The following is a 136,901-nucleotide window of genomic DNA, read 5'->3' as shown; positions in this document are numbered from 1 at the left end:
AGGTGTTTAAGCTTTGCTGGTAACTTATGAGTTTATTCACTCATCAGGGGTATTTCTGAGCACTTTAACCTTGGCAAAGCTTGAGAGAGCATCGAGAGATCCTGCTGTGTGAGAGGTTTCCACTTTGTTCCCACAGCTTCAGGTGCTTCAGAGGAAAGTTGGGTGTGCCTTACAGAACAGCTGCACCACTTGAAGGGTTCTTCTGAACAGAAAAATAAATCACATTTCCTGATAATTAAGTGTTACCATCCCTTTCAAACTTACAAGTGGGCTGCAAAGAGACAATCCAGTTATTATGTTTTTAACCAGAAACACTTATCAGCTCTCACTCACCATGTACAGGGAGAGGAAGAAGTGCTGGTAAGAGCAGGTGTGTAAAGGCTTGTTGCTACTTGGGAGCAACTGAGGTCAAAGTGTTTTTTGCCTTTCCTCTTACATCATCCTGAGCTGAACCGGCAGGTGTTTTCTGTCACTGGTTGAGTGTGGAGCTTCACTCTGCAAAACAGAAACAGAAAGGAGAGCACCAGAAGAAAAGAGCAGTGCCAGAGGGCTCATGAGGAAAGAAGACATCTACAAGAAAAAGCTGAGAGGGTAAAAAGATTACTGGCAGAAAATCTCAGCTTCAGCTCTGTGCTGTCATTGCTCCACATGAAGGGGATCCCTTGCTTTGCTGCTCCACAGGTGTGCTTTATATCTGTGCAAAGTGTCTGGCTTGCTTCTGGAAGGGTGAGCACACTGCTTGTGCCAGCCCAACTGCAGAGGAGCCCTGCTTCCAAAAGTAACTGTGCTGGGCACTGCCCGTGCCCGCAAGGGGCTGCACTAAGGTCTGGATGTGCTGGGGAAACTGCTGCCCTGCCTCGTCACTGGGCAAGGCTTACAGCTGGCACGGGAGGCATCACAAGGGAAGGAGCAAATGACACCCGTGAAAAGGGGTAAAGGCAGTGCAGGGAAGGGATGTGAAAACGGGTAAAGGCAGTGCAGGCAGGAGATGGCTCACCCCAGTGCTGGGGAACAAGAGAACCTGAAAGTGCCCTTTCCCTGCTGAACTGGTTGTGGCTCTTGAAAAGGCTGCTGTGCCACAGAATTAACAGTAAATGTCAGATCAGATATTTTCTGTCCAATACAGAAAAAAAGTTCTAATACATCAGCTTTGCAAAGCATTAGTAGCGGAGGAAAAATATAGATTAAAGAAGTTTTGACACATTTGTAGCCATACATTTTAGATATTATCATAATTGCTACTATCATCTTACAAGGAGTAGAACTTTAAATGTTGTCTAGTAAAAAGTGCTAGGGAAAGGAAGGAAAATTATTAAATACCTGTAAAAGTGCAGTTTATTCTACTTAATTTAGAAGCTGTTTTCACAAAATCAGAACATTATAAAATAAATTCATTACATTCTTTTTCAAGTTATCAATGATGGGGCAATGGTAAAAATATAAAAAAGATATATATATATTTTTTGTTATTTTTTTAGTTAGGTTCTATGAGTTTATATGTGTTATATGTAACAATGCTGAACAGCTAGAACTGTTTGTAATAGCTATAAAAATAAAAAATGGAAGTGATTGCATGACTTTGGGCAAATTATCAATTTATCTGTAAACACACAATTCATTTTAAGCATTTTCTTACATGGTTTGAGGAGAAAAGTGGATGAATAGTTGCTGGGATTCTGTGTATTCCTATAGTGTCAAAATATTTTATGAAGTATTATAAATTTCTTGTCTGTCCTTCTGTTAGACCTGTTTAACTTTACTTTAATATACGTTTCAAAAAATAGTAAATTACATCTGTAGCAAACATTTATAACAATGCAGACCTTTGTTAATATTGTATTAAGTTAGTCACACAACAAATTTCATTTTTCTAGGCATATCTTTAAGGTGTTTATAGCTTGAAGATTACTGTAATGCAAGATTGTTCTAAAGAAATGTGTTTATGTCATTGCAAATACGCATGCGACACCCATTGCAATAGCTTAGCCAAAGTGCAATATTTTATAGTAAAGACACAGCCAAGAGTTTAAGTAAGACTTGAAAAATTTTCCTTGTCTATATGTTATAATCAGATGACAACGACTAGAAATACTTTTGAATCCATCAGATCTCTACAATATGTTGTAATGATGTTTTCCAAAATGATACATAGACTTTCTGCAAGAAATAGATGAAAGGATTTGGCTTGTATATTGAGTTTAATGTATTTTCTTCAGAACTTCAGACACTGTCACTATGTTCCCTGTATATATATATATACACATACATATATGTGTGTGTTATATTATGTTACATATAATATGTGTGCTTGTGTTTCTTAATGATCAACAAGCTTAAAATAAGCTAATAAGCACTAACTTCCAAATAACATAACAGAAACAGAAAAAATACATCTCTTGGAGCACCTCAAATGTGAAAAAGTAAAATTCAAGCCTGTGATTCCCTTTTATCTCTCTCCATTGTTTATTTAATAACATAACAAAGGAATTACATATAATAAAAATATTATTCCTTTACCATAATTAAACAAACAAAGCTAAATGCTACTTTTACATAAATTCAATAGAAAATCTCATAAAGCAACCAGCATACATAGTTTCTGTGGTTTTATATACACAGAGTTTACACTGAGAAAATAAACAGACATACTCTGCGGTTTAAAGACTGGTTTATGTACACAAACATGCTAATGTGTGGGAGGCTGGGATAAGGAGAGAGGGTAAGAATACAAAGCCTTCTGACTGACTTAGATAAATGAGATGCGTTTTTACTTAGTCAATGATTCCTGCGGTTAGAGAGTATGTGACAGTTGATCTGCAAGATTTCATTTGTCCTTGGTTCAGGTTTTTAGTTACTGGTGGGTGCTAATCTGTAAAACAATCTATGGGTTTCTTGCTTTTCTGTTAAGGGTCTGTCCAATTGTCTACTACACATATTCTGAATTACTCTAATGCGAAAAAATACATTTATGAAGTGCATTCTAATGCAGATCTCTATATAGCACAATTGTAAAAAGGCTACAAAGTGCTCATGGAAAATATATTTTGTTATTTATGTATCTATCATGGATAATTGCTAATATGAAGGATATATTTACTACTAACATTTCCAGTATTTGTACAGTTACTTAACTTATTACTTTTAGAGGTCTGTTCTGAACTGAATAGATCTCATTTTATCTATCAGAAAATGTCATTCTTGAGAGTCGCATCTTTTTCTTAGCACTTATTTTTCTCTCCCTCAAGTAGAATTGTACTGACCATGCTAATCTTTATGAAAATACAAGAAGTTCTCCTTCCCTTCCCTTCCCTTCCCTTCCCTTCCCTTCCCTTCCCTTCCCTTCCCTTCCCTTCCCTTCCCTTCCCTTCCCTTCCCTTCCCTTCCCTTCCCTTCCCTTCCCTTCCCTTCCCTTCCCTTCCCTTCCCTTCCCTTCCCTTCCCTTCCCTTCCCTTCCCTTCCCTTCCCTTCCCTTCCCTTCCCTTCCCTTCCCTTCCCTTCCCTTCCCTTCCCTTCCCTTCCCCCTATTGGTTCCTCTACCCTCTCCCTTTTTTTGCATACTGGAATACTACTGAAAACAAAATTGTAACCTCTGTTTCCTTGTAATTTCTCTTCTATTTCAGCATGTACATTTCTAAAAAGGCATGAAAGTGTCATTTTGCCTCCTGTGAGAATCCACAGGAGACATACCTACTCTGTGAACTGCAGTGGGGTGAGACTAGCAGGCCTTGGTGGGTCAAAAATGTTTTTCCCATGCTGAAAGCTACTTCCTGAACAACGTCTGTAAGAGTAAAAGACAGAGTAATTATATTGATTGTTCCATCACCTGCTACTTGTCCTGGAGCCCCTGTACATGCTGCTGTCATGAAATACAGAAATTAAAAACAAACAAACAAAACAAAACAACAACAACAAAACAAACAAAAAACAGTCCTATGTGAATATAAACACTCATGAAGCATGACTTTATTGCATAGAAAATGAAGAGATCTACAGAAGTCTGATGGACCTTAAGCTAATGTCACCACTGCTGTCATGAAGAACAAAGGCAGGGCTTTCCTGTGCTTTCTGGAGCTGGAAAAGGATAAACTGGTGAACTTAGGGCATGGGTAAATCTGGTATAGGCTTACTTCTTGTGCTCAGTGCCCTCCTGTCCAGCTCCTTTGGGGGCACATGTATCACTGCTCAGCAACAAATTACCACATACAAAAAATGATATTCAGATATTACAAGAGAAAGGGGACAGGAGTCTTAGAAACCCAATCTGTATGAAAACCCTTCTTGTTTACAGACACCATCTTCCTGTCAGTCCTCAGAGAATGGGAGATAAGGTGCTTCTCCCTCGTACTTTGGAATTAAAGGTAGCTGCTGGGAAAAGGCTGGCTGAAGGAGTCCTCTGCTGGAAGGAGAGGGGAAAAAATAATAAAGAGAATGGTATTTCCAAATGTAATGTGGAGAGCATCCATCATCTGGCCTGTCCATGGCCTAGCTGTCCCAGTAGCATGGGCACACATCAGGGGTTAAAAACTCTTGTTTCCTGAGCTTGTCAGTCAGCAGGTCAGTCAGCTTGCTTCCATTTCTCCAGGGTACACCTACTGTTGGAAAACATTTGTCAGAGGAAATGCTGCTGCTGATTCCTGGTCTGTGGGCTTTGAGTCACAGATAACTATGTATTGGATGAGGCTCAGGAATGTCTTTGAGGCTAGTAGACTCTGAGGGACAGGGGAAACCACACAAAGCAATTTGCAGTCTGGGGCCACTGAGCAGGAAAGAAGCTGTTCACATCTAGTAGGGGTTTAAAGAGTGCTGCAGCATGCTTTTGGAAAAGGAACTATCCTAATCACAGGAACTACCCCATGCCACTGAGAGAGAAGCACTGCAGATTTTTGTTCATCATAGTAGAGAGCAAAGGCTAAGAGTGTATCTTTTCTCCTTCAGGTTCCGGAGTGGGAAATCCCTTGATTTTCAGCTGAAACTGGTCTCATCATAGAAAGCCTCCCCCAGATTCCTTTCTAATCTGTCTCCAAGCATGTTTCTGTTCACCAAATAATTCTACTTACCACTGACACTGCTCACCACTGTCAATATCTGCTGTGTTCTGAGATCCCCTCCTAGTCACTGGGCCCCTACACACCTCTTTAAATTTCCTGCCAGATTCTACATGTCAAATTCCCTTACTGGTCAGAAGGGAGAAGCTTTTTTTGCAAAGATGAGCATAGCTGTTCAAAAGGGAATTTCAGTCCCCTGGGAAGTTCCAACCTTTGATTGTTGTCAGGTCTCCTAGAAGGCAAAAGAGAATGAGAGATTGTGTTCACTAATTATGTTGATACTGAAAGGTTGTACCCCTGGAGATCAGAGATTCTTTGTACAAATAAATAAACAAACAAATAATAAATATACCAAAGCTAATATAAGTTCTTCAACACAATGATTTCAATGTATTGGAGTTTTCTGATGTTACTTTTAGTGAAGTGGAATGAAAGAAATCTATAATTAAACATGTCATTGAACATCTGGGAAATCTGTAACACAAGAGCTTGTGTTATGTCCATTTAAAATTGCAGCAAGTACAAAGTGTAACTGTTAAAGGATCTAAATATTCTATTTTTATTTTCATTTCACGAATCTGTATTCCACTAAGGGATTACAATCACAGAAGATGACCTGATACTGCTTGTACGTAGAAAATTACTGTTTGTATGTGGAAGATAGCAATCATAAAATGTTGCTAACTTACCCCAGTTTCTAAAAGCCACCAATATCCTGCACAGACAGCTTGTCAATGGGACACTTGAATACACTGGACCATACTAAATATCCCTGATGAGAAGCCTCTGGATGTGGAAATGGAGGCAGGTACCAGGCAGAACAGGGAAGTGTTTCAGGCCCACTACTCCTAACATTGTTCCTCTGAGGTGGCCTCTGTACTGTGCAAAGGTACAGCTCTGCTATCAGTACTGTGTGCTTGGGAATAGAACCTTTCTCCACTCCCTGTTCCTGACACTAGGTTATTTTTGCAAGACTAGAATAAATACTCACTCATTTATACCCATTTCAGTCATTAAACACTGAAGTTATGATTGGCTCTCATTCACTTGATTAAATTTTTAACATAGTCAATAGAATTAGTCAAAGTTTTGGATAGGTCTAGCCTAAAGATGATCTGACTTACAGAAACTAAGAGATGGCTACCTGCAACTCACAGAATGGCAGCATTCCTCAGTTAAGTCTACTTTGGTAGATGCATCCCCCTGGTTAGATACAGATCTTTCTATCTTACAAGATCAGGAGCTGACGCTTTCAAGATGGTCTTAAAGAAGCAAAGAAAATTGATCACACAAGTTGTTCTGGAAGAGGAACAGCAGAAATGTGACTTCTCTAAGCACAATTTATGAAGCAGATCAAGTGAGGGATAGGCTATGTCAGGAAAAGCTTTGCACACACACATGCACACATACATGCAGACCACCTCAAAACACCACTCGAGTGAGTCAGCAAAGCTGAGGCTGGGAGCAGACACGGCACTCCTTCCCAACAGTCTCAGTGCCAGGCACTTAGGTGGCAATTTGGCTTCAACATGCAGCTGTTCTACTTTGGGCACTTTGCTTCCAAATGTTGGCAGCTGTACACACAACAATTCCCTCCCTCAGTTTCTGGTTGGAAGGTTGTTGGAAGATAGCTGTTGGCACTAGCTGCCAATCAAATGATATCACAGTACACTTATCCAGCAGTTTCAGAAATGGTTCTCCTGTTGCGGGTTGATTAATGGTCTGTGCAAGACTCATTGCATGCATTTCTTGTTTACATTGCCCTGTTGGCTGTGGCTTACCACACTCAGCCCTTGTTTGCATTGTAACCTTTGCTTTTAGCTGAAGCAAGACTGTCACAACCAAGAAAAAGCCCTAACTTACTTTTATAATAAAACTTGAAGGCAATTATATGATCTGTGAACTCAGGGACCTGAGGACATTAAAAAGCCTCAGCTGCCCTGACCTGCCTCACCTGGGGCTCCCACTGACACTCTGTCTGTGGATTATCCAGTATTTCCATTTGATCTCAGGTCTGGGTTATTAGACCTTGCCTGAGCTATGGTACAATTGTGCTTGTCTCCAGCTCTGTGACACTGATGTCCAGGCCCATGTCCATGCTCAGCCATGGACACCGTTGATCTGACTTTCTGGGTTGACATCAGACCTGTCTTATCACTATAGACCATCCTGGTAATTGCTGGTCTGTGTGTGACCTTGGTTATTATCACAGGGATCATCCTGACCTAAGAGTTAACTTCCCTACTTGACCTAGGACCTGACTGGCCAGCAGCAACTTGCATGAAAATCTGGACTGTTAGCTGATCCTGGCTGCTAGAGCTAGGCCTGCTCTGATCAATGTTTTTGGGGTACAGTGGGACAGGACCTTGCTAGTGAGGCTCCTGCTCTGCTGGTTGCTTTATCTCTCTTGACGTGGCTTTTCATTCTTTAGGGGTAGCTGACCCTTGCTGCGACCTGGTAGTGTCTGGCAAAACCTGCTGTGACCTGGTCAGGGAAAACAGCAGCTCTGGACTCCTGGTTAGTTGTTCAGGTTCTGATTACCTATAACACTGTGATGAAGTTTCTATTCCAGGCCATTCTTTCAAACCATATTTGCCTTGCAAAGCAATCTGAGGTCAAAAGGTAAGCCAGAAGTGACATCACGTTCAGGTCAGTTCTTAGCAGATTACTCTCTCTTTGGGGTGTGTGGGGAGAGAAAGGAAATGAAATACAGAATATTAGACTACATATAATGTAACAGCAAAAATAAACATAATAAATGGGACTTGACAGACCAAATATCAATGATGCAGCTGAGCAATATTTCTCAAGAGTAACTTAGAAATCAGAATTAGTCTCTCTTGAACTGGTAGAGGCAAAAGCCAAGCCATGAAACACACGAATATTCTTGTTGCTGCCATAGTTGACTGAAACATCAACATTTGACCGTGCAACACAGAGGTATGAGACTAGGGAAAAGATCTGGAAACTGCTGGGTGGTGTTCTGTACTGAGATGTCTTGTTCTTATGTGAAGAGAAACAGAAGGGCCTGAATCCTGTACGTATGACACATTTATTGTCACTGCTATTCCTTTATTCACTGTGGCCTTTCTGTTCCCGGCTTGGGGCATGGAACTTCCTAATCTCCTATGGATTGAAATTTGCACTCAAGCTCAGTCACTTACAGGCTGTGGATGATAAGTATAGGGTTATATGTGACTATATTTGAGATACACGTGTAGGCATATGCAAGCAGTAAGACTAGACAGCTTACTGGAACCAAAACAAAATCTAAATTTGGAATTTGTCTTTAAATAAACTTCTGTAGAGCAAAGCCTTTTTTTTGATGTTGTTTTTGCTGGATCCTCTGAGAGAAGAAAACATCCAGTCTTGCCAAGAAAGAGCCCCAGCCTTTGCTGTCTGTGCTTCTGTTTTTTTTTGGTTATTGTTTTTTTGTTTTTTTTTTTTTTTTAATTTTTAATTTTTATTTTTTCTTGAGAGAGAACTGTGGGTACAGCATTCTTGCAGTATTTGCAGATTTGGAGTCTGTAATACATGTATATATGCATGGACAGTGTGGTGATTACAGAAAGGAAAGCAAACTAAATATAACTTAAGCTGGCCTACTGTAGACAACACACCTCATCTTGACACCATCCAGCACCTCAGCAACTCTCCTTCACCTCATTCTGAATACCTGGCTACTATGGTCTGTTCAAATCTTCTCCACCTCCAGCCTAACCCTGGGTCCTGCCATACAACATGATTGCTGTTTTTGCCATGGTCTGCTTTCTAACTGGACAAAGGTGCCAATAGCAGTTGTCTTTCTTCTTACATCATTCCTGGGGAGACTCAAATCTACCAGTTGCTGAAGAGGTTGGAGACCTTGCTCTCTGCCATCATCATTAATGTTTCAGCATTAACTTCAGCAGAAATGCCAGCATGCTCTGCATGAGTCACCCCACCCATGCATCTGGGTGGTCGCTTGGTGGCATCCCAGAGCTCTGAACAGGGAGCAGCTGAAGGTTTGTCTCACAGATTGGCTTTGGGAGCCCATCTCACTTCTGTTTCCTCATCTGCAGCCCCAGAAATGTTATGCAGATCTACAGTGCTTTGCACTGGCATCACATTTTTTGCACTGCATACATTGCTACCGTGGGTCTGGTTAATCCAAGAAAAGTTTTCTTACCAGCTAATGACTATTTTCATGTATGAATCCTTGAACCTCAGCCATGGTGACTGGAGGTTGGGTGTCTCAGATTAAGCCTCTGCTGAAGGTGGATTGTGGAGTGGAGATTTGCTAAGGCAAAGGAGGTGCAGATGGATATGTTACCCATCCTGCAGCCCTGCCTGTCTGCAAGAAGAGCAGCAACTTTATTAACTTCAAAATCTACAATGTGTTAACTGTGGTAGTGAGATCTGGAGGGGCTTCCCTGCCAGCATCCTGCGTGACTTGACTAAGATGAGACCGTAAACTATGACAGGAAAAGAGCTGAACCATTGTACTATAATTCCCTTGGTTTTCTAGTGTTACCTGGATTATTTGTACTCCCAGTTGCGAGGTCTTTCCATAGCAGCATCCTGCCTGGGGAAGATCTAATCCATAGCCAAGGCCAAGACTATTTGCATAGTTGGGGATGATTTTCAGTTCACTTTCATACTTGGATGAGCATTTGCAGTTGACCCCACTGGGTATGCTCATATATATGTTTGAACTGTGACAATTCAGCTGGATTTTTGGATATAGGGTCTGCCTCTCCACCTTAATTTCCGCCTCATTTGTATTCCACTTCTGCCATCTACTGCTCACAAACACTACTTAGCCCCATATCCACTTTTTAATCCCTCACTTCCCTTAATATCTTCTCAGATGAGATGAATACAGTCCAAAACAAACACTGCACAGTTGGTGTTCCTCCTTGTTCCACTGACTGGCATGAGCAAAACAGTTTCAACCCGGGAAAAGGTTCCTGGGACCCATCACTTCAGGTACATTCCCTAAATCTCTTTCCTGGATGTGTTATCTCACAGCAGCACCAGGTGTCCCCTGCTCTTGCACCACACACCACAAATGTTCAAGTCCAAAGCTACCAAGACTATTGATAGATGGCCCCCTGAAGATTGTCTTGCCTCTTCTATGAGGAATATGACAAAGCACATACTGCTGCTTAAACAAACAGGTTGCTATCTCACAGTCACACTCCATGCCAGTGACAGGAAAAGAGACTGTTTACAGAGCAGCATAGGGCCTGAAACATGAAAATCCTGGCAGCGCAACCCCATATCTCCTGTACCTTCTGAAGATCTCTTTAATGGTTTATCTGTGGATACTCAGGTTGGGTGGATTTCTAGTTTAACTGTAAACAACAGATTTTGTGGTGGGTTAATTCCAGGAGGCAGCTAATCACTAAGCAGCTGCTTGCTTCCCTCTCCCTGCCCCAATGCACATTTTAGGGAGAGAATTAGAAGGGCAAAAGCAAGAGAACTCATGGGTTGATATGCAATTTAATAAGTGAAGGAAAGCAAAACAAGACAAAACAACAACAAAACCCCCAAAAGACACAAAGGCCATCACTCCCCACCAGTATACTGATGCCCAGCTAATCTCTGAGCAACAGCAACTTTGGAAAAATTCTTCCTGATTTTTTTGCTGAGTATACTGTTATATGACTCGGAAGATCCCTGTGGCCAGTTAAGGCCAACTGTCCTGGCTGTGTCCCCTCCAAGCCTTTTGCCCACCCCCACCCTACTTACTGGGGGGCAGAATGAGAAGGCTTTTATGTTGTGGAAGCAGAGTTTAAAAATAGCTAAAACAAAGATGTATTAACAATGCTGTTTTTATCACCTGTCTATACCTCAGTGCCATATGGGCTGCTTTGATGAATATCAGCTCCATCTCAGCCAAACCAATACTGACAGTGTCCTTCCAATGGTTCTGATGTCTGGTTCTGATGGAGGTTTTACCTCCCATGGGAGCTAGAACTTACAGGTGATTTTTGGTAAGAGCTTAACAATACCTATGCCATTGAGCAGTTCCCGAGCACTTGGAAAAGACATGATCCACACTGAAAGCTCACAGAGCTACTCTGAATGCTGTCTCTGATATGACAGATAGGAAAAGAACAGAAGAATCATTGCTTTCTCTCAAGTCCACCTGGTTTTGTCACCCTTCTGCTATTTAGAACCCTGCCAGTTTTGTGATGACTGTATGCCAGACTCAGCCTCTCAAAGGGAGGGTGGATACTCTGCTGTCCACCAGGTTTTCTACTGGTCTGTAGAGCTTATTGTTCTGCCAGTACTTTTACACAGCACATGCATTCAAATGAAGAGGCAGGCAGTAGGCAAAATCAGGAAGAAAAAAATATAGTCCTTCTGTGGTGCAACGTAGTGTACAATGATGGCAGGACTGCTCAGAGCAGAAAACCATAGTCCAAAGTACAGATACTTTCACTTATGGCTTCTTTTTTTTTTTTTTTTTTTTTTTTTTTTTTTTTTTATTAATTAATTTATTTATGTTTCATCAAGGTAACAAAAAGTATTACTGAAGTAAGCACACAGGTAAGTCCTTCCCACTAACCATCTGCCCTCAGCCTTGTCTTGGTCAAGGCTCTGCCCACACACCCTCATGGCTGGTTGTCATTTCACTTTGTTATTCAGAATTAGATTCATAAAGCTCACTGAGTAGTAACAGGGTGTTAACAGTTATCTTAATCTCGTATGTTTTGATTGCCACGTACAGAAACTGAACGGGAGTAACCTGCAGTTAGAGAAAATGAAAGCAAAGGTGCTGGAGAGGTAAAAAGACCTCCGGGTGGATGTCCTTATCCACCTCTGGGTGGATGTCCTTGAAGGTCTGACTGTTAAACTCAGATGCTTCTAAGATTGTTTTTATTTGCATTTTTTTCATTATTATGCTCATATGCTTCTAAGGATGTATATTTGTGAGTTTTTACTTGCATTATTGTGTTATTATTCATACATATGTATGTAAATAGCTGTGTGTACTCGTGCATATATATTCATACACAGAGTCATGTTTTAGCCCTTTTTAAATGTGAAGTTCACAGTATAAATCTAACAAACAAACAAAAGCAAAACCAACTGTTTTTTTCTTTCCATAGAAATGTAGATATCTTCTGAGAAAACTCCATTAAACCCAAACATATAGTGGATGTTCATTTTACGGTCAAATGCTCCAGCAACAGAATCTGCACTTAAATTAACACAAAATTTGCCATTGCAAATTGATTCCAGGAGGCAGCTTGTAAATGGGGATTGAGACCTAAGCCTCTGTGGCACAAGATCTGAACTTCCAGTCACATTTAAGTTTTGAATTCCTCCTTGCTTCCAGGCTTCCACCTGCTGATTCTCATCTCTTTCCAGTAAATCATTCATTCAAAAATGTCATGCAAAGGTAAGAATCAAAGCTCAGGACCTTGTAAAATCCCTAGAGATTTACAAAGTACGAACTTGGATGATTCAAACCCCATATCTTTTTGTTGTCTGTGGTATCTGATCTAATTTTCCTTCTTATGTGTTCTTATTTCTTCTCCCTAACCTGTCTTTCTTAATTTCTTCCATATCTTTCCCTTTCCCTTTTCTATGACTTCTATTTATGTCTTTTTTTTTTTTTTTTTTTTTTTTTTTTTTTTTTTTTCTGATTTAAATTGTTCAGTGTGATGCTGGAGTCAGTGTTATCAAATATACACCTTGGGTTTCAACTGTCAAATAAGCCAAGAGACTTCTGAGAAAAAATTCATGCCATGTGCCTGTACTCTCAAAACACACCTGCTTAGTAAAATAAATTAGGGGAATAGTACATCCAGTGGACACCATTTCTGCAATATGATCATGTTGTAGGATTGTCATGCTGATATCTGTTTCCTGGGAGACATCCTCAGGGAGTTAGTTCCCTGTCACTCTTATATTAATATTACTATGAAGATGTAAGGAACCTGGTGGGTAAAAAAGTCGTTAATGAATGTATGCCCACCACTGTGTGCCCTTCGCACTATCTTCCTCCAAAATGCATTTTTATGTTCAGGAGGTATGTGTAGGGGGTCAATGGTTATTTTTTCAAAACCCCATTTACTGGAGTGGGTGAGATATATTCAGATGCTTTCCATAGCTCAGCATTTTACAAATCATCTTCACATTTACCTCTAACATTATCTTAAGCAACTTCTATAAGGTGAAATAATTGAAAGTATGAGAAATTGGAAAAAATATTTTGGTTATATTTAAGTAAATATGAGGTTTAGTCAGCATGTACCACAAAAATGTTGAAGAGCAGTATTGATGGTAAAACATGGCATGACCATAGCTGGCACTTCCACTTGGGAGGCCTCAGATGACAGAACACTGTGGTCCCCCCTGCACTGTTCACTGTAACTGCAACCATCATTTTTCATTGCTGTTATATACCTGGTACCGTTTGTTCAGAAGATCTGATGGGCCATATATGTAAAAATAGCTACTGTTTGTGTTTTATCTCAGCAAATACAATAAAATAATTTCTTGACACAGCAAAAAGGACAAACAACTGCAATAGAGAGAAACACCTCAAACAATGTATTTGTTGTTCCAAAGTTATATATGCTAATAAACCCTCATGAAAAAGAGATGAGGTGACACAATATTCTTTTAATTTCCTTCTCTGTGGTAGATATTTACAAATATGCACTTGTAAATTGAGATGCCTTGTTTGACTTGCAAAAACGTGTCTTGATTAGTAGCAGCGCTTAGTAACAGTGCCACAGGAAACACAGAGAAAATGAACCCAGAAGAGCTGTTTTTCTTACCTGGGACTAGTGGTAATAAGGAGAGAAATTTCAGTCTTGCACAGTAAAAATAGCTCACCTGATGGTTTCAGCTTCTGGCAGGTGACCTTATCTACATACCCAAATTCACTTATGAATGGGGCGCACCCTCCTTTGCAGGGTGAAACTTCTTTCACCCAGTGAAGAAGTTTACTCACGTCAGAGCAAGTCACTATGAGGAAACATTCAGCTAAGTGACGTTGCAGACATCCAAAGTCCAATCTGCAAGAATAGAAACTGAAATAAACACGAGACTAATAAAAGGATATCCGTCGCCCAAGAGACTATAGACAGATACAGAAATATCAATGGCAGCTGTTAGCGATAGAGGTAAGTACACCTATGTGTAAAGTGGGCCTATTTCTACATATTCAGTGTAGATGCTTACTTTAGTTGTATCTAAGGTACTGGTGAGTACAGAAAACTGTGTGTATTGGCAAAGGAGACACTTGTGGATCTTCTTGTGCAACCTTTTTCAATGTGTTACTCTGTCTTGAGTCTTAGGTTGAGCTTCAAAATACCAACGTCTCATTGTGTTAACCCTGATCTGTGTTAGACAAGAAGAATTTGAATCCCCAAAGACCTCTCAGTGTGCAAAGACATCCCAAAGGCAATTATTAATGGAACAAATTATTTATTTTATTTTATTTTATTTTATTTTATTTTATTTTATTTTATTTTATTTTATTTTATTTTATTTTATTTTATTTTATTTTATTTTATTTTATTTTATTTTATTTTATTTTATTTTATTATTTTTTTCACCTGTCTTGTTTCCAACGCAAGAACCACCTAGAAAATGCCTTTTAAAGAATTGGTGCCACTAGGCTGTGTAAGGAGCTGACCAGGTCTCTGTTAATGAAGAACACTATCAGATTCATGCTGAAATGTAATTTGAATGCATGTGTTTCATAATTCCCCATCTCAAAGAGCTAAGGTATATGGAAAAGTGCCTTTCATATCTTATTTGAAAGTAAATGAACTCTCTTTCCTCCAGTAAAATGAAGGTTCTGAAATTCTTAAGTTTGGCATGGATGGGCTTTTGCAGAAGAAACCCTAATCTGGGAAGGGCTGAGTGATTCATGGGGTCAAACTTCTTTGCTGCCATGAAAGTCAAAATATATATATAAACAGATAGGTTGGTGGTACTACCCCATAGGTATTGGAAATCACCTGCCTTTCTGCAGTTTTTTTCTTGGCACTGGTATTTTCCAGCTTTTGAAAAAATCTCATACTAAGAAAAGAGATTGTCATGAGTACCAATGGGAAACTAGTTCATGTTTTACCTAGCAGAACTGATTTGGAAAATAGAAAGTGAGAAGAGATCTGATTCTACTCTTTGATTTGTCAGACAAAAGCATATGCAATACTGATGATATCACTGAAGTTAAAAATGGTTGATATCACAGTATACAATAATGTGTTAAAGCGTGCAAAGTTTCACATACAGAATAGTTTAAATGACCAAGGTTAGCTCCCAAGAAGAAATCCACCACTCCTGGATCCCAGAATGGGTGTACAGGTATTACTTATTAAGCCCTTTTATATAAAAGAGACAGGAGGTGTAGAGGAGATTTCATTTTCTGAACTGCTGTCCCGAGATGATTTACAAATCTTTTCTGCATAGGTCGTGCACCCAGACAGAACAACCAAAGGTAAGACATATTGTTCTATCTTATCAGGCTGCCTGGGCTCATGGAATTTTCCAGAGACAGACAAGACTAAGAAGCCTTGCAACTTGTTTTCTTCTCATTGTTCCTTTCCCTCATCTTCGTTTTCAGTTGTCTCACTGCTTTGAACAGTGTTGATCTCAGCATGATGTTGGCCAGTCATGGCTCACCCTGCCAACATCTCTAAAGGAGGTGTTTCACCTTTCTCAGTGCTGTGGGTTTTTCACCAGAATCACTCTAGGGGAATCATTCTGGGGTCTTCATCTCATTCCAGATTTAGATCACTAGATTGTAGCATTTTTCAAGCTACTCCTTTGTGATAGAAAAGGCTGAGAATGGGAATAAGCATTGGCTGATGCTACACAGAGTGGGCAGTGCACAGTGTGACCAAACATCACTGAAATATTGGGGTCATAGAGGCACTGCTGATACTTTTATTTCAGGTGGAAGATGCAGCCAGATGACTTCAAATCAAACTATTTGCCTTCCCAACACCCAAAGGTCGTGTACTTGATGTATGCGATCAAATGGCGCAAAGGTACCGTCTGGAGGGGTTGGTGCTCAAACAATCCTACCCAACACGCTGAAGTCAACTTCTTGGAAAATTGCTTCAAGCCCTTGTCATCAGCTTCCTGCTCTATCACCTGGGTCTTATCTACTACCCCCTGTGGGAAGTGCTCCAAAAGAATTCTGGAGTTCCTGAGGATACACCCCAATGTAACCCTGAAAATATTCGCAGCCAAGATTTTCAAACATCTGGATATTCGTAACCGGCAAGGTCTCAGGAACCTGACAGAGAAAGGAGTCATCATACGTATTATGAGTCCTGCAGGTAACCCAACTACTCTTCATCTTTGTCTGGGTGTAGACCAAAACCTATGGGATTATATCCACTACCAGCAGTTGTACTTTGTAGTAGTGTGGATGACTGGTATTGGGAACGACTGGTGAGTGCCCATATACTGCTTTCTTCTGCCTTATTTCTTTCCCAATCCCAAACAGCTGTAGGACCAGCATGGTCATTTCCTCTTGCCAAACATGAACTGGAAAGTTATGTCATTCTCTAGCCATCCATATCTTCATTATATACAGTGTGAAACCCTTGCAGGAATATCTTTCCTGTCTGTCTTAGCATATATATGCACACCAGTTTACTAACTGCACCTAGTAAAGAGATTCTCTTGATAGCTGGAGAAGAGAAGGAGACCCATCTAAAGGAGACTCAGATTATGCATCACATACTACAAATGTGTCTTTTGCACCTGTGTTTTTTGTATATCTTGCTTGACTCTTGATGTTTGATAAAAAAAAAAATGTCTAGACAAGTAGCTCACAGAAAGGAAAGTACATTTGAAAAGATGAATTCCACATACATGTCTGGATAGTTATTACTGTAGTGTGCAGCTACAAAACCTACCAAGTCAAACATAAACTTTAAGGACGTTGTTTATCTTTGGGAACCTGTCCCTGGGATTATGCCACCAGAGCACTGAAAGAAGCTCTGGCTATCCTGTCAACACTAAGATAAATAGGAAACCGTTAATCTTGATAAATGTTAGGGCGTTCACATCAGGTTTTCCCTGACCATAAAGATAAGTCAGACAGACTCATGAATGAAGCAATAAGTTTATTATCTGAATCTTCTGTGATCAAGATCCAGGTTGCCAAAAGGTGTGCCTGAAAAATCCAGATTGCACATGCCACTTTCCTTTGCAGTTGTTCCCTGCAGCCTGTCTTTCACAGATTCTTTCTCTCCTGGCCGAGGTTCTCTGGCCTTATGCCCTCATGTGGTATCTGTGGTATGGGTTGCCTAAGCCACTTTAGTGATTTCTGTCTGGTAATTCCCCTTTTTGGACATGTTGCTATTTGTATAGTTTTGGTTCCCCTTTCCACTAACTTATTTGTGTAGTTGCAGGTCATTGTTGGGCCCTTGCATGAATACCTTCAGATAAATATCTTTCCCTTGTCCTTTACCGTTGTCTTACTGAGAAAAGATTGACTCACTGATATTTCTGAAGAAAGAACTAGGCTGGAAAGACTGGCTGGCAGCTAAACACCACACAGCTGTTCGCTCACCCTTCCCCCCTCCCTCTCTGGGATGGGGGAGAGAGCCAGAAAGAAATGAAAGCCTGTGGGTTGATATAAAAACAGTTTATCAGGACGGAGAAGAAAGGAAAGGAAAATAATAATAATAATGATAATAATAATAGTACTACTATTAATAATGTGTATGAAACAAGTGATGCACGATGCAGTTGCTCACCACCCACTGACCGATGCCCAACCTAACCCCAAGCAGCCGGCCCCCCCACCCCGGCTAGCCACCCCTATATATTGTTTAGCATGACCCCATATGGTACGGAATACCCCTTTGGCCAGTTTGGGTCAGCGGTCCTGGGTCTGTCCCCTCCCAGCTCCTGCTGCACCCCCAGCCTGCCCACTGTCAGGACAGAGAGAGAAGCTGAAATGTCCTTGGCTTGGTGTAAGCACTGCTCTGCAACAATTAAAACATTAGTGTGTTATCTGCACTCTTCTCATCCTAATCCAAAACAGAGCACCCTACCAGCTACTAGGAGGAAAATTAACTCTATCCTAGCCAAAACCAGGACAGCATGTCTTTCAACAGGAGTGACTGTATATTTCTTTTCTCAGATTACAGTTCCAGCTGGAAAAGATTTGTTGCATACCAACATGGAGAAGAAGATTATTGGCCCTGGAATTTCATTCTGCACATCCTTCTGAACTGCATAGAGCTACACCGTATCATTTTGGTTAGTAGCCACTTTAAAGAAAAAGCTGAGAGCTAAAATAATGCAAAGTCCTAGACAAATGAACTTTGTAGAACCCTGGCAATGGTGTTAGCAGAAACTATAGTAGGAAAAATTGGCATGGATTTGCTGCTGCGTAAAAAAAGGCCAAGTGGCAAGAGATTGCCAAGGACTTTGCTGATACATTGTGCCTTTGTTTATGGCCAGGAATAGAGAAGGGAGTTAGAAACACTCACAGTTTGATACTAAGGAAAGGGTAAATTATTTCAACTTTTTACATGGATCAATTAGAATATGTTCTCTTGCAGCTTACTGGATCTACTTGATACTAAAAGCTCATTCATCTGTGTAAACATGATTCAAGTACACTCTTCTAGTCCCTCAGGATAAGTCTACTGATTTCAATGAAATTGTGAGTGTGTTCAAAAGCCCAGCTGTGTGGATTCACTTTCAGAGCTTACATATAAGATTATCATATGACTGCAATCTGCATTCCCTACTAGCTGTTTCATAACTACAGAAGTTGTTTGCACAGTCTGATATCCCACTGCACAAGAAAGAGTAACTGGTCAACTGAACAGGAGAGAAGAGCAGGACTGGAGATATCCAGTCATCCTTTATGGGACAAGCTAGTTCTTGTTTGAACTGTTCCCTGTAGGTAAAATGGGGGTAACTGAATGGACAGCAAAAGACAGAGGAAGAGATGCACAGAACTGCATAATACAGACAAGGACTTGAAGTGTAGGAGGAGGAAAATTAACCTGTTTATAAGTTGCTATAAATGTATTTTTTATTTCTGAACAAGAAAAAGTTAAACATTGGACTCCATTTCAGTTTCATCCACCCCAAAATTTACATGGGTCACTGAATATCTCAGGATCCATCCTTCTCAATTCTAACTGTATGACTAAGAAGTTCAGGTAACAGGGGATGCTGTCAATGGCATTGTCCAGTCAGTCAGCTAACCTAACAAAGTAGTTAATGCAATGTAACTGTTTAGGAGATACTTTCCTTTGGCTTTGAGCTTTCCTCAGTCTCCTAATGCCTGAGATTAAATAGTTTAGCAGATCATACACAGTTAAACGCATAGTATGTTGCTTACCAGAGATATGAACAGAGCTGTCTGCTACATCCCTGTGAGTAACTGGAAAAAACAGCAGATTCAGCAGTTCTCTAGGCAGCTGTACAAGCTGAATATGGCCTTCAGGTCTCAGGTCTTAGTTTCAAAGAACCAGCTAATGAATGACCTGGCTCTCCCTGCGCCCCTGGCTACCATGCTTGTTACTGAGGAGCCCTGCTGGCTGGGAAACTTGCACTAGGATACTTAAGCTAAAAGTAAAGCACTTGCTCAGCTGCTTTGCTCATTCAGACAAACTCAAGCTAGCCATGAAATCAAGGTGAATGGGATCCATTACCAGTAACTCTGACTAACCAGCAACTCCCTACAGAAAGAACAGGAAGTTGTATATGGTCAGTGCTTGTGAACGCCCAGCCACATTATACTAACTGTGCTGACAGTTCAGGTATGTCTCATTGACCATTGCCAGCTCACGCTATCCTTGGGGCAGAGAAAAACTACCTGAGCACAGAGGTGTAATGAGGAGAGTGAATTCCAGACATGCTCCTGACAAATACACTGACTCTTGTGTCAAGTTCTGGGCTTCCTAACAAGAGCACTTAGAAACCAGAGAGGGTTCAGAGGAGTATCATCACTGTAAAAGCCAGGGGACTGAAGCACTCGCCCTACAAGGAGAGTGCATTTATATATATGTATTTATAAATATACAATATTTTTATATATATGTATTTATAAATATACAATATTTATTTCCTAGAATATATCTACAAGGAAATGTTTTTGTTCCACCTCAAGAAGGTTAAATGGGATCTTATTGCAGTTTTCCACTATATAAAGGCAAAAACGACAGAGTCAGACTCTCCTTAAATCTTCACAGATGGAAAATGAGGCAACAGGTGTGAGCTTCAGCAAGGGAAATTCCAACCAGACAGAAGGAAAAAGCCTCCTGGTGACAGTGGTACTGTACTGGTAACAGGTGCCGAGAGAGGATGTCAGATATTCATCCACCGAGACACTGACAACTTTCCTGGGAAAGGTTCTCAGCTGCCTGACTTGGAGTTAGGGGACCTCTAGGGGACCTTTCTAAGTCAAATAATTCTGTTTTTCTACTGGATCTGCCCCCACTTCCCTTGGTTTCAGCTAAGCAATCTGTTACCTTCTAAATGCTTCTTTTTCTGAGTAGGAGGCCTTTTTAGGAGGGGTTTATACTGCACATAAATTCTGGGGTGTTATCCTGTTGTATGGAAAGCTGTGTCCCAAGGTAGATTCTCTGACATTGTGATGGTGGATCAGAGTGAACTCTTGGAACTGATGCTGTATTTTCAAACTCCATATCATGTTGAAGAGACTAAAGCTTTTGGCATCTAGCTGTTAATATTCGCATTTCTGTCCTCTTTTAGGGGCTTCCTCCAGTGTTAAACCTTGAATACTAACACCAGCAGCATGCTTACAAGTTCACTTTGTGCACCACAGCACTACCTACAACACTGGAAAAACCGATTCTTGGCAGTCTTACTACAGTTTTGAATGATGAAGTTTCATACTGTCACTATAAAAGGCCTTTACACCCAGAAGGCTGGGCATTGCTAAATATTGCTAAATATTGGACACAGCAGAAGGAGCGTTTCCTGTGGACGAGAAATTATTGGGAAGTTCAGATGATGCGGCCAGGCAACAAGGTTACAGTGCTCTGCGTCTTTAGAGTCCAGTGTGGATGGGAATCATACCCCAGGATGAAGTCTTTCAGGTCTGCTGATTCTGCAGTCAGATTCTATGAATACTATCTTGAGAGGCCAGCAAATAATGTTTTTTTCATGATCATTTGTTCTGTAGATTTAATCAGAGCAGAGCATTGTTTTTGAGAATTTCTTATGAAGGTCACTTCCATGACTGTGTGTGTAAATTTCAGAAAATACCTCATGATATAACATTACAATTTTTCTTATATTATGATTATATTACTGCTTTTATTACAATATAATACAATTATATTACAAAGGATTATATATATATATATATATATATATTTATTTATGTATTTATTCTCCCTATGTAGAAACAACAGAATAAATGGAAAATGTCAACTCAAGAAATTTTGTCTTTCTCATTCAGCTCCTGTTTACACATTCTTTCACATTCTGGAGTCCTAGGTGTTCATTGCAAACTGGGAGAACATGTAAAAAAAGTCTCTGACTTTCCAAAAGAAAGCACGGAGTGGAATGGTGAGGTAGGAGATATAGAAAGATCTAAGCTATCTCTAAGGACAGGAGACAAAAAGAAGATGCAGGCGTGTTAGGCATTTCTGTAGTTTGTAGTTTGCAGTTTGCACTGGAAATAATGAAAGACATCTGAGTCTTTCCAGTCTCCCAGTCCATGCTGGGAGACCCAGTTCCAGTGCCTTCAAGCAATTGATTCGTGTTGTCCCACTAGGCTACTAGGGAATGTGCTACCACTTGGGCCTGCAAGCTGACAGGCACAAATGATTATCTGAAGCATAAGGCAAGGGCTGTGGGGAGCCATGCCTCTTTCTTCTACTTGATTAATGATGTCTTTTATCCCTGCCAAGGTCTCTAGATATCTAGCAGACAGTTAAGAGAACCAGAAAAATTGCAGGCTGAAGGGGGATTTCCAGACTCTATTATCTGAGGGCAAATCTGAAATTGAGCACAGCTGGCTGATGAGTATCTCGTACACTAACAAAATAAAGTTACTCCAAGTGATGCACAGCGGAGCTGAAGTTTTCTTCCCCCCGTCCGGGTCCTCAGGGGGGATATCATACGCCTTCTGGCCATTCTGGTGTTAGCCATTTCCTTTGGGAGAAATCAGATCAGTTAATCATTATGTATTTGAGTATACTGAAGTCCATAACAACTCACCAACAAAACTTGTAATTTACTGAGCTGTTGCGGCATATGGCAACTAACTTTGAGACTCATCATCATATATACCTTCATTATGCTACAGATGTTAGCTGAGCCCCATCCAAGAATCTAGAAGGTTCGATGGCATAAAACTACACAACATATAGCATGCATGGCCAGCACAAAATGGAACCCCTTCATTAACAAGTTTTAAGAAAATCTGCAGCACCTAAATGAAGACTCATCCATATCTCTTGCCATAATTACCGAAACATCATGAAAGTCCTGCTCACAGCTTAGGGAGGGCTTTTGAACAGAGAGGGCTTTACCCACAGCAGTATAGAAATTCCATACACATTGCCTGTTCACGTGACAATCTAAAAATGCTGGCAGGTGTCATTATTTTTTGGTACCTCAGAATAAATATGCAGTCAGACTTTGACGTAGAAAAGGTTGGAGATCAGTGTACTTATAACCCCGGTTCTCTGGAGAAAGAAGGCAGACTGAATGCCCTAAATCCTTGGAGAAGGATGATGATGTTGCCTGGAGATTAAATGAGACCTGAATTTGAATTAAGATGAGAAGACAGGTTGATGGTAGAGAATTAGTTTGCAAAGACCCAAGAAAGAGACCAGGGGTCTTTTGTAAGCAGCTCTAAGTGAAGGGGATTAGATGGTCCAGAAGCAAGGGCTATGTCACTGAATCATGGTATCACAGGAAGGCTGAATTCAGATGGGATCTCTGGAGGTCATCTGGTCCAACCCTTTGTTCAAGCAGGTGCACCAACAGCCAGCCTCCCAGGGCCACGTCCAGGTGGCTTTTGAATGTCTCCAGGGATACTCCACAGCCTTTATGGGCAACCTGCATCTGTGCTCCGTCACACTCCTAGTAAAAAAAAAAAAAAAAAAAAGTTTTTCTTAATGTTCGGAGGGAACTTTCTTTGTATAAGTTTGTGCCTATTGCTTCTTGTCCTGTCGCTGACCAGCATTGAATAAAGCCAGGATCCATCTTCTTTGCACTTTCCCTTCAGGTATTTATATACATTAATAAGATCCATTTGGGCTCTAGTTTTCAAAATCCTTCCTTGGATGACTAGATAATGTTTCTCTATTCCTCCCGGGTTGCCTGTCCTTGCTTCCAACCTCTGCATGCTTCCTTTTTGTGTTTGAGTTTGGCCAGGAACAACTTGTTCATCCGTGCAGGCCTCCTGGCATTTTTGCCTGACTTCCCATTTGCTGTGATGCACTGTTCTTGATCTGGAAGGAGGTGATCCTTGAATAATTAACCAGCTTTCTTGGGCTCCTCTTCCTTCCAGAATCTTATCACATGGGACTTTTCCAAGCAGATATTTGAAGAGGCTGACATCTGCTCTCCTGAAGACCAGGGTTATGAGCTTGCTTTTTACCCTCTTCTCTGGCCTCAGGATCCTGAATTTCAGCATCTCATGGTTACTGCAGCCAAGGCTGCCTATATTACCAACAAGGTCTTAATTCCTGGTGAATATGAGGCCCAGCAGAACACCTCTCTTTGTTGGCTTCTCTATTACTTGGATGAGAAAGGTATCATCGATGCATTCTAGTAACCTCCTGGACTGCTTATGTTGCTGTGTTTTCCCTTCAATCACATCATTCTGCATACCCTGTAGTCCAGTAAGGCATATATCAGCCCAAAGTTGATCTTAATCCTGTAACAGCAACAGGGTGTGGTTTTACTCAGCTTGGTAGCCGAACTCCACCACAGCTGCTCTCTCACTCCCCCTCCTCAAAGTGAAAGGGGGAGAAAAATAGGATGAAAAGAGCTCAAGGGTTGAGATAAGGATGGAGAGATCACTTAACTACTATCATGATGGGCAAAACAAACTCAGCGTAAGAAGATTAGATAAATTTATTACCTATTGCTAACAAGCTAGCGAAGTGAGAAACAAAAATAACAAACTAAAAGTGAAGAGAATTAACTCTATCCCAGCCAGTGAATTAACTCTAACCAGGACAGTGAAGAATGTCTTGGGTGTTAATAATAGTAGGTCAGCACTAGCAAGAATATGAGATGGCTATGCAACATGATGAGTTCTGGACACACACCCTGGAAGCTGTCTTATTCCTCTCTTATAATAATATAATATAATTATATTATATAATAATATAATATAATAATATTCTCTTATAATAATATAATAATAAGAGAGGGCCCTCTCTTATTCCACCATGATGCCTCAGAGCAATACTAGCTAGTGTCCATTAGTTCCTTGGACGTTTTTAGGGAGCAGTGTGTGCCTGTTTAGGGATATCCTACTTAATGTCCCTTTCCAGCTCTCTATAGATGAATTTTTGCCTCTCTGACTATCACTCCCTTAAAAATATGCTTTCATCTGTTGTCCCCTCTAATTATCTGTTTTTCTGCCCAACTGCTTATTTGTCCCTCCTTCTCACAGAGTCTAATCTAGTCTTGCTAGGAGAAGTCCCAAAAGAGAAGTCCAGCAACAAAGGTTCCTGAAAGTGAAATCCTAGGGAAGAACAAAGTAAGAAGATGAAATACTTCTAGCCCGACGCAGTCCCAGGCTTCAGCTCTTTTCAAATCCTCCTAGGCCAAATGTGGTTTCTGACTATTCAATAGCCCATTCTGAAGTGTAAGCGGCTACACTGCTGAGCTCAGAGAAGAAATGAAGAGGGATCTTGGAGCCAAGAGAGATCTTGGAGCAGAGACAGCACTTTATGGAGGCTGTAACAAATCCAGCTGGAATGTTACAGGGCCCTGCAGCCCTGCACCACTACAAGTAGTCAGAGGGGTGGGCCAGAGACATGACCTAGTTCATTAGGCAAGAACTTCTCAGTGGTGATGGTCCCATAATAAGTAGGACTATTGCTAAGGGAGCAAGACATGATGGAAGCAGAAATGATGAACAGGACAGTGTGAGAGATGGTGACATGCTGCAAGTGGAACCTGGACTTCAAAATAAATATTGTCATGGGCTGGCACCTCAGCATCCCTGAAACACAGTTGGCTGGGGGTTGTCTCTTGCTACAGCTCAGCACCAGGGTGCAATGAGGCAGAGTTCTCTGGCTTTCCCATCCATGTGATGGATGTTCTGACACTGTTAGTGTCAGCTGTTGTCACAGTTCTGCCACTGCTGGTGTCACCTCTGGGTATTACCATGTCATTCAGATGCACAGAAGTGCCTGGACTAACAGCAGTGAATAGCCTTTTTAATTTTTTTTTTAAAGTATATATATATTAAATTAATTAGCCAGAGTGCATAGTTCTTTATAAAATGTGCTGCCTTTCCCACTAAAGGCAGGAGGACAAACTTTCTCTGGTCCAATTAGAAACAACTATTGGAGTTACCCACTGTATCACTGCTCTGCTCTTATTGTCATGTTAGGGCCTAGGGCTGGGTCTACCACACTGATAGATATAAACACAAATGACATCTGATCTAATCTCATCTTCTGTCACTTTGGACTAATAAAAACAGTGTTCCAGCTTATAGAGTAGGCTGATTCCAAACTGTGATTAATGACAAGGTTACAGCACGGAGACATCAGCATCCTCCCTGCCCTGGAACTTTGGTGCCACCTGCCTTAACCAGTGTGAGGAGACAGGCCCCTGTTAGGAAGATTACCTCTCCCCAGGTACTATTAACTCCAGACCTTCAAAAGCCACATTAGTGACAATAAGAGCAACAACACTGGTGTTTTAGCTATACCTGAAGCCTGAAGGAAAACTTGCCAGTCACAGAAGTGCATGACAGATTTCAAAGTCAAATGCAGCCTTCAAAATACTTGCCATACTTTGGCTTCTCCCCATCTACTCTGGCTCTTGCAGCAACCTACTTTCTCCTTCCCCTTCAGAAGCTTGCTTATCCGTACCAGAGTTGTCAAGACAAATGATATCTTCCATGCCAAGCCCCTCAGCATTTATTCTGTGAACCAAATCTGATTTCTATCACCATGAGTATTTATTACATATGTGATTAAATAACAACATCTTTGCCCACAGAAATACTGCAGGGCCAGCACCAGGGAGGGAAGAAAAAATTACTTGACCTCAGGAACAATGATGGACATGAATACATCTAGGCTAAAAACCCTTGACAGGACAAGTATCAGGGGACTGAACTCCCTGAAGCCCCTTTCTGTCCTGGTTTTCATGTACTAGCATGCAGGAGACACAGAGAGCAAGCAGCAGGGAGACATGCTTTGGAACCCCCTCTTGCATTTATAAGGGCCTGAAGCATGTCTTTGTATTGTTTAATGGAAATCTGTTTCTTATTATTGCAAAGTGATGTCCAAGGACTCTGTGTGCTGACCCAGAGTAATGCTGTGTGCAGCTGTGGGTATGATGTAAATGTCCTGCTTATAAATGGACGTTTTATTTTTTTATTTTTTTAAGAGCCTGAGTACAGCAGCCATTTGCAGAGAGAAACAATATCCCTCGAGCCAACACCCTTCTACAGTGTGCCACATACTCCCGTGCACCAGGAGATGGCAGCCATGCCCATACTTACGCACTGCACAAATAACCATCCCATCCCCGATTTGTCCTCTTTCCTACATTATCAAAGACCAAGCCGGTATCTCTCTGCAGAGCGGGAGCTTTCACAGAGTGGGTGGTCTCTGCATCACAGCTGCTTGGGTGATAAAGCAAATGTCAGTTGTTGTAAGTCTATATGCATCCCAAGTGTCTGATTGCCAAAAGGTCCCTCAGGTATCTGTGTGAACGGAAACACAAGCTCAACATTCAGTGACGAGGGAGCTGTCCCCAGCATGTGGGCAGCACCCTGGGCCTTGTGAGGAATGGAAAAAGCACCCAAAACTTTGTAAATCCAGTCATGGAGAGTTTTCTGAAGGGCAGCCCTGGTGAGAGCTCACGAATCTGCCAGATTTGCTGTGAAATCTTTAGGATTCTGGCATTAATTTTATCTTTAGTTATTATGATGAGAGTAACAAGAGATGGACACACTCATGAAAGCATGGTTTGGGGCAGCAGCATACAGTTACTCAGATGCAGCCTGTGACTTACGCCTCATTGCAAACTATGAGATGCTGGACCAACCAAGAATACAGACCCTTGCTCTACATGGTGTCCAGTCTCCTAAAGAAAACTCCTCCCAGAAATCACAAACATGTCTCCTGTTTCCCACAACTCAGGCAATGGTGTCTGAGGTATAATCCCCACAATCCCCCTGAGGGTATAGCTTTTTCCTGGGTGAATACCAATGAGGAAGAGACCTAGAATAGCATGGCGACTATCTCCATAAGGGATATGCTATAAACACAAGTGATACCCGACAGTGTATAAGCAGTAGTGAAATGTTCCCTATATACACAGTCAAAAGAGCAAGTAAAAACTTCTTTGGCTGAAAAAAGTAATGTTACATTAACGTCATCCTCCAGGGAGTCATTCTTGGCAGACACACCTAATTCATTTGAGGTTGAATTAATTTATAATGCTAGTTCAAGGAATATTTTTTTTAGCAAGTAATATGAATTAGTATATAAAAACAGAAAAAATGCAGTTCAATATATATATATGTATTGCAGGAGAGCTAAATTCTTATAAATAAACTACATGGATTAGCTAAACAGTCTACTCCTTATTTAATCTGCCTTAGGTTCAGAAGAATCAGTTTGGGATGCAGTACATGTTTCTTTGCATTTACTCATTGCGTTTATCCTCTTGTTGTGTAATGTCACTAATATCCTTACTTCAACATTAAAATTTATGGAATGTATTTTCTGTCAAAGTTTTTTGACAGAATTTAAACAAAAAGAGTGTCTCAACTGCTCCTTTAGAAAATGCTACTTTTCCTAGTACCTCTGCAACAATTTCATTCAGAAGGACAAAGGTATTGTATGAGCCAACAACAGAAACTGGAAGACAGAAATCCTTTTCACACTTCTGCTTCTCCTCTTGGTTTGTAATGTATGTTGATTCAGTACTTCTGTGTCCAGTTTGGTCAATCATGAGTCAAGAATGCGGAGGATCAATGGATGAAGTATCTTTAATAACCTTAGCATTTACATCACTGATTTTTGGTAGTATTTCCAAAGTACCTATTGCCTGAACTCTTTGTGACCTTGGTTGCTGGTTGACACTGTCAAGAGTTTCAAAATTACAAGTGAAAAGGATAAACAGTCTAATATGATAGTGCCAGTTTCTCTCTGCAGAAATCATGAGGGATAAATTACTTGTGAATTCTTTGTGTCAATTTCTACTTTCCACACCCATGTGGTACCAAAATGATGACAAAAACAAATGCTCTTTTGTAAAACCTTTACTTATATAAATAATATGCACCATATCAGACAAATATACAACACGATGTTTGCAAATTAATGCTTTGCAAAGAGCTCTCACTGCTATTCCTGGTCCAAATTCCTCAAGATGAGAGTGCCTCAGGAGCCTGAAGTTTTACGAAGTTTGTGCTGCACTGAGCTCTGACCTCTCAGAGCAAGAGGCACTGTGGATGAAGAGCTGTGCACTGCCCTCCTGCTGGCCCATCACCAGAGGAGGCACTGGGAAGAGTGACAGGGAAACCTGAAGCCATACAGAGAAAGAGGAACAGGGTGGAACAGAGAACTCACAGCCATAATGAAGGAAATGGCAGAGCACCTCCAGAGCATGGGACCACACTGTTAGCCCTAATAAAGCTTGAAGAGGTTGGACTGCAGAGGGTGATCCATCTGAAAGTTAGGTAGTGGAAAGGTTGGAGATGAGTTGCTGTGTACTATGAACCAACATCTTCAGCTTAGTAAGGATTATGTCTCCAGCACCAGGTGCTAATGGGGTCCCATTACGGAAACACAGTGATTGTCAGACAGGAGAATGGATTGATTTTGCCCCCTACTAAAGGTTTCTACAGGCTGTACAGCTTTGCTCATAACTTTTTTTTTCTTTTTCTTTCTTTTTTTTTTTTTTTCTGGTCAGCTCTCTGTCCTGTCACTGACTAGCCATATATAGCTGTATTATGGGCAATAAAAAGCCTGTAAAGACAGAGGACTGTAGGAGTGTTAAGGTGCCTCCAGCGGAGGACAGCTGGCTGGGGAGGGAGCACAGTGCAGGTCTGATCTAGGAAGAGTTGCTCAGTGGATGGAAAAAATTCCAGTAGTGAGACCTGTGGTGCTCCTCCCTGCAGTATGTCAAGAAACAGATAGTGCCTGATGTAGACACCAACACACCATCCAAAATGCTATGGTCTAGCAAGAATGAGAAATTAAGTTTTGAGGGACTATACAATGTGGAAATGGTTTGCTTTCTGGTAGATATATGATGGAAAAACATCTCTATGGTGAAGTGCCTTGGAGGCTTCTTTTCTGGCTGCATGAGAGGTCCACACACTGACCAGTCCTGACACAGAGCTGTCATGGTTCTCAATGTAGTCAATAGGCATTGAGTGGACGGACTTACGATTTCTGCATGGGATATGTCTCACTGGCCATCTAGAAGCTCACACTTGAAAATTTTGACTAGCAAATCTTTTGCTTTCATTTTAAGTTTTTATTGTCTAGTTTCAACATGTCATAGGACACAAAACCTGAATCCACAGCTACTGAAGTTCCGTGCTTTCTGGGCAGGAGGCATTACAGGGCCCAGGCCTGCACACAGTCTATTTACAAGATCAGCTGGCTTCAACCAAGGTTTTCAAGCTGAGCTGCCTGAGCTGTCCAGGACTTGGTTCAATACCCTCAGTGGGGCTTTCCAATAACTGGCCAATTTGGCTGTTTGGGTGTAGGCTTTACCACTTAAATGCTGATGGTTTTCACATTCCTATCCACATCCAGAAGGATAAATAAACTACTTCACAAGGGAGGACATACAGAGCAGCTCAGTGTAGTGCACCTCTAAGGAGCAAAAGACTTGCTCTCCAAAGCCCTGGTGACTTTTGCACATCAGTGTGATGTCAGTGAACACAGCCACACAAAAAGCACTGCAGCCAAACCCAAAACTCAATATATTGGACCACCTGAATTAGCTCTAAAGGGACCGAGGAAAGGCAAATAACTCCCTGGCAATGTCACTGCAGTCCCAGCTATTCCCAGCTAGCAATGGATGGTGTGAATCTCAGGGAATGTGTCTTCAGAAGATCAGCCTAATTTTCCTTTGAAATGAAAAAGTAAAGATAGTCTTATCTCTGGACACAGGGTTGGAAGGAAGAGAGATGGAAAGAGGGAAGAAGAGAAAGACATGTGAAGGAAGAGTTGAAAATCAAAGAACGAGTGTTGAAGTCTTCTGATTGCTGATGACTTTTGCTTCAAAGTCCCAGAGTTTTAAAGGCATCTCGTAAATCATCTACTTCATACAATGGCTGTAGAACAAAATATAAGTGGTAGATCAGTTATCAAGTGAGCAAAAGCCCATAAAAATGAGGAAGGAGAAAAGAATGGCATGAGATGGGGTGAGAGGTGGAAGAAGGGAAGAGAATGATGAGAGGGGATATGAAGGAAGGTGGGAGAAAGAGGTATGAGGGATGTGAAGAGTGAAGACACAGGGAGGAGTGAAATGACAAATGGCACAGCTGGACTTCAAGAGCAGAGCAGAACTACAGCAAGGAAGAGAGGAAGAAGCTGAGGGGAAGAGGCACTGTAAGGAGAAGAATTGGTCCTCACCAGGAGAATCCGTCGGAGTTTCCTGGACAGATGGACAGAGTTTTCATGCAGTCCTTCCCAGGCTTTGAACGTCTTTTCCCTGTTCTCCACAAATGTGTTCCAGCAGTAGAAGTAATCTGCACAAGGCACAGGGGAGTTAAAGAGTGCTCAGGACTGCCCCAGAGAAGACACTGACCTTTCCTAGGTTCGGTACATCATCATATCCTGCCATCACCTTCCCTTCTCCATAGCTTTCAGTCATCTTCTTTCACCCTGCCCACCTTACCTTTGAAGGTCATGATGGCGATTTGGGCCCCAGCCCGATGCAGGCGCCGTAGCCCCTCGGGCTCTGCCTTGCGGTCTTCACAGAAGTAGAGGCGGGCGGTGAAGATGCGCAGGGTCAGGTTGGGGTAGGCACGCAGGAAGTCAGCCACGTGTCGGGCGCAGTCGTAACAGGGGCTCCAGGAGGTGAACCAGGTGATGCGGTAGCAGCGGCCTGGGTCCAGGTCCCAGGCTGAGATGTAGCGTAGGAAGAGAACCTCCACGTGGCAGCCCATCTTAGGGAAAGAGGGAGAGGGGCAAAGCGTGAGGCAGGGGTGAAGGAAGCTGCAAGAGGGGCAAGGAAGAAGGCGTGAGCTGAGTGAGATGTGGGGGTAGGATGGACAAGGTGGGGGACAGGTCTTATGATCAGTGCACAGAGGAAGAGGGCACAGTGGTAACAGAGTGAAAGGCTGGCTAGAAAAATGCAGGGACACTCTACAAGAGGCTCCTGTGGGAGCTAGGAAGGAAAACTGAGGTACTGATAAAGCAGCAAGGACTGTAAATATCTTGCTAGCAATACAGTCTGAGCTAGCACGAGTTACAGATTTATCTGGAGGCTGCATCCCCCAAATGTTATGTACCGGTGCAGTGCCTATTCCTGTGGACACGTGTCAGATCAGGTGCTGCCTCTTGCAGCCCTTATTTCCCTGTTACCCCAGGCAAATGAGCTGCATGTACCTCAGCATGGATATAAGAGTAGGATGCCAAGGTGTTCCCTGTACCTTGTTACGCAGGTACCCAAAGTCCAGGGAGCATGACGTGGCACTGTCACGGCGCTTCACAACATAGCAGAGGTAGGTTTCACGACGGCCCTTGGCCCAGCGCAGGTTCTTGAAGTTGTAGAGGAAAAGCTTCCTCTTCATCAGGAGACTGTAGGAGAAGGCAAGAGACATTTTACATTAGCCCTACGCTGGAGCCAGCTATTGGCCGTGTCTATGTCAGGCGCTCAGCAACAAAAATATCCCCACCGAGTCCAGGCCCCTCAGTGAGAGAAAAACATCAGTAATTTGCATGCAATATGTTAGGGAAAGGGTGTAGACGTGACTGTGGGGATGAAGCAGGTGACCTAGCAAGTGGAAACAGTAAGTGAATTAGTAATGCTTAGTCAAACAGCAACCATGGCTAAGTGTAGTGTGAAAGTATCTGCAAATATCCAAAAGATGGACACCGGTGAGAGCAAAGGATGAAAGTGTCTGAGAAGAGTTGATCTTGGAAGCTGGGAGGGTCTGGAGTTCAGTCATCCAGATATATTCTTTCGCTGTTGAAACCCTGAAAACCGTTGGGTGAAAGGAGGGATCAAATTGGAGCCTCTTCAGAGAAAACTGGACAGAGTTTCTTCCCAGCATTGCCCAAAGGAAGAACATGTCTGAAAGTGTACAGGGCTAGAGATTAGAAGCTAGGATAGGGTAACATGTCCTAGCTGACAGAAATAAAAGGTAGGGTAGGGTTGCTGACACATCTCCAGAGGCAAGTACCATTCCCATGTGAGGCAAGCACAGAGATTGGCAAAGGATGGTTCCCATGCTAGAGATCCTGCTGGGGAGAGGTAATAGGAGCATGGGGAGGGTAAAATAGTCATGAACCTTATCAAAAAGCCTTACTGCCAACTGGAGGTACATAGGCAGCTGAGAACAGCTGTGTTCACTGAGGTAAGATATTCACCTCCCCCGCAACAACGTAAAACAGAAGTGAATGGGTTAAAAATAATCACATCCTTTGTCACCTTTTCCCTCTGGTAGGCTGGTGTTGAGCAGGGAGGTAGGGTCAGTGTAAGTGATACAGAGCTGAGTTTTCTGGAGGTCTCCAGTGAGGTGTGGAAAAGGGGAATTTAGGTTTGCTAGGAATTTCCTGGTTTATATCTGAGGGTATAAGCAAGGCAAAATCCTTATGCAAACATCCTCCATCTATTCCCAGTTGTCACCACAAAACCTGAGCACAACAGAGTGGTTAACTTCCAGATAAAGGTGGCATCCTCTCTGCTCCTCCAGAGGTTTGTCTCCACTGTGCATGCTCACACATGGTCATTGCACCATAGGTGATAGTTCACAGTCACAGCCACCCTTTTACCTTTTGTAACCTTGTGAATGTTTGCTGTCATTTAGCCCTCTCCAGTGCACCTCTAGCACTCCCAGCTGAGACACTGCATTGCCAGAGTCACTTTCTTCCCTCAAAGCATTCTTGCTGCCTGATTGTCCTGCAGATAGGCAAGCCGCTCACTTGCACACATCCTCTTTCCTGCCATGTGGCCCTCAGTTTGCAGTGCAAAGTTACCTGTCTTGCTCACATAAAGCAAACACACACATACTTATTTATGCCATCCTTTATACACACAGGTTGCTAGAGGAGTAGATCATTTGTGAGCTGTAGCATGTCCCCTGCTAGGAGAAAGTCCATACAGAATACAAGGCCCTGCAGAGTCCTGCGCACACTCAAAGTGCAAAGCATCACTACTGAGCAGGTTATTCAGCAAATCAATAGCCCCAGGCAATTCTTGGAGATCTGTCCTGTAAGCACTGCCCCAGGCCTGCTCTGCTGGGCTTGCAAGTTGTCAGGAGTAGAGTACACACTGATCCTGCTGAACTTCATCACCCCTTTCTCTGACAGTTCACACTGTGTGTGTGTTTCCCCTGACCATTTTTCTCTCTTGCACTGTATGTTCTCCATCATACTTTTTTTACTTGTTTCACACTGGTATTTCTCACACTTAGTGCAGCCTCACTTCCTACCACCTCATATTCATCTTGCTTCCCTATCTGTGAGCACTTATGAACATATGTTTATGTTTTCTGACACAGGCACACCCACCACCACGCATCCCATTCATCCACTCACAAAACTGTTGCTCAGTGATTTGTCTCAGGCTTCTCCCTTTTAAATGGGTGTTATCAGACAGATGTGGGGAAGAATCTTCTTCCTTGTAGAAGTGTTGGAGAGCAGACATCCCTTCTTTTGAGACAGATCATCGGGTGATTCAGATAGGATAGCCCAGACAACCACATGTGTGTGATAGGCCAGAGGGTTGCAAAGCTCTTAGCTGGGGGTATGTATGGCACAACAGCAGAAAATAGAGCAGAGGAATGGTGAAAAATGCAATCACTTGTAGAAGAACCACACAATCCAGGTGAAAAACTATTGAAATTATAGTGATGTTTCATCAAAATCCACATGGAAAAATGTTTTTCAACACAACCGTAAGTTTAGGGAAAACAGGCTTTCCCTTTTATCTTTTTTTTTTTGTTTGTTTTGTTTTTAATTATTATTATTTTATTTCTTAAATTTTGCACAAAAAATATTTGCTTTCAAAATATTTCTGATTTTCCTTCCAATTGTCCTTTTCCTCACACCTTCCCATTTTTTTCAATTCAATGGTTTTGAATGTAGTTGCAAAGAACAATGAAGAATGAGAAATGACCACCAACAAAAGGGAAATATAGTAATGATCATTTGGGTTATTTTTCAGTGTCAGGACAAAGTAAAGACAGTGCAAGAAAATTCTGAGTCACAGAAACCATATGTGCAATTAGAAATGTTCATTAACATCAATTTCTGTTTTCCCTTCTCTCTGGAATTGACCATCCCCAGGGATTTTCACCAATAAGGATTTCAGAACATGACTGGTAGGACAAGTACAAATGAACAAGTGTTACAGGGAGCTACTGAGCAGATCTGCAGCTAGGCACAAAGAACTGTTTACATGTGAAATTTGTATAGCTGTTGCATAGCTCAAAGGAAAGCAGCAAAGACACAGGAGCTGTGATTATACTCAGGCACTGAAGAATTTGACTGAGCAGAGATCTTCCTTTCAAATAAAGACTCATGAATCCAGTCCTGAAATCAGAGTGAAGGCCCCTGAGAGCGTGAATGATATGCAACAGTGGAGAGTGATTTTAGTGGTAATTAGCTTGCAGCATAATTGAAGTGCAAGTAGAGGAATCCAATGCTGGAACAGTCTGTGCCTAGGAGCACAAGGGTGATAGCAGCAGAAACATAATAAGGCAGAAATCTGATGTAAGATAGAGAACAGGTGTAGAGAGAGAAGAGTAGGCAGAGATCGAGATGCTTATGCAGATAGCATCTGAATGTTCACCTTTCTTTTTTTTTTTTTTTGTTTCTAGAAAAGAGAGAGAATGAAAAGGAAAAGAGAATAGTCACGAGAAATGACAGAAAGGGAGAAGAATACAGGGTGGTAGACAGTCATAGAGAGAAAGAGTGGTGGGGACAGAGACATGTGATGACAGGATGGGAAGTTAGATCGCTGAGTCAGACGGAGAAAGGGAAAGGGACAGTAAGCACCAAATGGACAGCAGGTTAATTCTAAGAGGAAGACCCTGATTTCTTCTATTAGCAAGAAACTGGAGACACTCATTTTACCTGTCCATGACTGTCAGGTTCTCTCTCAGGTGATGGGGTTGTCTCTCAGGCTCTGTCTGCACAGTCCTCTGACTTGGTGCACAGAAATATGGACTGCCCTATATGATCCCTCCCCATTCACCACTATCTACCCCCTGCCAGATTTCTGTGGGGTGTGGTGAGGGGAGGAGTTAGAAAGGTCTCTGGAACTGCAGGAGCCAAAGAGCAAAGGGTTAAAGCGTGAAAGGGGCACCAGTTCTGAAAGATGCTCTGCACTCATTGGCCACCTCCCCTCATTGCACTTGCCATTGGGTCCTCCCAGCCTGCAAAATTATGCTGAATTAATATCAATAACATAACAAGGCAGGAAGCATTGTCTAGTGGTTAGAGGGGGGCCTGGGAGCTGTGTACCACTAACGTGAATGTGGGCAAAAACCACACTATCCCTCTGGGCCTTTGCTCATGCAGCTGTGCCGTGAAGATGATGACACTGCTCTACCCCATGGTCACGGCCACCCTGCGTGCTGCCTGCCGGGCATCCAGGGGGAAGGAGCTCAGGGAATATGAAACTGTTGGCACACTCCCCGTCTCTTCCATTTCCTCTGGCAAGTCCTAGTAGCTGCTTGGCAGCATGAGGCAGCACCAGAGCTGGAGATGAGGGTGAGGAGGACCTAGCTCGTGGGACAGGCATGGGTGTAGTGAGCAGAAATGGAGCTTGTGGTCCCCGTGTAATGCTTGAATGCCACAGGTGCTGGGCTGTGTCAGCACGAAAGGAGCAGGCATAACCCCCAAATCACAAAGCTGTATGCAAAAGACCTGTGGAGCATGACTCAGGCCCCGATCCTGCTGTTCACATCTGGAACTGCTGCTGCAAGCAGCAGGCCGTGGGGTGAGATGCCAGAACCCTGCCCTGGGTATCTTGTGGCAGGAGTGCCTGCACTCAGCAGGCTCAGCGCTAGGTACAGCCAAGCCCGGGCTCTTGCTCAGGACATATACCCTCTTTGCTCTACCAGCAGAGCTCTCTGCCTCCTACGTTCTGCTCCACCACCACCCCCTAGCAGCTTCCAGGGTGCTCATCCCTTCTGCAGGGCTGAAGGACAGCCAGGGAACAACTTCAGCCAGGGAAGGTCGCTGAGGAGGTGGTGGTGGTGGTGGGGCTATTCCACTCAATGTCTTCCCCAGGTAGGGCATGACTGAGAGTGCTACAGCCCTTTTGTTTACCTCATGCTAGGGTAGTTCTTCATTTTTTTCTTTGCTTGATTTACTTATTAATTTTACTGGCTTTCAGCACGCTAGGACTGTGTGAAACCAGTATATGCAAAAATGTGAAAAGGAGAGACGAGTTGCCAGACCAGAGCAGACTACTCTACGTCCCAGCACTTTGAGAGTACTCTGTCTTTCAGTGTGGCCAGCAATGCTTGCTTCAGGAAAAAGAAAACTCTTGGGAGGTACAGGGCTGGACTGTCCTATTCCTTGAGGAGGTGTCTTCCTGACTCCACAGGAGTAGAGCACATGCTCAACAGACACATTTTGGCAGCTGCTTTGGTCTCAAGAGTAATAGCAATTATCCTCTTCAAGGATCTGGCTCCTAGGGTTTTTCCAAAGCCAGAACAGCCTGCATCTCTTGCAAATCCCCATCCTACATAACAGACTCAAAGGGGACACTCCAGCTAATAAAACAGTTGCCCACTTTCAGCCTTTACCCTAGCAGTGCCTTGTGAAAAATCTCCCAGGTCAGTCTCAGAGTCATTTTGTCACGTTTTCATATTATTTTTTTCCTTTCAATAATGCAAAGAGGATGTTTGTTACACAGGACATTAAAAAAAAAAAAAAAAAAAAGGAAGAAGAAGGAAAGAAAGCAACACACCCCATGAAATGCGCTTCTTAAGATCACAACTGTTTATGTTTCATCAGATAAGTTAAGGTAGCTTCAGCTTTATTGTTGTTCTAGTTCCTAATTTTCACAACAAAACATTTATAGAAAACTTTACCTTTTTTTTTCTTTCTTTTTTTTTTTTTTCTTCATTTAAAGGAGCTGAAAAATGTCTTCATGCCCAGCGTGCTTGTCCCCATAAACCCATCTGTGGGTAATGATTTTCTCAAAGGTTTAACATGCCAATTGTCATGAAATGTTTAAGTAGATCCTTTCTCAGGTTCTGTCTGTAAGTGGAATTAATTCTTCAAGGTTTAAAACATCAGCACTCTTCCTTAAATATTGATGCTCTGCCCAGAGATAAGAAAGAAAAAATGTATGAATGAATAGATGAGTTATTTTTACGTCACTCTTTGGCAAGGGTCAGCAAGTCAAAGCAATGATGCAGGCTTTCTAACACCCTTTGTTTTGAGCAGCAGCTTCCCTCTCACTGGTAGTATAAATGTCCAAAGGCAGTAGTAGCAATTCTCTGCTTCTACCTCTAATTGCCAGAGCAGAAACATCTTGGTGTCAAAGCCAGCAGGTGGATGTACTTTCAGGGTCTTGTAGCAAGTCTAGGGTGACATCTTGAGAGGGACCCTCAGCACCTATGGAGTGGCAGGAGCTGCAGCTTTTCTTTCTCAGTAGCAGAGGTCACCTCTGATCTTCAGATCTGGTTAAAAAAAAAAAAAAAAAAAAAAAAAAAGAGAGAGAGAGAGAGAAAGAAAAAAAAAAAAAAAAGAAAAAATTTAGCAAAACATTTTTGATCCCTGATCTAGCTGCTAGTTACTGGCTGTAAATTGACAAATCTAACATACAGTGGGACTATTTGGAATGGGAGCTTATACACATGAAAAGAGATTCTGGCCACTTCTGACCACTCTGAATTTCCTTCCTTGCTGTTCAAAGCAAAGTTATTTGGAGAAGGAACTTGGTTTGGGACAGAGAAACAGTTTGCAGATTATGACTTCATCTGTGTTTCTGATTAAAGCTCAGGTCAGTTAAATAAGGCCATTGGGGAAGGCTAGGAAAGGTTTCTGTATTGGTGTGTTTGAAGTATTATTTAGAAAAAGACACTGCTCCAGCTCATCAGGATTCCAGAAGGATGTCCCAGCATCCTTTTAAGCTTCTTGTACTCAGGAGTTTATTCCTTGTCTTAAAATGAGAACAACGTAGAAATGATTAGCAGACTGAAGAGCACTGTAGGTGCAGAGGAGGAATATCACCATCACTATTACTAAAGTTTCAGAAAGCAAAAAGCTAAGAAATCAGAAAGCAAAGAGCTAAGAAATCAGAGAGCAAAAATGTGGTGAATAATTAAAAGTTATTACCTAGCCCCAAAGCAGAAGAGAAGTTGCTTGTTTAGTCAACAGGAAGTTGTGTGCTGTTGTGTATCGATATAAATACATATTTATTTTTTCCATTCACCCCTTGCTCAGAAATCACATTTTGAAACGACCGCCAACATCACCAGTTGGTTAGTTCTTACACCGAGCACAAAAAATGCAGCCACCTGCTTCCCCTCGCCTCAAGCGAAAACCTCAACCAGAAAAACTTTCTCTGCTCAACAAGTGCTGGTGCACTGTGGACACAAACTTGCACAGACACCTCGAGCAGGGCAAGAGCATAGTTCTTTGTAGTTAGACCCAGGCAAATAAAGACATTGATCCTGTAAGTGCATTATATTGCATTCTGTGTTTGTTCCACAGATTCATCACCTGGTTTTGAAAGACAGACCCAGTTCGGAGGTAGTCCGCTTGATCAGGCAGTTCTGCCAGGCAAACAACTCCCATTGCTCCCATCTTAGGTGACAAAAAAACAACAGCACTAGATGAGGAGGCAGCTTGCTCCATGGGGCAAATGTCCTTGTTCCTAGACCTGCCAACTCTTCTTGAGATGCATCTGATGCTGTGCCTCAGAAGGTTTCAACAGTGGTGACGCAAAGCATTGCCTTTTGTGGTGTGGAATATACAGCACCACAGAGATATACGAAAGCTCTGAGGATGTGTGTCCAAGTCTACTTGGGGTGGACATGGCCAGGAGGGATGTGTGTCTGTACGTGTGTGCTGGGAAGCTGCAAATGCAAACCTAAACTGCTGTGGGTTACTGTCTCTGAGGGGGCAGCTATGTTAGACAGGAGCAGGGATCCAAGGTGATGTGAAGGAAATGGGTGGGAGAGAAGGCAAGAGGGAAGGGTGTGTGGGAGTACCACTGGGAGGGTGGTTTTATGAAACCTTGGTCCCCACCTTGTGCACTACTGCATGCTGCAGGATTCTAGATGATGCCACTGATGCAGAACTGAGGTTGTTGTGTGCGCGCACTAAGATCATACTTTATTATGCATTTTACTAGTAATTTGGCTTTCCAGGCTCATGCTGCAAAACCTTTACCTGGAGGCTTGACTCACAGTTTATTTTTGTTCCCCTGTCAAGTTTGTTTTTGTGTTGGGGGATGAGGCAAATTAGGGTGAAACTATTGAATTGAGTACACATCTTTCAACCGCAGTCCTGCATGTGCTTCTCATTCCTGCCTGTAGCTCTCTACTAGCCCAGCCTGGGTTCCTTGTAGGACCTAATGAACCCTAATCCTACTTTTGTGATCCCACATATTTTTTCTGACCAGTGTTAATTCCCACACCACATCACTAGGCAGCAACAGCTCCATCTGTTGCAACCAGTGCCTGACACCTGCTGGGACCACCACTTGAAGGAGGAAAGGGTCTGGGTTGGTTTAAGGAGTTTGGAAGCTAGTGAATGGCTTCCCCACCATAAATGTAGGTAACAAATATGATTAGAGTCCAAGCACACACACTAAATGTCCTCATGTGACTTCACTAGCTCAAGACTGTGACAAGGTTGGCACCTTATCTCATTTACAGTAAGAAAAACACAGAGTCTGCAATCAAAGCAGAATGCACCTTCCCCATGCTGAGAGCTTTGGGTGGGGAGGTACCACCAGAGCTACTTGCACATTGCTGCTTCCCACGGCAGTGCATGCAGCTCCAGCCTCTGGCATGCCCTGTCTATCTGACTTGGCTTTTGGCTTTGTGCTGCACAGACCTGGAGAGCATTTTCTTTTTGCATAGGGTGCTGCGTGCGGCATTCCAATGTTATTCCATCCTTCTACAGCTCAGTCCCCTGGCCTGGGCACCCAGACCCTGCTCCCAACCACATCTTCCCCTTCATTAGTGGAAGTTACTGGCTCTGTATCTCTGCAATCATCTGCTAGTCACGGGGAGAAACTCTGTTTTGCACCGCAGTTTTTCACAATGAGAGTCGCCTCCTCGCTGTGGTTATGGTTTCGCAGACCAAAGTTATCTCTTATTAGCTCCTGTTTGTACAGTTTTTGCAGTTCATGCTACTCACTGCAAAAAGAGCTTGCACCTGGGACCTGGGTGATCCTGATAATAATTTCCCTTTTCTCTTTGAGGAAGTCTTTTGCTGGGAGAGGCTGTGGTAGAAGTGCCTGTGAGCTCACTAAAGTGCAGTATGTTGCATGTTCCTTGGCTTGCAGCCATATGTTGAGATTTCCCTGGAGTTTTATAAACTTTCCTTGGCTGGAGGTCCTCACGAACTGTGTTCTTGCATCTTACAACGTTTGCTTAAGAACAAAGTGAGTATTCTCAGAAGATTCAAGATAGCCTTGCTAGTTCTTTTCTTACTCCCCCTACAGCTCAGATCTGCTTGTATGTTCTTATCATTGGACACATCCAGAAAGTTTGTGGGGTGTCACCACTAAACTCTACTCCTTAATGCCAGTGTGGAATGTCAGACAGTAGAGTTAGGGTCTGCCCCTGACACCTTGGTCCTCTTCCAGGGGGCCCAGTGCTCTGAGCCACGGGATGGGAATGAGAGACTGCTATTATCAGTATTTCTTCAGCCATGACTACATGGGAGGCTCCCAAGTTTCTGCTGTAAAGCAGTGAGGTCAGAGTTATGAAACATTTGAGCTATCTGCCAAGGTAGGGGAAGGTATCCAAGAGTGTGAGAACTTCACAGCTAATTTCATAGAGCATAAAAATACCCTTTCTGGTTCCAGCCAAAATCGTGGATTCTGATCGAATAAAAAGGCTGGAAGAAGCTCCTAGAAAGCAGAGGAGAGAAAGAAGAGGAAGAATCTGAAGGGAAAGCAAAGACCCTGGGAAATTAATGATTATGAATTATTATGATCAGAAAGTTCAATTCACTGGTGCCCAATGGATTTACACACACTGGTTTGTAGCACTGCTTCCGCTGCCTACTCAGGCATGGCCTCGAAGCAACTCTGTCTCACTGAAACACAGAGCCCTTGCATTCACATACATGACCAGTTAATTTCCATTTGTCCAGTCTGTGGTCAGGAATGGGCCACTGTGTTCACTCACCTCTTCTATCTTTTCTGTATGGATACAGGTAGGGGTAGGGCACAGGCACATTTACTTTAAAGGGGCTAGCTTGGTACAGGGAAACAGTTGACAAGACTAAATGAAGCTCAAAGACTGGAGAGATAAAAACCTGCCCTGAAGCAGCGCTGCTAGGAACCCTCAGAGAACAGAAATGGCAAATGAGAGACTGTGAAGAGTGCAGACGTCTTTCCTAAACTAAGCCAAAAGGAAGGTACAATGATACCAGCTGATGGACTCTGGGGCTAAGAGGAACGGTGTAATGATTGTGCTGGGCTTGAGGAGAGCTGATGGGAAAAGTACTTGTGACCATGGTGTAGAGAGCCTCAGGAACAGCTAAATTCACCCTGCACCAGGCAGCAAATCACAGAATCACAGAATGTTAGGGGCTGGAAGGGACCTGGAAAGGTCATCTACTCCAATCCCCCAGTATAAACACACTATTCATTTTCACTAATGAGATTCTCAGTATTAGGTAAAAATCTACACTTTTAGCTGTTTTCTGATTATTTTAAACATTAGACCAAGACTGATCCAGTAAAAACAGGAATTTTTACTTTTTCCTCAGTCTCAGTACATCCTTCATGAAGTTCTTGGGCTAAGTTCCAGTGGTGAAATTGGCATAAACAGAGCTAATAACTCCATTGTTAATTTGAAGCCCAAACTTCTCAATTGCATCACATAAGCCCCAAATGGTCTTTAGCATTCTGTTGTGTCAAAAATGTATTAATACATCCTCTGTGATCACTACACTCACTACTCGTCTTTTTTTTTCTTTTTTTTTTTCTTTTTCTTTTTTTCAGATGTGTTATGCAATGAAAAGAAACTCTTTTGAACCCTTCTTCCAAAGCAAGGATAAAACCCAAGGCTAGCACTAGGCTGTGGAAGAAAGCACAATTAATTTGTAATTGAGTTAATCCATAATAATAGCAAACACTGCTTGCTGCAGCTGCTCTGTGCCATTTGGGTACCAGACAAGAGGCATAGTGAGCTGTAAAGCATTTTCTAGTGGGTGTGTTTTTTGATAGTCTGACTTCAGTGCTACAGGGGAACAGTCAGAGCAATAAGTCCCACAGGACTGCTTTGAACATGGAAACATTTTGTAGGTACAAGGCACCCATTACAAGAGACAGCATGCTGACATGTGCATCAACGTGAAACCAAGACCTTGGTCAAGACATTGTGTGAGTTGGTTTTCATGTCTGAAACAATTGCTGCTGCTGCGTGTGTGCTCCAGCCTGTAAGGCATCTGTAAATAAGCCAGATGAAGTGGCAGTAGGATCCAAATCCTGCAAACCTACAGTCTCCGGGGGTGGTGGTGGATGATTATGAAGGTTATGCCTGTCTCCAAGAAGCACAAATTAGCTTTATCTCACCACTCCGAAAGGGAACTGGTTGAAGTAGTACAGAAGAAAATCAGAAAAACAGCTGCACCAGGCTGGAGCTCAGGAGGTTGGACAAGGACAGCACAAGAGAACTTGGTGCTTCTCACTCCCTAAAGCTCAGCAAAAAGTCAAGGAGAAGTCAGGAAAGCAGCAAAGACCAAGAAGCACCTGACTCTTAGCAGGCACTGCAAAAAAAGCACAGAATAGCTCTGGCTCTGAACAAAATACCGAGCAAAGCCAAGAAACCGGCAACCACAGTGGCCAAGAAAGCAATCAAGAGACTAGAGAATGTGAAAGCTGACAAACCAAAAAAGGCAAAGATCCCACCTAAGGGCAGAGCAGTGAAACCCGAGGCTGACAAACCCCAGGCAGAGAAATCAAAAGTGGCTCAGTGGCAGGGAGTACACAAGAAGAAGCAGATGCTATATGAGCACAAGCAAAGAGACAAACTTCAGGGACACAGAATATAAATCCTTTAGTTGAAAAATTGATTTTAATATTGTTCTGCATTTTTAATGCAGTTTCCCAAAAAGAAGATAAGTAATTGTAATTATTAAAATACTTTGATTTGAAAGAAAGCTTGGGCTTTGTATGATTTATAATATTTCTTTTTGCTATTTTCTTCAATTCTCTGCAGCAGAATTGTAGAGAAGAGGGAGACAGACTTTCCTCAGAGGTGCACAGCAAAAGGAGCAGAGGCAACAGGTTAAAGCTGCAATAAAGGAATTTCTGATTTAACATCAGTAAAATATTTTCCATCTTAAGTACAATGCAGCACTGGAACAGGTGACAAGAGAGGCTGTGGATTCTCCATCCTTGCCAACTTTTTCAAAACTTAGCAGAACTAAGTTCTGATACAATTTATATTATTGGAAACACTTACTAAAAAAAATAAAAATAATTAAAAAAAAAAAGCACACACATTATTTTAGTGGCAAAAGTAGACAATTAAATTGGTTCACGATGTTCCACATTTTGGGATTTACTTACTTATTTATTATGGACTAAAATTCAACTCTATTTTGTTGGAGTTTATTCCACCTTGCTGCATTAAAAGGGCTAAGGATGTAAAAGCAACAGAGAGAAATGAAGCAAGATACTGAAGATCACAGAGCAGAAAGTGGAGATGCAGAAACAGAACTCAGACCCTCAGACCTCCTGTGCCCCAGTCAAGGGACAGTTCACAGATGGACCCATGCAGAGACATGTACACCATCCAACAATGTCAGACTACATGGAGACAGGAGTAAATGGGATCGGATCATGTATCTTTAAAATATTTTGTAATTTTTTTTTTTTTAATGTAAGTTATTTTTGGTTTCAGTCCAGCTACTCTTTATGTAACAGTGGTGTTCCTTCTGCATGGATTGCAAGCACAGCTCCCCCCTGTGAAGGACAAGCCCGCATTGCAGTCAGCAGTATGCCCTTTAGGGATCCCTCCAAGCTGAGTCACCGGATGACACCACATTTTGTTCGTGCTTCACCTGCTCGTAGGCAAGATCCAGACAACACAGAGCTTCCTTATTCCATGGCAGCCGCTTCCAACAGCCTCCCCATGATTCCCCACAGCAAAAGCTGAGCAACAGCATTGCAGAGGGTGTAACATATTGGTCTGAAGTACTCCTTTTCTTTCCCAAGAAATATGGGAAATTCTTCAATGGGAAGACCGATTGACCTTCACATTCTGAATGCCGTGGAAAGCTGTTGTCTGTGCAGCCAGGATGGCAGGGGAAGGCCAGCTCCCTGTCCTCAGCAATGCGAGGCACCACTTCAAACTGGCAACCAGGCACCAGAATGCTGGGCACTGCAGCCTTGAAACTGGCACCGCTGATCAGTAATAAGGAGCTGTGACAGCAAGATGAGCAAAAACAGCCATTGCGTGGGAAGCGACGGCAGGCCGTGTTACTCCCCTTCCAGGTCAGAAGAGTTTATGAAAATCAGCCACAAACTCTATGCCGTGCTTCTCAAGTGGAACTCTGGCACCTTTCTGGCTTGTTCAGCCTCACAGACTTTACTGGAGCTGTGTTTAAAACCACTTGTGCAGTTTACAAGAGAAAAGCAAGGTGCTGAGAACAAGCAGTGTCCAGAGACCTGCAACTCAGAGCTATGGCAACCCAGGTAGGAATGGCAGGGGAGATAAATACTAACAGAGATTGAGAAACCTGTCTGTGGGCTCCAGTACTGAAGGGCAAGGGAAGAATAAACCGAATCATAAAAAGACAATGGCATATGTGCCCAGCTCACATAGCCTGTGGAACATGCTGATAGGACACTGCAGAGACAAAAGAGATGAGTGCAAGCAGGATCAGGCCTGTGTAGGTGGGAGCAGCATTTACAGTCACTTGGGCTGGGGCTATTTTCATTGCAATCATCTAAAACAGGGACTCACCAATATTAGCCAGCAAGAAACATTGATCCTAGGGGACAGTGTTTTGCAATAACAGGTGTTGCAATAGCATGCTCTTCAGTCCTGAAGAATGTTGGGACATTATTAGAGGCAGTTCAATGGTTAATATGGCCCACAGACACTTTTGTTCTAGAAATAGCATCTAAATGCAGTCCCCTTGACTGCTTGCACAGGTACAGACACTGCCTAGAGTCCTCTACATGTATGCTTTGGGTGCTCCATCTTTGTAAATGAAATGCGATGCACAGTTAGTGCCTGATGAATCCACGTGAAAGTCAGAAGTTCAGTGAAAGATCCTTTTTTTCTAATCCTCCTGACCTAGATGTGTAACATTTAATGTAGTAGGTCTTTCAGTTATCCTCATTTCTGAGCTAAATGTCTCTACCGGACAAATTATTTGCTTATAAGATGATGCATCACAGCTCTTCTCTTGCATCCACCACCTTACCATTTTACTTAGAGACAGTAATTCTCTGTCATTAAGTCATGGCACATGCTCAGTGAGAAGATGTGTTTTCAGCATGCATCTCATGGGCTGGGAGAAGTTATCCCTGTGCTCAGCAGCTACCAATTGTCAGGAAAATCTAGCACAACCATCCATTTAAGAAGAAAATAAATAAATAAATAAATAAATAAATAAATAAATAAATAAATAAATTGCTGAGTGTAAATTTCTGTATCTGTAGGAAAAAAACAAACAAACAAACAAACAAAAAAACACCTCCTAGAAAGACCTGTGATTCATGAGTGAAGGGTGGGTGGCAGCCCAGGACTGAGCTAGCAGGCAGTAAAGAGCTCCAAATGACGGATTCGAGCTGGAGTCAAATCTAACCATAAATCAGTAGAAAATACAGCCAGAGACAAATAAACCCAAACACATGAAAGTTGCCAAGAACAACAGGAAATAAATTTTCTTTTAATAGTTTGTGTGTATTATATGGACTCTAGCATTAAAACAATGTTCTCCTGGGGAAGAGCACCTCTTCCTGCCCCTGCTAAAAGCAAGCAACAGAAAGGTTTCAAACCATTCCCCAAATTTATGAATGTTAAATTTCTATGTACTGTACAGTAGCTATGTTATACAGTTATATATTTATATATCAGCTTACATTCAACTCTAAATACAGGGTGGAGACTTGCCCTAGAGCAATTTCCAAGAGCTCTATCTGACATCTCCGGCTTACCTTCCTCCTCACAGGCAAATTTTACGGGTATCTTACCACAGAAGTCAATGGCTGCACATGACTTGAATGGCTTTGAGATCAAGCTCTTGGTGCCCTCCTCTACAGAAACACACATACTCTCAGTATAGAGAATATCCTACTCCATCCCTAATCTAGTGAGCCTTGAGTACTCAAGATCATCGTTGTCTGTGTAGGAGTGCTATGCTCCTGTGTATAAGATGAAATTCCAGTCACTGCGTAACCTGGAATTCTTTCTCCTGCATAATGAAGTAACAGAGAGAGATTTATCCCATCTATGGCCAATTCTGACCTTATGTAGAACACATATGCCTCTGCATAAGGGTATTTTCCCCAACACAGAAGACATAATGCAGTTTCTTGCTGCATACAGCAGAAACCTAAGTCATGTGGAGAGGCTATTACATTATCTGTTTTTCTTCTCAATTTTCTGAGAATTCTGCCTCTGCACAGCATCCTGTCCCCTCTATTATGTTACTCCAGCTGTTCAGCAGACCAGTGCTCCTGCCAGGCTGAATGGTACTCGGTTCAGCAGCAGAGCATATTATGCAATGGGTGTCAATGCCTGCTCTAGCAAAGTGCCTGTTGTTGCAGTCAGGAACAATACTTAGAGATCCTAGGCACAGGGTCTCTCTGGTCTTCTGCTGCAATGAGCTAAGCTGCTGAGCTCAGGTGTCCCACAGAATGGCTGATCATGCCACCAGAAGTCATGAAGAGTGGTTAAGACACTTCAGACAGCTCCTTCCCTTTCATTCTTTCAGTGAAAACTGGCTATATACCTGGAAGTGTTTGCTATGTATCCGGAAAACAAGGTTCTCTAGCAGCCAACAGACATTCAGTGCTACCAGAGTGAATATTTTCCCAAGGTTGGTCTGTCTCTGTGTTCAAGCCTGTAGATACATGTATGTCCACCACCTCACAAGTAACTGGCTCCGTGCAGGACTGCATACAAAGTGAACCTGCAGATAAGGATTCCTCTCCCACATCTCATTCCAATTTGTGACTCCTTTCTGCTTTGTGCAGAAGCTCCCTGGTCAGGAGGTAGGAACTGAGGTGGAGATACTGAAAGCAGGCTCAGCAGCTGGAGAGTGTAGAGGTATCCAGACCATGACAAGGCATCAGAACAAGCTAATTCATTGCCTTCTGCCTTGTCCTTCAGCCCAGAGGAAGCAAGTTCCCAGTTCTCCAAGGACATGCACGTTCTCTGGGCTCTCTTGGAGCTTAGGAGCAGATGCAGCCATATTTCTGCTCCTTGGAACTTGCCTGGAATGGGCATCAGGAGAGGAGAGGAGAGGAGAGGAGAGGAGAGGAGAGGAGAGGAGAGGAGAGGAGAGGAGAGGAGAGGAGAGGAGAGGAGAGGAGAGGAGAGGAGAGGAGAGGAGAGGAGAGGAGAGGAGAGGAGAGGAGAGGAGAGGAGAGGAGAGGAGAGGAGAGGAGAGGAGAGGAGAGGAGAGGAGAGGAGAGGAGAGGAGAGGAGAGGAGAGGAGAGGAGAGGAGAGGAGAGGAGAGAGATCTCCTCTGATCCAACATAATCTTCTTGAGAAAAATATCATGCCGTACTAAATCCAGAGTTCTTCCTTTTGGTAGCATTTGTGTATGAGGGAGGCAATGGGCTTGAAAGAACTTCCCAGAGGTAGTTATAAATGATCTGCTGCCATACAGGGACAATGAGGTTTGTCTTGGGTTGAGGACAGCTCATCTCCCTGTCCTGTCACTTCTCTGAGTCCAGCAGACAGAGGGAGTCTGTGCTATCACAGAGCAAACTCAGTGGCTGAGCAGGACTGGAGAAGCACAGGCTGAGCAGGTGTATCAGAACTCACACTGATGCCATGCAAGAAACCTAGGCAAAGGCATAAAGTCTAGGGCATCAGGGTTTGCACTCCTTCACATGAGACAGCCTAGGGCATCTCTGCCATAGGAGAGGATTACATCCTGTCTCATTCAGGTTTCTCTGCAGGGGCAAAGAAGAGAAGATGCAGCACAGTTATAAGGACCTCTGGGAAATGAGCAGATCATGGCCTGCTGAACAGAATCTGAAAGAGAAGGGGAGCATCCCACATCCTCAGCAACAGATAGAGGACAAGAGCAGCCACGACGACAGGGTAGCAGACAGGGACTCTGTGTGCTGCAGCACCTGAAGAAGAGGATGTGGGAGAATGCAGAGAAGTAAGGAAATGGTGGGGGAATCACAACAAGCAAGAAGGACTTCTCTTGGGTTGTAGGTGATGATTTCTCTTCTCTCCCTTCCTTTTTCTCTTCTACTGCTGGTAGCTTACAGAGCACCAGGGCTTCTCTGCTGCTGCTCCAGGAGCTGTCTGCAGGGGAGATGCGCGAATTGCCCCGATCGGCGGAGACGTCGAGAAGGAAGGCCAGCCAGCTGGCGACAGATCTCATCTGAAGACAGAGCAAATACATGTTGAGGGATAATCAAAGTTTCCTTCAAATTCTTCACTGTCAGTATAGTTAGAAGTACATCCTTCTCTGTGCCTGCAGAAACTTTTGGAACTGCTGAATGCTCATATACATGAGGCAAGCGACTAAACCCTTAGGCCTTTGTTAATTCTCTTGTGGCTTTATTCATGTACAATGCATATTAAAATCATTCAAATTTTGCTGCAACAAAGACTACATGAGAAATCTTGACTGGATCCAGTTTTAATTTGTGAATAGAAATACTGACAGTTACTCTTTGACCTCAGAGGAATGTAACTTTGAATAAAGGCTTGCCTGGAGTTAGTGCAGCGTGATGAAGGCTGACTAGATTCAAGCCAGAATCAAGAGCTCTATAACTTTTTGGTAGTACAATATCTACTTCCTAGCGTTTTTCATGGCATGCATACTGGATCCTGCATTGCATTAGAGCTCCCCCAAAATAAGCCCAGGGAAACTACTACATATTGATTGGGTCTGGGAAATATGTGAGCTTGAAGCTTGGAGACAGTGTCAGATGGCTACAGCTATGCTTGGATTTCCTCTTCTAGGTCAGCTTGTGCTGTCACTCACCTTGCATGACCTCGTTCTCTTTGCAGACAATACGGGAGCACACCTCCTTGTTTATTATGTACATGCGCCGCACGCTGAGGGATCACCAGGAGCACACCGAGGACAGTGGAGAAAGGCACAGGGACAAAAAGAGACAAAAAAGAGATATAGGTAATAAACATTATTTCATGTTTATACTCATGATGAGGAGTCAAACACTAAATCTTTAGGATTAGTTAATCTAAAACAAGGCTGTTGTCAAGAGAAAGGTAGCCTTAATTAAGACTTCATGATCTGGCCAAATAGCTTACATAAGGATTACAAAATTGGACACAAAATAGCTTTTTAGTGCTGCACAGATACTAGTTATTATGCTGTTTTAATTAATCACCTTAAAAGGCAGCTCTGAGGATAGGATTAATCTCACCAACTAGTTTCCCAAAGGAAGCTCTAGTTTCAAAAGGAAACAACTGTTGAACTGGACATGCCATTTCGGGAGAGCTTTTAGGGTTTTTGTTGGGGACTACTGTTTTCTTACCTTGTAACACAGAGGTAGCTGATACACTGCTTCACAGGCTTGTGAACAGAGTACAGGCGTGTACAAGGGAACTGCTCTTCACGACAATCTGAGAACACACACACAGAGGTGCAATCCAGCATCACGGCAGCTACATGCATTCTGGCATGCATATAGTTTCACTAGGTACTGTCCTCCAAACTTCTAGTGAAGGCCTCTAGGCTCCACTTTCCATCCTCATGTCAGAGATGGGGATGGTTTAGAGAAGAAGAAAATAAGGCAAATATTTCTTATCCCCTTGCCTCATAAGACAAAAGCAAGGAAGAGTAAAGTGAAGTGTAAAACAAGCCCACTGGGAATTCTCAACACTGAAAGCACACATTTTAAGTGGGACAGACACAAACAAAATGTGAATTGTAGTTGTATGTTTCACATGCGTGTTTCGAATAGATCTACAACCTCACACTTTGGGTCACAAATTCTATTTCTTTCTTCTGGACAATCAACCCCATAGCAAACTATGATTTTTTTCCCCCCCCCTGCATTTCCTTCTGAAACACCAGCCCTTAGCCACTCAGCAGGTCTGGTCTAGTTGTCTGCTAATTCCTCCCATCCTGAACATGCCACTAAGTGAAAGACTTCAGCTTCCACTACTGCCTTTCTCCAGTACTCCTAACACAAGGAATAGAATGAAGTGAACTCTTCAGCAGGCCTCGGGAGATGAAGCTCAGTGCTCAGACAGCACGTGATGGGAGAGGTAACAGGGAGGGTGAAAGGGGGCCAGGGAGAAGGTGCAGGCAGCGAACTTAAACATACCTGATGAAGCTGTTGTGGTTTCACTGTCAGACTGAACTGGAAGACAAAGTTAGTGTGGTTTACCATGATTCCTTCCTAGACGTCAGATTATTCAAAACAAATACCTGGAAAGTTCTTTCAAAAGCCCTCCATTGTAACTTCTGATGTGGAAAAACCTTTTATTGTTACTAACATGAAACAAAAGAAGGTACAAAACCAGTATGAATCTAGTGCCAGCTATCTAGCCAACAATGGTAAAAATCCATTCGAGCTTTACCATGAAGCATTACCACTTCTGTTCAAAATTACACTGTAAAGACATCCCAATTTATAATTCAAAAGGCTGAGTATATGTCACTGTAATTGCCATCTATCTAGACAGGCGAAGGAGCCTGTGACTGACTCTTCTTACCAGATGGTTCTTTAATGTCTGTGATAAGGCAGCAAAAGATGGTTGGTTTTATTATTCCCTCTTATAAACCAATCCAGCTCTATCACAGTAAAACACAGTGAATTTTATTGTTTACCCAGTGACAACCTGGAAGGGAACTCAGAGGACTTGATAGGTGCAAGCTTTCATCAGTGGTAATGGAGGACTTCTCCTTTTCCTACCTACTTCACGTGCAGTAACACCATCCAGAAGCACAGACAAAACACATGGATGTAGAGAGGAGTCTTCTGGACAACAGAGCCCAGTTAGGGGCATTCAGGGAAGGAGGAATTCTGGGTGTGCAAGGAACAGGAGGAGGAGAGGGAAGGTGGAAACATTCAACTGTGAAGTGAGAATAAACTCACCAGGACTAAGAAGAACAGGTGGTGTTACAGCTGCAGCTGGAAAAAGAGAAGATGTTCTGAGAGATCTTAATTTGAGCTTTCAGTCTCTTCCTCCCTCCCACAGTTCTGCCAATGGCTCATCATTATCGATGTGTAGCCATCCCACATGCTGTTCATAGTATCACCACAATCCAACCTGTCAGGGTAACAGCAGGCTTCTCCTGTGAATATGCTGGGTTCCCTACGGCTGATGGGATGCTGTACAGCAGAGATGGGCCCCATGGTACACCTTCTATTAAGAGTTTCTTCTTGATCCCTCCACAATAAGTGTTTTGAAACTAAAGTCTGCTGTCAAGGCTTCATGTTTATCTTTTTCAGGTTTAGATGTAGGTTAGCCACAGCCACTTTCATATGGACACAGAATGTCTTTATTTATCCTCCTACAGACTGTCAAGTCTCACAGACCAAACATGAGACTCGTCGGTTGCCTTCACCTACCACCACCCACCAGGAAGATCATGCACCATATGTACATGACACTGTGCTTCCACTTTGCTCCTCCATGACAGCTGCTCAGATTGACCCACAATACTCTCGCCAGCTGATGGGCATAGTCACAGAGCAGAGGAGATACCACGGAGCTGCTCTCAAGCATGGCTGCTGGCTGGTAGCAGACATGCACGTAATCTTTCTTTTGTTGCAATGCTGTCACATTAACTGGTGAACCTGACCAATTTCTCCCCCTTGTCACTTAATGTCTTCCTCCCTGCAGCTTTCTCTGAAAGCTCAGGGTGTGTGAGCTTCAGTTGTCATGATTTCTTGCAGTGCGAACAACTTCAGACAGCCCTGCGTACACAAGGTGAGACTGGCATTTCCTTGGAGAACAGGTCATTAGCCACCCTAATTCACCTCCCTGCATGGAGCACAGGAAGGGCTCCCCAAGAGCTGTAAATGCTGGAAGAGCATGTCTAGGTGTCAAAGATGGGGAGGAGGGGTTCCCAAACATAATGGGTAATTTCTGGGGCTATATAAGTGGCATTAAAGGTGAACAAGGGGAAAAGAGGCCTGAAGTTGCTGCGAGGTAAGAACTTACCAGGTGTGCTGATGAAAGAGTCGGTGTGAACTTCACCTGGAAAAGAGAGAATGTCCTGAGAGAGACTGTCGTTACTTTTGTGGTTCCTTACACAGTAAGCCATAGCTAGCTTGAATTTTCTTGGCTGCCATAATATGCTCGGGAAATAGAGGGGTTCAATCCAGTATGTACATAAACATGGTAAACCCATCTCACCCTTATCCATTGCTCTCCCCAGTGGCTAAGCTGGAACTAGATTTCTTAGTGCACAGGTTATACTAACCCTTACTGAACTCTGGCTCACATATGGCCACGGGTAGGCATCTTGACTGGAAGGAAAAACTCATAAAACCAAAGCTCTGGCGGTTCCTGCAGCAGCAGGACAGGAAGCTGGAATACCTGCTGCACAGAAGGAGGGATGCAGCTCCAGAATCTAGGCTTGGCTGCAAAACTTCATCAGCAGATATGTTTCTTTCAAAGGCAACTGATGGCAAAGCTAAGGTAGGTGTGATGGAGAGATAAAGTGTGAAGCAAAGGGGAACTTGGTGAACATATTCTGGTCTGGCTTCTGAATAGCTTTCTGGAAAGCCCTGGATATTGCACATGACAGGATTATATCTGGGAGACATCTGAAGTCTAAGCCAGTGACTTCAGTTTGAAGAAAAGGCTGGCTCTTGTGGTTCCTCTGATTGCTGAAGTACAATGCAAACATGTATTTATTCTACCTTATCATGTCACAGAAATGGAAGAAGTAAGAGCTAGAGGGATAAAGCTATTTACATGCTAAAACACATTCATTATGAAGATCAGTCAATATCCTTTCTCAGTGGCCCTCACTGCTAAAGCACTGTACCACTTGTGCACCTGTATGCTCAGAATTTTCTTGAGCAGTTGTAGAGGTCCCCTAGCTTCTCAGTGCTAAAGAAACGTGACTTCTCATGGATCTCCCACAGCCCCTGACTGCAAACATAACTTCATGCAAAGTGTTTAGCACCCCAACAGTACTGAATTATTTGTAAAGAACACGCAACACTTAGCAGATTGTCTTAGAAGCCTTGTTTAATCTTCACTGAAAGGTAAGGTTACAGCATCAAAAGCAAGGAAACGAAGAATAGTGTTTGCAATTAAGTAGGCTGTAACTATGTAGGTCAACTAGGTGACATGAGCTCCTAGCACACCACATGCCTGTGATACTCACCAGTTACACTATCCGGTTCTTGCCCATTGACGGCCAATGGAAACCACTCTGCAAGGAGAGAAGACAGGAGAGTGAGGAAAGGACACAGAGTGATTTCTATAGGCTGAAGGCCTTGTGAAATTTGTTGAGATTCTTGTTTGTCCAGGAGACAACACTGCCCTCTGCTGAAGGGAGAAACGCTCTCCTCTCTGCCTCAGCCTCCACTGCTGGCTGGGTTTCCTCTACAAAAACTTCTGGATACAGTGAGTCCTGATTCTGTCACTGCTGCTTCCATCGGGGCTGAAGGTTGAGCACAGGAACCTCCAGATCCACCAGACTTTGCACTCCTGCATCACCCTTTGATGCACTTTGAAAACAAATTGCACCTTGCCTTCCCACTCTGGAGGTTGGTCAAAATCCCTGTCTGCATTTTAGAGAAGAAAGAGGAAATTGAATCATGGAAATTATTTGCTTGGAGTCACAAGAGTGAGTTGTTGGCACAGTAAGCAACAGATTGCAGGTCTTGCAGCTCCTTAAGCAAATAATTATGTGGTCCATCATCCCCCCTGGGTATGGAGCACAGAGTGGAAGATGTTTTCCCTCTCAGCCCCTGCAAGAATTTGAGAGGAAGAATGAAGGCTTGACTGTGCATGCTGTATGGCAGAGGAGAGATTGAAACTGAAGTAGACTGTTCATTTGTCCAAACATAAACGGTGAGAGAGCTGCTTCCTCCAGTAGCCAGGAATAGGAAAATATTTCCTGCTAGCCACGGAGGAGGGAAATGTCTGCATAATTGGGGGTGGATTGAAGGAAAGAGTTGGCAGGGAAAAAAACAACAGTGATCTGAGGCACTGCAGGGATGTGTGCAGGACCAGCCAAGCACAGTATACCCTGCTATATTTTATTAACTCAGCCTTTAGCTTAATGGGAGCACTGCACGTGTAAAAAGACTATCTGGTCTGGAGCTTTAGTCTTAGTTCTTACTCATTCCAAGAGCTGTTACTTGCAGGCTGCAAAAGGACTCTTGGGGCCTCTATTTAATCCTGCTCTGTGGCATTACGGGACCCTGATATTCCTTTCCACAGCCAGCTGCCAGCAAGGGCTCAGCTGCTGGCTGTTGACCCAGGGAGAGTCAGACATGTATAATAACTTACATACACACTGTAGTGGAGCCCAAAACCTTTCCTGTTCTGGCTAGTTTCGTAATGGTTATAAGCAGAGGGAAAAAAAAAATAAAAAAAAATCTTTACTTTCTAAATTGTTCCTAATACAAAAGGAAGAATTCAAATTCTGACATAAGCCCAACCATTTTAACACTGAAAAGTCAGCTTTTACTACTACATCTTTTTTTTTTTTTTCTTCAGATTTTCAATTACTTCAATTTATATTTGTTCAGGTGCCAATTCATATGCTTTATAAATGGTTGGATTTTGTTATCCAAGTTGCAGTAACTTCACCCTTGAAGTCTCAGAAAACTGCAACCCTAACACACCAAATCTGTAGCTGACCCAAAAACAAAAATGATGAGACATCAGGTGGTGATTCCTGCTAATTTCCAAGTTAAATACAATATTTACAAGAATTTAACAGAAATTCTAAAACAAGATACACAGAAGCAAGAAATCTTCCTTTGAGGCCTCATTTCATGTATTGTAAAAAAAAACAACATTTTTTTTTCTACCTTTAACTTTGTAAGCCACCTACAAGTTCAGCTCTTGGATGCCTTTCCTCCCTGCTTCATAGTAACAAACATGACATCCTCTTTGTGACAAATACTGTGCATGCTTACAGGAAAAAAAAAAAGTGTTATCGGGAACAAAACCAGGCTTCAGTTAAATCCCAGATCCAAGCAGTGACCAAGCAACAAGGGAGGTGCATCTCAAGCTACCTATTTCGGCATGAGGGGAGGACTGAGTAGAGAAAATTGGGATAACTTGGTTTGAATGTAATAGGTGCAGTCACCTTTCTGTCATACAGTCTTTCTGTGATGAAACTCTCTCCACTCACTGGAATTAAACTTCATTTGCTGTCTGTCCTGTGTCTTCTGACTCTAATGGCTGATGCTGACCCCCTTCCTCTCCCCTCACAAAGCTGATCCTGCCAGGATTTTTGCCAAAGAAACTCCAAGCAAAGACACGAAGCACCAAAACAGAATAACAACAAAAGCTTTAAACTTTGGAGGTTAGGCTTGTCGAAACAACAACACTAAGAAGGACAAAACTTTCTGAAAACCACAGAGCCTGGTGGGGGGGGGGGGAGCCTCCAGCAGGAACCGCTAGGGACAGCAACTGTTTCACAACATTTTGTGGAGCATGAAGTACAGCATAATCTATAGCAAGCAGAAACCCTACCTAACCCTCTTTCTAAACTCTGAACCTGACTGTTCTGTTTATGCAAACATCCCCGTAGTGCAAGTGTTGGACCTCTGACTTGTGACTCCAGCTATTTGCTGAATGGTTGACACATAACAGGAACCAGTCCCAAGTTGCCAAATTTTTCCTTACAACCCTCTATCTACCTTGCCTTTCCTGTTCAGTCCTTTCCCCTTCACCATCCATCTACATGTCTCTGTCTTTATCCTGAGATCATTGGCACATAAACCTTTGTAGGATACTCCACAGGGCCAAGGTAGAAAAGAAATCCTCCCCTTGGAGTATGGACTCACCGGCTGGGGACAAGAAGAAAGCTAAGAGACACAACAGTGTACAGGCTCCAGAGGTCTTCATCCCTGTGGACAGGAGGAAAGGAAAGATCAGTTAGGAGTGGGGATACTCTCCCCTGTAGCCCAGAAACTGCCTGCAGCCTCCATCTCCTTGTCCATTTGCCTCCCATTTGTTCTTCCCAGCTTTCCTCCCACCTGTCTCCCTCCTAATCTGCCTGTTTTCCAGATGTTTCTGAAACATTTTGGGCTCAACGTGTAATTCCATCTGCCTTCTTTCTCCTTCCACCTCCTTTCAGTCTCTGTCCCTTCTTTCATCCAGGTGGCTAAGCCCCCCTCCACACACAAGGCCAGCATGCAAAGAGTTATCTTGTTATCTCCCTCTACTCTTTGCTACTGTCACATTGTTTTAAAGGGTACGGAGAGAACAGATAAGATTCCCATCACTTACTGCTGCCCTCGGTCTCCACTTGTTTCAGCAGCAGACGCTCTGCCTTTCCCCTTCAGCGGTTCCCCCCACTTTGGCTACTGGGTAAATCACATGCAGCCACACCCAGAACATGCTCTACTTTGGGTTGTCTTCAAAATACAATTTTGGGAAGAAGTAGAAAAAAAAAAAAAAAAGAAGAAGAAGAAAAGAAAGAAAAAGAAGCCAGGGGGACGTTGGGACGTGGTGTCATCATGCTGCTGGAATGAGGTGGGGGGGGGGGAGCAAAGAGCAGCAGCCCACACCCTCATTCCAGAGTTTATTGTACTCCAAAGGGAGAGTGCTCCTCCCATTCCCCCAGGATGGCCCAGCATCAGGATCGGATTCTTGTGTCGACATTACACATTTGGCTTTGCCCTCCTACACACTGCCCCTGCTCTCCACTGCATCGAGCCCTGTTTTCCCGTTTACTGCCCGTTTCTACCCCATCCCCGCAGTCCTCTATTCTCACCGCTCCCCTGCCCCTCTCCCGCGGGCTGACAAGCTGCAGATCCCCCCATCCCCATCCCCATCCGTGTTTTCCCTAAACAGCACGCCCGTCTCGCCATGGTGACAGGACGGACTGTAGCCTCCCCCCGCTCCCCGGGATTACAGCATTCCCAGCAGGCAGCCCCATCCAGCCTGCGCTGCCAGCGATGCTGTGCAGGAGGAATCTGAAACCACCCGGGGCCAGGGGGCAGGGGCAGGGGGCAGGGGGCGAGCGCAAGCCCTGGGCGGTCCCGGACCGGGATCGGGGAGCGGGGGGGTTCCCACCGTGGCCACCAGCCCCCGGCGCGCGAAAATAGGGCTGGCCGGCAGCCAATCAGCAGACAGAAAGGGTGGTGACGTCACTCGTCGCCGGGGAGGGGGGAGAAGGGGAGTGACCCCTCCATCCCCGGGGTGGGATGGGGATGGGGATATGGGGATGGGGATATGGGGATATGGGGATATGGGGATATGGGGATGGGGATATGGGGATGGGGATATGGGGATATGGGGATATGGGGATGGGGATATGGGGATATGGGGATATGGGGATGGGGATATGGGGATGGGGATATGGGGATGGGGATGGGGATATGGGGATATGGGATGGGGATATGGGGATATGGGATGGGGATGGGGATGGGGATATGGGGATGGGGATATGGGGATGAGGATATGGGGATATGGGGGTGGGGATGGGGAAATCCTGCCTCCTGTTGCCTTCTCAAGCAAGGAGATGGCCGAGGCTCCCCCCCCTCTACAGCAATGCAAGACAGAAACCTTGTAGGGTAAAACTGTGTCCCGTGAGGCTTACCCTGGTAGCTAGGTAACCCTCTCTTGTTCTCAACAAATGGCAAACTATGAGTAAAGTCCAATAATACCTTGTGTGAGGTTATTAAGGAAATCCTCACTAATCCTTCATCTGCCGTGAAGGACCCAAGCAGTGATATCTGCACGCAGCAGACCTGCAGCCAGCACTTATACCTAACACCCACAGCAGCTGAGCAGTGCTCGAGGCAGAGCTGATGAGGACAGACAGAAGGGCTACCTGCTATTATTTCTGGTCCCCCCAAGACTCAGAGGTAAAGCACCGGAGGTGGGCAGTAGCAGGAGATCGACAGAGGCAATGGGGAAAGCTGGGCATTTCCATGTTCACCAGGGCGGCGTTTTGGACTGAAGCACCATCACTGTTTCTGTGGAGCCAGATACCACCGGTCCTACCTTCAAGGTCTGGCCAAAACTCAGTCCACTGGAGATGCTCAAAAGGTGATTAAACAACCCAAAGAAAGTGACAGAAGCTATAAATACTCCTTGGTTTGAGGAATCCTCTCACATCCTTGGCTTTTTTGGCATGACCAGATAGTAGCTTGTTTAGACTACATCTTTCCACACACTTTTTTTGTTTGTTTTTATTTTTTTTTTCCTTTTCTTTTCTTTGTGCCTCTGTGCTGCAACTCAAGCCATGGATAACTAAGATATCTATGCAGATTAAGACCTCGTGAGATCTGAACATTTATCTGAAACCTTCCATTGATGCTGTATGTCATGGTCTAGCAATGTTACTGATGTATCACTATCTACCACAGACAGTAGGATTCAACTCTGATCCTAAACAAGGTTTCTTCAGATTACTTTTGATCTTTAAATCCTTTATTTTCAGACTGGGAGACGGTGTCCCTCCCAGGCTGCTCAGTGCGGATCAGACGATTTACGCCAGCAGCCCCCCTCCGTTTGGGGAGCTTGGTGCAGACGGGCGGATGCAGGCTGGAAGCAGTTCAGTGTTTTACACACCAGGCAAACCGCAGAGAAGTAACTGGAGATGCTCCGCTGCTCCTGCTCTCTGCGGACACCGGAGGGAGCTGCAGCTCGCAGCAGTGGAAGCTCCGTTTCTTTTCTCTCGCAGCCCAAGCACATTGCTGAAGAGAAGCGGCTCCCTGCCTGCAGGCCTGATCTGGTATGAAGGCTCTCCTTTTCGCTGTCCTGTTTATCAGTGTATTGGATCCACAACTCTTCAATGCTTTGATTTGGGGGAAGGGAAATAATCTAGTTATTTTCCCCCCATCCCTGTCTCACAACATTCACAAAGATGGCTGGACAGTCCTCACTGCCGGTAGATATGAATAATTAACATTATTTTTCCCTTCTCGTCCATTTTACTACCTTCTGCTTCGCACGTAGTTGTCCTTCTCCAGCAGAGGGTACTTCGGGGACATCTGCAGTGATCCAGCAGATGACTCAAAGTAAAGCACTCTTCCCTCTGAAAAGTCAGGTACCAGTGCCACGGTACGGTGTGAAGGAGAACTGTGCCGCAGTGACTAGCGCGGGTGACTCATGAAGGAAACGCGTCCACCTTCATGCAGATATTCCCTAAGCTGCACTGACCCCAGTGCCTGTAGGTGTTTACCTAAGACGAAATGCAGCGGCAGTGATTCAGCAAGAAGTTCTCTTCCTTCCAAGTACTTGGTACTGATCTCCTTATGTTACCAGGGATGCTATAGCAATAGTAGCATGGCATTTTGGATGAGACACAAAATCAGCGTTTTCAGAAATTAAAATTTCCTGGTGTATTTCACCCCAGAGATTACTGCATCTCAGCAGACAGGTGTTTGTCATTTGCAAAGGTCCTGGAGAGCCATTTAAATGCCAGCTATTTTCTGTCTCTCTTACTGTCTCCCTGGACTTCTCATATCCCCACAGTAACTGGGTGTTAAGTTACATTTGAGTGATAAGCAATTAATAAACTGCTGTAAGATGTTTGAATGCACCACTTCAATAATGTAGTTCTGGGTGGTCATTTGAATTGGGGCTGGTGAAATGAGTTTTCCTGGGATGCACACTGATGACTTCTCATTGCTGATGGGCTCCGTACCTGAGGTCTGACACTACCCTGCAGTTGTTTTGCTGTTGTAGCCAAGGTCATCAGTGGGAAGGGGCATGAGCTCAAAGCCTGACCCATCTGTCCCCAGATTCAAGGGATTCAGGTCTGACTTTGTACACAGTTCACTGTAGAAATGGGAACCCTGTAAAGTACAGGAGCCTGGGTACAACCCACATCTTGCTGGCTAATGGTCATGTTTTTGCAATTTGTCTACAAGAATAAGGAATTCTTCACCCATTTACTTCCAAGTCAGCAGGCTTGCCTCGCAGTGTCTTGCGGTCACAGAAAACCCTAAGGGAGACCATGAAATGAATTAATATATACTCAGCTCCTTCAAATCAGTTCAACACTCGTGAAAAATTGAGCACAAGAACAGGCAATTAGTGAAATCTTTTATGTTTAGTTGGTGATTTCGCTATGGGATCCGGGATTCTCCTAGCCAAGAAACATGCAGTGAGTTATCAGGATCTTCCTTCTTCCCTTGCTGTGCTTCAGGAAGGGAAGAGCTTCTCTGCTCTTTCTGTAGTTTATGCTACCAGAAACACCCTTCCTTTCTGGTCTCTTATACTGTCCCAGCGACAAATTTTCCTGGCTACTTCACATGTCCCTTGGACACTCCTCTTTCTAAAAGCAGCTGAGCACAAATGAGACTTCCCTCAGTGCCCTTTCTCCAAGACTTTTCTCCCAGGGAGACAGATAACACTTTAAGCTTATCAAATATATAAATCTCTCTTGTAAGACTAGTTATGTGTGTCCATTTAGACTTTGGACCAAATGAAAATGCCATCTCTAGCAGTTTAAGACATGACTGATACCTCCACCATTTCTTCCATCTCTTCTGGACTTCACAGGCCTCGGAGTAAAGTTAGCAGGATTAATCCTCCATCAACGAGCAGTAATCAGAACTGGCTAAAGAAGTTACTGCTCCAGGGTGCCTGCTCATGCCTTGCCCACAACCAGCTGCTTCTGAAGCTTTATGAGGAAAGGAACTTCTCTTGAAATGCAGTTTGTCTCCTAAACTGTTCCTGCAAACTGACACGGATGTCCATTCAGGACTTCAGGCTGTAAGTGGAGTCATTACAATTCTGCTCAGCTGGTCTGAATACTGCTGTTGCAAAAATGTGGCTTCTGGCTGTGAGTGAGGAAGGCAGGAGGAGGTAGAAATGTCTTAAACGTACCTGGGAAGTTCACTAGTCACTTCTGAGTCACTTCTGAGCTTTCCCATCACTACTTCAGGTCTCAGTTGAGGCTCAGACTTTTGTATTATTATATTGTCATATTGTTGACCTCTAAGACAGAACAGATTTAGGCAGTTTTACTTCCCCCAGCAGTCCAAAAAAAAAAAAAAAAAAAAAAAAAAAAAAAAAGGGGGAGCTGTGCCCCCTTCCCAGCCCTCTCCCCAGCCAAATCAGCTTCAGAAATTACAGTCTCAACAAGCCAATCTGTCGTTTGAACGCTGCAGTGCTGAGGAGTGCCCTGTTCTGGGAGCCTCACACAGCCTTGTGTTCCAGTAGTGAGGGTTCAGGAAAGCACTGGCTACTATACGATGTGATGAAATCAGGACAGCTGGCAATGCCCAAATCAGACACACCCCTTCAGTTTAAAATTATATATATATATATATATGTATATATATATGATATCACTATAAGCTTTTAAACATCATCAGGGAAGGAGGCAAAATGGCAATTTGCTTAAAATTCTGTAACATATGCAAACTGTTGAAGCCCTCAGTGTCAGCAATGACAGCACTTACCCTGTTTCTGGAAGGATGTTAGAAAGGAGAAGAGCAATTGTACCAAGTGGAAGAAATGCAAATGAAGCTATATGTCAGCAGAGGAATTGATTTTATATTGAATTTAAATTGTGTGAAAAATTAGGAAGTGCCACCTTTCAGGTTTTTATCCCTCTATTTTCTATCCTTCCACAGGGACCGTAAAGGCTGACTTATCTTTTAAATCCTCAGTTATGTTTTACTCTGCAATTGACATCAGAGGAATTTGAACAAACAGATTTTAGGCATTACTGCAACCACACTAACATAAATCGCTGTCTCTCCTGTACGTACATCTGGCTTTGACCAGATTACTTCATTTTTTTTCTGTCCTCCATGTGTAGTCACTATTCTGATTTGATAGCAGACTGAAACCAAGGCAAATGGTGTTAATGAAAATCTGTCCTAATGTGATATGTATGCATTTAAAGGACCTGCACTGATTTAGCTAATCTCGGTTTTACAGAGATGAAAACAGCACCAAAAGCAAACCATTCTGCACCAACGTAAACAACACCTTTGCAAAATGCCTGTTAAAAGGGGAGCAACACTGGTGGCTAAAAAAAACAACACCACTGCTTTGGTATTACTCTAATCACTTATTGCTTTTATTCATTGATGCAGGTGCCCTGATATGTATCATTTCATGAAAAATCATTCAACTCATTATTTCCTCATTTGTAATTGTTCTTAGAATAAAAGTGCACTGGAATTTCATTTGCATGCAGCTGTAGAGAATATTTGCATTCAAATCAAAACATGCTGGGTTTGCTCGTTGAAGTATCTAAATGCTATTTCTTCGTATCAGCCTACCCTGTTTAACAAGCCTTTGGCTATTTATTGTGCCCTTCTGTTCTGTTTCCTTGCCTGCCATCTTGGGCATTCTCTCAAATTTCACTCATTTTCCCCCCTGCATTCTCTCTCTTCCCCCCTGCTCCCCAATCTTTTTTTTTTCCTCCCTCTTTTAATCTCCATATTTCTTCCTGTGTTTCTCTCCTCTTCTGTCTCTGTCCTTTTTCCCCTCCTCTTTCTGTTCTTTCCGCCGTGCTCCTTTTCTCCCAGCTTCTCTTTCTGGATAAGCTGTCTTGACTCTGGCTTTCTCTCTGTCTCCCTGGTTTCCTTTCAGTCACCTTCACTGGAATGTTGGCAGAAACGCTTTTTTTTTTTTTTAATTTTTTTTCTTTCTCTGAAAACAAAGAGGCTAAATGAACAAATAAAATAGCTAGAAGCAGACAGGAGGCTTCGGTTCCAGAAGAGTCTGCGTGCATTCCGAGGGCTTCTCTTACTCAGCAAAGCAGAGGGCTGCTCCCCCTGCCCACCCCCAGCCCCGCACGGAGCCCTGGGCTGGGAGTGATGGATTGCACTGCAGTGAGGGCTGGGAGCACTGCAGGGGAGAGCAGGGGGAGGGATGGGGAAGGGAGGAGACACGCTGCCAGCGTCAGGACAGGAAGGATGTAGTTGGGGACCGCTCGAAGGAGGGGAGGGGGAGTCGAGGCTGGGGAGAGGGGGGCCCGCCTGGGAGGGCGTGTGCTGCTGCAGGCTGCACCGCGCTGCACCGCGCTGAGCAGCCCCCAAAGCTTTCGCCAAAGATGGCAAGGCTGTGGCAGGGCACCGGGGGAGACGGGCAGAAAACGGGAAAGCCGTGGGAAAAGGGAGGAGGGGGAGAAAGTCGGAGAGAAAGCGAGGCGTTGGTCGTACAGCGAGGAGGAAAGAGCACAACTCTGACAAATCTGTGGAGCTGTAGCAGGGGAGTCAGCGTTGGAGACGTAGAAACGTTTAAAAGGTCAGGCAAGGAGTATGGCGAAGCTTACTGAAACCCATTTTCATTGTGCTCCGAAGGGCGATAACAAGGGTGACCTTTGGGCAGCAGCGAGGCACATCAGCGCCTCTGAAGCTGCTGGTGATGGTATGCGTGTTGGCAGCCCCTGGCTGCAGAAAGCCCTGCTGCCGTGTGGATTTTGGCAAGGAGGGTGTGCCCTTCTTCTGGGGCACTGCGAAGAGCAGCCGACCTCCTCCCCGCAGCACCAGCCACAGGCGCTGAAACATCAGCTGCTGTTGCCTCTCGTGCTTCTCCTCTTTCTCCTTCATTTTTTCCTCTGCGCTTCTCCATCTGTTCCTTACTCATTGGCCAGATTTTCTTCTTTCTCTCCGCTCCCCCCAGCCTTTCTTCTCTCGGTTTCTTTCCCTCGATCCCCTCCCTCCTTTTGCAGACCCCCTGGTTCCGTGTCAGGGCAGCCTGGGAAGCCAGCAGAGGGTAACTTTTTGGGGAGACCCCCTCCTCGACACCAACCTGCTCATGCTGTCCCCCCACCCCTCTCCCCCCGGCATGGCGCTGCACCAGCTGCAGCTCCCAGCGCCGCTGACCTACTTCTGGCCTCCCCGCAGGGCCCTGGCTGCCCTGCCCTCTGCTCAGCACCTGGGCCAGCTGCAGGAGCCGAGGGGAAGGGGCTCCGGGATGGATGGAGAAAGTGGTCTGCGTGAGAGGGGGGTGTCTGAAAAACAGGCTCCCTAGAGCCATGTCTCGTCAGTTGTGGATGTGGAATTGCTGGGCACAGAAAGAAACCACACACACACACACACACACACACACAAGAAAAAAAAAAAGGCTGGGAGAAACTGCAAGGTCTTTAGCTCACAGGGCAGATGTTTATCAATCTTAATGCAGCAAAGTGCCTGCAAGGTACAGCCACCCCGTGGTTGCATCACGTCCTTCCCAACAGGCACTGAAATCCTAAGTCATCGCTGCAACAGCATTCATCAAAAGACAATGGGGAAAGAGACAGAAAAGGGCAGAGCAGCAGCGAAACAGAGCGAAAGGGACTGGCAACAAACAAAAGGAGGCAGAGAAGGGAGAGCAACTTTTCCAGGCTGGTGAAGGAAAAACTGAGAAACAGTCGGGGACAAGGAGCTGGCAGAGGGAGAGGAGGCAGAGGGGAGGCGCAGGGAGGAGGAAGCGTTTTGCTTCCAAACCACCCTTTCCCTCTGAGGCCAGCCTTCCCCCTTTGTCCAGCTCCTCAGCGCAGCTCCTCTCCGCTGCTTAAGCACCAGGGCTTGAAGCCCAGCAGCTGCCGTTCACCTCCCCCTTTGTCTCTGCTCCACACTCCGCCTGCCCGAGCTTCTTTGTGCCCTCCCTCCCCGACCCCAGCCCTGACGGGCGCCGCCGCCTCAGCGCCCCCCGCGCCCTGCCCCGCGAGATGGCGGCGGGGGCTGGGGGGGGGGGGGGGGCGGTCGGGCACCGCCGCCGGTTCCAGCCGGCTGCGGCGGGCAGGGCGGCCGCGCCGCCCGCGCCTCTGCGCATGCGCCTCCCCCTCCCGCCCGGCGGGCTGCGGCGGGCGCCGCACGTGCGGACTCGAGGCCGCCGGGCTGTGGGTGGCGGCCGCCATTTTGTGGTGCCCCGCCGGGCGTGGGGCAGGGCTGAGGGGTGGGGGGGGGGCACTTCGTGCGGGGTGGGGTACGTCTGGCAGGGCGTAAAAGTTGGGTGTACTGTGCTTAACCCGACTGTGCTAACCTAATGGTTACAGCTCTCAGAGGGGAGCCTGGTGCTGCTGGCTGAGACTGGGGACACGTGTGGTGCGGGGTTGAAATGGTTTTGGGGTGAAGTAGGTGAAACACGGAGCCTGCTGCAAGCCACATTAGCTGGGTTAACCCCTTTCTCTCAGCAGTAATACGTCACTTTTCTGCCATCTTACAGTAGTTCAGAACAAAAAACAGTGTAACAGAACCAAAGAGAAACCGAGGTCACGCAAAATTCAAGGTAATTTTGCACAAGTTTGTGTAGTCCTCATTTAACATAGTGTGAAACAAGCACAATATGGCCATTTTCTCACTGAGGCATAATCCAGATTTTTTTTCCCTCCATGGGAACATCTGTGTTCATGTGTGAAGCCAAGCATTCATGTGTGAACAAAGGCATTTATTTACCTTGCCATATATTTTTATTATTCAGGCATCCAAGTGAGAAGCAGAAACATCACCATGAGACTTAGTTGAGCAAATCCATAGCTATTGCAGATACATCACACAGGCTGAAGAAAATTGGTATGAATGTTAGGCATAGCAATATTTGCAGACTGGACGTTCCACCATTTTCCTTATCGGAACCTCATACACCCAAACAGAGGCAGTATACAGAACTTTCTGGTGTCAGTAGTGGATTAATGACCTTCAGACTTGTGCTTCAGAACTAAACGGCTGGTTTGCATTTTTAGTGATCTCAGTGACAAAAGATGTTTCATGGAATCAACCATGAAATCAGATTTAGCATACATTAAAGCCTTGGACTAGTCCTTACGTTATCCATTTCAGAGTGCATGGGAAACATTGCAAAAGAGTCCCAGGAATGCTTGGTGTTCAGAGGCACCCATTCATCACTGATACTACAATTATATTTCTTTCCTGAAGGGTGAAACTAGGTAGTAGTCTTCTGTTCCTCTGACACAGAGGGCACAAGCAAATGTTCTTCCACTGTCAAATAGCGAGAATTTTGTCATAAGGATAGATTAATATGTGACAGGAGAGACCTCACCTTCACTGACAAAAAAAGGTCTTGTATTGTTGCAGGGGAATATAATATCTACATCTAACTCAGCTGCAGTAACAACATTTATAAAATTCTTCTGCTGTGGGCACATCCTGAGCAGTGTGTTGGTGCTTTCTTCTGCTCCACCCTTTTAAGAAATAGCGAAAGAATTTCAGGACTCCCTCCAAAATTACTTAAGTTGCTGGATGATGGGAAATTATTCTAGAGAGTTGCTATCCAACCTGCTCTTTTAACTGATGCCATGAAACTCAAAATCTGTTTGTCCCTGAGTTTAATGTACTAAACTCCGTCAGCTCAAGAAAAAGTAATAAAAGTGATCCAAGGCTACATTTTGCATGCAAGAGAGCTGAGAAGGCAAATAGTAGCTGATGGAATAAATTGTTACTAATAATCATAAGACCCAGTTGAAATATCTCAGTTTGAGATGTAGATCATATGTGTTACTATCACCAAGCTGCGTGTCTTTCCTGTTGTTGTGGAATGACTTTCACTCAGATGTCTTATAACCAAACACATACACATGTCCCAAAATCTACATTACAGAATTTCCCAGCTGTGCAGTTCTCTTCTTTCCAAAAACTGTTAACCATGTTTGGGACGCAGAGGCACCTGCCTTAAAACTTGTCTAGTTATGGAAATATAAAAGAAAACTATGTGCTATACATTTGATAACATATCACTGTAGTTATAGCCATGTACATCCTAAATTCTCTTTCCTCTTTGCTTTATACTGTTTTTAAAGCAGCATACATTAATGCAGAGGAATTACTCTGAAATAAATGTATCTGCTAGATGATGTGTTGTGGTTGCACATACCTGCAGTAGTGTAGTGATACCACAGTAGTTTTCTGTGAGTAAATTCCCTATGTAAACAAACCCGTGCACCTCACAACATGAAATCGGAGCTTTTGGAAGTGTGAACTCGATGCATGTGTGAACTCTATTCCAGAAGGCTTAGAGTATAGTAATTCTGCCAAAGAGCATATTATTTTGTCAATGTCAAACTGACAAAAATACCGTCCAGTATTTTGGTGTTTATTTCTGTATGCATTTATTTACCCCACTGGGAGTTGCATGCAATTACCTCCTGCTCTCAAGTTTTACTTTTCATTGGCATTTAAACAAGTGCTAGTGTGTTTTTCTCTATGCTGTTGTACAGAGTCAGGCAGATGGGAACCTGGAATCCAGAAGTGGTATCTGGCTTGCAGCCATGGACTAATAAAGAGCCAGAAGTATTGGCAAACGACCTAAGCAGACAGGCAGGCAGTGCTTCAGATGATGTCTGAGTAAATGGGAATTTTGGCCACTGTCATCGTCTGTGAGGTAGCCCTTTCCATGCAAACTCATTAGGGAAAATGTTTTCAGAAGAGCTGCCTGAATCACTTTGAAGTTTAGCGAGTAGAAGAACCCAGACGTTTGCAGAACCAAAGAAACAAACATGGCCTTTGGTAAGGTCAGACTTGGAAATGCTCAGTGATGTTTGCATGCGTACTTTAACCTTCAGATGTAATTTTGCAGAAGGAATAGCAAAGCAGGAATATATGATACATGGTACATCATTCTGCAGTATGAATGAATAAACATTGCAGCAGACTTTCGGATATTCTGTCGTAGAGCATATACATTACTATTATGGAAATCGGTCCCACCGTGTCAGTTAAATACAGGGGGGTACTGCATAAAAGAATGCAATGCCACATCTTTACCCTGCAACTGCAGGTTTCACTGCTTGTCTGGATTGGTTTCGGATGTGTCAAGTGTAGATAAACTACACTGGGGAGGCATGGAGTGTGTAAGAATCTGCCAGTCAGGTGGGAGAATTAAGATGGTTAGCATGGAACTGCCATGTGCTTAAAAGGCAGAGGAGAGCAGGTTGAATTTGGTACGTTCCTAACAGGATGAATGTTTGGGAGTATCACACATAAGAGAATGGTGAGAATGGTGAGAATGTCCTGTATTTGAGAAGTTGAGTGTAACACATGGTTGAACAATATGTATGCTGCTTCCCTGGAGCACAGACTATGTGTGCTGTATCTAGATGTTGTGAAAGCAGATGAATGAGAATTTCATACAGGGCAGAATCAGGGCACTAAGTTGAATATGTGTGGTGTGTATGGTGAGACTGTGTGTGGAGCAATTTGTCCACTCCTGAGCTCCTCAATATGAGAAAGACATGGACATATTCAACAAGTCCAGCAACGGGCCATGAAGATGATTAAGGACTTGGAGAATCTCTCTTTCAAGCAGAGGCTATGAGACCTGGAGCTGTTCAGCCTGGAGAAGAGAATCCTCAGGGGGGTCTTACTGATGTGTATAAGTACCTGACTGAAAGGAGTAAAGAAGGTGGAGGCAGATTTTGGTCAGTGGTACCTGGTGAACAGTCTATTCAGTAGGCACAAACTGAAGTACAAAAATACTCCATTTAAACATGATTGTTTATTTATTTATTTTATTGTGACGGTGGTTAAACACTAGCACGGCTTGCCCAGAGAGATCGTGGAGCCTCCGTTCTTGGAGGTGCTCAAAACCCAACTGGACATGAGCCTGGGCAACCTGCTCTGGATGAACCAGCTTTGGGTAGGGGGGCTGGTCTAGACACTCTCCAAAGATGCCTTCGAGTTTCACCAATTCTCTGATCCTGTGGTGATGGGTGGAATGCAACTCTGCATCACATGTACGAAAGACAGTTTATATACGTGAAATTCATGTATGTGCCCCTCAGTGCCTGTGGGGCAGTGGTGTGGGTTTGCTATACACATGGCACATGTCAAAATAATTAACACCACTGCGTAGTTGAGAAGTTCTTGGAAATATCCTGCTAACAGTCGTGGTGACTAGGCAGTTGGCTGTACTAGGGTTGTTAGATATGTGAGTGTCATCCAGGGAGCGTTTTGGTCATACCACTCATGAGAAGGAAAGAAGGCAATTGACAGGTGTAATGTAGAAGTTAGGGGATTGTCAGTGTGGGCTGCTTAGTAAGCAATCTTACACTGAAAGCCTAAATTCAGCCATATATGAAAGTATAGGAGATGTGGGAGTGAAAGGATCATCAGGTGTGTTGTGTCAAAGTGTGCTCGGCATGTATTTTGGGGGCCGTGTGCTGTCAACATGAAATACACAGCTAATAAGCTATAGCGTGTGTTGTGGTGTGGTGTGGAGGAAACTGAGTAGGTGTGCCACAGAAACTGATAAACAAGGTGTTGGTTAATACATCGAATGTGTCACACTCGTTTGTTGACAACGGTTATTATTTTAGAGGAGCGATAGCAGCGCGGGATGATGCAGCCCAGGCTGCACACCGGGTACGGCAGACACGTGATGCTACATGCCAGGTGGTGTGTGGGATACGCCACGCGTTTCCCCGCCACACGAAGGACAAAGGTCCTGGCTCCGCGTGCCACGTGCCAGCAGCAGCGGAGGGAAGCGTGACGGGCATCATACGCTGCGCCACGCCGCCTCGGCGTGCCAGTGGCGGTGGCACGGGGCACAGCAGGGCTGGAAACACCTCATGGGGCCGCAAACACCTCATGGGGCCGGAAACGCCTCATGGGGCCGCCTGAGGCCCCTTTTGTCCCGCGGGCCCGGTGTGAGCGGCCCCTCCTGCCCCTGCCTGAGGGGGGCGCTGTGGAGGTGTGTGGGGGGGACGCAGCCGTTGCGGCTCCGGGCTGCGCGCTCCCGGCGCCCCGCCGGTCGGGAGCGCGCCTGGTCTTGCCGCGCCCGCCCCCTCCGCGAGCTCCGCGCCCCGCCTCGCGCCCCCTCCCCCCGCGCGCGGCCGTTGGGCGCCGCCGCCGCCAGCGCCTCAGTCGGGCGGCGGGAGCGAGCGCGGCGGGGCCGCTCCGTGGCTGCAGCGGGAGGAGGAGGAGGAGGAAGGAGAGGAGGGAGGGAGGGAGGGAGGGGGAGCGCGGGGCGCGTCTCCCCGCATCCCGCTTCGCCCTCAGCCTCCGCCTGGGCCCGGGCGGTGCCGGAGCGGGGGCGCGCACGGCTCGGCGGCGCTCCTCTGGGGCTCGGCGGCGGGCGGGCGGCCGGGCGCGATGTCGGGCTGAGCGGCCGCGAGCCCGGGGCTGTGGGTGTGGGTGTGGGTGTGGGTGTGTGTGGGGGGTGGTGGGACCGTCCCCTCGGCCGTCCCGCCCCGCCGCCGCCGCCGCGCTGCGCCCATGGTGATTGTGCATCGCGGCGCGGAGCCGGGGCAGCGCTCCGACCTGCCGCCGCCGGGCCGCGCCGCGCCGGGCCGCCCAGGTGGGTCCGCGGCGAGGCCGCCCCCCGCAGCACCGGGGGGTGGGTGTGGGGAGTGTGGGGGGGCTCCGCTGCGCGCCCCCCGGCTGCCAGGCGCGGGTCGGGGCCGGGGTGCGCCCGGAGCGGGGTCCCCGCGCCGCTTTTGTTGTCTGCGGGTGGGAGCGGCGGCTGTGGGGGCACCCCCCGAGCGTGCGGTGTGTGGGGTGGGGGGGTGTGGGGGTGTGGGGGTGTGGGGCAGCGCCTGGGGAGCGCCCCGGGGGTGCCGAGCTGCAGCGCGCTCTGCGGCGGATGGGGATGCGGAGTGCTGCTCGGGGGAGGCACGGGGCAGTGCGAGTGTTTGGGGTTGCAGCGGGGGCTCGCCGTGCGTTCGCCCCTAGGCACGGATTCACCTTTCCTCTAAGCACGCGCTCCTCAGTGAATGAACAAACTGCTGGAGCTTCTCTTGGTGGTGGTGTGTTTCCCTCTTTCCCCCCCCCCCTCCCCTAAAATGTGTTTCTGTGGTAGTGTATTTCTGGAAAATATCTGAAGTTGCACGTTTCACCTGATTGGCTCATCGGATCCCTTTTTGGTTCTGCTTGCTGCCTTGTGTAGTGCCTTTTCTTCCAGTTCAGTTTATTCCATTCGGTACCTTTGTATGTGTGCCTGTGCCTGATAGGGGTGTTTCTTTTTCCTCCCTAGGTGTCGGTGTCTTCAGGCTCCTTTAGGGGTTTAGTTCTGAGGAAGTAGAGGCGCAGGGATTGAATTTATTTCTCGTACAAAACTACAGCTCCACGCCAGTGTTCTCTTCCCTTCATCCCATCCCTCCTCTCCCACAGGGAACTTTAGTTTGGTAATTACCTTAATGGTCGTTCACTCCCCTCTCCCCCTTCAGAAATCTGCCCTGGTCCTTGAGGCATCAGGTAGACACTGCCAGTCCCAGGTACAGGGGAGCATTCCCATCCCTGTTCCGTGCATGCTTTGGGAGCTTCAGTAGCACCCTTCCCTCTGCCTGAGTGCGGTGCAGAGGAGGCATCCAGAGGACCTGCTCGCCCTCCCTCCCCAAGCAGTAGTAGGGATCCTGGAGAAGGGGTACCTGCCGCCACACGTGACGCCCTCACCCAGCCAGGACCCAAGCAGCGCTTGGCACGCCGAAGGAAGCACCTCTTGGGCACCTTCATCATCTTCCGCTCCTCCGACCCCAAATTTCTGGTAAGCCTCTTCGGCCCATTCATTCATACAGTGCATGTGTCCCTTCCCCCACTCCAGGCGCTGGGAGAAGCGTGCACAGAGACCCAGCGTAGGGTGGGGGCAGGGAGGAGGGAAAACGGGCTGCAGGCACGGATCGGATCGGATCGGGAAGGAGAGGGGTGTTTTGTGCCACGCTGCGGGGGAACCTGCACAGAGGCGGAAGACCCCCTCTGAAGGAAAGCAGCTGATGTTGGAGGAAACGTGCGCTTTATTGGCACGGCCGTGCACACACGTACGCGCCATGCAGAGTGGAGGGGGATGCAAAAGCTGCGAGCCAGTTGTAGACAAAAAATACCCAGACGGAAGTCGGATAGCTGATGTTGGCTGGTGTTGACCAGCTGATGTTGCCTTGTGTTTCTGAGGGGGAAGGGGGTGGATTATTCCCTGGGGATCAGGAGCTGGGGTGTGTGAATTAGGAATGTTATCACCTACTTGCAAGCATGAACATACATGAGGGAAGGCTGGGGGTGTGGATGCCAGCGTTTTACAGGCAATTGTGCCTGGAAGGATTGCTGCTAGCATCTTTAACATCACTCCATGCAAAGGTGGGGAAGAGCAGATGAAAGCCATCGCAGGGAGTGCAGTTGCAGGGGTGGGGGTTGTACTGGGAATGAATGGGAAAGATTAGTATCTTTCTATATCCTCTGACTCTTGCAGTCTACAGATCTCACATGGAGAAGGACGTGAAAAGCAAGCTGTGCTTTCAGAGAGGTGTGCTTGGGGTTTACCTGCTTGCAGTGACTTTAAATTCTGTGCTGCATGAGTAGAGGGCGGATGATAATGCAGCAGCACTGGACAGATTGCACTGCAGCTGCTCAACATATTATATAAAATGCATTTAAACACATATTTTAATTTTAAGATTTTTCGTTTTTTTAAAATTTGTTCTTTCCAAAGATTCTCAAGCAGTTATGTGACAGCTTGATGAAAACAAGTCTCTGGTAGACAAGAGAGGAATTTTTCTTCAGGTTGTCCTTACGCATCACCATAGAGCAGCAGTGTCAGGAATGAGTTGATTTATGTTGGGCTTATTTTTCTCAAGCAATTTTAGAAGTGGTTTAAGATGTCATTTTTTTTTTTTAAATGTCAGTATATTTCACCTTGGGTTATATTCATCCATGAATGAATTCATCCATAAATCTTAAGGTTTTCTTTAGATAATCATCATTCTGGAATCTCATGGGGAACAGAATTAATTGTTCTTTATGCTTGAAAGAGCTGTTTCCAGACCTGCTCTTCTTACGGCATAGGAAAGTCATATTTCTGGGGTGTTTCAGATACTGCCCTGTTCTCGCTAGGGTGACACAGAGACTTCCACGGCAAGGATATGATGGATCATATGATGGGTCATATGCTGCACAAACCTCAGCTAACTGCTTAACCAATCTGATACCTAACATTGCCATTATGATTCTGCCTTGAGGTATCTCCCTTGTTATAACTCATGAGTATCTGACAAATGGCTTTTAGGTCTTCAGTATCTTGAGGTGTGGCCTCCAAACCAGCATTCTAGAAGCTGCTGTAATGGTAGAGAAAGTGTTCTCTGGAAGTACATATGCAGTTTCAAGCCTTAGCTAATTTAAGATAAAAATGAGAGCAAAATACCGTTTTCCATATTGAATAACATTGTTCTGGGGAAAAAAAAAAAGTATTAAGGGACATGCATTAATGATAAATGTAGAAGTGCAGTGTTATTCATAGTGAGATGACTGCTCGGAGTTAAATTTTTCCTAGTTCTCCATTTCCCATGGCAATCGTGGCTGTCAGTCTCTTTGCTCTTTCCTTCTCACTTCCCTGAGATTTTTATTATCATGATCTGAGCTGTAGGGATTAAGCATGCCTAGAGGTATGCTAAAACTAAGATTATGTTGTACCTCTCTATTAACTGCTAAAATCCATGTAGCTATGTTACCAGTACAGTGTTGTAACTGAAGCCGAAAGTCTGAGCTAAGGACTAAAAAGAGGTGGTTCTGGGAGGGGCTGCTGATAGTAATTGTTCCAATAACTTGTTTCCCAGATTGCAGCAGACTCCCATTGCCTACAGTGCACGGGATCACAAGTTAGGCAGTTGAGATAGCTAGATCACATTGATTCCTAATGCTGCAAAACATCTAGAGTCCCATTTGAAATTCCCATTGGGAAGAAACAACCTAGTCTTGTTTTAATGTACAAAATGCACTGAGTAGTTGCATTTTGAATGGAAGGGATATGGAACAATCTTTTCGTGTACTAGATACCTTTAGTGTCACTCATTTATCAATAATGCATAAATGAATTATTATATCCTAATAATCAGTTCCTTCTTTCAGCTTAGGGGAAAATGCCTTACGATCAAAAAGAAGTAGCTAGTCCGTTTTTTCTCCTGGTGTTTGGTGTTGAAGACAGAACACGGAGTAAATGGACTAGGGAGGCCAATCTTTCTTTTGTGGAAGAATGTCCTTAAAGCTCTTCTATGTGAAGAGAGCTTCAAAATTCCCCTTCAAGGGAAAAAGGATGGTCTGCAGATTTCCAGATCTCTCTGGACAGCTGATGTGATTGGCTAAATCCCCTCTTATGCCAGTAAAACATATTCTTGTATGATGTAAAGTAGAAAAGTAGCACAGTGACTGCTTTTGTTACAACAGCTGCTAAAGGTGTATTGCAGAAGGAATGCAGGAAGAAATAGATTTGCATGTGATGGGGAAGGGAGGAATCTGCTATGTGAATGCCAAAACGAACCTAGGTTAAGCAATACAGGGATGCCACAGCTGAAAGTTCAGGTTCCATCAACTTTCTTCATAAATTGAGAAGTTCCACACGGCATCTCTCTGAAGTAGATGCAGCAGTGATTTCTTGGCTAGTCTGGTACACAGTTTGATTTCTGTTACGAAACTTTGATGCCACCCTTTTACCTCCCCCATTCTGTTTTATGCAGCTAAGTCTATATATTTTTTTCCTTGTTGCTTTTTGTTTTGTAAATCCATTAGTTATCGAAAGACTCTACTTAAATTGACTGTAGTAACCTTGAGGAAGAACTGCATTTGAACTGTTTGTCTTGAAGGCTTCTAATCATCTGTTCTTCCCCATATATATATGTTGTAATAGATGTTCACATGGATTAGGAAATATTTAATGCACACCCAGCATTGTCTCAGGCTATGTCTTTTAAATTGAAATGGGTGGAGTTGGTTTTCAGGGAAAAATTCTGGAAATCCAACTTGAGAGCTTGATATTCTTGTGCATCTGATTGCAAGGCAAGCTTTCCTCCTACAAACCATTTTCTTGAGAATGTGGGAGGGATTGTTAAGATGTTTGGGTTAATAGGGTAAATTGCAGGTTTTGTGTTCCGTGAGACTCCTTACATGATCAAAATAGAGATTATAAGGAGAGGCTGAATTTGGTAAGTCGATTCTGTTTTTAGGAACATAATGTTAGGTTGATGGGAATATTTCTTTTGGTTGAAGAAAATTGGTATTGCTTAGGAGGTCAAGGACCCTATAGTATGGATTACTCATTTATGCCCCTGCCACCGATTTAAAGCTTGATCCAAAGTGAGTTCCTTAATCTCCAGACCTAAGGTTGCAACCTGCCTATGTTATGGTGAGATGTGAGCCTTAGTATATACATGTATAAATCTTTCAAGTTTTCTCCAAAATGGACAAGCTATTATGAGGCAGATGAATACCTGTACAAGGTGTTTTTGATATGGTTGGTGGTTTAATATGGTAGTTGAGTTGGAGTGCTCTAGCTCCTTACAAAATAGAAGAGAATTATATATATATATATCCTTTATATGTAAAAAGAAAACATATATATACTTCTTTTCTTTTTTCTTCAACTCTTTGCCGATTTTTAAGCAAGGAAGTGCTGAAATGGCAATCAGAGGAGGTGATGCCATAATTTTTACTGATTTAAAGGGTTAGAAGTGGGGCCATGTAGAAAAGAGATGTAAGAAAAATGGGAGCAGATCTCTGTTGGCAAAGAAATCACGTTAGTAGCAAGCAAAAATGGGCGGAAGGTTGCAGTACGGAACATGCACGCTCCTTTGTACCAGTGTTAGAACCAGTACCAAGAAAAAAATAATGAACAAACAAAAAAGCTCACAACAAAACAAACAAAAAACAGCCTGAAGATTTATAATGGCTTCTGATTTTTTTTTTTTAAATCATGACAAAGTCTGTCTAGTATATTTTTATGTTCTATATGTTCTATATATATATATATATATATATTTTTTTTTAAATTAGCTATGCTATCCTGCTTGATAAAGCTGCTTTTCAAAAGAGAAACGGTAGGTGGGGCTGTTTGGTCTCCCCAGTGATGCATGCAAATAGCAGAAATAAAGATAAATTGACAAGAAGCCTTCTGAACTGTGCTGTAACAGTGCCATTTCTGAAACATATAGCTTGTCCCAATTCTTACCTGAGGGTGTTGCCCCAGAAAGTTTTCTGTACACTACTGCACTGAGAAATCCATTGTTGAGAAAACCAAAAGTGGGGCAGGATCTGACAGTTGTCAGCACTTGCATGCCCAGGTCTCATCTTGCCCTTTTCACTTTCAGCTGCTTTGAAGGAGAAAGGGACTGTTGATGCAAATGATATTTTTACAGTCTACCCCTTTTCATACCTGTTTTCCTGCAAGGAGCAAACGCTCATTATCCCGTTGTTCTTGATCCAGCATCTTGCCTGCTGTCATGGGCTGGTCTGCATCTGTGATTGCCTTTCCCTAGCTTCTACTTTCAGTCTGTTACTGTGAAAAAACTTTAGTCCTCGGCTTTATTGTTTCTTCTAATTTACCAAAGGAATGGAAAAGTAGTCATGGAGTCTTTAGGGTTTGCTTGTTGCCACTATGGTTCTTAGTACCAGGAATAAAAGTGGCCACCTAAAATGTTATCTTTCTGTTGTTTAAGAAATAGCTTTACTAGTCGCAAAAACATGCTTCTCAATTAAAAAAAAAATAAAAAAAAACCAGCTTGTTATAAGGGTTGCTTCAACACAGTCCTTCTGCCTTAATACCTACTGCAGAAACTTGAGCCCAGAACAGCAAACACACACACACACACACACACAAAAGTGAAAATTCTTTGGAATATCAAATGAAGGCAGTTGTATACCTGCAGTCTTGTCTGTGCTTGTATCTTCTGATACCGTGTCCTGTCTTTAAGACTATCAGGCAAAATGACTGTGCCTATCTGAGAGTTCACCTCTGTTTAAAAATCACGTAAGTATATGTGAACATGTGAAAACAATGATTTTTACCTCTTTGTTTTAATAGGAAGATTTAAAATATGTGACAGAAAACAGCCATGGTTTTCTACAGAATTCTTTTTCCTTACACCATGCTGCTTCCTGCTTTTGTTGAAAAAATATGCAAACAAGTGTATTTTTCTAGTCCATTAATGTATCTGTGATTGTTTTACAGCTTTTGAAATATTTTAGTGTATAGTCAAAGACAGTCGAAGTCCTCTGTGTTCAAATCAAGAGGAACACTACCTTGCTTTTATCACTTCTAATATCATTGAAATTCTCTAATGTGAAGTGTTCTTTATGTCTTTGGTGTTGAATTCATTAATGTTGTTTATATAATATAAAGGTTATTTTTCTTTTTGGAGCAAGGAAGAGGGCTAACACTCAGATTTAAGCCTTGATTTTGCTTTAGGTTACATGTATTGATGTTTAGTAATAACATTATGTTGATGCTCCTTGTTCCATCAGCTTTCCAGCGTTGTTATTCATAATACTAGATTTATTTCACAGTACTTGTGAAATATGTGTAAGAGTGACTCAGTCTTGAAATACTACTATAGAAAATTCTGTTTTAATGCATTTCATCCTTTTTTGTCTGGGCTTTCTAACAGAAAGAATCTGGTTGTCACCTTTTGTCTATATGGTGGAAAGGGAATCCACCTGTTTATAGGGTATAAGGTCTATCACAGGTGTTTTAGCAGTACCTAGGACAGCAGCGGAATTATTTACAACTGTAAGGAATTATCCCAAATGTTAAGCTGAATTTCTGTCCTTCAGAGATGGCCATTCAAGACGTTTTCAGTCTTTGGTATGCCTGTTGGTACTGTCAGGAAAGGGGGATGGTATTACTGCTACCAGTAGTTAGGTCAAATGTATACTTCCTGTGGATGAAACTAGGATAAGAGCCAAGACCTGAATTTAGCATTTGGTAGATAGCCATTGAATGTAAATGGATTTATTTCTTTTGCTACTTCTGTTACAGATTAGGCATAGACATTGCTTCCCCACTTGGAGGTTGCAAGTTACACTCCATTGAAAAGGACTGACAGAGGGAGTGGGACTCGGGACAGTGGGGAACATGAAGATAAAAGCCTTTGTACTCTAACAGAGTCTCATCTTCTCCACCAGCTAGAGAATTTCCATTGGAAAGAAACCTTGAAGGTTGCAAGACAAGTCCAAGATGTGCAGTTCAGTTGCTCCCAGGCTGTGGTTCTTAACAGACCGTCGCATCAGAGAAGACTACCCTCAGCAGGAGATCTTGAGAGCCTTGAAGGCCAAGTGCTGTGAAGAGGAGCTAGATTTTCGGGCCTTGCTGATGGATGAAGTGGTCCTGACCATTGAGGATGGAAATCTTGGTGAGGATGAGATAATGCTGGGAAAGTGCTGAAAGGGTCCGTGTAAAAAGATTATAAAATGAAGCGTGTATACTTTTTGATAATGAATTCCATGTGTGCCAGACTGATATATTTAGATATATCATCTAAATCATGTACATGTACATGATACCATATGCTTTAGCATTTATTATGATAATCAAATCTAATTATTAACTTTGTCAATTTCTGTTAGAAATGCTTTTGTCTTTCCTTTGTAGTACAGACAGTAGGGTTGCTTTAGTTTGTTGATTCCAGGATAAGGACTATAGGACCTCTGAATTAAGTCAAAATTACTGAGTTTCAGCGTTACACGGATCCTTCAAGTTCATATATCATATTTTAAAAGTTTTAGGGGACTTTTTTCTTCTTTTTATGTGATGGCTCCAAGATATCAAACACATTTGAACTGAAATAAAAGGAATTTTCAGTGAACAGTACAAGCTATTAGGGAGGTAGAGGTAATAATGTGACATCAGTAAAGCATGCTGCTGTACAGGTGGGTATTTATAAAGAAAAGAAAGGGACTGACATATAAAGTATGCACATCAGAATAATTTGAACAATGACTACAACTTAAGGTGTTTTAAACTAAATTGTAACATTTCTGTTCTGTTTCCTGATTAGCTTTTTTTTTGGTGGTGATTAAAAATGAAAAGACATTAAGGTGAGTTAGAAGTGTTAAGTAAAACAATGCTGCACATAGTAAGTTTATGTACAGGAAGAATACCACCAGTCAATCTTTTTAACACTATTATAATGCTTTTATAATGATTTTTAGAAGTTTTTTAGTTTGGATTTCCTAAAGGAAAGAGACTGCAATTGTTTTGCATGTGTACCTCTTCCATTCCTCTTCCCAATGTATCACTCAAAAAAATATCATTGGAGATCCAGGAAGGAATTACATTCCTGCGAGTTGTGTTTGAATAATTTCTGTGTAGGAAGAAGATACACAGGTACCCACAGCCTGAAGAAGAGGCTGCCATGTTAGCTAATGCTGTGTTTCTTATTGAGGAATCTATATAGGAGGGAAAGCTTAAAACTGTCTCTGGGGATAAGCTTTGGTCAGTGTTTGTTTACCATATTATAACATGAATCAATCAAGGATAAAATGGAAATGAGTGGGAAAATGAGTGTTTACTACTAGAAAATGAGTGTCTACTACTAGCCACCATTCTTCTACTACTAAACATTTCTACTGCTAAATTTTCATTTTGTTATTTTTTTTTGTTAATTTGTATTGTTAGTTTTTATTTATTTTTTTATTCTGAGACGTCAGAGATTTTTTAATCAGAGACTTGAAATTCTGCAGGATGTCTTCAAGTCAGAGAAACTTCTTGTCAGAAAATCTGAACATCTTTTTGCCTTGAGTATGCAGTAATCTGGACAGTATGTTCTGCTAAGGCAGCCAACCAGAACTGTGGCTGCAGTCTCTGAGATTCATAATTTTCCCTTCAGGTTTTCAGTACTGTTTTTATTTCATGGTGATGTTTTCTTTCCTGTCTTCTGCCTGTATTTGGAGTATTAGTTATGGTAAGCATGAACTGTGGTCCTTTCTGTTCTCTTCCATTTAATGCTGAAAGAAGAAAAGATATAAAGTATGCAAACTGGAGAACTAATACCAAGAAATGTATAGTATAAGAATGAGAAAAAATAAGGAAATAACTTGAAAGAAAAAGCAGAAAAAGGAAATTTGTTTTCATATGAATTCATTTAAAACTGTGTTAAGTAACTAACCTTTGCAAAAGAGCAAGTTTAAACGCTCTTGTTTTTTATATCAGACAGTTCTTTCTTCTGGAAAGAGATGAAAAATCGTGCCCCTTAGTTTTCATTTTTCTTTTTCCCAGTGCTTGTCCACATGTATTGGGAGAGATTTCTGGTTGAGGGTACATATAAAAGTTATGTGCTGCATATTCTTCATTAAAGTGCTCAGTTGGCCTAGGAAAAAAGGTGTCCTGGAACAAAATTCAGTAGTTAATGCATTCTGTACCCTTTCTGTAACCTGCTGTTGTGTGAGGGGTCCAGACTGAGTAAAATTTTGTACGACATAGAGGGCTTCATCAAGAGTCTGAATATTCAGTGGACAATACCTGTTTTCGCCTCCACATTTATTGTTTTTGTTGAAAGCTTCGCAATACACGTCTCAAACTCTGAGGTTAATACATCATATGGAGGAAGTAGTAGGCTTTCACATACTCAAACTTGTGATTTGGTCTTTTTTTTTTAATTCTTTAAGATCTAGGTAATTTCTTAATTGTTAAGAGAAAGTCAACTTGACTTTGTAAAGTTAACAATTGAAGGAAGCTATTTAAAACTTTGGAATGTGGCATTCTTGTACATGATATAATCAGTGATACTTCTGTGTGGTCTTGATGGCTGTCAGAAACATGGATGAAGAGCTCAGAGACCAAAAAATCAGCATAGTACATGAAGAAGCTTGATGTCGTTTGCCTTACAGAGGGAAAGTGGAAAAGACAATTAACTTATGAGGAGTTAAGCAGGACACGTACTGAGGCTGAAAACTGGCCCTTTTATTAATTATGTTGTATGCTTTGATGGTAGAGCATGCTGATGTAAATATCACTGAAGCCCAGAGCCAAAGACAGATCTTAAAATTTGAGCAAAACTATGACTCTTTCAAAATCTGTATGTCAGAGAATGGTAAGAGTTACCATGTACCATGCCAAAGGGAGAGAGCGAGCTAGGGTTATTTCAGTAAGTGGTCACAGCAGTAGCAACTGGGTCACAACTCTTCTGTATTGCAGGGTTGGATGGGAAGTGTGGCTGGATCTGCAGGTAAGCCAACAGCCAGCGTGGGTCCAGTAGGCCCTGCTGGTGCCTTTTCTTCTACAGCCAAAACCGGGGATGACCCAGCATCCCTAGCATCTTCCTGCCCCAGCATTACTGGCTACGTGATGAACCTGTATCAGGGTTTCTCTGAGTCTGCTGGAGAATTGTGTGCGGCTCAATATCTGTATGATAGGTGCCTGAATGCAGCATGAGTCCAAAAGTGATTGGAAATGCAAATTAAGAAATGTAGACTTAATTTTTCCTTTAGGTTTAGAAGGGAACGCTTAACTATTACCAAAACAGGTTAAGTGTGCATAGACATGAGTTCAACAAATAGTTTTTGAAAGTGACTATGGCTTATTCCCCATCTTAGTAAGTGCAGAATAAATAAATGGAAAATTCCAGATGCATAAAACAATGGTTCTTCAGTGTGCTGAACCTGCTGAGGTGGTTACTGAATCAGAAATGTACAATACGGGCACATGGGAAAGGACAGAGATACATGTTTGGGCAGAAATGTAGGGTAATGTTGCAACTGTTTTGATGTAAGGTGGCTCAGACTATGGTGCAGCCATAGCCTAAGATTCTTAAGAGAGAAATTCTAGAAGCTAAACCAGTCTAATAATAATTTGCTACTGAATGGAGCAGCCCTGCTCCTCTTCTGCTTTTCCAGCCTTGTTGGTGCTGCTTGCTGTGTTATAAGGGCTTTATTTATCTTTGGGCTTGCTTTCATGCTGTAGCTAAGCTAATCTAACCCAAAAAAGATTGATCAAATTCTCTGTTCTTTTGCAGGATCTGGCAATTGTATGATCCAAGTGGGCTAATTTAATGGAACACTAACTTTGTCCAAATATTTAACAATTTTCTGTTGGGATAGCTTGGTGCATCAAATCGTTTTGTGGTTACGCATTTGCAACCTCTAGTAGAAGAGAGCAGGGGAGAAGGTGGCTGCTCTTTTGGGCAATGGCTTGTATCGAGGTGGATATAGTTATAGATTCAAAGCATAATTTAAAACTGGAATTTTCTTCTGGACAGGAAATTCGATAGTATCAGCAACAGGTTTCTTTTGTTTGCTTGCTTGGTGTGTTCCTGTGAAGTGTATGCTGTTTGCTGCTATAAGGAAAGCACTGGATTCCTAAATTAAATGGCTGATAGTTTAGTCTGGCAATTTCTATATTCATTTGAAACAAATAGCAGATAATTTAGCAAATTTAGCATGACGTTTTCAGACATGCATCTGAAGTCTTAACAGTGAGTGCTGTTAAAATGTCTAATTTTTAAGTATGTGTCTGTTTGCTAGCCTAATGATATGACCGGCTTGGAGAATTTGAAACTAGACAGATTAAAGCTTGTGAACAGGTGCACAAAGCCTAAAGGAAGTCAGAATTTTGAGAGTTAGTCAGCAGGAGACGAAATGTAATTGATCGATTGTCTCCTTTTTCTGAATAGAGCACTCTTTCTGACCTGTCTGTAGGGCTTAGCAGAAATCTTCCTCACAGATTACACACCTTAACTGTAGAGATATGGAATTTAAGAGCTGTTGGTTGATGAAGGACTGCCTACGTAACTTTGGATCTTTCATTCATTAAAATCTATACAACAGTGTCTTCACTGAAATACTCTGCTAGCAGAATAGCAGAACTAGCAGAATTTTGAGATCACTGAACCAATAACATATCAATTCCTTTATTGTAGGTATTTGGAATCTCTCTTTTTTCTGTTACTCTCCTGTGAAGGAAATTAGTTTTGAGGAAAGTTGCTTTTGTGAACTTCTAAATATTAAAGGTGCTGGGCTGAGTTGAATTGGAGAGTCCTATAGCATCAAACAAAGTGTGAACCTTTCTTAAGAGCTTCTTGACATTTCTTTGGGGACGTAAAAGCAAGTGATCAAGATGCAATAGTCATCTGTGCTTAGGCAATAATGCTTTGTGCATGATCAGGTCTTTTCTGTAGTCAGGTGTATGACATCAGGGAAGTGATTTCATTGTCATTCTTTTTTTTTCAGAGGAAATATTTAGAAGATTCATTCCTCTAACTTGGTAAAGATTGCTGGTATGATGGTTTGGGTTTCCTGTGTGGGCCTGAAATCTGCAGTGCTAGTCAACTATGTAGTTTAAGTCTTTAATCTCGCAAAATCTACTTTTGCATATGATCTGTCCTTCATTTCTAATTTGGTCTAAACAAGTAATGAACAGTTCTGGTCTTTTTCTTTTTTCTCACACTGGATTAGATGGCATTGAAAATAAACATGGAGAAGTATTATAAGTATATTTGAAGTATAAAGTAAAGAAATACTTAAGTATAAAGTATAGAAGGCTGAAGGAAAAAGGGTAAGGCTATTAAGTAACTGTTTTCAGTGTAATGGTTAGAAAAGCATTCAGCTATATCCGTGTTAAAAGAGAGCTTTTACATCTACAGAATGGTATTTACATCAAAGTCAAGATTCTTAATATTTACGAATCATCTTTAAGTCACTTTGAAGACTATTTTCTGACATACAGTCACCTCTTCTTCCTGCTGATTGTTTCAGCAGTCCCCTGGCACTTGTCTGTCCAGCAGTGCACCTTACTCTAAGAGCTTTTCCTGCAGTGTGTAGCAAATGGCTCTGGGAGTGACAGAGCAGAGGCAAGTGGCCTTGGCAAGGTGCCTTGTTGAACACTGCAGAGTTGGCCCGTTTCCTGCTACTAACAACAGCCAGAGCAGCCATTTCTTCCACTGCAGTCTTGAAAAATTGGTTTGTAACTCAATAGTGAGAGGTGGAGAGCAAACTGCATTGTGTGCAAAGGACTGGAAAGGGGTTAGAAATTATGTGAATTTTGTGTTGGTGGAAGTGTTGTGCTCAGAACCACTTGAGACCGTCTCTCAGAACCACTTGAGACTTTCACTGCGGAAATGTGTGCCTTGCCATTCTAATTGATGTTAAACATTATAACAAGCACTGCTAGCAGACAACCATGGACTGTGTAGAAGGTATTCTGGAATGGTGGCCCTGTTTAGAGGCAGACGAATATGTTACATTATTTAATATTGGGATGGTCACAGCCAGACACATCCCTGATAGAAGAAACAGCAAATCAAACATCTGCTTTATTGTCTTAGAAACATAGTTTAGCAACAGTGCATTTCAGCTGCAGTGTGTTTTGGGAAGAATAGTTGCTTTCTTTCAAAACTGTCACTCCAAACACAACTTTCTAATGGTGCATTTGCGAAGACAGGATTTATGGTCTGTGAGCCTAGATATCCTTGCAGTTTTCTTCTTTACTTTCAGGGATTTCTGTACTTAAAAGAATGATCTCTTGTTATATCAAGCTGATACTAAAGAACAAAGGCTAAAAATGAATTTGATCTTTTTAGAATTGTTCAGTTTTTTTCACTTAATGTCAGTAGGTCATCTGTGGTGGATCAGGGCTCAGCCCAAAATTACCTTTGCAAGGTAGAGAGGTAGGAACATTTCTGCACAGAAAGGTATTACTATGGCCATTTCAGCAGGCAGTTTTAAGGACTTTTTGTTTGTACGTGTTCCAGAATGGTCAGTCAGGAAAATCAGACTTTTAGGGCACATCATTTTGAACATACATGCATGTCGTCATATCTGAAAATGTCAGAAACATTGCCAGATTCTGGATTGTTGTAAGAATTCTCAGGAATGGCCATCTGGGGGAAAATAATGTCAAAAAGATGAAAGAAAGAAGAAGGAGGTTTTTCCATACATCATAGCCAAGGGATGAAAATTAGCCTCATGTGTCATAACACAGTCTTTATCAAGAGTATGGCTGGGGGTTTCCCTCACATTTTTCCAACTGTTCCTGTTCTAGTGGGAATTAATCCAGATGCATCTATGAATAAAATGTGGATTTTTTTTTCCTTCTTTCAATTAAGTTTTACTAGTGACTAATTTGGCTTCCAAATGGTAGGAATACATTTGAATGAAAAGAGGGGGAGAGAATTTTGCTTCTTCTAAGATCAAGTAAAAGGTAATCCAATGGAATACTTGAAGGCTTAACGTGAAGGAAGTTTCTTCTTTCTCTGTTTCTTCCCATACCTAAATACATGATGTTGGATGGTAGAGGCAGAAGTATTGGAGAACAAGATATACCCAGTACTGGCATAGTGGAAAAAGGAGTATCAGATGAGGCAGACTAGTAGTTTTGGCAAGGGTGAGGTAAAAAGACTAAACAGGCCTGTTTCCTCTTCTGTGTTTTTAGCTGAGAAGGTGGGTGGATTGCACTGAGACAGTAAATAAGGTGGATTATTTTATTTATGGTCATAGCATAATGCAGAATCACAGAATTTCTAGGTTGGAAGAGACCTCAAGATCATCGAGTCCAACCTCTGACCTAACGCTAGCAGTCCCCACTAAACCATATCCCTAAGCTCTACATCTAAACGTCTTTTAAAGACTTCCAGGGATGGTGACTCCACCACTTCCCTGGGCAGCCTGTTCCAGTGCCTAACAACCCTTTTGGTAAAGAAGTTCTTCCTAATATCCAACCAAAAACTCCCTTGGCACAACTTTAGCCCATTCCCCCTTGTCCTGTCACCAGGCACGTGGGAGAATAGACCAACCCCCACCTCGCTACAGCCTCCTTTAAGGTATCTGTAAAGAGCAATAAGGTCACCCCTGAGCCTCCTTTTCTCCAGGCTGAACAAGCCCAGCTCCCTCAGCCGCTCCTCGCAGGACTTGTTCTCCACGTCACTGAAATAATAAGCTCAAAATCCATGCTATCAAACCCTGTTTCTTGGCAGTTTCTATCTAAAGAAGAATTAGATCTACATGTAGCACATATGTAGGTGAATATGTAGTGGTCAGAAGATCAGAAAATATCTCTCCTGAATTCTGAGAACTTGATTTGAAAGTGTCCTCAAGGTATTTGACTGTTGTTTTGTTGCAGTGGTACTGTGGAACTTCTCGGGGAGATTTCCTTTTAATTTATGTATTTGCAATATTGTTGCAGAAGAGGAAGATGGTTTTTACAAGTTGTGTAAATGTTCCATTTCGTTCTGGTTATAAACTGTTTATTGGTTGAGAATTAGTTTAGGGGTAGAAATGTAGAAGACAGCTGTTAAATCAAAATGCAGACATGATTTTTGTTTCATGTCTCTATGATAAGCTCACCATCACAATGTTCTGTGATTCTATGTTGCATGCCCCAGTCACTGGGAAGGGATAAATGTGTTTAAGCTAGCCCAAGTCAGTTGCTCTCTTCAAATTTCTTTTTAATTAGTTGTTCTGTTTTTACACTGTAGGTTGGGCTGAGCTCTCTGTATGCTACCATGTGCTGGTCTGCTGACTCAATTAGACATTCACACTCGACTATCTCCTGGTGAAAAGTTTGCTCAACCAAGTCATCTGAGAGTCAGCTGATCCCTGTAACTGTTACAACTCTTCATCTTAAACCCTTTCTTTATTGTAAGATAAGGTCAGCTTTCCTTACAACAGGTCTGGGCAATCACTCCCTACATTCTTCAAAGAGCTTCATGGGCATGTTGCCCTTTGTTGCCCTTACCCATCTCCTCTGAGCCTTCTGAGGAGATTATTGATCCATTATGGGGAAGGGAAGAGCTAGCAGCATAGAGAATTTGCAGTCTGGGGCATTTGCCTGCAGGTGAGAGACTTTTGTTAAGTGCTCTAGGTGACCCTGCTTGAGCAGGGGTATTGGACTAGATGAGCTTTGGAGGTCCCTTCCAGCCTCAACCATTCTGTGATTCTACCTCAGATGAGGGTAACAATGGAATATCAGTGTGTTTTCTCCAAGGTTTAGTAGGAATTTAGTAGACATTTGCATTATATAATACAGAACGTATTGACACGAACAGAGAGAGACCAACTTAAGAATACCGTGTAGCCTAGTGGCTCTGTCAGTATTTGGGTAAAGTCTTCAATATCCAAATAGCCGTCCATGAACGAAGAGGTACTTGCAGTATCTCCACTACTACCAAATGGAAATTGTGAAAAGTGCCAACCCAGTTCACAACCTTTGTGAACCCAGTGTGAAAAGTCAAGCTGCTTCTGAATTTCTTTTTATGTTTCAGGTACTACTGTGAAGGTCTTGAATTAATCCTATTGCTTTCCCCTATACCTAATAAAAAATACTTAATTTTACATTTAGCTTTCAAAGCTTCTTGGAATACTCAATTGAGAATCATCTGAGAATTTAGTTTTTGAAGGGAATCTTTACTTGGGTATATTACAACAAATTAGATTTGGTACTGAAGGGAATTATGGCCTTCAGTGTTTTTGTTAGTTTGTTTTTGCTGTATTGGGAACATTTGTTCAAATAGTATTTTTATAAAGTGAAAATGCCATATTTGATGGTGGAACAAAAATGTGTATGATGTTTCAGTATAGACAAGTCTGACAGTAGTAGTAGTTTATTTGTGGAGACTGAGATAACTTTTTTTTTTTTCAGTTTAAATGCTATGAAACACTATAATTGTTTTACTTAGTAGTCTCCGAGTAATTTTTATCTGAAAACCTCAGGGCTTTTTAAAAAAACAGATTAAATCCTCAGTAATATTCTTATAGAATGAGTGCAATGGTTTGCCATGTGAACCGATGTACAAACAATATATGGGACAGTTAAAAAGCTTGTCTAAGTCACTACAGTTAAGTAGAAGACTTATCTACCCCTGTGACTAGGTTACTAGCTGCTTGCTTCTATATACTAAGGCCACTGTTTCTAACTTAATTTACTGTTTTTTTTTTTTTGTTTGTTTTCATGTCTGAATGAGTCACCACCTAACTGTTGCAATTGCTGGTTTAGTGACATGCTTACTTCTGAAAGTCAGAGGATTTATTGAAAAATATAATTTCAGACTGACACTCAAAATAGTAAATGGATGAAATATCCTAACATGTAATGCCTTATTCCCTGCTTTCCAATAAGAAGAGCACATTCCTTCATCTCTTATGCATGGAATAAAGCAAAAATGTTTTCATCTATTGGCCAAGCAGGTAACACTGACACAAAACTGGTACTTTGCTTAGTCTGGGCCAGGATATCTTGCATTTAACTACTGATTCTGTTTGTAAGCAACATACTCTATCAATGACACATTGTATAAGGTGATCTTTTGACATTGTGGATGGGTCTGCCTATCTTAACATTACAAGTGGCCCAACTTTCCGTGTAAGATAGATTTTTATTGTTTATTACTCGCATCCCCCTCCTTCCCTCCTCCACCTTGGAATATTTTTTTGAAGACAGTTTTGGAAATTTTTAGCAAAATAATTCAGTTGATGGAGAGCACTTCAGACAACAACAACAATAAAAATCTTTTTCTCTAAATCTGTAATGATGTTTTTGGAAGAACTAGCTTGGAATAGAAACTTAGTTTGGCCAAAGTGGCTATTACTTGTTATATGTATGAAAGTAGATGTAAATTTGTCCCTAAATATTACTTTTTCAAAAACAGTCTGCTAAGCATCTTAAAGAGGCTCATTAAGCTTCACAGCTAAAACTTCTGAAACATACCACTGTATTAGGCAAAGAAGGGACTTCTCGTGGTGTGGCCTTGTCTGCAACAGGATGGGCTACAATTTAAAATGGAGATTTTCTTCCATGTTCATTATACCTCCTCTCATGGATACAAAGACCTCATTGGGGTAAATTGCACCATTCATATCTAGCAGGGACAAAAAGAGTGAAATTGGTCTGGGACTGGGGACTTCTGTGTCAGTGGGGAAGAATCTGCTGAGGAGGCAGTGTGCTTTCCAAAAATGTTCGGACAAGAAACAAGGTAACAGGAAGGCATACAGTGAAACTCTTGCTAAATTAGACATCAAGAAGGAAATTGGAGCTGCAAACTGGTGAGAGCATAGGTTGTGAGTTGAGACCTCTCTGCGAAGAGATGCAAACTGAACAAAGAGCCTCAGAGAGAAAAAAGGTTGGAGGCAAGGCAGGAAAATGGGTGTCAAGGGTGGTATTCAAAATTGCAGGCAAAGAAGCTATTTGACAGTAGGAGAAACTGAAATTTGGAAGTGAGCTGGATAAATAAGGAAAACATAGTAAATGTGGGACAGTAAGGGAATGGAAGCCCAGAGGTTATGTCCAGGGAGATGAATCCTAGAGGGAGAATGGAGAGTGATAAACTGGGGGCAGAATAAGCTGCATGCGGTAGTTGCTCACTTCCAAAACCTGGAATGGAATCAAAGCTTCCAGAAGTTTTCTCTCCTGCAGAGAAACATCCCTCTTCAAGCTGCTATCACAGATACTTGCTGACAGTAGAGTCCATTCAGCTTAGGTGCTGGTTCTCATGGAGGCTCCTGACCCCGTGCTGCTGACACTTAGTTCTGTCAGCTCGTGTCAAAGATCTGTATAGGAGACGAAACTGTTGTAACCCTTGTGCCCTATTCCACCACAGCATCATACACGTGTTATTTAGATGCTAAGTGTTTAAATTTGCTTTTGATCCTCTACAAATGTAAAATTAAAATACTACTAAGAGTGGCAACACGAAAGACCCCCAATTTAGAGCTTCAAAAACAAGTTTGCATTTTTGTGTCCTTTCTTGTATATTTGTTTTTGGATACATTTTAAATCATTTGATCACATGCTACTTTTTCATTAGCCTCTTAAGTGTACAGGGTGGTTCTACTCTGGGAACATAAATTGTGGCATAGCGAAGAAGAGGGCAGCTTGTAGGAGGCTTTCTTTTTTTGTTATAGGAACTGGTGACAATTGAAGTAGAACATTGCTGGAAGACAAGTATGGTGATTTAAATTGGACTGTTCATACACTGCCTGTAATTGCACGTTTTTCCATTTTCTGAGTTCCCAAACTTTGATTACTAAGATAAGCTTTGTGAAAAGTGCTGAATACTTGCATACACAAACAAAATAAATCAGAGCGGCACTGGAAACTGAGAAATCATGGTCTCTCAAATGTAGCATCCAAAATTACTTCTTTACCTCTTATCTCTGCGTTTCTCATGCCTTTATAGGAAATCAGTAGAACACTCACTGGTTTCCTGTGGTGCCAACAAAATAAATTAAGATTGTGAAGCACTCAGATGTTACTGTGATAAGCGGAATAGAGAAGACTTATGAAAAAATTAATAACTGTGTGTTTTAACACATCAATCCATGGACTAACTAAACGAAAATACAGTGCTGAGTAGTTGCTTGTTAAGTGAGTGCTGTACCTCCTGTGTACTGCATGAGATAGATGCTGTGGGGAAAAAATAATATTTGTTCATGTAATTGAAGATTATGTGAATAGGCCAGCAGATCAATGTTACGGGCATACCCTTCGGCGTGGCTTTTTCTAACCTTTATGTGCTTGACTTTGCAGCTTTAATAGTTTTCTTTTAATGTAGTTTTTTAGTGTAATATTGTATGCATACATTTTTTGTAATTGATGCATGTGCTATACATACAGACCAGCTGGATGCATCAATGCTGTTTACCAGCAAGGCTTTGGGAAAAAAAAAACAGTAGTGATGTAGTTAAAACCTTTTATTTGTGTAATCCCATATCTTGTCGTTGAATAATGGCCACAGATTTATTTATATTCAAAAACGTGTCTGTCATTGAGGCTGAGGAATTCTTTCACCTGGAGAGGCTGTGCTTGTACCTTGTTCTCTCTCGTACTTATTTTATGAATTTGTAAGTTGGTTAGTCACCATTGCTACTGTACTTCTCAACTGCTTTGGAAAATGGCTTGTTCTGTTACTGGAGTTCTTTTTGTTTGAGTCCTTTAGACAGCACGTCTTTCAGCGCGCTCAAATGTTTCATGTTTTACGAGGTGCCATGGAGGTCCTATTTCATGATAAAGAACATCTATCTTCAGTTAAGCACATATATCTGTATGTCTGTGTGTTTATATATATAATCATACGTATATGTGTATACAAACATATATATGTACACATTACTTCTGCATATCAACTTGAAGTATTGGACCTTCTGTTCCTGAATGAATAACAGACCCACAGATGAGCTGCAATCTTAGTTCTGTGGCCAGGCAGGATGCTGTGCTGTAAGTGGAGAAATTTTAATATGCAGCAGCAAGAGAACACCAGTACGTATGAGTGAATCTGGCATGGCAGAGTCAGTCAGTTGTTATGGTCTTGAAATAAATTTTTTAGGAGTTCAGAATTTTCGGCACGAAACACACGTATCTTTTAGCTCAGAAAGGATTGCTGAAAGAAAACTGCCATTTTTTAGCTTTTTGGCTTTCATTCCTATAGCATGCCCTTTCCTCCTCAGTGAAGAAGGTCTTTATTAATAACAAAAGAGTCCAAGTCAGGTTCTCTTGCTAGTGATACTGAGTGTCCCTGTTTCCCTGACTCAGGTGTTATTTATAAATGTCAAGTATACTGGGATTAAAATTTTAACTGTCCTTTGCCTGGGTTGCCATCCATCTATTGCCGTCTTGGCTAATTCCTAGTGAGACAGACTTTTGGTACTTGCACCTTAAAAAATCATGAAAGGGTTGGAATAGCTCTTACGTGTTCCACAAAACCAGGCTTGAGCTCAACTCAGAACCTAATGGTGACTAACATTTGTGCCACTGACAACCTCTTGCATCTGCACCTGTATGTAAAGGAGTTTATTGTTGGATGACTACTTGCACTAGGAGGATGGAATAGTGGTGAGAAATGTTTTTTTTTCCTTATTAGCTTAACAATGAAAATTTTACATTTCTTTTTTTTTTTTTTTTTCCCTTTGTTTGATTTTCAGACAGGGTTTGCCTGTACCCATGTACTGAATTTCTTCTTAAATAGCATTCCAGATTTCACTGTCATCAGGGAATCAGGCCGTGCCTCTTCTTTCCTGCCCAACCGTCAGACCTGTGGAGGGAGGCACTTTCCACTTTCATCTTGGAGAACTTTCCTCTTATTTTTTTAATGACTATATTAACTTGTCTAATTATCTTGAAAGAAAGGACATTTCCCATTGTACCCACAAATCTCGTCTGAGCTGTGAAAGAGTGCATTGTGGACTATATGTCCTACTCTTGCAGCCACATAAGAAGCCGGGCATACCGTAGGAGAATGCTAAACTATAGAACAGTTTAGATTGAAAGGGGCCTGTGAAAATCATCTGGACCAACCTTCTGCTGAAAGCAGGGCCAATTTGAAAGCTAGATCCAGGTTTGAAGTTAGATTAGATTGCTTGGGCCATATCCAGACAGCTTTTAAATACCTCCAAGAACAATGACTCCACAGCCAGTCTGGGCAATCAGCTCCAATGTTTGACTGCCCTCACAGAGGAAAAAAATAAAAAGTAATACACAGTCAAAATTGTGTGTGTAAGTTGTATGCATTACTAATTTTTGACTAGCTCATTGCTCGCTGCAGAGCAAAGCTGTGTGTATGTGATCTGCTCCTTTGTGTGGAGTAGAAACCCTCCTCCTCACTTTCACAGCCTTTCTGCAAGAGCCTTTATCAGTTCACCACAGCACTCCAGACATGCAAACTATTCAACCATGTTTCTGTGTTTACTAGTGAGATCATGTTCAGCTTCTCATCAGCCAGCACTCCCAAGTTGATCTCAATCCATTCAATCCATTCTCCACTCAGCCTGTATTTGTGAATGAAGAACGGACTGAGAGCAGCCATGAGAAGAACCTAGGGGTGTTGGTTGATAAGAAGCACAACATCTGCTTGCAGGCCAGAAAGCCAACCATATCCTGGGCTGCATCAAAACAAGCATAGCTAGCAGGTCAAGGGACGTGGTTCTCCCCTCTTCTTTGTTCTTGTGAGAGCTCACCTGGAGTACTGTGTTCAGCTGTGGGGCCTCCAATATAAGGAGAACTTGTAGAGCAGGTCCAGAGGAGGGCCGTGAGAATGATCATAGGGCTGGAACACCTATGAAGGCAGGCTGAGGGAGTTGGGAGCCTGGAGAAGAGAAGGCTCCATGGAGACCATATAGCAGTCTTCCAGTACCTAAAGGGGCCTACAAGGAAGCTGGAGAGGGACTCTTGTCAGGGAGTGTAGTGATAGACCAAGGTGTAGCCATTTTAAACTAAAAAGGAGTAGATTGAGAGTAGATACTAGGAATACTTCACTCAGAGTGGTGAGGCACTGGCACAGGTTGCCCAGAGAAGCTGTGGATGCCCCATCCCTGGAGGTGCTCAGGGCCAGGTTGGATGAGGTCCTGGACAACCTGATCTAATGGGTGGTGTCCCTGCTTATGGCAGGGGAGTTGAAACTAGATGATCTTTAAGGTCCCTTCCAACCCAAACCATTCTATGGTTCTGTGATTCTATTCATCATACCTTTTCCACTGCATGTGGCCTTCCTGTTCCTCCTTTTTGTTCCTCCACACGGCATGACTGCATGAACAAATACTTAAGGTAGGCTTCCACTCTCACGGTTTTCACAGGGAAAGTGAGAGCCTCACTAATCGTGCTGTCAAGGGTATTCCTCTGCTGCCCTGTATCTCTGCTTCTTTTCAGACTGGTCACCGTCCCCCAGTGACCCTGACTTATATCCCTCCTCATTCACAACAAACCTGTTGAAAAAGATAACCCTAGCTCTACTTGGTCAGAGGGATTCTGTCTCTCTTCAGCAGTCCCCATTCTTCAGAAAGTATCTTGTGATGATAAAAGCCAAAGCCTTGCTTGTGGCAACAGCTGTGAAATGAGATGTTGATAGGGAATAGGTTTCTTCTCCTGCCCAAGCCTTTCCTCTTACGGACCGGATGGAGGAGTACAGTACCTGGTTCTTGTACTCTTCTTCACTCTGGCCCCTTGAGCTTGGAGCAGCTTTTGATACTTTCTGGTTTTCCTTTGGTAGTGTCACCAGTGCACACGTAAATGAGCAGAAAGGTACAGCAGCCCAAAGGCTGCACTAATCTCAGGAATTTATTCACAGCGTTGCAGATGGAAGCCCTTTGCAGAGTTTGGTCTGCTGAAAGGAGTCTGTACCCTTTGTCACCTGTTGTTGCCTCTGGGTTGTGCTACGTCAGTCAGGTTTAGCTGTATTTGCTGCCATTCCTGGCAGAACTTGTTCCTCCTCACCTGTTACCGAGAGGGACCTTCAGATCTGTTTCCAGTCTCTTGCAAGTCTGTTGGAGTCTTCTTCAGGCACTATACCACTGCAGATGCACACAAACCAGTTACCATTTGCATGAAGGGTTCAGACAAGCTTCCCCAGAGAGCTGCCAATGAGTAGGGGTTACTGGGTGGAGTCATGATAGGCAGAAAGGTAGAGAGAAGTTGCTTAATGACTGGAGGTTTTTGAGATATTCATATCTTGCTTCCTCTTCGTTTTCTGTCAGTCTTCCCAGGATCATTCTGGCCTAAGACTGGTTCAATGTGCGTTCCTCCTTACCCCCTTGGGATGAAGGGTGAGGCAGGATTCTGAGAGCACATGCCCTTTGTGGATGCTGTGAGGTGAATTAAGGTCTGTGGCTTCAAATGATAAAGGCACTGTATGTCTAAACTGCATGCCTCAATGCTTGCACTTGTTCATTATGGTAGAATGAGTCCAGCAGCTGGGCTTTTGTCACAGTTTTCTGCAAATGTTTCTTACCTGGCACAGTGGGAGCCACTGGAGAATGTACTATTGGCTCAGGACAGGAGAGCAAAGGGAACAATTGGAGAAAGCAATCTGGTTGACAGACTTGTTTTTGTGAAGTTGGAAGCTGGCCTAGCATAGTGACCATAGAGCTATGAAGAAAAGCACAAAGAAGAAAACCTCACTACATACAATTCTGCAGCCTATAAATGGCAGGATCTTAACAATTTAAGCTGTTCAGATGACTGCTGTTGTTCCTGTGACCCAGCCTTGTCTGTTGCACTGACTTTTGGGTTGATCAGATGCTGTAGTGAAGCTGGTTCATTATGCAGTGGCATAACCTGCAGAAGTCTGATTCAACAAAAGAACAGGATTGCTTTTTTGCTAGTGTAGGAAGCTTTTCTGCTTGCCAGCATATGCAGCGAGTGCTAGGGAGTGGTTAGTACTACATGCCCCAACAGGATTGCATGTGACTGGAGAGTAAAACTGCTACAGCAACAGTTTAGAGTGACTTAAATTGTCTTAGAACCACGATATCGTGTAACTGCTCTGTCCAGCATCCTTTTCACATGGGAATTTCTAGAAAGATGTTAATTTCTCCCCTTTTCTTGCTTGGGTCCAAGGTACATAATGTGAAATTAACCATTTTCTTCTAAGAATTATTAATCTTTTCAAATTATTAGAGGCAGAGTTTAGGAGTAACTACTTTAGTAGTTTAGGAGTAATGTAAATTATGATTCTGTTACTGAGAATGGATCCAAAGTGGCATTTGGAAATGAGATTTATCTCATTGTGTTGCTGTAAAATGGAGGAACTTGAAGAAAATGTAATCTGCAAATACTTAAAGGAGATTCTTAGAGGAATCTATGCAAGGTGTAGATAAATGAGCAACAGAGACTTGTAATACCAGCTGCTTGTTGGAAAAAAAAAAAAAAAAGCTTCAGTTTCCCATTTCTGACACTAATTTGTTCATGATGAGATCAGCAGCCCCTCACTGATGTTTCTTTAAGTTAGGCAGATGCTTATTTCCAAATAAGACAAAGTTTTTGAACTTGTAGTTCGGATAAAATGTAGATAATGATATTCCTGAATTTGTAGGGATTGCTAAACTCAGGGCTACATTTACAGTCCAAAGATTAGTGTTAAGATAGCCTGATCTCTTAACTGTGTTGACTTCAAGGTTGAAACAAGCTGGCAGTGGGGGATGTCCCTTCTGCTTGCTGTAATCTGCTGCCTCTGAGTTCAATACTACCACTGCTTGATTTCACTTGTTTGACTGATCTGGTTGGAAGGACTGTATGTTTGTGTCTTTCTGAAGAATGCTTTCTTTTAAGGTGGTTATAGTCTATGTGGATTATTTTAATTAAGGAACATAATAAGATAATGTCTAATTAATTAACACGTTTTTGGTCCTAGGTGGAAGCTTCTGCATCCAGAACGGGTAGGAAATAATACTGTGGCATTATACTTGTACTTTCATTACAGTGCTGGCATGGAACTCAAGTGCAGTTACTGCAGTGCGGTTTTAACCCTGTAAAGCTGGGAAGAGGGAACAAGCTGAATGAGCTTACAGAGGTGTGGGGAAAAATGGAATTCTTCCATCTCTAGCTTTGCTTTGTGTGTACTTTTATATTGGTGTCTGTCAAAACTAAGCAATTTTGGGTTATATATTTGGTCTACAACATTTTTTTTGGTGTGCGTAGGAAAATGTTTTACTTATGAAGAGACCCCAAACTTGTATGTCATATACCTGAGTACATTAAATACTTCTCTGCCACACCACCACCACCAAAAAAGGTGAGATATACATGTAGACTGTCCTTGAAAAAAGGACCTGATGTTATCTCTGCAAGCTTTAGAGTCAATTTTAACACTTCTTTTTTCCCTAAAAGATCACTATTGAATAACTCCGTTCAAGAGTAATTTGTCTCCATAGTGAATGCCTCCAATTCATAAATTTAATGCACTTTTGTTTAGGAAGTCCTTAGACTGGAATGACAGGTCAAAACAGTAATCTGAGGGTCCTATCTGAGGGGACCTTTCCATTCCCCAAAATTCAGTGAAGCGTGTCTAGGAACACTTGAAAAGGACAGGTAGTTGAATATTATTTCTTAAAGGTTCCTGACAATGTATAAGTGCTTCCAGATGTCATTTTTTTTTGAAATGGGATCCAGGTATGAAAGATACATAGAATCATAGAATGGCCTGGGTAGAAAAGGTCCTAAAAGGTCATCTAGTTTCAACCCCCCTGCTCTGGGCAGGGTTGCCAACCCCTAGAGCAGTCTGCCCAGATCCGCATCCAGCCTGCCCTTGAAAGCCTCCAGGGATGGGGCATCCACAGCCTCTCTGGGCAACCTGTTCCAGTGCCTCTCCACCCTCTGAGTGAAAAACTTCCTCCTAACATCTAACCTAAATCTCCCCTGTCTTAGTTTAAAAGTACTCCCCTTGTTTTATCACCATCAGCACGTGGAAACAGGCATTCCCCCTCCTGTATATACTCTCCCTTCAAGCACTGGAAGGCTGCAGTGGGTTCTCCCTGGAACCTTCTCTTCTTCAGGCAAAACAAGCCCAGTTCCCTCAACCTTTCTTCACAGGAGAGGTGCTCCAGCCCTCTGATCGTGTTAGTGGCCCTCCTCTGGACCTGTTCCAAGAGCTCCACATCCTTCTTGTGCTGGGGGCCCCAGGCCTGCATGCTGGGGTCTTACAAGAGCTGAGCAGAGGGGGACAACCACCTCTCTCTCTGCTGGCCACCCCTCTGTTGATGCAGTCCAGGACATAGTTGGCCTTCCGGGCTGCAAGTGCACACCGCTGGCTCATGTCCAGCTTCTTGTCCATCATGTCCATCATGTCCAGCTTCTTGTCCATCAGGACCCCCAAGTCATTCTCCACAGGACTGCTCGCTCTCAGGTTCTTCTCCCAGTCTATATAAATACCTGGGATTGCCCCAGCCCAAGCACAACACCTTGCACTTGGCTGAGTTGAACATCATTAGGTTTTCATGGGCCCTCTTCTCCAGCCTGTCCCAGTCCCTCTGGATGGCATCCCTTCCCTCTTGTATCAACTGCACCGCTCAGCTTGGTGTTATCTGCAAACTTGCTGAGGGTGCACTCGATTCCGTTGTCTGTGTCATTGATAAAGATGTTGAAGAGCACCGACCCAAGACCGACCCCTGAGGGACACCACTTGTGACTGGCCTCCACCCAGATGTAGAACCGTCAACCACAACCCTTCGGCTGTGACCAGCCAACCAATTCTTTATCCACCTAACAGTCCATCTGTCACATCCATACCTCTCCAATTTAGAGAGAAGAATGTGGTGAGGGACCATATCAAATGCTTTGCTCAAGTCCAGGTAGGTGATACCCATTGCCCTTCCTTTGTCCATCGATGCCGTCACTCCATCATAGAAGGCCACCAGATTTGTTAGGCAAGATCTGCCTTTGGGGAAGCAGTGCTGGCTGTCTCAGATCACCTCTTTATCTCGTGCATGCCTTAACATGTCTTCCAGGAGGATCTGCTCCATGATCTTCCCAGGCACAGAGGTGAGGCTCACTGGCCTGTAGTTCCCCAGGTCTTCCTTTCTCCCTTTCTTAAAAATGGGAGTAATAGTTCCCTTTTTCCAGTGTCCGGGGACTTCACCCAACAGCCATGATTTTTGGAGATGGAGAGCAGCTCGGCAACCACACCAGCCATTTCTCTCAGCACCCTGGGATGCATACCATCTGGCCCCATGGGCTTACACACATCCAGTTTCCTGAGGTGGTCCCAGACTTGTTCCACTGTCACGGTGAGAAGGAATCTGCTCCTCTCACCATCTCCTCGAGGTTCAGGGTCCCGCCAGACATAGGAAGCTTGACCACCAGTGAAGATTGAGGCAAAGCGCTTACTGAGTACCTCAGCTTTTTCCATGTCTAAGAAAGCCAGTTCTCCCGTCTCATTTATCAGAGGGGGAACACTCTCCTTGGCCTGTCTTCTCCTGCCTATGTATCTGTAGAACCCCTTCTTGTTATTCTTCACACCCCTTGCCAAGTTCAGCTCCATCTGTGCCTTGGCTTTCTTGATCCCGTTTCTACACATCCGGACGACACCCCTGTATTCCTCCCAGGCTACACAACCCTGCTTCCACTTCCTGTACATTTCCCTCTTTTCCCTCGGTTTAAGCTGCAGGTCCTTGCTCAGCCATGCCAGTCTCCTGCCTTCTCTGCTCGATTTCTTCTTCTGGGGGATGGAGAGCTCTAGTGCTCTCAGAAGGGTGCCTTATTTTTGGCATAGCAGGGAAAATTTTAGATTCATCTCGGGTTGGAGGTGAAGCCTCTGCCATTCTGAGTTGCTTTCCTCTGGATTTCTTTCTGCTTTTGGAAGGACCTTTCTGACCCCATTTTCTGGGGGTGGGTTCTTAGTTCATTTCTTCATCTGATATTTAAAATTAATGGAAGTTGGACGTTCAAAACATGGGAGAGACTGAACATTAAAAGTGGAGTGAGTTTGCAGTAAGGCTGGTTACATATTTGTCTCTAGTCTTGTTCTATCACATTGAAGGCTTTTTGTATTTTAAGTTTGAAACATTTGATGTTTATGACTGTGCATCTGGGGTTGAGGGGGAGCCCAGCACTCAGTATTTGTAAGGCTCTCAGTGTAGATGGGCTCTGGAAAGATGATATAAAAGGACAGAGATCTGATATAAGGAGGTTTTCTGTCAGTTGAGTCATGCTTTATATTTTTAAAAGTATAAAAAAGTTTGAAGTGCAAGCAGGACGGAGATGGGTATAGGATGAAGTTCTTTTTATGACAAGGAAACTGTTACTTCTACCCTCTTCAAGAAACCATGCATTGCAACTGATGTTCACAGAACTGTTAAGCTGCTGCTATGAGAAGAGGAAGAGCATGCTCCTCTTCTTACATTTGAGTTTTCTTTTTCTCTCACTGTGGCTCTGGTAACTCCGGAGCAGCTGTAACTCACTAGTGTTTGCTTGGGTCAGGTCCCTGCTGCTTTTGTCATCTAAAGCAAGTTGGTTCAGCACTAGTCACATATACCCATGTTCATAAGGGGAGAGAGAAATAGAGGGAGAGAACGGTTCTTAATTCAGATCTCAAGTAATCATTATGTAGGTTTTAATTCTTCATCAGTTACTGATCTTTGGATGGTCGCATCTGTGATTTCTAGATAGATTACTTTCCCTTTCTTTCCCTCCACTGCTTTTTTTCTTAGACTTGCCTCATGCTTTGACATATTAACATGATTATGGTACTTTATTTGGGAGTGCCAATCTGTGTCTTCAGAGTACTCATAGTTTGTTAAAACATTTACTTTCTAAGATCATTACAATTGTGTACAAATTATTTATCCATCTCATCTTGGAACGGCCCTGGTGACATTTTGAATTGGCTTTGGTGACATTTTGAAATAGTTTGGTTTTCAGTTCATGTTTATTTTTTTTTTCTAGAAAGTGTATTATCAGTACAAGACATGAGAGGTGTATCAACACATTTCTGATTCACACAATGTTCAACTGTCAGAACATTATATTAATTTGACATTCAGATTCAGTGGATGTTATCTGAATATCTTTCTAAACTAATTATCTTATCTAAGAACCCTAGTACAAAAGAGAAAAGCTAATCCAAAGAAAATAATACAGAGTCCTCTATAAATAAACAGAATCTATAAGCATTAGGGCTGTATTCCTGAGTATTCCCACTGCTTTATGTTATTATTTCTGACTATTTTTTTTTGGTCATATCCTGCTCTGTATGATACATATTCTCAGCAAACATAGAGAGGTGCCTGCTTGTTTGTCACACTGGTTCTATACTTAGATCAAACTTTTTTTTTTTATTTTTTATGGCTACATAATGAACAAAACTTAAGAATTCCTCTGGGGTAAAAAATGAATGTCATTGCTGGCTTGATTATTAATTCAGAATAATTGCCTCATCTGATTCACTGTATACCCATGAGCATTGCTGCTAGCACAAAAGAAGAGGCACTGTGAGGAGGGTGAGTGTGAGTCCTAGGACCACTTCTTACAAATGACAGTGCAAACACAACTCTTACGACTTTGCAACTGTAGTGTTGAGTGGAAAACAGAAGAAAGTATTTCATACCATAAATGCAGACCAGTACCAAAAGGAATGGTTCTGTTTTTCCTGTACACATTGTGTCCCTGTTGCTTCCCTTGCAGTTTAGCGTTTCATGACTAGTTTAGTGAATTAAGTTAGCTAGATGTTTAAATACAAAAATAATCTATCTTTATTTCCTCTTTTCCCCCTCATTTTCCTCCACCCTTCAAATCTGTATCTCTACAATTTGGAGATCAAGATGTCATGTGGAACCACATCAGAGGCCTTACAGAAGTCCAGCAGAGTAGGGGAGAAAAACCCAAGAAGTTGATAAAGCAAATGGAAAACTGCTGTTAGAATTTCTTTTAACTACCTTTCATACAGTTTCTTAAATGTCACTTTTTCCCATGCTGCCTTTTTGTATTTTGCATTTGTACTTCTCTACTAGTCAAGTAGTTTTCCTCCCTTTTACAGATGGAACTAAAAGTTAAAATATACTAAAATATACTAAATGCTTTTGATTTTTTTCCTTACAATTTAGACTATCTTGTTTTAAATGAGATTCCTTCAAGAAAGCTAAAGTTACTTTAACCATGCTGCAGAAAGCTAGGCAGTAGCAGCGACTGATGAAGCTTTTGTTATTAATCCAAATAATAGTGTCTAAAGTCCTGGTCTACCTCAGAAGTCATCTGAAATATTTTAAGCATCAGAAAACTGTAAGATGACACTGCCCATGGAAGAAGTAGAGGAAAGCCTTCCCTATTCTTATTGTTGTCTATGCACTGCCTCCTCTTTTTTTGTGGGTTCAGGTCAATTGGTAGATGTGGAAATACTTTCACAGGTGACGTGCAGAAGCATTTGTGGATTTGGAACCAGCAGCTGCAACAGCAAAAGAGCCGGGCTTTCTTTCGGTAGCTGTTTGAGCACAAAAAGTCACGAACGGTTCTCTGCAAATTTAGCAAGCCAACTCAACTCACTGACAGGATCAGACGAGCACCAGAAATACCAAGCAAAGGAGAGTGGAATGTATGGTCAGAATAGAGAGTAGTGAGACTGCTTGTTTTTGTTTCAGTGACTGTTGTCTCAGCGGTCTTGTACAACCTCACCCTAAATTTAAAATTTCACACTTCCAGTTGCTCAAAGTAGTTGTGTTGCTTGTCATCTCACCATGCCTTGTTAATTATGTTGATAACAGCAACTATGAAGCTGTGTAAACTGAAAACGTTTTTTTTTTTTTCCTCCCATAAAATGAGTTGCCTGTTGATTACCATCACCAGGCCAAAAGAGAGATGATGGAAGCACATTGCTGTTAGTGTGGTAAAAGGCAACGTTGTCCCCATGTATGTCAGCGCTGGCTTACGTCAGATCATGAAACCCAAGTGTTTTTTTTTTTACATGCAAAAACAACAAAAAAAAAGGCATTTGCAGTGCAGTTGCTAGGTAGGCATTTGTAAGGGCATATAGTGAGTGAGGGCTGGATATCTAAATCCAGTTTATGAGCCTGATCTTTTTAATAAGGAGAATCACTTTCTTCATAATGAGCTTTGAAGGGAAATCTGATAGACAAAGACAATCTAATGATAGTTTGTGAAGTGGCTATATTGCATGTGTGTATGTTCACACATTCATATACTTGTATAAGAATAGGGAAAGCTTTTTACACTATTCAAGTTAAAATGCACTCACCGAGTCATTAACTTGAACTGTGAGAGACTTGCCTCCAGTGTAATTAAAATAATTAAAAACTTTGATCAAAACTCATTTTTTAATTTCAATATATTCAAAATTATCTCATCATAAATATATATTTTTTGAGTTTTGGTATGGAAAATACTTAAATTCTTCTAACTTTGCTCAGAAACAAATTAGAAACAGAATTTAACTTTTCAAGGTATTTGAAATAATACTGTTGTTTGTTTAATGATTGAATCTTTTGATTCTTCTTTGCATTTTTGTTTTTTATATTTTTTTTTACAACACTATTTAAAAATCCATCTTAACAGTTATATCACTAAAGCATCCATATATGGGAATCTGGCTAAAATGTGTGTTTCTATCTTTACTTGTTCAAATGCCTTTTGAGTGTTTTCTGGAAATGTATCTTTTTTGTTGTTGATGGAAAGTTTTTCTTAAATATGTGAATGTTTACATAATATAATAGTTATAGCTGAGGCTTTAACATGATTTTAGTATAGTTTCCATGTTTGTATTCCTACCATACAATACATTTTCAGAGCAAGATGGTGGTCTAGAATGAATTTATGTTTATAATATACCTTTTTACAGTATATATCTTTATATTTGGGTCCATTCACTTCATATTTATGCATGACTCCAAAGAAGTGCTTGTGGTTTGGGATTATAAGCAGTGTATTGTTACTAGAAATGTAGTTCAGAAATACAGATCTAGCCATAACCAGTTTACTTAGTATTAATGAGGTATACATTCAGGCATCTGGCCTGTTTCTCCCTCATATTGAAAAGATTGCTGTATCCAGACTGGCCACAATCGCTTTGAGTGTCATTCTCCTTCCCAAGTTTTTCAACATTTTCAACAGCACAAGCATTTCTAAGAATGATTCTGTGTTCTTTCTTGGGAAGGTAGGAGATAGTCCGAGTCAAGGAAGGGGCGTGAAATAAAACTGGTTCAATTTAGGTTCCTGCTTTATTTCTGTTTGGAGCTATAGTTGTGCTCTTAGCTGCTATCTTCAGGTTAAGGACTAGTTTAAATAAAATTGCATTTAAAGTGCTATACTTCACTAAGCATTACCCATTTTGTGGACTTCTATCCTGCTTGTAGTCATTTTATAAGATTGATATGTAAGGTTAAGTCAACAGATTAAAGCAAGCTTTTGATGTACACAATGGCATTTTGTTAATGCTCTTGTTAATTATGTCTAAATACTACCACTCTCTTGGCAGAATTTGTGTTCAAAGTATGCGGAGTTTTATGAATTTTAGAGATACAGTTATGTGTTTGTTGTTTTTTTTTTTTTTGAGGTTGGTGAGTAAATATGTATTTTGTTATTGCCAGTAATCTACTTTTAGAGATAAAGTTTGGGGTACTTCCTTTTTGAATTTTTATATAGCAATTACGATGAAACACATTTAACTATCTTCAACTAAACTGTAAGTAATTATTAAACACTTCAGAATTTTAACACAAATATTATGCAGTGTCTTGTGGCTGACAGATATCGGGAGGATGAATGAACCAGAAATAGCAATGCACTGTTTTGAGAACAAGAGTGAATCAAGGCTTGTAGGAAAATTCAGTGATTCTTGTTACAACAACCGATTAATTGGGAAAAACAGGTAGCAGAAAGCAATGTCCTCATATTTTGAGGAACAGTTTGTGTGCTGGAAGGCTAGCCTGTTTTTCCCAGCTGGGTAAGTTGAAATCATAATAGCCTGCTTGCTGAATGTCTGTTCATTTGGGAAACATTAGCAAATCTGTGGATGTCTGGATGAATAAACCGGTATAGTGAAGTTGAGAGAGCCTGGAGACTTTCAGGTTAGCATACAGATCTCTGAGGATTTTTCCTCAGTGTAATTTTTTGGGAAGTTCTCAGTCCATGTTAGCTCCCGTTGGGAATGTGATGGAGCTGGTGTATGTTTCATTTTTTTGAAAATGTAATTCAAACTTTTTTTTTTTTTTTTTTTTGGAATGTTGCATGCACAATGACCATGTATTATTCCAGTTGTATGCTACTGCTGTTAAAAATGTATTCTACATACTGGATCCATCTGAATACTGAAACAGTTCTTTTCTGCTTCTTTTTTGAATTATGGTTTTGATTATGGAAACCTCTTTACTGTATTTTTTTTTTTACATACATATAAGTAAATGTATTTTTTTGCTGAGAAAGTTCTTTTCTCTTATGCCATTGTCCTTTGGGTTTCTTCAGGCCATAGCTTCTGACATTTCCAGCTACTTCAGTCTTTTTATCTGTGATAGTATATCAGTTAATACTGATGATTTAAATTGCATAAAAATAGAAGCTTGATACCAGTAAGTTGATTTACTGGAAGTCTATCCAGTTCTCCTTGTGCTTGTGCATTGAATACTTTATGCACTTAGCTTTTAAAGAATTTAACCAAGCTATGGTCTCTACAGTCATGGTGTACTTGAAGACCTGAATTTGGATGCTGGGTACTTCATGGTCTTGGTGAGTCAGTTTGCTTTTTTTTTTTTTTTTTTTTTTGACTGTTTTCCAGAACAATGATTTGGAATGAAAATACTTAAAACCAACTTATTTGATATTACTGTGATTTATATTTTGTATAAAATACTGAATGTTTGCCATAATGAGAGGCATAAAACCTTTAATTATTTCTTATGTCCTTAGCAAATCTTAGAGGTTTCAGACCTATCCCTTAACCATATTCCTTCTGTGAACATATGCATTGTTTCAGCTTAAAATACCGCTGTTTATAACACGAGATAACGTGAGATGTTGCTTTGCATTAGCTATTAACCTGTTGATGAACTGATTCTTGTAGAATTTGGAAGGGATTTGTGTAGCATGCAAAACTAAATTGAGTTTCAGAAATGACTAGTAATTTAAAATGCTGCTTGGGTGCGAGTTAAAATGTTCAGAAGCTGCACACTGTTACTTGAAATCTTGATCCTTCATAGCCATTCATCAATGTGAAAGTGCTGCTTAGAGTTTCTAAAGCACAAGAAGAAAGTAGGTTAACCTAAATGGATAGGTGAACACTGACGCTTATGGATTGTAATAGGCATGAGGCTGCAGTTCAGGAATTTATGTACTCTGTCTGTGGATGTGATTGACTTGCAGAAGTGTGTTTGACTTGCAAGCTTTACAGGATATCATTAATGTGTTTATGCACTTAGCTTGTCCCAGTTGCGTAGTGAGATTCATTGTGAAACCTCTTCACTGAGGCTTAAGGTCAAGCATTTGGCCTTCTGTTTTTGCTGTAGGGTGGGAACAAGCACATAGACAGCTTAGGAGTCTTAGTTGACAGGCAGCAACTTGTTAAGTCACAGTAACTCAGTTTTGTTTGCATGTCTATTTTGAGGCATTTCATTTGGAATGTGTGCCACCTAAATGATAACTCTTAAAAATGAGGTTTTATAATTGAGAAATGTAACTGAATTGAATTTTCATGAAAGAAGTTGGTGTAGTGGGTTTATGTGGCAGGGGTCATAGGGGTGGCTTCTGTGAGAAGAATACAGAAGCTGCCCCATGTTAGATAAGGGGCCTGCTGCTGGCCAGAGCCGAACCAATAAGTGATGCTGTTTGCGCCTCTGTGAGAGCACTTTTAAGAAAGGGAAAAAAAAAACTGCTGGGAACAGCAGCTGGGAGAGAGAGAGGAGTGAGGAACAGCCCTGCAGACACGAAGGTCAGTGACGGAGAGGGAGAGGGGTGCTCCAGGCACTGGAGCAGAAGTCCCCTGCGGCCTGTGGTGAGGCCCCTGGTGGAGCAGGCTGTCCCCCTGCAGCCCATGGGTCCCACATGGAGCAGATCTCCACGCTGCAGCCCGTGGAGGAGCCCCTGGTGGAGCAGGTGGAGGTGGCCTGGAGGAGGCTGCGGCCTGTGGAGGACCCCCACCGGAGCAGATTCCCGGCCGGAGCTGCAGCCTGTGGAGAGGAGACCACGCAGGAGCAGGGGGTCTGGGGGGAGCTGTTGCCTGTGGGGGACCTGTGCTGGAGCAGTTTGCTCCTGGGGGATGGACCCCGTGGGATGGAGCCATGTGGGAGCAGTGCTTGAAGAGCTGCTGCCTGTGGGCAGCCCCTGCAGGCTCAGTTCGGGAAGGATGGCATCCCGTGGGAGGGACCCCACGGGGAGCAGGGGCAGAGAGCCACCGTGAAGGAGTGGCGGAGACGAAGTGCCATAGACTGACCACAAACCCCATTGCCCTGTTCCCCCACACCCCTCGGGGGGAGGAAGTGGAAGAGGGCGGATGGGGGGAAGGCTTTTTTGTTTTGTTTCCTCTGTTTATCACTTCTCTAGCTTGCTAGTAATAGGCAATAAATCTTACTATCTCCCTACTCTGAGTCTGTTTTGCCAATCACAATAATTGTCAAGCTATCTCCAAGTCTTTATCTCAACCCTTGAGTCCTTTGTGTCATATTTTCTCCCCTTTTCCCTTTGAGGAGGGGCAGTGAGAGAGCAGCCGTGGTGGAACTCAGCTGCCCACCCGAGTAAAACCACCACAGTTGTCATAGACAGGAAGACATAAGCTACTAAAAAAGTCTGCATGTGTGAATGAGGACTGAGGAATTCCAGAGTTATTTTTAATTTTTATTTTTTAAAGTACGTGCATCCACCCTAAAATTCTACTAAATCAGCCTGTAGAGAGGAAACTGTTGTCCTCCATATAAGTGCTGTGCAAATAGGCTGCACTGTATTAGATGTTACTGTCTCAAGGACTTTCTTAGGCTATAGATACATGTCTCCTGACTTCACTGGTAGCAGCAGCAGAAGTTTCTGCCTCTTTCTTCCATCTTCGCTGGAGTTTAATGTTGCATCTGTTTTCTGTGGACTTCAGAGATTCATGTGATGGCTTCTAATCTGTTTGGATCACAGTAAAACTCTTCAGTAGAGACCAGGTGCTTTATACTTCAAGCTCACCTGTTACTCTTTGAGAGTGACAAGCAGCAGGACCAGTTGGGCCAGCTGATGAGGAATCATGTACTTACCTGCTCAGTTATCATGAGTTGCTTTGAGCTGTATTTGAGAGAAACTTGAGGCTTTCTGGCTTTATCTGAAGGACATAGCGTAACCTGGTTAAGTTCATTCCCAGGTGATTACAATTCTTACTGCAAGAACTCCTTTTGCACTTTGGTCTGAACACAGTGATATTTGCAGTATAATGTTAAGGGTCTGTCATATGTAGTTTTGGAAACATCTCACAGAGGAAGACCAAGGAAAGCTGGTAGTGAGTGGAAGAAAAGGTCTTGTTCAAGCACAGATTTTACATTTGTTGTTATAGTATGATATTCCATCTCAGGAGTCCTCTGTCTCACAGGGCCAAAGAATACCCAAAATGTTTTATGATAACTTGAGAAATTGTCTTCCAAGCAGTGTAAAATGGATGTTGGTAAAGTTAGTGATATCTGAGAGTCAGTGAAATCTCCCTTTCCTTGCTGTTGTTATTGGTACTTCAAAGGACTCTACAGCTGTCTGTGTTTTCTATGTCTGCAATGTCATGGGCATCCATTGAGAAAGCCAATGAATGGACCAAGCTGTTATTTGTTGAGGTACTTGCACATGGTCTGAACATCTGCCTTCTGCTTGTTTGTGAATTTGGTTCATTGTCTGCAGGTGACTATGAATGTAACTCACTACTACTCCGCTGGGACTGGAATGGTGCTATTACTACAAAGGACAGAGAGCTCATCTCCATTTAAAAAAAAAAAAAAAGAAAAAAGAAAAAAGAAAAGATTAATCCCACTGTAGCCTATCTTTAAAAAAAAAAAAACAAAAAAACAAACAAACACTAACTTTCTCCATCTTTGTGTACAAGAATTAGTTCTTTGGAAAATAAATTAATTGTATGCACTGATATTTTCTGTGTTACAAGTTTCAGTGTATCATAGTGAATAAATATTATTTTATCAGCCACTCAGCAATAACGACCATTAGCTGCTGGATCTCGGATGGAATGCTGAATACAAGCTTGTTTTTCAAAATGGCAGAATCTGGCTCCTTTTTACTGTAATAAAGCTGCTTCTGTTTGCAGCACTGTGTTGCTGGGAGACTGCAGCTAATTTTTGTGGCGCATGTCAGTAGTGGTGACTCAAATTATACATTTCATTGAGTAGCTCTTCTCTTTGTTTGTAAACTGTCTTCTATTAAGGGAGAGAAAAAAGTGTTCTGGAGAAAAGAGAAAATGTTTGAATTGGGAACAAAAGCTCAGATTATTCTGTTGATAACATCATTGTACATCCAATGTCACTCCAGGGGGAGTGGTGACCTGACTGAATTTGAACCAGTCTGATAGTCAAGTTTAATCCAGGTATTCAGGAGAATATCCTATCAGGCATATGCATCACTTCTGTTTGCTTTTTCAAACTCAGTTGTGCAGAATTTCAGCACGTGGTATGACTGTAAAGAAGAATAACAAAACAGACTCTGAGGTGATGTGAATTAGTAAACTGTGTAGTTTAGGCTCACAGCAGAGATGTACAGTGGCAATCTTTGAGGTCTGTAGAAAATATAGTCCTTTCTAAAATGGGTTGTTGCACAGCTTGCACGTGGATCAGGACATGCATGCAATTGCAGTGGCAAAAAGGGGGTGTAGTTGGATGTAAACCTAAATGTATTTGCTACATGTGCGAAATGGAATCTGAATGACAAGTTAAAATCTTCTGCTTGCTAAATCAGTACTCTTTTTCTGACTAAAGGAGATCATAGTCTATTTACTGATGTTCACATTCTGCTCAGACTTCTATCAGTCTTTTGTTTTTATTCTTGCTTGAGATGCTTCTATAAAATGGTTGTGTGTGCATCTGAAGCCTGCTTGTTTAAACACGCAAGTCATGTCAGCTGCAATGCGGCAGTGCTTGGTGCTAATGAGGTGAGCAGCCAGAGCACCCGTCTGCTTATGTTCTCTCATCTCTGTACAATTATGGCAATGGGTACTGAAAAAAAAGGATTTGTATTGGATATGGCTTTGTTTTGGCCTTTCCAGAGTATGGTTCTATGCTCTCCTGAGGGCTGGACAGCATATTTCTACTTCTGTTTGGGGAGTTAGGTGGTTACTTCATTATATTTAATGCAAGCTTTAAAATACAGCCTGGCTGGGAGAAGAAAACCAAATAGGAAGTACAGAGAGGAATTCTCACCCCCAACACACACATTAATTCAAATGCACCTTTAAATGAAAATTAAATGAAAATATATTGCCTGACAATATGTGTGTCTACAGATTGAGTAGATGCAAGTTTGTATTTGTAAAGTAACATCTTTGGAATAGAACTAAACAGATAATTAATATGGGCTAGATCTGGAGGAGCAGGCCTTTCGTAGGCACAGAAATGCAGATGAACTGTGATTTCTCAGTTCACTTTTTCTTTTTAACCCTTAAGGTGCTGACAGCAGTGTCAACTGTGTATTTTACATTGTAGTCGGATGGTTTTAGTTTGAATGTAAGGCAAATAAAGTGAATATTGAATACGTCTTGTCTGTTCTCGTTTTCAGCTGCCAGACTGTCTGCATCAAGCTTGATGCCTTCCCAACCGATCCTATCATATTTCCATTCCTGCAACTTTTCTTCCCATGTTTCTTTTCCAGAGACATTGTCTGTAAAACTATAGATCATGACTAAGGGATATGTTGGTTGTGGTGACAAAGCTGGCTTTCCTTCTGATTCCTGTCTTAATGTCACAGGGTGCTGCCCTGTTAGCTGATAAAATTATTTCTGAGTATTATTATATATCAGATTGTTGATATTGGTCATGTTAAAAATACTGCTATTTTTTAAGGGTCATATCTAGCCTCAGTTACTTTGGCAATTGTTGTGCAACGTGGTGCCAAAATCAGAGGGATCGATACAACTGGGACTGGGAAAGTTATAAACTGTGTCATGTAGGCAATAAATGTTTGTGAGAGGCAGAGACTTCCTGAGGTATTGTTACTGCCCATGTCAATGTAGTGTGCAGCTAACGCGCATAGAAAGGATGACATGTCAACCTAGAAAGTCTTTAATCTTGGGAAGAAGCCCAAGATTATGTGCCCTCATACAACGTTCTTTGCCTAGTCGTAGTTTTAAGTAGGCTAAAAGTAATATATATGAAACATCACAACTGAAAAGATGCGTTTTAGGAAGAGTTGTGCTGTTCTAATGCTCATCATTGAAATCTGATGTAATTAGATACAGGGCAGTATTTCTTTGCATGTTTACATCTTCCTGAAAACCTTGTAGTTGATTGGAATGTTCTTATTTTCCTTCTTTAGGTCTCCGGGTGAACGGTGAGCTTATTACTGCTTACCCACAGGTGGTGGTTGTGCGTGTACCAACACCTTGGGTCCAAAGTGACAGTGATATCACAGTCCTTCGCCACCTAGAGAAGATGGGTTGTCGATTGATGAATCGTCCCCAAGCCATCCTCAACTGTGTCAATAAGTTCTGGACCTTTCAAGAACTTGCTGGTCATGGTGTACCCCTGCCAGACACCTTTTCATATGGTAAGGCTTTGGGATCAAAAGGATAGCATAGCTGCCTACAATAATCTGTGCAAGTAGTGTGAGGCTAGTTCCACAGATAAGTGTTCAGTAACCAGAAGAAGAAAAAAAGTTGTGAAACTCAAGCTTCTGGTTTTGGCTATATTGATTTCCTGTGATGCTTTATGAAAAATATATTAATTATACCTCAACTTCCCAAGCATCTAACTTTGGTTGTTACTACTAAAACATTTTGAACTCTTTTCCAATTGCCCAAAACAACAGACAGGAACTCAAGGAACTAAATGTCACAAGATATTGTCAGAATCTACACTTCAGTAACATCTGAAAATAGATAAAAATTCTATATAACTAAAAATATCTGCAAATATATTAGTTATTATAAAAGGACAGAAACAGCACAGGCTCTTGTGTTCAACTATTAACAGTTCTTTGGTGTTTGCTTTCCCTCCAGAATTCCCTCCATCAGTTAATTACTGATATTCCTTGTTCCTGCCTCTGGAATCTATGGCTTCTGACAGAGCGCTAAATTAGAAGAACCATTTGACTGAGCTACCCCAATACTTTTTCTGATTTTACTTATAATATGTTAAAGAATGGAAGATGCCTCTTAGCTTTATTTTCCTTCTTGGGAAACACCAGTGCTTTCCTTTCCTTTGTGCAGTTACACTGACAGACTTCTGCAATGGGAACTTGACAAAAACATCAGTCAAATATTTTCATCAATTAGTGTGAAAATACATTTGAGAAGAACATCCTTTCTTTGTAGAGGCTGTTGCTCAAGATCTTTGAGAATGGAATGAATTTTTAATTTTTGTTGGGAAAGGGAAACCACAAATTATGGGGTAGTTGGAGAACATCTCTGTTTCTTTGTAACTCCATGATATTTCTTTTAATGCCTCTGTCTAGAATTTGACAGAAGCATAGCCTTCCTTTTTTACACAAGTATCAAATTGTTAGTAAGGTCTGGCTTTGCCAGCAGCATGTGCTGAACTGCATGTTGTTCCGTGACATGCATTAAAACCTGTGTTAGGATAGTGGTGGTTACTTCTGGCTTTCTGACCAATGTCTTGGCTTGACTTCTGCATTTTACTGCACATGCCTTTAGAGGAGTCTCATCCCTTTGTCTGCTGACTTTTATCGTATTTCTTGTACTATGGTCAGCCTTCTGTGAATCAAACAAATAAAATTAAAACATCAACCATTGTCAATGGTCATTAAAAGCTGCCCCCTACTATTCTTACAGATGCAATAAAAGAAAAAGGTTTAAATAGTACTTCAAGAAATAGGGAGAATGAGATAAAGGAGACTTACGCCTTGGGAAAGGGGGAGGTAGAGTTCCAAGATATGGGTTGTTGCTGCTGTCTGGATTATGCCTTGTCTTTGTATTCCATGCTGTTTTCCTTGTTAGTAGTTTGGATGGAACTGTTCCTGGTGTTATGTCCATTGTATTTTCCTGCAAGACATTTGAAAAAGCAGGAGCTTTTAAGGTAATAGGGCTAAACTGGAACAAGATGGTAGAATTGGGGCATTCAGATTCCAAACACTGGGCTGAGCCTTTTGGGGTTGTGATCAATTGCCCTTTGTCAATTTATTTCTTTCATTCCAAATGATATAGGAATAAGTATTGCACAAGTTACAAATGTGACAAAGTCTGACAGTACTCTATGACCAAGTTCTTCTTAATTGTTAATTTTTTCCTCATTATCTAAGTTGGAAGGGTGGGAGGAATGCATGGCAATTACAACCCCAATTTGGCCACATCAGGCTGGTGGCACATAATATTGTTGGTTTTCTTTTGCCAGGTGGTCATGAGAATTTTGCCAAAATGATTGATGAGGCGGAAGTGCTGGAGTTCCCTATGGTGGTGAAGAACACGCGGGGTCACCGAGGTGGGTGTGAGGTCAGAGGTGAGGGCAAGGAATATTGTTAGCAGCACTCTTTAAGATTTTGTCTTGTCAACGGGTAATAGTTAAGGAGGTCTTCTGTTAGGTGTTGAACTTTTTTTGCAGTACTTCTAAATTCTCGTACCCTCAAACTTCTCAATATTGAGAGGGCTGCACACTGGAAAGCAGTTTTAATAGAACATGGTCTTGGAATAGCAGGGCGGCTAGGGGTTCAAAAGAATGGTGCATTGGTGACTTGTGAGGAAAGCTTTGAACTGGATTAGTGGAAGGTCTGGCCTTAGGGATGCAGAGAGAAGCCTACATGGATTTTAGGGATGGTTCTAAATAGGCATGAGAAATAAAGTGTTAGTTCATTGAATCTTAATTTGACTTTTCTTTCTAATTGAGTTTGTCAGTAATTAGGATTCTGGTTTAAATACAATCTCATATACTGTTTGCCAAATGGGATTGATTCCTCCCCTCCCCCCAAAAAACTCTGACTGCTAGTGATAGTGTAGAAGGTTCAGATGAAATTTTTCTGTCATTGTTTTTTTTTTTTTTTTTTTTTTTTTTTGGTGTTGAAATAAAAAGTGTTGAACTATATTGCTTTAGTTTAATGGTAGATAGTGATCTACTAAAGGAAACCAAGTTCAAAATTATTTACACAGGAGGTCACTGTTTTTAAAACCAATTTAATAAATACTAGCAGTAAAAAGAGTCTGAAACGGATGTTTCACCACATAAGCCAGGAGTTACCATAAACAAACTGAAACATTCAGAAAAAGCCACTTCTTCCTTCTCATTGTCCCTGTCTTTGTTCCCACACTGTACTGCTCTGGTGCATCTCTTCTGCTGACATGAGTGTTTCTGTAACCGGATAGTAGAAGGATTCAGGAACAGATCTTAGCTAAATCTAGACTGGTTATGTTTACTTGGATGAATTCCTTGCTTGAATTATCATTTACTTTCACAATTTCCTGTATTGATGTAATGGAAGAGTGAGAGCAAAAGGCTGGGGCAGAGGAAGATTTTGGCAGTCATACCTGTTTATGTGGTCTTAAAGTGCTTGCAGAGCTATGAAGCAAAGTTGGGGCTTGTCTTTGTAGTAATCTCAGTTTGACAAACGTGGATTTACTGAGACACTGGACTTGACTTGATTTTACCTCCTGTTAAGATCTAGAAGTAATTATAGAGTTTGCAGCTATTGACTTTCTTTTCCATTTTTAGCCAGAATTCATGTCCTGGGCTGCATTAGGCAAAGTATTGCCAGCAGGTCGAGGGAGGTGTCTCTTCCCCTCTACTCAGCCCTGGTCAGGCCACACCTGGAGTGATGGTTCCAGTGCTGGGCTACCCAATTCAAGAGCAACATGGAGCTACTGAAGAGTCCAGTGAATGGCCACAAAGATGATTAAGAGACTGGAGTATCTCTTCCATGAGGGAACACTGGGAGAGCTGGGACTGTTCAGCCTAGAGAAAAGGCTCAGGGGAATCATATTGATGTGATTAAATACCTGAAGGGAGTGTGCAAAGAGGATGGAGACAAGCTCTTTTCAATGGAACCCAGTGCCAGGACAAGAGGCCATGGGAACAAATGGAAACACAAGAAGTTCCCTCTAAACATCAGAAAACACTTAACTGTGAGGGTGACTGAGAACACTGGCACAGGTTGCCCAGAGAGGTTGTGGAGATGCTCAAATGTTGTGTGGGCGCTGTGCTGCACATCCTGCTCTAGGTGCACCTGCTTGAGTAAGGGATTGGACTGGATGACCTCCAGAGGTTCTTAAAACATCCATTGATTCTGTGCTTCTGTTTACAAGTTTTTTTGTAGAGCACTTTAAATTCCATGAGTTTTAATGCAAATTTATCACAGTGCATGCCCTTTCACATTAAGAGAGTTGGGGAAACCTTTTCAAATTAATTAAAGAGCAGCCATTTGCAAATGGTATTTAGAAAATGAGGCAAACATGGTCATAGATGCTGCTTGATGAATAAAAGTCATGTTCTTCTAAGCCCGTTTTCTGCACAGTTAATGCTGCTTCTGCAAATGTGCCAATATTATTTTTGCCAAGATGTCATGGTGCAGCATAATTACCAAGAATTAAGTAGTTCCCCTCCAAGGAGTCATTCTTCCTGTTCAGTTTTAGGAGTACAGTAGGATTATTAAGTGCCTGTAGGAGATTTAGAGGTGGGTATGGGAGAGATCACATGGAGGAATTTGTTTTTTTTTTGTGTCATGATTTTAAGTACACATTCTGCTGCTGTTTGTTATGAGAGATTCTATGTTCCTCAAGCAATATTTTGTGTTAGACAGAACCTTAAAACCTGAGGAAGCAGAGGCTGTCCCAGGTGGTCTTTGGAGCACTTGCTGGAATGGAATTCGTAGCACGTTGTCTCTCCTATTCTGCTGCATTTCTGTTCCTTTAATTAAGATAGGCAGTTCATCAATTGTTTTTTGAATTCTGTTAACATTTCAGCATTGTTAACACTGCAGCATAAATGAGTGACAATTCTGCCACAAAAAATCAGTGCAGCCTTATTGCAAAATTTAAATCTAATATAACACAAATGAGTCTTAAAGTGGGAGAGGAGTTGAGAGAAGTGGCTGAAGATGGAAACAGATACGTTCTTGTGAGACTAAAAAGAGATGGAAATGGTAGAACCTTTCAGGAATGCTTTTCATTAGTATTAGTAAAATTGGAAGAGAAGAGAGAAGTCTTTGGTGTGCTTTAGAAATGAAGGGGAATGAAATGACAAAAATCCTTAGGATGTTTACTTGCAAAAAAGCCAGTGATTTTAAATTCTAAACAGTTTCTTCAAAACTGCAGTACATACCATTCACTTTTATGTTTTATGGAATATTTTGCTAAATTGATTTCATATACTTTGGAGTCTAGTGTTTTGTTCTGAACTTAGTTACTGTACTGCACAGCCTCATTCTGGAGTTGTGAGTTCTTAGAAGTACTGGGAAGAGCAGCTGTCAGCAACTTCCCAAGAGTTAAATAGCTTTGCAGTGGTGTACTAATGATGTAATAGTTCCTAACAGCCTATTATTTAAGAGTTTCATGCAAATAGTTTCTGTGCATCAAACTTACAGTCTGTGAATCTAGTCTTTTTAGATGAATAGCTCCATGCTATTAGTTATTTACTGCTCTTCTTGTGTGTTTTTTTTTTTTTTTCTTTCTTCTCTCATTAGGACTTGTACCAGAACGATTTGAAATTACAAAACTGCCTCCTTTATCTAAAGCAAAGGTGTTTTTTTTTTTTTTTAATAATTTTATTTTAATACTGTTCTCATGGCTCCTCAGCTCTTTCAGTACTTGAACACTTAGAAGCACTGAAGCAGTGGAACATTGATGTCCACAGAAGAATTTGTAAATGGATATAAACTACAGATGGGGCACATGAGACTGACCAGCATACTGGTCAGAGGTTTTACTTTTCTATGTTGAGTCATTGATGCAGCTCAAATTGGTAGTTTCTTCTAATCCTACAATGTTCTTTTTCGTCACACAGGCAAAGCTGTGTTCCTGGCACGAGACAAGCACCATTTGGCAGACCTGAGCCATTTGATCCGTCACGATGCCCCTTACTTATTTCAAAAATACGTTAAAGAGTCCCATGGCAAGGATGTACGTGTCATCGTAGTAGGAGGCCGTGTGGTGGGCACCATGCTCCGTTGCTCAACAGATGGGAGAATGCAGAGTAACTGCTCACTTGGTAGGAAAAGCTTTATTCATAGTTTTGATCAAAATACTTGAATCCAGTGGAAAAATGGCATACCCAACTAAAATAAGCTGCAGGTTTTATTTTCTATTAATTGTGTTCACTGTTGGATGTTTACAGAGAAAACGTGAGAGTGAGGAGTAAGTGAGATGTGCATTGCACAAACCCATAATCAGAGGCTATTTCTGCCTGAAGTTTTAGGTGGATAGGACAGGTGAAAGGGAGTGGAAAGTTCTAGGAACACAAACAGAGCAAATGATGTGATAGTGGCAACATCATGCTAATGCCACATTATCATTCAGTACATCCTTTTAAAAGGAACAGAAAAAGAAGGAAGACAGAAAAAGAGAGTGAGCGTGGTAGAGGAGACATCCAGTTGGCAAGAGGGTAGAGTGTTAAGAGAGAAAACTGTTGAAGGCAATCAACAGTTGGATTACATATGCAGCTGCTGTGCTGCCTTACGTGTCACTCTCCTCCATGCAACGTTTTTTCATCTGTGAGGGAGAGGAAATTTAGTGCTAGTATCCTTACAACTGAGTTCCTGCTTCACTTTGTGTGTAGGATAGGAGAGGATTCTTAGGGTGGAAGAAGGAAGTAGGATAGAGGCTGCCTGGCTGGTTATTTACCTGAAATTACTGAAACTGAAGTTGACCTGACCAGGGATTGGATAAAATGTGTTTATGTGCAGTACAGTTTTAGTAACAGTTTAGTAACAGTACAGTTTTAGTTACTGCTTTCTTGATGCTTAGGAAATGTAACCTGGAAGATTTTTCTGCTAAATGTTTTTATTTGTCTTTTATATTTTTAAATTTAAGAGTTATGGTAAATTAAGGATGAAGTCTGTTTCATTTAATACTTAGATTATGACTGTGTACTGGACCAGCTGAGGTGCAGACACAAATTTCCCAGAATTCTTTCTTTAGAGACAGTAAGCTATGAAGCAAGCTGAGAGGGACAGAAGTAAATAATAATATCTTAAACCTCGTCTCCCTTGATTATGTCTGTCAGACCTGTAGTCTCCTGTGCAATATTTGTTTTAATTTTGCTGGAAGATTTCTTCATATAACTTACAAACACGTATAGCAAACCTCTACTGTAAAGGAAGAAACAAGGGCATGCATAGAAAGCCTCTGCCTTAGAAGAAGAAACAAAGGTGATGTGTTTTGTCATCCTTTTAATGTCCCAAGATTGTAAAAATGTTATCTTTGTTGACTAAAAAGTCAGTAGTTACCTTTTTTTTAAACAAGTCATAATCTTGAACTGCCTTTGGCAGGACAGAATCTTTCAAAACCCTGCTGTGACTTCAAGTTCATTTGTAGTCACTGTGGAAGGGAAGTCACTTTGTGAATCATCATCAACACTATGCCTGCAGGATTGCTTTGGAGCTTCACAACCAAAGTGCACCAGCCAGTCAAGAATCATGTTGGTCACCTGTGACCAGATAGATCAGAGACAGCAAGTTTTTTTTTTCCCACTTCTTGCAGGTGGTGTAGGGATGATGTGCTCACTGAGTGAACAAGGCAAGCAACTGGCAGTCCAAGTATCAAACATCCTGGGGATGGACGTGTGTGGCATTGACCTGCTGATGAAGGACGACGGTTCATTCTACGTCTGCGAGGCCAATGCAAATGTAGGTTTCATTGCCTTTGACAAGGCTTGTAATCTAGATGTAGCTGGTATCATAGCGGACTATGCCGCTTCTCTTTTAACCCCCGGTCGCTTGACGCGGCGCATGTCCTTGCTCTCTGTGGTGTCCACGGCAAGCGAGACTAGCGAGCCAGAGCTGGGCCCTCCAGCTAGTGCCGCTGTCGACAATATGAGTGCTAGCTCCAGCTCTGTCGACAGCGACCCTGAGACCACGGAGAGAGAGTTGCTCACCAAGCTCCCGGGGGCTCTATTCAACATGAACCAGCTATTAGCCAATGAGATCAAACTTCTTGTGGAGTGATGCCACGTGTAAATAGATGACCAACAGAACTCTCTCTTGTAAAAATTTCCTTTAAACCAACTTGCAATGCTGTTTATCAGAGAAGCTCAGAGAAATGAGGAAAGGGGAGTCAATCAAGAGAGCAGGATTAAAAGACACGCGTTCTGTGACTGCTGCCCCTATGTTTTTGCAGAACATAATGTTGTGTTCATTCTTCAGCATCAGTTTTCTAATGAAGATGCTCAATTCACAACCTAAATGGGAGTCTTATTTGGATGCTGCTTTGGTCCCCAGACATATTGCAGTGCACATGTGTTCACAGGAAAGCATTGAAGCATGATTCACAGGAAGATTTTCAGAAAGCTCTGGCAGCTCTCTAGAAACTTCCGAGAATTAATGCAGCAGTTAAGTCTCTTCTACCTCCGTAAGGCTTGATCCTGTAAATTGCTCAGTGCCTTTAGGTCTCAATGAGAGTTGAAGGTGTTAAATGCCAGGTATTTCAATGGTCCTGGACACCTACTGTTCCCTCTCTTGTAGGTGGGAGCCGTAGGTTCAGCATACTTTTAAAGTCATCCCTTTCTGACCTTGCAGGATATGGCCCTTCAAATGATGAGGCAGAGAGAAGTGTCGTTTGACTTAATGTGAGCTTTCTGTACAAGTCTCTAATGTGTGCCGTCTTGGTATTAATTGGCAGCTTTGTGTCCATATTTCTTTATAAAGCTTTTGAAGGAGAATTTCTAGAACTCACATTTTTCTCATTTCAACTCCAGATTTTGGAAGGTATGCAGGGGAATTTCTCATTATATTTGTGGCAGAAGTGTCACGTTTTAACTATTTTTGCATGATTGGAGGAGATAAACAGCACTGTAATGTTTGGTATAAAAAATAATGTTTAATCCAATGTGAAAAAGAATTACACTAGTTTAAAACAAACGTGCATTGACTTGTATTTGTTAGTGTTTTAGTCTTTCTGAGAGAGATCTGCAATGTTAATGTTCTTTTTTTTTTTAATACATGCTAGTCCAACACTCCCTTCTCTATGCCTGCATCTTTAACAGTGGCCAAAGTGAAAACACTGCAGAATATTTGCTAAGAAAACACTGAGTTAAAGCCTGTACAGTTTTTTTTGGGGGGGAGGGTGATATTTTTTGTTCTTTGGGGGGAGAAATGTGGTAAGTGTGGAGGAGTGAAAAGTTGGTTAAAAGCGATTAGAATTCTAGAGGTACTTTAGAATAAAGCTGCAGTTCATACAATACTTGCAAGGTTTACTTTTTCCCCATTGAAAATACTTAAAAGCTGATGTTGTCAGAAATCCAAAGATCATAACTGGGGAGAAATACTAAATTCTTAGTTTTGGGAAACATGCAGCAAATTAAATTTAAAAAAAGAAAAAAGGAAAAAAAAAAAAAAAAAGAGAGCTCAGCCAGAATTTAAAAAAAAATAATAAAAAAATATATAACCTAGGTCCATATACAATTAACAAATTAATCCTGGACCCTTATGTGTATGTGGTGTGAGTGCACACACTTGTGTGTTTGTATATGCACATTTGCTTTGCTTCATTTCCTTTTGGGTTTTGGCTGTTTAGATCCTATACTTTTTCTAGGCTGCCTGATTTTTCTTAGTCCTTCTGGCTGTGCATTTTCTCATTACCCTTGAGCTGTTTTGGAAAACAGATAACCAAAACAGATATAATGAGTCCATTTTTCAGTCCCTATCTTCCCCCTCCTTTTCCTCCTCCTCCTCCCTCTGTTCTCATTCCTTTCCCATCTTCTGGGTTCATAAAGCCCTGGAACTATATATATGTGTGTATGTGTGTGTGTGTATATATATATATATATATATAAGATAGGAATATATATATATATATATATAAAAACATAAGCCTCTTTTTTAAAAACAAAAGGTAAAATGTTTACAACTGAAAAACAATCTTGTGAAAATAGGGTTTGTTTGGAGGGGGGTTGTGTGTGTGCAATGCTGCTGTTTTCTGGATACTTAATGGAGCATGTCCCATGTACCCTCTGAGGCTCTGCACTGCCCACCTCTGTGGCCCCTCCTCACCTCTCTGCTGCTCTGCTGTTTTATCTTCACTTTGGACCTTAGACACAACTCACGGACATTATGCAGAGAGTCTTCAAGAGGCAATAAACAGTATTAACCTGCTTTCATGGAAGTTTGATCATGCTTCTTTGTACAGTTTGTTTTTTTTATTATTATTTTATTTTAAAAGGAATGTAATAAAATGGCTTTTTTTTTGTAGAATTAAATATTATTATTAAAATCAAGTGAAAGGTTGACTATTGGTGTTAAGCAAGAGAAGTGGACCAGCTGGTCCAGCAACAAAAGGAGCTTCAGCAGTCAAGGTATTTTCCGATCTTCTGAGCCTTCAAGTGCACAGGTTATACTTGAAGGATATAAAGGTCTTCAACTTCTGTGAAGAGTTGCAGAAACACAGAACACAAAAGAAACCTAATTTTCTAGTCATTAAGCAGTCTCTTCAGAGGCTCTTATCCCCTGGTGTGTTTATCTAAGGGGAATTTGGGTGTTAGTTCTTTGTTTTTTTTTTTCTCCCTTCCTGTTCCCCCCCACCCCCTTTTTTTTTCTTTTTTTCTTTTCCTTTTTCGTATCAGTGGTAGGTCCCTGCACTTCCTGAGAGGCTGATAGGGTCAACCCATCCCTTTTCAGTTGTCACACACATTGAGCACATGTAGGATAACAGCAGAGAGTAAGCAAATGCTTGTTGGTACAATAGGACCTCTGTATTTCTATCACAGGAGATACCTTTTAGAGTAGAGAGCAGGTAATGAATATTTTTTGAGGCTCCATTCTATTTTGTGGAGAAATGCTGTGATGCACAGGAACTTTACATTTCTTACCACCCTTTCAGAATGTCCAGGTAACACCTTAAAGTAATAACATTTGTGAAGTAAACACGAGATTTTTTGAAAGACAAGCAGTGGATTGAGAGACTTACAGTTTGTTTCCCTTGTGATGAGGTGCTTCCCCAGCAAGTTTGGAGCTAAGTCTTTGCATAGTGGTCAGGGAAGAAGACAGTATTTAAAACATCACGTACGTTTGTTTGTACGTAACTTGTTGATACTGCGTATGGAAACCTTGCTTGAAGACTCATTGGTATGAATAGGCACACTTGTCTGATATATTTACTCAGTATTTATCCATTGCTTTTGAAATAGTGAAATGTATAGAATGGGTGGGGTGTGGAGGGAGTTTCTTGTGTTCACTTAAAGCAAAAAAAAACACACCACCACCCAAATCTAGTCTGTTGTAACAAGGCAGTATTTCCCATTTAAGGTGAACTTTACAGATATCAGCTTTATATGCTGTATTTCCTTCAGTTCCATACACTGAAAAACACATGCTAAACTTTCATGCAGTTGCACTAACACTACCTCTGTACTTGAGTTTGGAAGCTTATGGTGAAAAAGCGGTCAATGTAGTGCTGTATTATAATAGCATTAATACATCAGATGGTGATACAATTATTTTTGTATTTTTTAATGTTTGAAAGAACCAGTTAGAAACTCGTATGCAACAATAAGTTTCTTAAACTACACCTGATAAGTTTTTTTTTTTCTTTTTTTTTGTAACAGTGCAGATTTTCTTCTGTTAAATTTAATATGCTTATAATTGATGTCTTGCTGTGTCAATATATGAATTGTATGTTAAGCTTTGTATTTAATGCTTTAATGTGTTTTATAAAATCCTTTTATGGAATGTTATACCATGTCACCCATAACGCAATAGAAGGTTAATGCTTGATGCCTGTGTGGACTGTTGACCTTTTTGTTCTGCTAATGGTCACCCTTGGAGCATTTTCTTCCACTTCGTGGGCTATCTTCCATGTGTGATACTTACTCAGGACATAACCTGTGGAACATCGGTGTTTGTCAAATGCAAAGGATACTTCTTAAGATGTTACATTGGACTTCAAAATCCAACACATGTGACATTTGCTAAACCTTTTCTCCGCCTTGTTGTGGAAATTTGTCAGTTAAATGTGTAAGGGACCCTAAAGGATTAGAGAGACTTTGTGGAAACAAATCCCATGTACAGTATCTTTCTCATGGCTCACTCTTTTTGAGAAGGTTTATGGGCTTTATGGCTGGTGTGAGACATACGACCCACTCCTGTTCTCTCTATGGAATTGTAGGTGCTCGGACAGGTAACCTCTGTTGCTACTGTCTTTTTTAATTTTTAATTTTTTCACTGTTCTAGGAGTTGTTTTAAACTGAACACTGCAGGATTTATAACCAGGTGTTTGCTGGCTTTTCCTTTTTTTTTTTTCTTTAAGTCTTAATCTTTGAGGGAGACTTTCGGAGCATTCTGATGGTGGATCTTGCTGTTGGAAGTCTCCAAGCCTCTCATGTTTCCACTTTGAGTTGAAAAGTTTTTGTTTTGTTTATTTGTTTAAACTGGTGACAGAAATTTGATGCACGAATTTTGGGTGGGTTTTGTTGTTGCTCTACTCTGTATGACTTATTTGACTTATTCCCTCCCCCCCCCTTTTTTTTTTAACAGAAATGTGTTCTAACAGTTCGCACTTTCTTACTGTTCTTTGCAAAACTTTTCAGGAGCCAAAAAAGTCAAACAATCCAGAGAAAACCTTCCCTTCTCCCCTTTCCGATGGCGAGAGTGAGAACTTATGAAAAGTCCTTGAGAATGTTTCTTCCTAAACTTTTCCCCCCAGTAATGCAAGCGGGTAGAATGGTAAACGCAGCAGTTTGGTGACATCTAAAACCGACCTGTTGTCAGGTAAATTGACTCTTTTCTGCTCTTATGTAACCTTCGTAAATTTGCTAACTTGTTTGCCTTCCTTTCTTCCTGTTTCCCAGTTGGTCCATTTTGGTGAAAATTTCTGAATGATTTATTTATCAGTGATATTTAGATAAATCCTACTTTTCTTTATATCCCCTCTATACATGCTGACCTTTAAGAAATCTGTTATTGTCCTTTGCTTTACTCAGATGAGACAAAAATTAGGGCAGGTTAAAAGTCATCTCATGTTAGATATATGAGAGAGTTTTGTAATACATTAATTCTACCTCGTTATCGCTTTTAGGTAGTTTGCTTTTAAGTGTAGTATTTCAGCTTAGGTTCTTGAAAGACATAATGCTTTCCAGTTGCAAAGTGAGCATAACATTTAACTGCATCAGTTGGGAGCTGAGAGGTACATAAAAACGAGTACTAAGGAAATTAAATTAAATTTACTAAAATTCAGTAGAGCTGGATCCTGTGAAGAGGACAGATGGGAGAATGTGTGTTCCAGAGGAAAATAAAAACAAAACAACAAGTTGTGGGTCTGATTATTTGTTAGCAAAGGATGGGGGATGCAGTTTATGTTGCCCTCACTAATAGATCTAAATACCTGTAAATGTTATCCTTCTCTGTAAACTCTCTCCTTCAGTCTCAAACCACTTCAAAGTTGATGAGAACTTCAGGTTTTATTTTGTGCGAAGAGGAGAATCTGTATTTTATATACAGTGGTAAATATCAGACAATCGGAATACTATTTGAAGTAGAAGAATGCTAACCTTCAGACGGGCTTCCAAGTTTTCCTGATGCCGTATTTTATTTCTCATGACATCTGTAAAGAATTAGCATTTGTTTCAATCTTTTCTTCTGTGCACTTTAAATAACTCCTCTGTATTATCATTAAATACTGTACTTTTCTCAGTTTATGTTTTCCTGGGACACAGCAAATTTGTCAGTGCTACCATAAATTGCAGCTTCAGATTACAGTGGGAGGGAATCATTTTGGAGCCAAATTTTTCTCTCAGCTATGCTGAGATAAACCTGGAGTCTCTATCTGATATCCAATTCCACTAGTATAATTGAGTGTATAATTTGTTTCTTTAATTTTACTTTTAAGATAATTTTACAGACATGTTATACTTATGTTTCTAATGCTTTTTCCTTTCAGACACACCCGCTTCTTGCGTCTCAGCACTGGGCAGGCCTATTCCTTTATTTGTGTAAAATTTTTGTACATCAGCTGCTATAGAACATGGGTGTAACACTTCTCAGGCATGTGGTTGGGTGTCTTTCTGGGGGAGAGCTCAGTGGGTTCATAGTAATGTCTAAAAAAGAGTTTATTTTCCACAAATTTGTTGAACAAATTCACGTTGTCTCATGGTTTAATATCTCCAATCTTACTTCTGAAGTAATACTTGAAGATTTTCTTGAAAGAAGGACAGTACTAGTTCTGTGTAGTGTCTGCAAATGATCTTTTGGGGGGAGAGTTAATCAAAATTTACTGCATTCTGCAGAAGTTAATCTTTAATATTACTTGAAAGATGTTTTTACAGATTATGCTCCTGCCTGCTTATGGAATAGCTTTCAAAGCCTTATTGGTTGTTCCTTGTTCATGTTGATTGCTCCCAGTGCTTTGCCTGGTGTATAGGGAAACATTGTAGAACTTGAATAAAACCATGACATCTTAGACAAAGGATGGTGATTATGTAAGTGCTGAACAAGAACTTCTTCTATATGCCCTTCTGCTGCAACAGAATATTAAAACTGGTAGGTGGCAGCAGCAGCAGCAGAAGAAACTCATGTGACTGTGACCTGAGAAACCTACAGCACTGGGAGAGATGGATTGCAAAATGTTAACTGGAGAAATGGGGACGGAAGAGAGAGGCAGAGTCCCTGAACTGTCCTTTTGAATGGTGAGTTGAATTTACAGAATTCTAACCATCACAAGACTAGCTGTATTGCAGTAGACACATGGTTCTATCCGATTTACTGTTTGGTTACCTGATGTCCTAATTCTGGCCTTTCAGTCAACGTTCCATTTTCCTCTCTGCTTCTGTAAGGTACAGTATATGCCCTAAAAATTTAAACTTTGCTAAAATTGCCACATCTTAAGAATATGGAAAACTAGGGCTGGAAGGAATTAATCTAGTCCATTCATCTATCTGTCCCACAAGAAGACCAGTCCAAGTGATGCTGTCGATGACATGTTAGTTTTAACATATTAAAAAAAAAAAAGTAATAAATGAGGAACATTCTGCAGTTTTTATCTACAGATTTTTATTTTTATGAAGGGAGGAAATGACCACTGCCAGACAATGGTCAGTGTTACAGACTAAAAACTTGTCTAATTTTTGCTACTTCATTTTGGCCCATCTGCTACCTGATACTACCTTTTGGGTGATTCTTTTATGTACTTCTTTTATGTACTTTTATGTACTATCTCTTCTTGAAATGTTTTTTAGTTCATCACAATTGTACTTGGTGGTAAATGATATTGCATGTGTGTAAACATATATCTAACATTTCTCATCAGATGTTTTTTCCTCTGCATCTAAAGCCTGGCCCCCCCTTTGAGTGTGAAGATCTTTTACTGTTGCCCACATTCATTGTTTTTGTCCAAGGGGCATAGTTTATAGCTGCACATAGTAAGCAGCCAGTTTCATGTTCTAATGACACCTTAGGAAATTGGGATTCTTATGTAGTACATAGTGGTCATTTGAGATTTAGGGACAACAGCAGGGCTCCACCTTAAACAAATAAATTGGTTTGACACTAAGTCTAAATTGTATCCTTGAACCATTCTAATTTTTATCAGTAGGGGCACAATGGTGCACATTTATTCAGATGGAACTAGATGTATTTTTTCAAAATTCTGGTATAAGGTTTCCTATGTGCAAAAAGACTCTTTGAGGCTTTCCCTTCCATTTCTGAATCCTGGCCTCTTTTTGTTGAATTTAATGATTTTAGTAAATCCAAACTGGTAAGTAAAGAAGATAAATTGCTTTTCAGGTGGGTGTACCAGTCATTAGCCCATCACAACATAAATAATATCTTATTAATTGAGATGTTTAAATGTCTTTACATTTCACATGTAAGAAATAATGTCTCTACATAATAATAAAATATCTAAATATAATGTTAGGTAACAGGTTGATTACAGGTACAAAAATAAAAGTGCAAAATGCCGTCAGACACACAAATGTTGTCAGTTCGAAATTTGGAGATATTAAGAGCTCTAAACCAGAAAAAGCTAAAAAGCAGATATATTTTCCTCTTCTGTGAATCTCATATAAATATTAGTTATTGTGTAACAATACTTATAGAGCACCACTTAGAGTAAATGATAAATACCTTAGAAACACCATGATAGTAAAGGACGGTATGCTTTATCGAGATTTCATATATCTCAAGATAGAAAAAATACTCAAAAGACCAAATGTTAAATTGTGTATGGAAGTGGGAGACAGTGGGAAATGTAAAATCTAGTGTTTCTGATGTAATGACTAACAGTGAGTAACTACCTCTTCAGTTATCTTGACTTCTGTGCTTCACACGTTTTTGATTGCATGTCCCTATCCCATATTTTTTGTGTGTGTGTGTATCCCATAAAACATTTTGATCATGCACCCCAATATATGTATATTAATTTATTTATACAGTATGCACATGTACTACTATACTATTATGTACGTTATTACACATACACAGAAATAAAAGAAAGGATGAGGTAAAGATGAAACAAATACTATTCTAAAAAGTATTTCATTTTATTTATTAATGGTACCAAAAATAGTTTCTTTTTGCACCCTAATGGACTGTTTTGCACACGCCACTTTGGAGACCACTGATCTAGACATCATAAAGAATTATTGTTGCACAAGTATTAGTATGTTTCATCACAACAAGACCTCCATTTTAACTATATCTCCTACCAGAGATTAAAATGCTGACATCCAGAAAGATGACTTCTGTTTCAGAAAAGAAAAGAAAATGGGAGAGAAGAGACAGGTTATGGAGGTACTGAAGAACAGTCTAGCACGTGGGGAAGTTTGAATCTGGATCAGTTCAATGTGGAACAGTTATCAAGCATTAGTTGATAAATCACAAATTCTCTTTCTTGTAGTTATCTGGGATGGTCATGCTAAAATTGGAAAGAATACTTAAACATGGGAACTAAGCTGGATCTGAGTTTTTGATATTCAGGCTACCAAAGAGTTTCCAGTGCATATCAGGTACCACCTAGGACTACAGACAACTGATGTGCTTTACTTAGCAGCTTCTCGGTTCTCATAGAGCTTATAGAGGTAATATGTGGACCACAGGCTTTAAATCCCAGAACTGAGTTACTGCAGAGTGAAAGGGAGATCAAATGCACAACATGAAAAATATTTTGGACAGAGATTTGAAAAGAGTTATTGAGTATAACAATGAGCAAAGTCTATGCAGCTGATGAAGCCCCATAGAGAAAGTTTTTACATCCAGTCAGACAGCAGAGATGTGAAAGGGAGAAAGTATCTTCTGGTAGTAGAGGCAAAGGAGTCTAAGCATATATCAGTCTGTCATCAGAGATGGAGAGAAGGCAGTAAAACAGCTTTTGCTGATCTTGAGCATTCCCAGCTTTTTGTTGTAGGGAGGAATGTCACCAGACTTTCTGTACATAATATACGATAGGCATGCTAGCCTTTGGGGACTGGATACCAAGGAAGAGAGCTGAATGCTGATTATAGAGCTGTTGATATGGAAACTAGCTGTAGTACTTGCCTACTAGAATGGATGGTCATGTGGATTAAAAATGCTACTGTGCTGAGACTAGATGACAGTAATTTTTGGAAGGAAGAGTTGGTCATCTGTCTCCAAACCTCTGAGCTTTTTCTTCTCAGCAGTTTTTGGAAGCCATTTTAGGTAAAGCTTAGAGGCATAGAAATGTATATAAGCCTTTTTAGCAGGAGCCACCATTTTAGGTGATTCAGTCAGCTGTTAAGGAAAGATTTTTTGGGTGTAAGACAAGCACGGATTTAGAGTATTCTCGTAGATCCTCCACATTTTTACATGTGACTGTTGATACAAAGTGTTTTTTTTTTTTTTCGACTAGATATGACATAGTAAAGCAACCGATACTGTTCTCTGCAACCCTGATCTGGTATGGATACGAAGAATGGAAAAATAATACTTTCCATTCTTATTCATAGACTTCCGTGGGTTGGGAAGGGTAGGTATATATGTGAAGGGAAGAAAGGACAAGTTCCTCACTCAGGAGGAGAAGCAGGTTATGAGTTAGGCTGATAGAAAAGTTGACATTTACAGTGAATTTAAGGAAGACCATTTTGAGGTTGTTTCTGCATTTTCATGTTTTGTTGCATTTAGAAACAGTGCAAGTGTTAATACAATGTACAGAGTCTGGATAGTAGTGGATCAGCATATTAAGTTCTGCCTAGTTTGTGGGTGAGAAAGGCCTCATAAAATATTTATGTGAATTTCTGTTTCTACTAAGTCTACTTTTTTTACTTGGAGGCAATTGGTAGATGCAGTTACATATAACACTGTCTCAGCAACAGATTTTGGTTTTGGTTTGGAAGGAAATGTGTTTAAGGAGTTATATATGTAATTTGGTTGTTCATTCCTGTAGGAAGCAGAATTGATAAGCAGTCAAAATACCTACCTACAAGATAGTGATATCCAAAGCCCAGTCTCAGTTGGGCACTCATCGATGTTGCTAAGGAGAAGGCTTTTTGGTGTATCTATTAATAAGAGGAGGTAAAGAAACATGTGAGAAAGGACTTTGAAAGTGTTGCATACATTGAATTACATCTTTTGTTGCATTCAGAACTCTCTGATGTACTTCTGTACATGTATGTACCTTATTTAAGAGTATTTGCTGCTAAAATGTCTCTGGTTCTTGAGGCTGAGGTCAGCTGAACAGGGGAAATAGGTTTGGAGAGCTCTCTAACTGAGAAATGTCAGCTGTGCTAATCTGGACCGTGACTAAGTGAGTACAGAGTTCGAGCCTAACATTAATTTTGCAGGTCTTCATATTGTTAAAGTAGTAGCAAAATTCTTTATATTGAATATTTGGTACCAGAAGGTGTAGTTGTGTTTTCCCACCATACTATATTACATTAATTTGTGGCTTAACCTAAGACATACACAAAATAAGGAGTGAATTTTTGTTTTAGACAAATTGCAATATAATTTCAAATATACTTCAACATAGGAATGGAATAGGAATGAAGTTTTATTACAGGTCACTGGAATTTTTTGGAGTAAAATATTTTAATCAGAAAACACTATTACATTGATATTTTTGGGGGAACATGTGCTATTTCCAGAATTTTATGGGATGATCTCTCATGTACAAAATGGCACTTGTTAAAGTGGGAGGAAAAAACAGTAACCCAGTTGTTGCTACCTCTTTGGCCTGTCACACATTTTTGCTATGCATATTTCCTGTTTATGCTAGAAGCAATGGCACTACTAAGCTTCCTTGATACTTAGTATATCAGTGTCATAAAGAACTTACATCTTAGGGAGGAAGGATCTGGACAGGTGAATACAATACACAGTATTACATGGACAAACCAGGAAGGTGTCCTGAAGCACAGAAAGAAGATTGAGCAGAAGCTGTATACACAGGTATTCATTCAATTCAGTTTTATCAATGTAGTGGAAGGACAGGAGTCAAGATGACTGCTTCAGTTATACAATGGTGAGGAATGGGAATGTTGTATTGACTGTTGGTACAGCTGTAAATATATCACAAATATTTCATCTCTGGTGTTTACAGGAAGTGTGGTTTACCCAAGGAGGTGTGTATAGTTTGTCTTCCTCACTACTACTACTATGCAAAGTACTGTCTGCTAATATTATTCCCTGGATTCTGTCTGTCTATCAGCATTGTGTATTAAGCACAAAAATTGTATAGTATTTTATGAGTTTCAGGAGGACACTTTAGAAGCTGGTGTTTATATTTTCCCATCCATCTTACAAGCACAAGGGCAAAAGAAACAACAGAAATATTAGTTACTTGCCCCACCTATCCTTACAGCAGTGTGTGGGAGGAGTAGCACAAATGTGTTGTGATGTAGGAATTCATGTGCATGCCTAAATGGAAATGTTTGTTTACCAAATGGCAAATATGAAAGTCTTATCTCATGAGATACTAGGCAGAAATAAGTTGCAGTTTGACTTTGCTGAACTTAATATACAATTTTTCCTCCACATGAAATATTTCCACAGGAATGTAATGCTTGTGAAAAGCTGATGGATCAGCAGTTGCAGAGACTGAACTCCTCTACCTGCAGGAAAGGTAACAGGAACTAGATTTCACCTTTAGAACGCCGTACCTCACTCCTTGAACTGGAAGGGCCTTTTCCTAGGTCAGAAGAGGAGTTTGATAACCCATGGCTCCACCCTTGGTGCACCTGTAATGCAGATATCAAGGAAATGAGATAGAGGCCAGTTAGAGAAATCGTTTTTATGATGTCTGATTGAATTTTTGATGAACAGTTTCTTGGGAAAAGCCTAACTCTTTGAATGATTTTTTTCTCTAGGTTTTTCTGCATCAGCAGGATGCGTGCTTTCCTTCTTATCAGGACACTTATCTCTTGGTAATGCCCCCTTCACAGTAAAGGGAAGAAGGGACAGACCAAAAGTAAAGTGGAATGGGGAAATGTCCAGACATGGGTTTAGCAGTCATAATGAACACTGTCTTACAGAGAACTGAATAAAAGAGTTAATACTTCTAATTCATGAGAGTGTGTGGTTTTTCTTTATGTCTTCTTTACCAACTACCCTTTCTTCAAGTGCTGGTTAACTTCAGAAATCTGTTGATATTGCAGCTTTGACACAGACATTAATGACAGAGACAGGGGGATCAAGTGCACCCTCAGCAACTTTGCAGGTGACACCAAGCTGAGTGGTACAGTCAGTACGACAGGAGGAAGGGATGCCATCCAAAGGGGCCTGGACAAGCTTGAGAAGTGGGCCCATGTGAACCTAATGAGGTTCAAGTGCAAGGTGCTGCACCTGGGTCTGGGCAATCCCAGACGTGAGCACAGACTGGGGGAAGAACTCATTGAGAGCAGCCCTGCAGAGAAGCACTTTGGTGTTCTGGTGGACAAAAAGCTCGACATGAGCCAGTGTGCACTTGCAGCCCAGAAGGCCAACTGTGTCCTGGGCTGCATCAACAGAGGAGAGGCCAGCAGGTTGAGGGAGGTGTTGTCCCCCTCTGTTCTGTCCTTGTGAGGCCCCACCTGCAGTACTGCATCCAGCTCTGGGGTCCCCAGCACAAGAAGGATGTGGATCTGTTAGAGCAGGTCCACAGGAGTACCCTGAAGATCAGAGGGCTGGAGCACCTCTCCTGTGAAGAAAGGCTGAGGAAGCTGGAGCTGTTCAGCCTGAAGAAGAGAAGGCTCTGGGGTGACCGCATTGCAGCTTTTCAGTACCTAAAGGGTGCTTATGAAAAAGATGGAGAGCAACCTTTTTCTTGGGCAGATAATGGTAGGACAAGGGGGAAAGGTTTTAAACTGAAAGAGGGGAGATTTAGATTACAGGTTAGGAAGAAATTCTTCACTCAGAGGGTGGTGATGCACTGGAACACTGGAGTGCCCAGAGAAGCTGTGGATGCCCCATCCCTGGAGGTGTTCATGACCAGATTGGATGAGGCCCTGAGCAACCTGATCTGGTGGGTGGCATCACTGCCCATGGAAGGGGGTTTAGAACTGGATGATCTTTTGGCTCTTCCAAGCCAAACCATTCTGTGATTTTATGGTTTTATGATTTGATACAGCTAAGCCAGAAAAGTAAAATGCATTGGATGCTCTCCATCATATTAGGCTGTGTTTTTTGTTTGTTTGTTTGTTTGTTTGTTTGTTTGTTTCCCCCAGCAATTTAATTCCCAAGCATTCTAAAATGCTTTGGAAACCCAATGTCAGGCCTTGGTTTTATCAGTCATGTTATCAGTTCACCTAAGTCCCTGAGAGTACAAGTCTTGTGGGTTTTCAAAGCAAAATTATGCTATCTTGATAGCATTTGTGACTGCTGGAGAAAAAGAACTGCACCTCTGTCAACCAATCAGAGATTCTTTATTAAGATAAGGTGTGTTTGAATCTGGGGCTTTGGCAGTTATGTACGTGGATACGTGAATTCTTACTATGTGTTTTTCCTGACAAGAGCTAAGGTTATATAGATCATGCATGTATCTCTAAATTTCTTGTTAGTGAAACACTGTGAAGACTTAAACCAGTGCTAGTTGTGTAAATAGTTTTGTAAATATCTCTTGTTCTCAACAAGGTAGAATGTTAAGTTAATGAAGATGTCTACTTTCAAGTCAATGTCTCAGCAATAGCCAGCAAACTTTAATACTGAAAAGATCAATAGGTCTCTGGCTCTTGCACTCATTTAGCAATATGGGGAGAGGTAATGATCTCCTGGCAGCCTTCATGTACCTCACTTAAAGGCTCTTGCTAAAGAGCTATGGTCAAGAATGTGTTAGTAACATGTCAAGTTTTATTCCTCTTTGTATTTCCTTTGTATCCTTTGGATATAAATACTGGGTATCAATAATTATATAGTACTTGGATATTCATAATAAAATATTTGAATATTACTATTCGACTCAAGCGGTACAGTGGAAACAGCATGAGAATACGCCTGTGGTGTTATTACTGACCTGTGCTGTGACAGCTAGGAAAGCCGGGTATAAATGGTTCCTTTTGCACTTCTTGCATTTCCTCTTAACTGGAGTTGTGGTTTTGTGCTGGCTACAGAAATGGAGCCCTTGTAAAACTTGGGTCTGCTTACTGTAATGAGGTCTTGGGGTGGAGCGCGTTTGTATCAGGGCCATACAGGGAGAGAGGCTGTAACTATGTTTATAATAAGCTCTGGAAAACCTCTGTAACTTGGCTGGCCTGCATTCCCAGTTGTGCATGAGCTAAGCAGACAGCTGTGTTTTGATCACTGTCTTTTGTTTTTCTGGGTCGTTTTCCTTATCTTTTGCTCTGTCACCTTGATTGCTTCTCCAACCCACTCTTTCCCTCTCTGAACAGCTTGGTTTATGACTGTATATTTACTTCAGGTTATCTCAGGCTCTAGGTATCAGATTGGAACTACGCATCGAATCATCTTCTCTGCCACTTTCTCATCCCACGCTGTCATCATTTCAATATTTTTCCAGATATGCTACATTAGAGGACTTCCTCTGTTGGGGTGGTAATGTTGAGAAGGAGAAGAATGCAATAAAATGTCAAAGTTGCCTCAGAAGCCTCAGAGGTGTAATACATGGTGGAGAGGCTGCCATTCTGTACTTACTCTTCTATAACCCCCCAAGTATAGCCTGCTGGTGCACAGGCTAGTAAGCAAAAGACAAGCTAATAATCATGGAAGCACAGAATGGTTTGGGTTGGAAGGGACCGTAAAGTCCAGCCAGTTCCAACCCCCCTGCCATGGGCAGGGACACCTCCCCCCAGACCAGGCTGCCCAAAGCCCCCTCCAGCCTGGCTCTGAACACCTCCAGGGAGAGTTCTCTGGGCAAGCACTTCCAGTGTCTAAATACCCTGATAGTGAATAATTTATTTCATATATCTGATCTAAATCCACCCTTTTTCAGTTTAAATTTTTTATTCCTTGTCCTATCACTACACCCTCTGATAGAGTCCCTCCCCAGTTCTCCTGCAGGCCCCCTTTAGGTACTGGAAGGCTGCTGTAAGGTCTCCCCAGAGCCTTCTCTTCTGCAGGCTGAACAACCTCAACTCCCTTGGCCTGTCTCCACAGGAGAGGTGCTCCAGCCCCTTGATCATCCTTGTGGCCCTCCTTTTGACTCATTCTGATACTTCCATACCCTTTTTGTGCCAGGAGCCCCAGAGCTAAATGCAGTACTCCAGGTGGGGTCTCAGGAGAGCAGAGGGGAAGAATCCCTTCCCTTGACCTGCTGGCCATGCTTCTTTTGATGCAGCTCAGGATACGGTTGGCTTTCTGGGCTGCAAGCACAGGCTGCTGGATCATGTTGAGCTTCTCATCAACCAACACCCCCAGGTCCTCATCACGGCTGCTCTCAATCCATTCTCTGCCCAGCCTGTATTTGTGCTGGGGATTGTCCCAGCCCAGATGCAGGACCTTGCACTGTTTATTGGCTTATGCACTTTATCTTAGATGTTGGCATGCTTCATTGGTTAGGATAAACAGTACTTCTTCCTGCCAGTTGGTGAGATCAATGGTTACTGCTGCGCTCTTTCTTGCTTTTCAAATGTGTTTGTTTGAGGTACAGGCAAGTTCTTTGCCTTCTGCATTTGTTTGTCCTGGTCTGTTGTGGATCTGCTGTCCCAGTTTATGGAAGTGAGATGAGTAGTAGTGGGCTCCAAAAGCATCTGAAAGCCATTAGGAAGAGTTTCTGTCAGAGATAGAGTTACAACTGCTACATTTTTTTTTCTCAAGCTTTTTCATTATTTTTTTTTTTACTCTTTTTGTTTCAGGGCTTCTGAATATTTCTAATGAAGAAAAAAATCCTCCTCATTCTGTCCATATTTCCCTTCCTAGAGAGAGCATACAGCAGCTGTTAGAGCTGTCCAAAGTATTATCATTTCTTCCCTACAGTTCTGAAGATCCAGGATAAAGAGACGCAGAAGAATATAGTGGTGTTTTGATTTCAGCTTCCAAGAGAAAAGAACGGGGTGTGACTTTCAAGCATCCCAGATGCCCATGTTCTGCTTGTGACACTGGTGGTGACACTGCTTGTCTCTGAAAACGTGGAATTGAGAGAGGAGGAAGGGGCAGAATCACTTCCAGCTGCAGAGGTTATATCTTTGGTGGAGGAAAGAGCTGGTTGCAAAGCTAGGGCTTTCAGAGTAAAGAAGTAACCACCGCAGTTCTCTTGTCCTTTCTTTCTAGGCCTGTGGCCAGAGCTGTGTAACAGGGAAGAGTAACTGTAACTGTAACTGGAGGGAAGGGAAAAGTATTTTCAGCATCTAAATTTTCAGATTTTCATAGAATCATTGAGGTTGGCAAAGACCTCTAAGATCATTTAGTCCAACCACCTATTTTGATACATGGGTGTCTGTAACTTCCTGTTACAGCCCCCCTGGTCCTGAATTCATCAGATGTCGTAGGGAGTCAGTTTGCTTATATGGGAAACATTGAAGGAGTATGGCTTTGGTTGGATGCAGCTGACTATGCTGGTCTCCTGGAATTTCTTACAGGACTGGCTCTTAATTTTCAAAAATCTGTGTGTCTGTCACAATTTAAAAGGTTGTAAGGGGAGCACTTCCATTTCATTTTGTTTATTTATTTATTTTCTATTCAGTTTTAATGTGCTGTGGTTTATATTCCTTTGTGCAAGACTTCCTGCGTCATCACCGTCACGGAATTCCTGATGGGCTTTACACTAGGAGAAGTAGCTGTGTTTCTTTGGAAATTTAGTTACTTATTTAGAGGACAGTGGCATTGAGTGTGTGGTATTCTAGGCTTTACAAAAAGATGAACCTACCCAAAAGCATACAGTCAAAGCAGAAGACAAGATGGAAGAATGCAGGGGAACTACATGCCAATAATTAAAAGTTGGACATCTGTTCTTGAGCAGCTAATGCATTTCCCAGCCTACATACTCATGGGAAAGGGTGGTGGTGACCTCCCTTCCCAGGTTGAATTGTCACAATTTTATTTTTCACTTAGGGAGCTCCCAGTGAGCTGCATGCAGCTGAAGATGATAGAAGCAGAAGTGGGGATGCAGTCACAGGAATTTAATACTTAAGATGCTCTGTAGACACACTTTAGATGACCTAAATTCACAAAGGTACATCAGTTCTCTGTGTGCAGTGGCAACAAACTCTTCTGCATAGTGGAGGCAGGAGAGAAGTATGAGTTCATTTGTGATGCTTTGCGGGGAATGATTCAGTGTGCTTAACTTTGTCCACGCCTTCTGACTTCAGAGAGAAAAGAAGATGCTCATAGCATCTAGGATGAGGCTGTCTCTGACTTTGGACATGTCAAGGGGAAAGAAGAGAATACATTCTTAAGGGATCCAAATCTTGCAAAATTACATCATTGTAACTATCAAGTTTAATTAAATTTCCATCTCTTTCTCTTAGCCCAAATGACCGGTGTTTAATATCGCTGCATTGAGTGTCCTCTGGAGTGGGGCATGCTATGCTGCATTATTTTGTTTGTGTAGAGTTGGCAAGCAGGTCAC

General features: G+C 42.2%; 3 protein-coding genes and 1 long non-coding RNA gene across 4 annotated transcripts; 2 read left to right on the top strand and 2 right to left on the bottom strand.

Annotated features, from left to right (window-relative positions):
- Positions 1-30,471: 30,471 nt before the first annotated feature.
- AICDA (activation induced cytidine deaminase) lies at positions 30,472-35,505 on the bottom strand. The gene is made up of 5 exons (XM_032189109.1): positions 35,498-35,505; positions 31,849-31,996; positions 31,092-31,362; positions 30,827-30,942; positions 30,472-30,525 (listed from the first exon to the last, which is right to left on the bottom strand). Exons 1-5 carry the CDS (start codon positions 35,503-35,505, stop codon positions 30,472-30,474), a joined length of 597 nt encoding a protein of 198 aa, XP_032045000.1.
- Positions 35,506-48,222: 12,717 nt separating this feature from the next.
- Positions 48,223-57,331, bottom strand: MFAP5 (microfibril associated protein 5). Its single transcript, XM_032193249.1, has 9 exons — positions 57,191-57,331; positions 56,746-56,808; positions 54,102-54,149; positions 52,925-52,960; positions 51,853-51,888; positions 51,079-51,114; positions 50,284-50,371; positions 49,767-49,840; positions 48,223-49,157 (listed from the first exon to the last, which is right to left on the bottom strand). Exons 2-9 carry the CDS (start codon positions 56,804-56,806, stop codon positions 49,036-49,038), a joined length of 501 nt encoding a protein of 166 aa, XP_032049140.1. The 5' UTR covers positions 56,807-56,808; positions 57,191-57,331; the 3' UTR covers positions 48,223-49,035.
- Positions 57,332-70,960: 13,629 nt separating this feature from the next.
- On the top strand, positions 70,961-120,629 carry RIMKLB (ribosomal modification protein rimK like family member B). Its single transcript, XM_032190300.1, has 7 exons — positions 70,961-71,119; positions 71,795-72,304; positions 78,697-78,923; positions 111,185-111,415; positions 113,218-113,304; positions 116,812-117,015; positions 118,506-120,629. The coding sequence occupies exons 3-7, from the start codon at positions 78,749-78,751 to the stop codon at positions 118,967-118,969; spliced, it is 1,161 nt and encodes a 386-aa protein (XP_032046191.1). The 5' UTR covers positions 70,961-71,119; positions 71,795-72,304; positions 78,697-78,748; the 3' UTR covers positions 118,970-120,629.
- Positions 120,630-121,539: 910 nt separating this feature from the next.
- On the top strand, positions 121,540-131,466 carry LOC116492564. Its single transcript, XR_004253602.1, has 2 exons — positions 121,540-123,134; positions 123,544-131,466. It is a non-coding gene; the product is annotated as an uncharacterized LOC116492564 (long non-coding RNA).
- Positions 131,467-136,901: the final 5,435 nt, after the last annotated feature.

This window comes from Aythya fuligula, chromosome 1 (assembly GCF_009819795.1).
Source record: "Aythya fuligula isolate bAytFul2 chromosome 1, bAytFul2.pri, whole genome shotgun sequence".
Taxonomy (NCBI): Eukaryota; Metazoa; Chordata; class Aves; order Anseriformes; family Anatidae; genus Aythya; species Aythya fuligula.
Note: the sequence above shows the minus strand (reverse complement) of the source record. Positions and strands in the feature narration are given on the sequence as shown.

What these genes read in the sequence shown, in the direction of transcription:
- AICDA (XM_032189109.1), bottom strand. An exon ending in TTGGGTACCTGCGTAACAAG is followed by an intron (nt 31,363 to 31,848) that starts GTACAGGGAACA and finishes TCTTTCCCTAAG; the next exon opens with ATGGGCTGCCACGTGGAGGT. An exon ending in AACTCCGACGGATTCTCCTG is followed by an intron (nt 30,526 to 30,826) that starts GTGAGGACCAAT and finishes TTTGTTCTACAG; the next exon opens with CCATTGTATGAAGTAGATGA.
- MFAP5 (XM_032193249.1), bottom strand. Translation starts at nt 56,806, where the DNA reads ATGAAGACCTCTGGAGCCTGTACACTGTTGTGTCTCTTAGCTTTCTTC. An exon ending in AACCACAACAGCTTCATCAG is followed by an intron (nt 50,372 to 51,078) that starts GTATGTTTAAGT and finishes GTGTGTTCTCAG; the next exon opens with ATTGTCGTGAAGAGCAGTTC. An exon ending in AGCTACCTCTGTGTTACAAG is followed by an intron (nt 49,841 to 50,283) that starts GTAAGAAAACAG and finishes GTGATCCCTCAG; the next exon opens with CGTGCGGCGCATGTACATAA.
- RIMKLB (XM_032190300.1), top strand. Translation starts at nt 78,749, where the DNA reads ATGTGCAGTTCAGTTGCTCCCAGGCTGTGGTTCTTAACAGACCGTCGC. An exon ending in GCCAGACACCTTTTCATATG is followed by an intron (nt 111,416 to 113,217) that starts GTAAGGCTTTGG and finishes TTCTTTTGCCAG; the next exon opens with GTGGTCATGAGAATTTTGCC. An exon ending in GAACACGCGGGGTCACCGAG is followed by an intron (nt 113,305 to 116,811) that starts GTGGGTGTGAGG and finishes TTCGTCACACAG; the next exon opens with GCAAAGCTGTGTTCCTGGCA.